Raw genomic sequence first — 140,104 nt, forward strand, 5'->3', positions numbered from 1 at the left:
TTTTATTTTAATGCCTAAGTATTAATCAAAACAACTATCCTTTATCAGTATCTCTTCATAAGACAATTTTTAGCATCAAATTGAAGGTAAGTCATACTTGTAGGATAATACAAAGGAATAGATTTCGTTCTGTGGGAAAAAATTTAAACCTTGATTATATTGTCCTTTTCCCATTTTGCTGAGAACTAGTAAAAACTTCATCACAGCCCATCATGGGTCTGAAGACCATTCTTTGGAAACCTCAAGGGATCTGTTCTGTTTCCCCAGTAACATAGCCAACTTTTAGGATGCTGAGAACAACCCTTCTCAGGCACCAGGAGCTCCGCTGTTGGTGCCCTAATTGGACTAACTTTCTCCAAATTTCTCTCTCCTCACCTTGCCGCCCAACTTCTCACATCATCTGACCTCCACCAGCTCACATACATAATTTACCAAATCACGAAGGAAAGTCAGGGAATTCTTTTTAAGGATTTCATGTTAAACAGCTGATAGCTTTAATGAGCTATACCTTGATATATTTAAAACTCATGCAAACACTCTTAGGTCAAAGGATTTCATCTTCAGTGGTCACATTCCACAGAGTTGGGAAGTTTAAACTTTTAAAGTTCCGTGGGTAGTTAACGGTAACTATCTAGTACACCAGTCTTCTGTGGGTTTGAAAATGAAGCCAGCTGCTCTAAAGACATCCGCACCACTTGATTCTGTAAACTCACCCTTTGGACTCTACCCTAAAAATACACTTGAATAGAAGCACTAAACTCCGAAGACCTCAAGGTTGCCCGGCGGCGGGAGACCGGCCCAGAGTGGGAGGGGCGAAGGAGGGGTCAGAGCACCGCCCTCGCCCCACCCCCGCCAAGCTGGCCCAGCCCCTCTCACGCTCCCTTTAAAAAAAAAAAAAAGAAAAAGAAAAAAAAAAAAGCGCGGGCGCTCCTTGCGCAGGCGCAGTACTGCTTGTGCCTGAGCGGCGCTTGCGTGGTGACTACTAGTGGGATGGCGGAGTTGGTGCCTTTCGTGGTTCCCACCCGAAGTAACAAAACCTTGCTGGTGTGGGAGCTGAGCTCCGGACCCGGAACCAAGGCCTTGCAGGTGAGCTAGCCAGAGTGGAGGGAAGGATGGAGAAAGCTGCCCCAGCCCCAATAACTGGGAGTCCCAGGCCAGGTGACCACCTCCTCGCCCGAGCCTCGCGCCGCAAGGTGACCCCTGCCTGAGCCCCTGCCGCCATGTGACCCCCACCAAGCCTTGTGCTGCCAGGTGATCCCTCGCCCTTAAGGAGCTTGTAAACTACTGATGAGGAAAGATGCACAAACAAATCAATAAAGAATAGTGCTTTGGCGGAGGGAAGGGAGGCGCCGGTCTTTCTGCGCAGAGCTCTCTGGGACCTCACGGACGCACGCACGCTGGTCTGCATGCCCTCTCCGGGCCAGAGGTCGACTTGGCGCTGAGCCGTGGCCAGGTCCAGAAAGGCGGTGCGCGGCGCCAGGGGCCAGAGCCATTACCCGCTGGAGCTGCAAGGGGGGGATGGAGCGAGCCAGCAATCGGGGAAGGGAGGGGGCCGCACGCGCACCGCGCCACGCCTGCCCTGTCTGCCTGGCTTCGCGCGAGAGGAGGGAGAGGGAGGGGGCGGTGCCGATAGCCCGGGTGCAGCGCGCCCGGTAACGGCCCCCGCGCGCGCCGGGGGGCGGGGCGGGGCCGGCGCGCTCTGACCTCCCCGCGCCCCTCCGGCGGCGGGAGGCAGGAGGTGCTGTGCGCAGGCGCGCCCGGCAGAGACCCTCCCCGCATGGGGTGGGGCATGCGGCAACGGCCTCCAGCTCCCCCCAGGCCTGAGCGGCGACTGCCAACGGGCCGGCGGCGGGCGGAATGGCGGCGGCCGCTGAGGAGGCGCGAGCCCCGGTCAGGCCTCCCCACTCCGTGCTGGACCATGTACTCAACCCACGGACCCCTGTTGCCCGCTCGCGGCGCGGCCTCCTGTGGCCTCGGCGTGTTGGGTCAGTAGCGCCTGGGCCCTGGGACTGCAGGGGTCAAAGGGGTTGGGGTACCGAGTGCGGAGTAACGGTAATGGGGTGTAAGTAAGAGAATGGTGGAGGCAGAGTAAAGGGGGAAGTTACAGAGCTCCGCTTGGCCAACTGGTTAGTGATGGCAGGTGGGAGTGTAGCGGAGTGATGGGCGTGCAGAGTGGGGAGTGACTGGGGACAGCTGTGGTGTTTAGGTGTGGGGTGGAAAAGGTCTGTTGCCATTGGAGGTGAGGCGTGCAGAGTAGCTGGCTTCGTAGCATGAATTAGAATAGGAGCAGGTGAGACCTGCTGGTGTGGAACAGAGAGGGAGAAGGGGACAGGAGCTGTGATTGAGTAGTGGGACTAAGGACAGGTCTTGAGAAGTGAGCGAGGCGCTGTTTGCTCAGAACAGAGTGATATGTTTATGGTGTGCTTTATGGAGAGAGAGGGAGAGACCCAGAAACCTGAGGGGAGTGCACTGGGGAGGCGTTCAGGAAGGGACAGGACGGAAGGATTGTTCCCCCATTGTTTGCTGGGCCCCTTTCCCACCCAGCAGAAGACGAGGAGTTCCTGGTGAGAAAGGTCTTTGTGAAGAGAGGGACGGGCCCAGGTCTCTAGAAGCTATTAGGGTTTTGGAGGGCCCAGCAGGCTTTTGGGGCTCCAGTGCCCCAGTGGTAGGGGATGGGGTTGTCCTAGTGTCTTGAGTCCCTTCCAGTGTTGGCTGTTTTGTTCCTCTCCTGTTGCCTCAATGTCTACTTTTTCTTTTGTCAACACCTTACAGAATCGGGTCTTGAGGCCAGTGCCTCACACAGGGGCCCCACTAGGCCAGCCTTCTGAAGCCGTGGGCCGGGGTGGGGCAGGGAGGGTCAGCCCAGGTCAGATTGATCTAGACCAGGGGGAAGCATGGAATGATAGGGACCAGAGCTAGGGCGGCTCCGTTCTCTCTTCATGGTCTTCCCCTAGCAGGGGCCTCCTCTGCTGGTTCCACTTCCCCAGGGAGCCCACTCGAAGCCTAGGCCAGCCCCAGGAGCCCAGCCAGGGGTGGGACCCAGCCTAAGGCTGGCTGTGCTACCACCTAGCTCCTGGAGCAGGAGATTGGACCCCTCGGACTGGTCCCCTGGTGAGGGAAGAACCGTCCTGTGCATATCCTCAAGGAGACACCTGGCACTGTTGCCTTCCCTGGGCAGAGACTTGTAATGATTTTCTTGTCTGCCTCTTCGTCTGTGCCTTTTCTTTGGAGGAGTTGACCACATCCTCCCATCTTTTGGGCAAGCGGGCTGGATGAGAAAAAGAAAAAAAAAAAAGAATAACACTTTGAATTTATTTGTATTATTTAAATTTTTATGAATGTATTTGTATACTACATCCTATCTAAAGTTGAAATAGAGATTTAAGAAAGAACTAGCAATGTAAGAAATCCACAGTAATGTGTAAGTTATTTAGAGAGTTAACATGAGATATTTGCACTCTCAAAGAAGCTTGCTAATGCAGATGATGCTAGAAGAATGCTAATTCTTTTAGTTGTTTATAAAATGTATAGAGGTATGTGTGTTCCTTCTTCTCACAGCGTTTAGTAACTTGGGGAGTGGGGCTGCTACAGGTTCAGGTCCTACTTCAGTGGCAGGTCCATCTTATCTCCTCTTCAGGTCATATTCTCAAGCAGGAGCTACGGGATGACATGACTAAAACTGTTAACTTCCTTTGCTTACCCACAAGCCTGTAAGAGGCTTCTGCAGGACTTCCTTGGTTGCTTTCATCATCACCTTCACCAGCAGAGGTCAGGGAAACCTTCCGATTAATCAGGGGCCCTGGAAGTGATACAGAAAAGTATTGATTTAAAAGTAATAACATTTATTTAGGGCTTACTATGAACTCATTGCTTAAAATGTGGTTCTATTTAATCTTCACAACCACTCTATGAAATTGGTATTGATAAATCTCAGGTGTATCCAAAATAATTCTCTGTCAAGTTGTGTTATTTTTAGGTCTCTTGCCTCTTTAGGTTCATCTGGGGACCAGACATAAGGGGTTCAACCTAATGCCCTTCCCCTAAGCATCTCCAGATGCCAAGGAATGGCCAGTTACTACTTTGGATTCAATGGATGGTCAAAAAGAATCATAAAGGTAAACTGTAGATTTTCTTTGACTAACCAGACTCCTTTCAACATTGAAATCCTAGACTTTAGAGAGTAGACTAGAACTGGGTTGTGGGGAGATGTGAGAGACCTCCAGCTTGAAGTATCTAAGCACTGACCTGCCACGTAGAATTAATGATAACCTCAATGATTTGGTGGTGGTGTTCCTAATTTTCTCCAGTATCTGTATGGTATATAATAGAAAATAGTTGTCCGTATCTAGTAATTCATTTGCAAGTCTTGCTTGATTTTGAAGCAACAGGACACCTACTATTAAGTGGGCTTGCTGGAGTTTAGTTTTTTCTTCTAATAACAAAATATTTTGAAATCTTGCCTTTAATTCAAAGTCCTGGGTAGGGGTGTAACTCAGTGGTAGAGCATGTGCTTAGCATGCATGAGGTCCTGGGATCAATCCCCAGTACCTCTGTTAAAAGAAAAAAAAAAACAAAAAAACTCATCACCAAAATTCTACCAGCTTCAGGATCTTTCTGACCTTGAAGAAAGGGAAAATGAAGATACTGTGGCACCACATTAGAAGCAAAGCCTGAAGTTCTGTGCTTTAGAGGTGGTGTTGCTGTCCTATGAGTGCAGGAGTCCTGGAGCTGGCATGGCCGAGGAACCCTTGGATAAGCTGGAGGAAGGTCTGTTTTCCAGTGTGTGGTGGGTGGTGAGGGGGTGGGATTTCTCCTTTTTCCTTTCTTTCCGAAACTCATTTTTTCAGATACATCATCACCTTCGCTAAGTAACTAAAGCCCTGGGCAGAGTTTTTCTGCCTTGCCATTATAGGTTCTTATCTTAGGCAATGCCTGACAGAACCTTTAACTTTAAAATTTTAGAGCTGACTGCCTGCCAAGAAGCTTAGGAAGAGGGAAAAATTTTTTTTTCCATTTTTGGTTAATAATTTGTTTTGTGCTAAAATAGTCCTTCCCAATACAGATCTCTTGTATCCTTCAGTTATCCCAACAAAATCATCATCTAAAGATTTAAACTCTTGTGTAAATGTTCAGTCCTATGCCTTCTGTATTAGGACTTGAGTGGATGAAGTCAAATGTTGATCCCTAGAAGGGTTTTTCCAGCTGGTACCGAGTTTTCTCTTAGAAACCATGGCAGTTGGGGTTAGGGTTTTAAGTCAGAGGCAGATCTGTTAATTAATGGAATGGAGGAGGCTCCACCATCCACCTGAGTGGCTGATGCTCTGGGAGAGGCCAGATCATCTGCATTACCACCAAACCTGTCTCATTGTGTGATTCCAGCTGTTTATGCATGGGAGAGCAGGAGTGTAGTTTCAGCTTGTCCATTTGAAATCTGAGTGATGTGAGATTTGTGCCACATTCTTGGCTTGCATCTCCTGTCTAGTACTTCAGGAACTTCCAGCATCGATCTGGGCAGTAAAAAGGTGCCCTGCCAGGATATACCTACAACAGAGCCACTGAACCACACACTTGTGTTGTACCTGCCCTTAGTTGCTATGATAATGATATAAAAATTACAGATGCATTTTTCTTTTTAAATGTATAACATAAAAATCAGTTATTCAGATAGGCATTTTAAATCCATTTGTTTTTCTTGGATTAGGGCCATTATCATTTCTTGTGAAAAGGAAGATAACCCAGAAGCTTGCTATTCAAAAGTCTATGACAGATGCATTCCAGAAACTGCTGATTGTGGTTTTAGGTAAGACTTTTTTTTTTTTAAAGGGGGGAGATAATTAGGTTTATTCATTTATTTACTTGTTCATAGAGGAGGTGATGGGGGTTGAACCCAGGACCTCGTGCTTGCTAAGCATGTGCTCTGCCACTTGAACTATACCCTCCCCACTCTAAGACTTTCTTGGTTGTCCTTGAAGTGCTTCAGTTTTAAGGAGCAAATAAACATACTTGAAAAGTTAATTGAATAAAAATAATGGTCACCTAAAACACGATACACTCTTTCATTCACCAAATTCCTTCACAGCAGCAGTCTTAAATTTGTTCTCTGTGGCATTTCTGAGAAGAATGACAGCAAGAATTGTCTCCAGGGTACAAATGTAGAATGCCTTGTCTCAGTTCATATGGAAAGTGTTCGATCCAGTTCTTCTTTCTTGATTGCTTGCTTATACAGGTTAGTACAGCTGTTATAAGCCTTGAACACATGTGTTCGAGTCCTAACTCTGTCTCTTAGATTTTTTTTTAACAGCAGTTTTAGGTTTTCTAGCCAGAGAGGTTTGAAGGTATTTATTACCTCTAAGCTGCATTGTCTTTATCCTACAAAATATGGTTAGTAATTCAGCTTACCTCATGGGGGATCATGTAAGAGTAAATGAGATGGTGAATGTAAAAAGCTTAGAACTGTGCCTGGAATATGGTAAGCAGACAAAATATATTGACTTTTATTATTACCATTGTTGTTTCCCTATTGAAGAGTTTACTAGATTGTGTTTTTGGAATCAGTTCAGTTTTAGTTTTCATTTCTTATGTGTTGTATGAAAATGATTCTTGTAATAATTAGCTATGTTTTTGTGAGCCTTGAAAGTGGTCATGCTATTAAATGGCGTTGATCGTGTTCTCCATTGAGTTATACAGTGGTGAGAATGTCACAGTTTCCACCCAAAGGAAACTTTATGTTTGTACATTCCGGGAGCCGAGTCGTTCCCCTGCTTCACAGCCCTGCAGACTGAGACACTGAGAAATTCTAAAGATGTCAGAGACCTTATTTGCTTGTTAAGAGTTGACCATGGATTGGTCTCAGCCTCCCAACCCAGCTCAGCCTTCCTGTGAAGGTCGACTTCCCTGGTAATTAGGCAGAATCTCCATCAGCTGTCAACTTTTGATTAACAACCTAAATGTCTGGGTTGTTTGCCTGATCCTAATATGCTGAAAGTATTCCTTATATGCCATACTCACAAGTCCTTCGACCAGAAAGCCTCGTGACTGGTTTGCTTTGAGGAAGTTATATTGTCCAGAAGGTACATGGGCCAGTTTCTGCCAGTAGTGTTCAAATGCTTTCTCTCTCTCCCTCTCTCCTCTCCCTCTCTCTCTCTCTCTCTCTCTCTCTCTCTCTCTCTCTCTCTCTCTCTCTCTCTCTCTCTCTCTCTCTCCTCCCTCCCTCCCTCCCTCCCTCCCCCCCCTCAAAGCTTTGTTCGTTGTTTCTGGTGGAATTTGGGGTCCAAGGAGTAGACGCTTGGCCTTGCTTTCTATTATGAAGTATCTATTACAGTCCAATGGTGTCTATCCCAGGTTTGAACTCACTTTGACTCCCACCTAATGCCTTACTATTTAATCATACTATGATTGAACATTTTTGTTTCTGACAGCTTTTACTTTCTATGTCATCATTTCTCAGTTCTTATTTCCAAGAACATAAAGTTTTTTTGAACCAAGTAAAGTTGGTACTTCTTATACGTTTTCACAAATAGTTGTGATAAAAACTGAAGTGTCAGATGAGGGAACTACTAGGAAAATGCTCTTATTTTCTGCTTTTAGAAATCAACAATGTCTAATTTTTGGGTGCTACCATTGTATACAGGAAGTTTTAGAACAAGAAAAATTCTGACTTGATCCTCATTAACTTTATTTCAGAAAGCAGTAAAATGGCTGCAGTGCACAGACCCTGTGAAGAGGTCACAGATGCTTAGAACTGAAGAGGAACTACAGGATTTAATCCAAGTATGTGGAGATAAAAACTCGAGGGGCACACAGCCAGGGTCACCATAATTCAAAACAACCAGCAGGATTTGGAAGACTTTGACTTGTCCACTCAGCTCTGTCATCCTTAGGGAAATGTGAAACTCTGAAACTGCTTTTGAGGCAGAGAATTTCTGGGGCTTTTCCTGAAGTCCTGACCCTTGGCTCTGACCCCTTACTTGAAATTTGGAGAGCAGGACTGAGGGCCATTGGTGTGCTTCTACAGTTGTGGACACAGGAGAAGACACAGGTCTTTTAAAACTCCCCTTAAGCAGAATCCCAGGCATTTAGGAACCAAGTTAACTATGGCCTTAAGTGGGATTATGATGCAGCATTTGAAAACTGTGAATGCCTTTCAAATAAGGTATGTTGTTACCCAGATCTCAGCATCTCATATGTATTTTATGTGAAATATTTTGCTGAGAAACCTTTCTATAAGTCAATTACATGGATACCCTGAATTAGGGATTAAGTTGTCAAAGTAATTTCTAAAAGAAAATATTAATGTACTGCATGTAAGACTTTTTTAAGGAGTAAAAATGTGTTTCACGTAATTGAGAACTTAATTTGCAGCTAGATTTCTAATTATGTAACTCACCCAGCGTTGCCAAGTTTGTTATGAAGGGAAGAAAATTGAGAAAGAAAAGATGGTTGTATTCTGAAAAAGTATTTGAAGTTTTTTCTGCACAAGATACTTATTTTAATTCAATTTATATCAAATTATTTTTAATTCAGTTTAAATCAGGGACACTTCAATCATATCCAAGTTTGGATAGCTTCTTGTGAAATGCAAGAGGAAGGGATTCAGTATTGATGCTAAAGTTTTCAGAAAGCTGATTATAACAACAGACCCATTCCTCATTGGCCAATGTTGGAATCAATTCCATTTAAAAACCATTATGTGCTTCATTCTGGAATAAGATGAAGCGCCTTCTCCATGCAGTTTAGTGGCCAGAGGGTGTGCCAGACAATTAAAAAGGACTAAAGTTAAAGAGATGATTATAAGGGCTGTGAAGGAAGTAAAGTGGGTGCTAGTTGCAGTATTTCAAGAAAATTATTTAACATGCTGTTTTTTGAGAGGGAAGAGGTAATGAGGTTTTTATTTACTTACATATATTCTGTTTTTTTTAAATTTTTTTATTGAAGTATAGTCAGTTTATAATGTGTCAACTTCTGGTGTACAGCATAATACTTCAGTCATATAGGAACATACATATATTCATTTTTATATTCTTTTTAACTATAAGTTACTAGAAGATACTGAATATAGTTCCCTGTGCTATACAGTATAAACTTGTTTATCTATTTTATATATAGTATTTAGTATCTTCAACTCCCAATTTATCCCTTCCCACCCCTTTCCCCACTGTTTATTTATTTTCAGTGGAGGTACTGGGGATTGAATCCAGGACCTTGTGCGTGCTAGGTACACACTCTAACCATGGAGCCATACCTCCCCCCAACACGCCAACTTTAATGTCCTTGGTGTCTTCTCCATGTGTCCACACAGGGTAGACCTCTGAAAAGTGGCAGTGTAATTTTTCTAGACTAATGGCTGTGCTGAGACAAGGTGAGATGGGATAAATTGGGAGTTGAAGATTTGAAGATACTAAATACTATATATAAAATAGATAAACAAGTTTATACTGTATAGCACAGGGAACTATATTCAGTATCTTCTAGTAACTTATGGTTAAAAAGAATATAAAAATGAATATATGTATGTTCCTATATGACTGAAGTATCATGCTGTACACCAGAAGTTGACACATTATAAACTGACTATACTATACTTCAATAAAAAAAATTAAAAAAAAACAATATATGTAAATAAATAAAAACCTCATTACCTCTTCCCTCTCAAAAAACAGCATGTTAAATAATTTTCTTGAAATACTGCAACTAGCACCCACTTTACTTCCTTCCTCATGCTGCTGTAAAGGGCTGTTCACTTGGTTTCCAACACTCTTTCTCAGAGTGAATTGCTCACCTACTCCAAAACCCTTCCTGCAGAAACTTTGGAGTCGTCACTGATTCAGTGGTAACCCCTAATAATAGAGTGGTGAATTTCATAATCAGACATGGATGCTGAGAGTTTAGAGGACATGGCAATATTTTAGAATAACTAACTGTAAGGTGTATTCACCTCCTGCCGCCCTAACTGGTGCTCGTTTTGTAGGTCAGCTACTTTTCTTGGAAGCATTATGGTCAAGGGGAGGAAGAATGTTTCTGAGATTTCAGCTTTGAGGAGGAGGAGTTCAGATGGCCAGAACTGGACTAGCACTTTTGAATTTCCCTAAGTCTGGTTCCTGTGACTTCCTTGGGAAGCTCTGCATCACCCTCGCCTCTGCCCCTGCGCTGCTGGAGTCTGGGCCCACTCTGGTCTGCAGCCCAAATACTGCTTCGTTGTGCTGGGGGCCAGGCAGGGGTTGGAGAGAGGGCCCGGCAGGAGGTAAGTGTCACCTTTGCTGGGGGAAAGATGGCTTGGACCCTGGGAAAAAGCCTGACTGTGGTTGCATCTCCACTCTGACCTAATAAAGGAGGTGTCACTACAGGGTGGGGACATGAGGCAGGGGAGGGGCGCACGTGTAGCCAAGCTGCCATTTCGCTTCGGTGTCTGTTCAGTGTGCCTGGCCAGTTTCCTACTAGCCTGTGTCACTGTGCCCGAATCGTCTTTGTGTTATGTTTCCCCAGTATTTTTGGTTGCTGCAGCTCTTTGCTTGGCAACCACTCTGGCTGCTGGTCCAGGGATGGCCCCTGAGGTGGTCCCTGGGCTCTGTCCAGCAGACCCCCAACTCACAATCAGGGGAGAGTTTAATTCTTTCACACAGGAGTCAGCTGAGACTTTACTTCTGTACACGGATGTGGAGTCAAATGGAGAGCTGCCTGCAGGTAGATGTTGCTGTTCCACGTCAAGGTGAGAATGACAGGATAACCCAGCATCAAAAGCTCCCAGAGGAGGTTCCAGTGCTAGGCTGGGATCAGAATCAGGCCCCAGCTCTGTCTCGACCTAAAGGTAATAAGATCAAAGCTGTAGATATAGATCTACCTTTGGATCTTCTGGGAAGCCCAGATCAGCCTCCAGAGCCCCCTGAGGAGGCTGAAATGTCCTCATCCCTGCAGGAGGCCCAGGCTCAGCGTCCAGAGCCCACTCAGGAGGTTGAGTCTCCACCCCAGCAAGAGGGTCCTGCTCAAAATCCACAGACCCCTGGGAAGGTTGAATCTTTTCCGCCCCAGGCAGAGGCCCAGGCTCAGCGTCCAGAGGCCACTGAAGAGACAGAACCAGCTCCACTTCAGCAGGGGGCTCTGTCTCAGCCTTCAGAGGGCCCTGAGGAAGTAGGCGCTGCAGTCCCTTGGGGGGAGGGAGGGCTTCAGGAGCTTTTAGCTGAACAATTAAGGCCTCATGGTCCCAATGAGAATGAAGCTCAGCAGTCAGACCTGCACAGTGTCAGTGTTAACCCTGTGGATCTGGCACTTACTATAAATCCAGAGGTCACTAATGTGGTTGAAACTTCTCCAGTTCTGCAGGAGGCCCCCTATCAGCCTCCAGAGAGCCCTGAGGAGGTGGAACCTTCTCCAGTCCAGGAGGAAGCTGCGTCTCAGCCTCCAGAGAGCCCCGAGGAGGTGCAACCTTCACTTGAGCAGGAGGCCCAGGCTCAGCCTGCAGAGCATCCTGAGGAGGCGGAACCTCCTCCATTCCCTCAGGAGGCCCAGGCTCAGCCTGCAGAGCGCCCTGAGTATGACTCTGCCCCACTCCAGCAAGAGGCCCCAGCGCAAGTTCCGGGGTCCCCTGGTGAGAATGTACCTCAGTTTCCAGCGAGTGAAGAGGCAGCAGCTCGACCTGGAAGTAACTATCCAGCTCACTCCAAGCTGTCCAGTGTTACACTTAAACCTGTGGATTTGGAACTTATGGTCACTCCAGAGCCTGCTAAGGAAGGCGAGTTTACCGCAGCCCAGCAGGAGCCCCGGCCTCAGCCTCCTGAATATTCTGTGGAGGCAGAACCTTCTCCAACCCCGCAGGATGCCACAGGTCAGCCTCCAGAGCCTCCTGAGGAAGCTGAGCCTTCTCCAGGTGAACAGGGACGACCGGCTCAGCCTTATGAGCCTAATGGGGAAGTTGTACCCTTCTCAACCCAGCAGGAGAGCCCAGCTCAGCCCACAGAGCATCCTGAGGTGGTGAACCCAGCCACCCAGCAGGAGAGCCCAGCTCAGTCTCCAGCAGAGATAGAGCCTTCCGCAACCCAGCAGGAAAGCACAGCTCAGCGTCCACAGTCTCCCGCTGAGGCCGAACCCTCTCCAGCTCATTCTCAAGATCATGTGACAACAGCTTCTCCTCCAGGCCAGGATCAAGCTCAGTCTCTGCAGTGGCCCAGTGTCACTGTTAAACCTGTGGACCTTGCACTCACCATAACTTCAGGGCCCACAAGTGAAGCTGGACCTTCTCCGCCCCAACAGGAGGCCTCATCTCAGTCTGCAGGGTCCCCTGAGCAGTTGGAACCGTTACTGGTCGAGCAGGAGGTTCCGGAACAGCCTCCAGCCCCCTCAGGAAATGGTGAACCTTCTCCAGTCCAGCTTGAGCCCCCAACTCAGCCTCCAGAGACCTCTACAGCTGCCACAGCTCAACATCCAGTACATAATGAGGTGACGTTCTCACCTGCAGGGCCAGGTGAAGCTCAGCATCCAGTGATGCCTAGTACCATAGGCAAACCCCTGGATCTCACAGTTGTCATCACTCCAGAGCCTGCTAAGGAGGCTGAAAGTTCTCCAGAGCAGCAGGAGGGCTCTGCTCATTTTCCCGTTTCCCCCGAGCAGGCTGAAATTTCTCCAGTCCAGTCTAAGCCTCTTTCTCCGTCTCCGGAGCACCCTGGGAAGGTTGAATCTTCCCAGGACAACAAGAGGCCACAGCTCAGACTACAGGTCCCCCTGAGGGGGTGGGGCTTTCTTCAGTCCAGGAGGAAGCCCCGTCTCAACCTCCAGAGCCACCTAAGGAGGTTGAGATGACAGTTGGAACACCAGGACAGAATCACGCTCAGCATTCCAGCTCGCCCAGTGTCACTGATAAAGCTTTGGACCTGGGGCTTACCGTGACTCCAGGGCCTCTTACAGAGGCTGGACACTCTGCAGCCCTGCAGCAGACGACATCTCATCCAACGTACATGGAGGTGACACCTCCACAGGCAGAGCAGGTGCCGGCTCAGCATCCAGCCATGACTGAGGTCACAGTTCAGCCTTTGGACCTGGAACTTACATTAAGTCCAGAATCTAATATAGATGTTAAGCCTCATCCAACCATGCAGGGGACCCTAACCTTGGCCTCCAGAGCCCCCTCAGCCTTCACTGTATCAGGAGGTGACAGTTCCAGCACCAGATCAGGATCACACTGAGCATCTAATGTCATCTAGTGTCACAGAGAAACCATTGGATCTGGAGCTTACCGTGACTTCAGAACCTATTATGGAGGCTGAACACTATATCTCCCCTTCCAAAACACCCTGAGGTGACACTTGTCCATTCAAGCATTGGACTCCAGTCACAGTTCACACTGTGGACCTGGAACTTACTGTAACTGGAGCATCCAGTGTGGAGGTTGAACCTTCAACAAAGCAAGAGACTCCAACTTAGCCTCCAGAGCCACCTAAGGAGGTTGTTGTTCAATATCCACCCCATCAGAAGGTGACAGTTACAATTCCAAGTAAGGATCAAGGTCAGCACCCAACACCGTCCAGCGTCACACCTCATCACGTAAGCCTGAAACTAGCCAAAACTTCAGAACCCACTACAGAGGCTGGAGCAGTCCTGCAGCAGTCTGCAGTCCTGCAGCAGACTACAGCTCCTTCTCCTGAGGTGGCACTTGCACATCCAGACCTGACTCAAGTCACAGTTCCAACTGTAGACCAGGAAGTTACCATAACTCAGCACCCGGGGTCACCTAAGACACCTTCTTCAACTGAGTCTTCAGTGGTGCCTTCTATAACATATACCTCAGAAAAGGAGCAACCAGAACAGAGTGCTCCCACAAGCATAAATGTATGTGAGCTCTGTACCTGTAACAATGAGACCTTGTCCTGCGTTGGTCTCAGCCCAAAGGAGAGACTCCACGGAGTGCCTGTGCCAGAGCCCAACAGCTACAACGGCATCTTCACCGTCCTGTAAGAATTGCTTTTCCTCTTTTGTTCTCTGCATCTTGCCTGACGTGGCAGCCTTTCTTCGAGATCTTCCTGGGTCTTCCTCGTCTCCCCAGCTCACGTTGACTGACTTTCTGTTTTTACCTTTTGTTTGTCTTAGAAGCGATTTCTTATCTTCAATTGCCTTCTTACTATCATTCCTTCTCCAGTCTTCTACTTATAATTGCCCTTATTTTTCCTTCTCTATTTTTTACTCCATTATTTAATTTTTTAACATCTCCCATTTTTGCTCCATCCTCATTACAGCAACATGTCCCTCTCCCCATCTCATTGGTGATAATACAACAAAGTGGTTAAGAGTAGAGATTCTGGAGTCAGACTACCTGGGTGTGAATCCAGGTCTGCCGTTTATTAGCTTTGTGACTCAGTTTCCTCATCTGGAAATTGGGGATTATCACAGTCACCATCTCATAGGATTATTGTGAGATTTAGATAAGTTAACACATTTAAAGCTCTTATATCAGTGTCTAGAATATATCTGAGTGTTAGCCATTATTTTTATTTGATCCCTCAGTTATATTGAGAATTCATCTTTGCCCCCCGGTTTTCTGTATATAGCTCCCATTTTATGCCCAACCAAAAGGTAAGTACTGTGGGAGCCACAGAGGTATGGCATTGTTTCCAGAACATGACAGTGGGAAGAAAGGGAATATGGCTTAAAAGGGAAGTGATGTGTAATTGAGTATTAAAAGAGATACAGAGAGGTGCTATAATTAACCAGAACCTGGAATCACTAGGGTGTGGAGGTCAGGGGAAACTGCATGGATAAGCTAAAACATCCACTGGAACTTAAAAGACTGGCTGTGATTTGTTAGAGTAAAAATAGGAAGTACAGTCTAGGGAAAGATGTGGCTGCAGGAATCATCAGGGTTTAATAGATCAGTCTAGCTGTGAAGAACTGAGTTAGGCAGCAATGAAAGATACACTTACAAAAAACCTTGACTATCACAAATGGGGCTTTGAAAAATATGCTATAAGATGTGGGGAGCCATTGAAAGTTTTCAAGGAAAAGAGAAATGATTAAAGCAAGAAGCTTATTTTAGATTCCATATGTACTGTGATCTAGAGAGGGAAGTTTGATTCAGAGAGACCAAATAGAATGCTGTAGCAAAATCTAGGAGGAAAGAGAATGGGCTGAATTAGCAAATTAGCGTGGTTGTGACAGGAGTAGAAGGGAAATCCTGACAGCATGACAAAGGGAAAACCGACAAGATTTGGTAACTGCCTAGAGTTGGGGGATGAGGTGTACAGGAAAGAAAAGTCAAATATGTTGATGAGAATAGAATGATGGTGGTACAACAAGTGGTAATACAGTTGGGAAGGAGAATCAGTTTGAGGGAGATGAGTTCAGTTTTACTGATGAACATAAAGCAACCGGAAGGCTTCTGTTTGAGTGGAAATGTCCCCTAGGCAGTTGGGCAGACAGGTATCTGTTTTGACTTATTTCTGATCCCCCTGAAAAATGTGCATATGAACTAAATAGTTGTTGCTGAGGGAAGAGGACAAAGCTAAAGATTCAAAGCCAGCCACAGTTAGTGGTTGAAACTGAACCTCCAGCATTTTACGCTTCTTCTAACATGTTAATTCATGGATACATTCTCACTGTTTAAAAGAAAATGTCATAGAAGTATACAGAATAAAATGTGAAATTCTCTCCCCACCCTCCCTCCCACCCATAAGATAACTATGTTACTATTTGGATGTGTGTCCTTCCTTCCAGTCTCTTTCCTTTGCATTTTTTCTCCTAATGAGGTAATAACTTTACTCCTTGGTCAGTGGTCTGTGCTTTTCCTTTTGCAGTATGTCTGAGAGATATTTCCATATTAGTCTCTAATTTCTAACTGCCTTTATCCTTCCAATACCTGGAGAGATTTAGAGGGCACTGAGCCAAAGCTTTGGTGTTACCTGGCATAAGATTTCTTTATTTGCTGATAATGATACATTTTTGCCATTTTTATCATTGATTTGTTGGAGTCATTTTAGACACATAAGTGATTTGGGGAGAAAAAAACTTACATTCAAAATAATTGGCATTACATATCCAAGAAACTGGACAGATACGAAGTTCAGGTTCTGAGGAGATGCCTCACTGTTTGTGCCAGTGGCCTCACATTATATCTTTATTAATTGTGCCCACCTGGTAAGCTGATAAGCTGTGGGAATTAGAAAGCTGATCTTTTCTGCATTTGAGTATTCCCCACAAGGTTGCCATGATTCTCTCACTTATTCTGCTCATTCTCTTCCTACCTATTTAAGAATATGAACTGTGTTTCTTCACAGAGATTTCCAAGGAAACTCTGTTTCTTACATTGATGAAAATACATGGAAGCCATACCACCTGACTGAGAAACTGTGAGTATATTCTCTCCAAATATGCATACAAAACACTAACTGCCTTGTCAGATTCTTCTTGGTCCAGAATTTCGGGGTCAACAGCTGTGTTAAAAGGTATTTCCCACTTCATATTCCAAACCAACCAATTGATTGAAATTCTATGTTTATTTAAAAAAATTAAACTTGGCAGGCCCTCATTCAAATAAGCAAGAACCAATTTAAACTTACTTTTCATTATACCAGTAATACATGATTATATTCTCAAAATATAAAAATGAAATAACAGGTGTAGTGAAAACCCTCCTTGTGCCTTAATCCCCCACCGACACAATTTTGAGTTTAGTAAAACAGTCCTTCCTGATTCTTCCATGTATTTGACTGCATACATATTTACAGATAACAAAATAAGTTTGTTGTGTGACTTTCTTACCCTTTTTTGCATAAATGATAATATCCTGCAACTTGACTCTTTAACTTCACGATATGTCTTAGATTTCTTTCCTTCCCAGTACATAGAAGGTTGCCCCATTCATTTAAACTCCTGCATAATATTCCATAGTATGGACGCATCAGTTTAATAATGCCACTATTGAAAGGTGTTTAGATTACGTCCAGTTTTCTTGTTAGAAACATTGCTGCAGTGAACATCCTTGTACATGCATTTTTGTGAACCTGTCAGGTATTTCTGTAGAATAGATACGTAGAAATGGAATTGTTGGGGTGAAGACTATGTAGATACAAACTTCTAATTGCCCTCTAACAAGTTGTGCCAGTTTACACTCCAGTCAGCCCTCCCTGACAGCCTTTGTTTCCCCACACCCTTCCACTGCTGGATATTCTCCATGTTTTTGGCTGATCTGAAGGGTGAATAAAAGGGGTCCCATGTGAATTTGAATTTTTCTGAGAACTTGTGAGTTTAAATGTCTTTATATGTTTGCTGAACATTTGTGTTTCATCTCTGACTTGTCTGTCCTTTACCCATTTTTCTGTTTTTTCTTTTTTTTAAATTGATTTGTAGATAATTCAGGTTAGATAACAAATGATTTTAGGGGAAAAATTACATTCAAAGCAATTAACTGGCATTTTTCATGGCAATTTGTATTATTTGTTCAACTTGAATAGACAAATCATAAATATTACTTTTAAATTAATAATAAAAGACATAACAGTCATAGTAATCTAACAATAGGGATTATGACTACCCTTAAAGAGATGCCCCCTTAATCTGATATGTTACTGATAAGGAAAAAATGCTAGAACCAGGCTTTTTTTTTTTTTTTTTTTTTTTTAATTTACAGATTTCTTAAATACTATATGTGGTTTATATTTCTCATGATAGTATCTGACTTGGAGATTTTATTTCCCAAGCTTGTAAGAAAAATGAAAGTCATTTGGCACAAGAAATAGATAATATTAGTTTTCTCTGGGGAGGGAAAGGGAGTGGTAGACTGAGGGACAGAGATAAGGGGGAAACTGGATTGTGTACTGTATACCTTTGGAATTTTGAGCTATGTGGCTATATATTACATATTAAAAAATAAATTGAAATTAAAAATAATTTTTATAAAGCATGTGTTTCCAAGTTGATACACTGTAATATGAGTCTGGTAAGGTTTGAAGATTTCTAAGTCAGCTTGAGTTTTATACTTTATAAGCAGAGGTTCCTCCTAATTTAGGGTCAGTGGTTCCCGAGGGCAGGATTTCTTAATCTCCCACCCCTACCACATGTATCTCTTTGGCGATCTGCAGAAGCTTATGTTCTTAGGATAATGTTATTAAACGTAAAATAAATTTATATATATAGAAAAACAAAGGAAACCAATTACATTGAAATCATTTTCAGAATATTTTTAAAATTAGTGATATAGTAATAAATATGCTTCTCTTAACATTAAATAACAAGAATAATGGTAAGTCTAATAGCTGTTATAACTCCAAGATAGTGATGAGAATAAATGATATTTTGAGATATCTGTAACAAATATGTGATACATATAAAACAGATGAGCAACTAGGATATATTGTATAGCACAGGGAATTATAACCATTCTTTTGTAATAATTTTAATGGAGTATAAGCTGTAAAAATGTTGAATCACGATGCTGTATACCTGAAACTAATATAACGTTGTAAGTCAACTATACTTCAATTAAAAATATTAATTTAAAAAATCAAAAAAAATGTGATATGAAGTGACTTGTGACTTCCGTTGGGAACTAAATTAACTGTACTGCTAATCTGTGGTTTGTTGCCTACATTCATAATGGAAGGAATTGCTAATTTTAGTTATAGGTTTGTGAAAATGGAGATGTAATTTTATTTCCCTTCTAAGTTTGTGCCTCTGAATTCGGTCCACTCTGTTCACAGACCTCTGCCCTAAAAGGATGATCCACAAATGGAAATTGCATGCACATTTTTGCATGTATTCAAGAAAGTGCAGTTTTCTAGGGAAAAGGGCCATTGCTTTTATGAAGTTCTCAAAGGATTTTTGTCTCAAAAGATTGAGTCACAAATGTAAGGGTGAAGAAAGACATTTCTGTAAAGCTATACTGATAAGTAGATAATAAATGGAAAATTTGTTTTAAACAACAGTATCTGATAGTTGATAACCTGTCACTTTCTGAATTCATCCAACTAATGTTTATGGAGTATCCATGGTGTGCCAGGGACTGTTTTACATGCCAGGGATACAGGCCCAAGAACAAAAGAGACCAAATAGCCCAGTTCTCAGGGGGTTAAAAATACATTAAAAATAAATATATAAATATAATAGGTAGATGTAATATCAAGTATTGATAAGTGCTTTGGAGAGAAAGAAAGCAGAGTAAGGAGAGTAAATCACTTTCAGAATGGCCTGCTGTTTGCATTATACGTTAAGTCAAAGAAACCAACCAACCAACCAACCCTGAGCCCTCTCAGTTTCCTAGAAATTACAGAGGTGGAGATAACGATGATTGTCAAAAATAAAACATCAAGAATGAATGTGAAATTCAGAAGGTTGCCTTAGACCTTAACCCTGGCCAGAAGTTAAACATGGATGTTTCTTAAATGTTAGTTCATGCCTGGTTTTGGTATTTTCCTGGTGAGAGAAAGTTTTAGATCTGGCTTTAACTCTGATTCCCTATAATTTTAAAATTTTTGCTTCAGTGAAAATGAATATTTGGAGTTCTACAGATCAATATATTTTATTTCATTTAGTTACGTATTTGAAGCACCTTTTTGGGGTAAGTTTTTGGTGACTGGCTTATTCTATAGACTTTACTTCTAGATTGAATGTATTGTTATTTTTAAAAAATTTTACTAGACTGTCATCCAAACAACTTGACATAAAGAAACCCCATTAATTTAAAAGACATACTCTTTGGTTACTCCCCCTCCTTCTATGATATTCAGACTCTAGCCAGTCTGACATGGGCATCAACCAATCAGAGAAGACACTGCCACCAACAGTTGAGGGTCAGCCCTGTCTCTGCTGTCTTACTGAATCCTTGTCAATGTTTAAAGTTATAGTTAGTATATACAAATTTCGTTTTTGTCTTGATTTTTTTCATTTATCTTTGTTTCCTATGACCTTTGTATGTCATCTGTGGTGTTCACATACAGTTTTGTTATGTGATGTAGGGAAGTAGAGTTTTTTTCCCTACTCTTTAAGTTATGAAAAGGGTTACTATAAGTGTCATTGGATGGAGTGATTTTTTCTTTTTTCTTTTTGGATCATTTCCATGGAAATATGAAACTTAACTACTTAACAGAGGGGAGAAAACAATCATTCATGGCACCACCTGTTGACCATTCCCCCTTCACATATATTCTGATCATCAGTGCTGTTCCTTCTAACGTGGTCAATTTCAAATGGAGGTCAGGGTCTTTGAAGCATTCTCAGGGCTCCAAGAGTTCTTTGTGGGAATTTAAGTTTTTTGTGTTGTTTCAATGATCTTTAGAAAGTGTGTGGAACTATTTCCTGTATAATATGAGCCACCTTATTACTGAGAACTGCCCTTGATTTCAGCTGCAGTTTCCAGATAGTAATATGTTAATTCTCATAAGCTGTGAGTAAATAATCTATGAGATGGAATTAAGCTATGAGGTGGAATTAATATGTGACCAAAATACACTGTGAGAGAAAAAACATTTTCAATGCAGAACTATAATCTCTTCTATTTGTTTTTGTTTCCTGTCCTTAGTAGACTTGGCTTTTTCCCTTTGGTCATTTCTGAGTACAGTTCATCTTTATAGTTGAGATTCTGCTGCTTCTGTTCCAGCTTTATGGGAGAGGTGAAGTGAGCTGCTGAGGCTTGTTACTCCCAGTGGGTAATCCTGAGCATAAGCAAGAAGTGGAAGATGCCTACTGCTGGCTGGTCAGGGAGTGCATACCCTTCCTCCAGGGTTCTGGGACTTTGCCCTTTTTCTAACACCAGTTGCTCCGACCTGGAGGAAGGAACCCCCCCCCCCTTTTTTTCCCCGCTGCCTGGATCAAGGAACAAAATGCGGGATTGATGTGCTGCAGGTTGCTCCTACCACACTATCCCAAATAATCACCCTGCAGGTAGCTACAGGACATTTCTGGTCGGGGAGCATTTGTACAGCTGCTTGCTTTGAGCTAAGGTTGTAGTTTTAAATTACATCTTTTCTATCATTCTTAGGGATTTTGGTGGAAGTTGAAGGAGGTAGAGAGGTTTGACATGTTTCAGTTGGCCAACTTGAAATAGCACAGCTTCTTAGGAATACAATTTTGTATCCCTGTTACATCCTAGAGAAACTCAGGCAAATATGTATCAGGATACAAATACAAGACTGTTCAAAGCAGTATTGTTTTTAGTAACTAAAAACTAGGAAAGTCTCAGTATCCACCAGTAGTTGAATTAATAAAGTGTGGTTAGTCCCACACTTAGAAGTCATGCACTCCATCAGAAACGTAATGCAGGCCACAGAAGTAACCTTAAAACTTCTGGTAGCCACTTAAAAGTAAAAAGAAACAGATGAAATAAATGTTAATGTATTTTATTTAACCCTTATATTCCAAAAATTATCATTTCAACATGTAATCATTATATACATTATTGATAAGATATTCTACATTTTTTGTATTGTCTTCAAAAACATCCAAAGTATTGTCATATCTACATGTAATTATTATAAAAATTAATGACTGTCTGCATTGTTTTTGTCCATACTAACTCTTTGAAAGTCTCAACTTGGTTGCTAAATTTTATCTGTATTTAGATTTCATATAAGTTACAGTTGAAAGTAGTATCCATACCCAAATTATTGCAAACATATTTAACATCTTCCTATAATTACAATATCAGTTTTTAAATTTTAATTTTAAAAATAATTTTAATTAATTAAAATTAGAATTCAACTCCTTAGTCACATTAGCCACTGTCAAGTACTCAGTAGCCCCATGTAGCTAGGCATGCAACACTACATGCTACATGCTAAAATAAGATAAACTTACAAAATATTGTTGAATGAAAGAATGTAGAGAATAATACATCTATGATTCCACTTCACATAAAGTTCAAGAAGCAAGACTAAATTGTGTTGTTTATGGCTGATGTATAAGAGGCAAAATCACATTTAAAAAGCAAGAAAATTAGTATTAAAGTCAGGATAGTGGTTCCCTCTAGGGAGCGGGTTGTAATTTAAAAGGAGCACAGGAGGCTCCAGGGGTGCTGGCTGTTTTCTTTCTTGACGTGAATGGTGTTACATGAGAATTTCTTTTCTAATTATTAAAGTGAATAATTATGTATATTTTATGCACATTTTAATTTTCAAAAATATTTCTAATGGAGGAAAAAATCAAATGGCTTCATTTGCAGCCCTAATATAGTTCTGTCTGGGACTTCCAGATAAGGTTTGGGAAAAGAGAGAAAGGAATGGCAGCTCTGCAACATTAGTGCTGCCCAGAGTTGGGTTCTAACCAAGAATTTGTGATCTAAAGAGTAGGCATTAAATACATGATTTGGTGAGGAGGAGTGGATAGGGGTGTGTGTGTGTGTGTGTGTGTGTGTGTGAGATGAAGAGAGATACAGAGGAAGACGTGAGAAAAAATGATTAAGTGAAAATGGAGCAGAGATCACCATCTCTAAGTTAAATAAGAATTAGGACATTTAGATGGCACCATTACCCACGTTTCCCCTACACATAGGAGTTAGTCCTGTGTAGTAAATAATTGTAGTTGTTTAGCATCTTGATCCAAAAATAACCTTTTCATTTTTCAGAATTCTCAGAGAAAATTCTTTGACTGAGTTACATAAGGATTCACTTAAAGGCTTGCTGTTCCCTCCAGTATTTGTAAGTTAATTACTTAATCATATTTATTTATGAGTTCTTAGTTGTATTATCTATAAAGTAATTAAGGGGTTCAAATTAGATAATCTCTACAATTTTTTCCAGCAATAAAATCCTATAACTCTCTAAGTCAGGGCCCCAGCCCATCTCTAGCATCAAATACCTCCTATTCATTTTTAATTTTCAAATTTATATAGACAAGATACAGATAGAAAAACACCTTTTAGTTGTAGAGGAAAAGTGGTAATGAAGCCTGAGCAATTAGACACCCATGTGAACCTTATTATGTAAATGTTCATATACCATCCACTTATGTTTAGTTTATGGCCCATGGATCAAATCCAGCTCATGATTCATATTTACACAGTACACAAGTTAAGAATGATTTTTAAAGGGCTGTAAGTGGGAAAATGGAGGAAAAAAACAAGGGAAAACATGCGACAGAGACTGTGTGTGGCCTGCACAGCCTAACATATTTACTATGTGGCCTTCACAGAAAAGGTTTGGAAAAGGTGGTTTAGTAAAATGAGAGGAATTAAAAGTTAAGCTCAAATTATCACCTACAGGACAAGAAAATATAGAACACCTACATTAATATGAATGCCACTAACTCATAATTTTAATCTAAATTAATTAACATTTAAATATTACATATTTAAGCAGATGAATTATGTAAACAATATTGTCCAGAACATATCAAGTTACCAATAGAACAGACTAGTATTAAGGATTTAATGCAGGAATTGTTAAACCAATATTAAAAATGTTTAAGATGATAGTTAAAGTGATATAGTTGTAAATGTTTACACCAAATAAGCATATTAGAAACATCCCTAACTTCACTAATTACAAAGTAAAAAACTCTCCAGCCTCGTTATACAAGGAAAGAAATGCTTGCATAGTATTCTTGTTTATTTAGAGATAAGGAGATACTGTGTCCTTTGCTATAAAAGATCAGTTTTTATCCTTTGTCCGTGGCATCCAGAGCTGTGTATGTCATTAATCCTTACTAAGCTAATTAATGATGCTCTTTAGCAACGAGATTCTTCTTGCAAATATAAAAGGCTAAGGGAAGTGGGTATAAAGGGCCTCACATGACCCTAAGAATAGTCCTTTTAACTATCAAACCATCCAAGCCTTAAGGGGCAACCACTTTTGTATTAGTCTTCTTGGATCCCTCTGGCATCTAGGCTCCAAACCTTAGAAACACAGTTTGGAGAAAAATAAATGAAATAACTGTTCAGTGGGTTAGGCCTTTAGTTACTTCTATTTTGAAATACTTTCTTAACTGATTATTTCATGTTAGCACAAGTTATTCTCACTCATTTTAAAAAATGCCAATCAGTGAAAAAGAATATGCCAAGCACTGTGCCTAGTGTTACAAACATAAAGGTGGGTAAGACAGAGTTCCTTCTAGCAACTCCTGATCTCACAGGGAAAATAAACGTAAGCTCAGACCATAATGCACAAGCACTGACTGGCTGGTAAAGTGCTGTAGAGGCATAGAAAAGGGAGCTGTGAAGTAATAGACCTATGTTTCTTCTAAAACAGTTATTTTCCTCCTTCTGTTCACTCCCCAGCTAATTGTTTATTTTTAAAACTATCTGACTGCTTTATACATGCATTGGCTTTAAACGTGATAGATAATGTACATGAGCAGGTCTAGTTGATACATTCAAGAAGTTTATGCTCAGAGGAAATGGGCTGCAAAAGTAGCTATTTAAGAAAGAGGTACATTTGAATCACTGCTGTTTTTGGAATTTGTGTAAGTTACAAATATACCTTCATTATGTTTGGAATTTTTATAGAAGTTAATTTTTTATAAAATTAATTTGCTGCTCATTTAAAAATTTTAAAATTTTATTGTAGAAAGCTATTAGAATTATGTAGCTAATCCTTTTTGTCTCTAGCAAAGATTCGCACTCAGATATCATTTGGCAATGTTTGGAGACATTTTTGGTTATCAGCAGTATAGATAGATACACTACCACCATCTAGTGGACAGAGGGCAGAGATGCTGCTAAACACCCTTCAGTGTACTAGAGAGCCCCCCTCAACAAAGAATTATCCGGCCCAAAATGTCAGTAGTACTGCCCTTTTCTAGAGAAATAAGGATCGCTTAACACAAATATTTTTTGAGGATTTACTGTCTTGTATCTAATGCACCATATATATAACCATGTAAATGTAAATCATAAGCAACCATTTTCCACAGTGAGGTTTCTTTAGAGTATGGAAGGGATAATAAGGTTATGTTTCATCGTATATAAATTAGAATTACTGCCAAAGGATAATGTTCTGAAAGAATTGTTTTTCTTCTTTTGCTTGTGTCTTTTTTTTTTTTTTTTTCTTTTTTGTAGAAATCTTGGTTGCAGTTTAATCATAGACCTGAGCTTTGGAACGTTCCGGTCCTGGCATAGAATGGAGCTTTTACACAAGCTGTAAGTGAAATAGAAGATGACTACAAACTATGTGTTTTTGTTATTCGTAATTGGTTAGCTGGGTATAAGCTCACTATGAATTCCAGAAATTATGTCTTGAGATCGTTTTTTTTTTTTTTTTTTAATGGGAAAACTAAGGTACAAAGAGGCCAAGAGACTTGTCTAACTCATATGGAGCACTTTGCTTTCGCTCGTACTAATCTTTGGCATGAGCAATAAAGTAAAAGGCACCCAGCAGAAACACTCAAATTAGCATTGTCATGGAATCCCATTGTTGTTGGTCCAAAATGCGAATGGTACTTGAAATTCCACTTTTGAATTTAATTCCTACTCATGTGCAAAATTCCTAACTGCTTAAAATGTATGCAGCACAGAGCTGCAAAGAACTAAGTTTAGCCCAAAATTTTTCAGGGAGCAAAAGGTATGGGTGCTTCCTCAACTATTAGCTTCTTTTAAATAGTAAAGCAGAAAGAATTCTTGAACACCCACCACTGGCCACCTTTCTCCCCAACCACCCAAAACATTGTTTTTCAAAAAGTATACATGTCTGAAGTGAATTATCTGTGGCCAATAGGAACCTTTGAGGTATGGATATTTGTGTTAAGCTGTAGTGTGAAACATACAAAGAAAACACAGTGCTATAGCCTAATTCTCCATACTTTCTTTGCTGACTACCACTAATAAGAAGTGTGGGTTTTTCAGAATCTTGAAAATTCTCTGATTTCTCCATGTCACAATCAGATCACAGCAGGTAGGTTCAGTGGCCTGAAGGGGATTTTAGACTCAAGGTGAAGAGCCTCCTCTAAATCAGGACTTTGGAAAAGACTCTCCTGTTTGTCTTGTGGTTCAGAAATCCAGTTTCACACGGTTCACTGGGTTAACGAAGGTGTTGAGGGTGTGTGTCGAGCTGGACTAACAGTTCTGCAGATGCCCATCAGTGGCAGATTCCCTTCCCCTTCATTAGCTTGCTGGTGCCCAACTTGTGGAAAGAGAACAGAGGGTCAGTTTTTCTCTTGGCAGTGCACCAGAGGTTGGACTCATTAGGTCCCTCCACCAAGAGGTTTTAGTAGCATCAGTACCATATCTTAAGCTCATGACCTTTTCTAAACATTTTATAACACCGAGAGTCTCTTAGAAGAATCTAAGTTTCATGGTTATGTAGGTGACCCAGGGGGAAAAAATTGTGGAATCATAGTTGATAAAAATTAATGAATTTATTCAAAAACATTCACTGAGTGCCATGCACATTGTGTGTCTGCACCGCACTGAGTACTGGGGTTACAAAGAAGAATAGGCGAAAGACTTTGTCCCCAAGAAACTTTCATACTGGAAGAAAGTTGATGGGAAAACTTATGAGAGCCATGCTAGCATCTCTGCAGCAGGGTAACAAGGTAGGGGGGCAACCAAGTAGAAAATGGGTGGTAGGTTAGAAAAGATGGTCGTGGAAGAGGCACCAGCCTGTTCCGTGAATTTCTGTGTTCATCTTAAATGGCAGAAAAAATTAAAGAATCAGAGCTGGTGTTGGAAACAAATTAATACTGTATTCCTAAAATTCATTCACAGTTACTTTCAAAAGGTTGTCAGAATACAGTAAGTGTGTGCTGGAGGCTGGGCTCCTCCTCTGTTTTGTGCCAAATCTAGAAAGTCCAGAAGGTGCCACCCCTCAAGTTGTCATTTTGTTGCCTATAATGACATATTACTAGGGTGTTTATAAGTTGAAATGATATTATCCCCTGCATTAAATAAGTCTGTAGAAGGGCCCCAGCTGAGGTGGATTTATCATGAATTAAATGAAGCTGAAGCTGTAGGGCTCCCCACTTGCCTAGGTCCCTTCCAATATCGTGGGAGGGGTCCTAGCAATTTTTGTGTTCGTAACTTCACATGTTTTTATTAGACAGGATTTTTCCAAAGTAGATGACGTTCAAGTCCCACAAAACTTTGATTCATCACTGGGTTTCAGGTAATTATAGCTCAGTAGGTTTCTTGAATGAAACCTCTGTTATTGACAAACACCAGGTGAACAAGTTAGAGGTGTGCTAGAGTCTATTTTGAATCCGAAGTCCACCTCAAAGATGAGCCAAGCACTGTTTTTTAATTTTGTTTTGTTTTGTTTTGGTGGTGGGAGGTTATTTATTTATTTATTTATTTATTCTCAGAGGAGGTACTGGTACAGCTAATTTTAATATTTTTTCCTTATCCTTAATTTTTGTCACTTTGATTACTATGTGACTTGGTGTGTTCCTCTTTGGGTTGATCCTGTGTGGAACTCTGCGCTTCCTGGACATGGGTGACTGTTTCCTTTCCCAAGTTGGGGAAGTTTTTGGTTATTAGGATGTGGACTATTTTTAAAGGTTCCCATGGGCATGGAGAGCAAAGGTCTAGGACAAGCTAAAGCAATACAGGTCTCGCTGTTCTTACAGAACTTAATTTGTTTTTCTTAAATAAATTGCTCCCCAGATTGTTACAAGCCCATTGGTTAAATTTCCAGAGTTCTGAGAAAGTTGATTCTGGCCATTTTTGCCAGTTTTTGTTGTTTTTATGGAGGGATGAATTTTCAGGTGTCCTTACTCTACTGTTTTTACTGATTAGGTTGCAACATGGTTTAAAATCTCTAAAGCCTCAATGACCATAGGCTAATTAAATATTTAATTGTGGGAGATAATTGAAGAAAAGAAGTAAAAGAGAAAATTTAATTCACATAGAGGCTCTCCCATGTGAAGAGATGAAATTTGAAAAAATATTTCTATATTAAGTGCCCTCAAAATTAAGATTAAAGTAATAGTTATTTTAAACACGCTCCTTTTTTAAAAAAAAATACAGGTTAAACACAGGCTTTGGAGTCAGAACTGAGTTCAAATTCTAGCTCTGCTTCTTACTAGCTTGATGACTTAGGACAAGTTATATAACTTCTCTGTGCCTTGGTTTCCTCATCTGTAAAATGGGATAATAATATCTATCACATAAGGTTACTGTAAGGATTAAATATTAAATGTTGATCATAGATACCTGGCAATCCAAAAGGTATTAGTTGTGATTATCTTTGTAATATTCTGCAAAAGTACACTTGATTCTTGAGTAGAGTTAATTAACCTAAAGGCAGATTTTCTTTCCTTTCTTCCTGTTTCTTTTGGGTTTTAATTTTTTTTTTCCTTGTTTGTTTTAAAGAATTGAGAAGAAAATCTATTCCAGCATTTTGGAATAAAAATTTGTTCCAGAAAATGAATTTGTCACTTTGTTGATATATAAACAAAATGTTATTTATTCAACAAACATTTATTAAGTACCTAATAAATATAAGGCACTGTGTAGGGATTGGTCCTACTTTTGTCTTTAACTGGGTAGTTTAAAACATGAAATTTAAGGAATTTCTAGAGATGAAAAAAATGCCTTGAATTATAGAGGACACTAGAAATAGTATTTCTTACAGAGGAAGGGCTTCCTACCAACATAGTCCCTTCTAGGGTTTTGACCTAAAAAGTTCTTTGGTATATTTTTTCTTTGCTATCCACTTTTTTTCCCCTGTTTTTTTCTCTTTCTGTTTTCCACTTTATCATCTAGACACCTGGGTAGTTCCCAAATGAAGAGTGCTTTAAGAATTCTAAGGGTGATTTATAGGTAAATTCAGAAAATGATTTTTTTTTTTTTTACCTTTAAGTTCCATACCAAAAAAGTGAATATAAACTTTCATGACATTATTGAAAATGCAGATAATTTTAATGCCATTCCATTTTTCAGAATTCTCAGTCATGATCCTTTGACAACAGTTGAAGATCCTTGTCTTTTAAAATTGCCAGCATTAAGATATTTGTAAGTATTGCAACAATGTTATGGCTCTTGAGTTGATTTCTGCTCTTTTTTACTTTCATCAGAGATTGAGGATTTTGGCTAAAAAGTCATAATTTAAATTTTAACTGGGTTATTGAGGTAAGAGTTATTGGCAAAAAGATTAAGAAAGAATGTATACGGGTGAGACAGCCAGCAGAGGAAGAAAAGTGTTGAAGAACATGTATAGAGATGAAACATAAAAAAAAAAAAAAAAAAAAAAAGAATCAAGAGAGGTGGATGCAATTGAGAATGAGAGGTAGGATAATGGTTAAAAAAAAAAAAAAAGATTGTCTTGTTCAGCACCAAGGTCAGTAATTTAATGATGCAAATAAATTTAAATTTCTTCAATAAGAGCTCCCTGGAATTATTGTCTATGGCAACTAAGAAGCCAGAATTGAAATAGTCACATATTAATTATCTTTTTAAGTGTAGAATTTTTGCCTTTGGGTTTATATCATGCCTGTTTGGGCTTTTCCTTCAGAGACCTGGGAAAAACACACGTCTCACAACAATTGAAAGAATCCTCATGATGACCCTTGAACTGGAATAACTGTAAGTTGCTTTTTATGACATTTATTTTCACTTAATTGTTTTTTATAGGTTAGTTTTATTATTTTCTTGTCAGGTTTATTGATGTATAAGTTTCCTAATTTTCATCTAATAAAATTCACTCTTAAAATACACAGTTTGCTGCGTTTTGACAAACCTGTTGTTATACAGCCACCCCCACATTTGAGATAACAGAAAACTTCTGCAGCCCCAAAAGTCACCTCATGTCCCTCGGAGGTCAGTCCCCTCCTCCCACCACCAGTGCTGGCAACCAGCAGTCTTGATTTTCTGTCCCTGTAATTTTGCCTTTTCCAGAATGTCTTTTAAGTTAAATCATATGGTATGTGGCCTTTTGTTTTTGGCTTCTTTCACTTAGCCAGTCTCTTTGGAGATTCATCCATGTTGTTGCACCTGTCAGTAGTTCATTTCTTTTTATGGATATACAGTTTGTTTATGCATTCATCAGTTGATGAACATTTGAATTGTTTCTAGTTTTTGGGCTATTATGAATAAAACTGCTAAAAAACACTCTTGTATGTGTAAACATACATTCTGTGTGAATATATGTTTTCATTTCTTTGGAACAAAATACCTAAGGATGGGATTGCTCCATCCTATGCTAAGTGCATGTTTAACTTGTTAAGAAACTGTTAAAACAGTTTTCTAAAGTGACTGTACCATTTTGCATTCCCATTAGCAGTGTATGAGAGTTGCAGTTGCTCCATAGCTTTACCTGATCCTTATATTTCTGTTTTTAAGAAAAGTTTTAACCTCTCTAGTAGGTTTGTATGTATACTTCCATTTCTCTTGGGTAAACACCTGCCAGTAGGATGGCTGGATCATTGGTAGGTGTATGTTTAAATTTAAAAATATTTTCCATAGTTGTTCGGCCATTTTACATCTCTACTAGCAGTGTATGAGAGTTCCATTTTCTTCACATTTTTGCCAACACTTGGCTATGATCATTATTTTTAACTTTAGATAGTTTAATAGTTATATAGTGGCATCTCAGTGTAGCATCCCTAATGATTAATCATGTCAAACATCTTTTTGTATGCTTCTTTTCCATCTATATAGCTTTGAATTTTTTGTCTACATTTTTATTGAGTTTTGAGAGTTCTTTATATATTCTGAGAATAAGTCCTTTTTCAATATGAATTTGCTAAGTATTCTGTTGTGATTTATCTTTCATTCTCTCAAGAGTGTCTTTCACAGGGCAGAAATTCTTAAATTTGATCCTGTCTTATTTGTCTGTTTTTTTTTAATGGACAATGCTTTTGGTGTTGTGTCTAAGAAATCTTGCCTAAGTCAAGATCATAAAAAATTTCCCGTTTTCTTCTAGAAGTTTTATACTTTTAGATTTTACGTTTAGATCTTTGAACCAACTTGAGTTTATTTCTGTATATGGTTTGGATTGAAGTTCATTTTTTCCCCCCACATGTGGATATTCAATTGTTCCAGCAAAATTTGTTGAAAACACTATTCCTTCTCTATTCAACTGCCTTTGAACCTAAAAGTCAGTTGTCTATATCTCTCTACTTTTGGACTTTATATTCTGTTCCTTTGATCTTTTTGTCTATCTTTACAGTAATATCACAATTTCTTGAAAATGTAGCTTCATAAGTCTTGAAATCAAGTGGTGTTAGTTCTCCAACTTTGTTCTTTTTTCTAAGCTGTTTCAGTTATTCTAGGAACATCACATTTCCACGTGAAGCTTAGAATTAGCCTGTCAATTTCTATAGAAAAGCCTCTTGGGATTTAGATCTATAAATCAATTTGGGAAGAATTGACATCTTAACAATACTGAATCATCTGATCCACGAACATATTATACCTCTCCATTTACTTAGGTCTTCCTTAATTTTTCTCAGCAATATTTTGCAATTTTCAGTATGCAGATCTCCTACATCTTCTATCAGATTTTTTCCTAATTATTTTATGCTTTTGATGCTACTGTAAATGGTCTTTTAAAACTTTAATTTCTGATAATTTGTTGAGATAAATTAGTTTTTTGTATATTGGTCTTGCACTCTGCAAATTTGATAAACTCATTTATTAGTTCCAGTAGTCTTTTTGTAGATTCCATCAGGTTTTCTACATAATCATGTTATTTGCAAATAAAGTTTTACTTCCTCCTTTCCATTGTGAACATCCTTTCTTTTTCTTGCCATGTTGCACTGGCTATACCCTTCAGTGCAATATCTAATAGAAGTAATGAGGGTGGACATCTTGCCTTTGTCCCGACTGTAGAGAGAAAGCACTTTGTCTTTCTTCATTAAATATGATGTTAGGTTTTTTGTAGAAGTCATGTATCAAGTTGAGGAAGTCTCCTTCCATTCCTAGTTTCCTGCGGGCTGCTTTTTACTCAGGAATGGATGTTAGATCTTGTCATATTTTTTCTGTATCTATTGAGATGATCATATGATTTTTCATTTTTAGTGTATTAACTTGAATAAATTACATTGATTTTCAAATATTGAACATACTTTGTATTGCTGAGATAAACCCTACTTGGTCATAATGTGTCATCTTTTTATATACTATTGGATTTGATATGCTAAAATTTTGTTAAGAATTTTTACATCTGTGTTTATGAGAAATACTAGCCTGTAGTCTTTTTTTCTTGTAATGTCATTGTCCAGTTTTGATATGTTGAATGTTGGCCTTATAAATGATTTGGTAACTGTTGCCTCCTCTTCAGCGTTCTGACAGTTTGTGTAGATTTGGTATCATTTGTTCCTTAAATGTTTGGTAGAATTTACCAGTGAATCCATGTGGGCTTGAAGCTTTCTTTGTGGGAAGATTTTAAAGTGCACATCCAATTTCTTTAATGGTGCTATTTAAGTTACATATTCATTCTTGAGTAAACTTTAGTAGTGTGCATATTTCAAAGAATTTGTCCATTCCATCTTGAATTTATTGGTGTAAAGTATTTTATAACATTCTCTATTAACCTTTCATTATCTGTAGTATTTTTCTGTTTTCCATTTTATTTATTTCTACTTTGATCTTTATTATGTTCTTTCTTCTCTTACTCTATGATTAATTTGTTCTCTGTTTTCTAGTTTAAGATGGAAGCTAAGGAAGCTGAGTATGGTGTTAGCAATATCCCACATGTTGACGTTTTCAGTTTCAGTCAGTTCAAAATTGTTTCTAATTTCCCATCTGATTTATTCTTTGTAAGGTTACTTCGAAGTGTATTGTTTAGTTTCCAAATATTTGGAGATTTTTCAGATTTGTTCATTTCTAATTTAATTCCATTGTGGTCAATGACTGAAATCATTTTAAATTTGTTGAGACTTGTTTTATAGCCAATAAATAGTGGGAATAGACCAGAATATGGTCTGTTTTGGTAAATGTTGTGTGTCCACTTGGAGGAAAATGTGTATTCTGCTTATTTGGGTGGAGTGTTCTGTAAATGTCAATTTGGTCAAGTAGGTTGATAGTGCTGTTCAAGTCTTCTGTATCCTTACTGATTTTCTACCTACCTGTTCTATCAATTATTGAGAGAGGAATATTGATATTCCTAACTATAATAGTAGGTTTATTTGTTTGTTTATTTCTCCTTGACATTCTCATTCTTCCTTCATATATTTTGAAGTTCTGTAATCAGGTGCATAAATTTTTAGGTTATGCCTTCCTTCTTCATTGATTGACCTCTCATAATGAAATAACCTTCTTTATCCCTAGCAATACTTTTGTTTTGACACTGACTTTGTCTTAAAGTAATATAACCACTCCAGCTTTCTTTTGATTAATGTTAGATTGGAACAGATTTTTCCATCCTTTAAACCTGTTATTTTTCTGTTGAAAATCATTCTTATAGACAGTATATAGTTGGCTTTTGCTTTTTTATCTAGTGTGACAACTGTTTTAATTAGGATGATTAGACTATATTTAATGTGATTATTGGTACGATTACATTTAAATCTACTATCGTGCTATTTGTTTTCTATTTGTCCCGTCTGTGCTTTGTTTCTTTCTTCCTTTTTTCCTTCCTGCTTTTGGATTGAGTACATTTTATTATTTTATTTTATTTCGTTTGTTGGCTAACTAGTTACAGTTCAGGTTTTGTCACTTTAGTGGTTGCTTTATAGTTCATAGTGTACATGTTTAACTTACCACAGTTCACCTTCAAGTGACAGTACATGATTTCATGAATAGTGTAGGGACTTCATGGTAGTGTACTTCCATTTCTCCCCTCCTGGCCTTTGTGCTGTTGTTTTCATGTATTTATTTTTACTTACGTTATAAACAGCACACTATATTTAGTCTTTTTAATTTAATGATCAGTTATATCTTTTAGAGATACTTAAATAATAAGAAAAATCTTATTTATTTACCTGTGTAGTTACCAGTTCCAGTGTTTTTATTCTTTTGTGTAGCTCCATCTTTCCATCTGCTTAAAAATACTTCCTTTATCATCTCTTACAGTGAAAGTCTACTGGTGATTAATTCTTTCAGCTTTTGTATGTCTCAGATAGTCTTTATTTTACTTCTGTTTTTGAAAGATCTGGGTATAGAATTCTAGCTTGGTAATTGTTGGGTACCCCTCTCCCCAGTTGACTACTTTAAAGGTGTTATTCCACTGAGTTCTGGCTTACATTGTTTCCAACAAGAAGTCTGCTGTCAGTGTTATCTCTGTTCCTCTCTATGTAGTGTAAAATTTTTTCCTCTGGCTTCTTTTAAGAGTTTCTACTTACTGCTGGCTTTGAGCAATTTGACTATGATTTGTGCCTTGGCTTCATTTTATCCATGTTTCTTATACTTAATGTTCATTAACCTTCTTGGCTTTGTGGATTTATTGTGTTTACCAATTTGGAAAATTTGGGGCTATTATTTCTTGAAATCTTTGTATGTCTCCTTCGTGGACTCTAAGACGTATATTAGGCCAGTTGAAGTTAGTTGCATAGCTCATCAAATGATGCTCTGTTCATTTTTGTTGATTTGTTTTGTTTCTCTTTGTGTTTCATTTTGGATAGTTCCTTCATGTTCACTGATCCTTTCTTGTGCAGTATCTAATCTAAAATTAATCCCATCCAGTGTCCTTTTCATTTAGACATTGTTTTTAATCTCTAGAAGCTCAATTTGGGTCTATTTTATATCTTCCATGCCTATACTTAACATTTTCAGTCTTTAGTCTGGGTTTTTAACGTATGACAGTAGTTACAATTATTAAAATGTCATTTTTTGCTAATTCTAACATATATATAGATTTGGGGTTAGTGCTGATTGATGGCTTTTTCTCCTCAATATCACATATATTTTCCTCCTCTGCATGCTTGGTAATTTTTCATTTGATTCCAGACATTGTGAATTTTAGTTTATTGTGTGCTACGTATTTTTATATTCCTATAAATATGCTTGAGCTTTGTTTTGGGTGAAGTCTACTCTATCCTTTTGGGTTAGGTACGACCACAAGTAGCCTTTAGTCTAGAGCTCATTATTCACACACAACTGCTGAGATAAAGCTTTTCTGAGCATCTGGCTTGTTGGGATGGGTACTATTCCCAACCCTGTGTCACATACAGTTATCCTTATCATTAATCCTTCCATGTGGTTCTTTTCCTGGCCTCAAGTAACTCCTCATACACATGCACTGACCAGTACTTTGTTGAATACTCAAGAGATCCCTCTGCGTATCTCCAGAGTTCTTTGCCTGTGCACCTCTTTTCTCCCTAGTGCTGCGCTTTGTGAACTCTAGTCACCTTGATTTTCCTGGACTCTTAATTCCAGTTCCTCATTCAGGGAGTCCTCCAGTTTCTGCCTGAGTTTCTCCTCCCTGTACCATGACCTGGAAACTCTCAAAGAAGTAAACTAGGGGAGTCATAGGGATCACTTCATTTTTATTTCCCATCTCTTGGGGATGACTGATCTTTATTGCCAGAGGCCCAATTTCTTGAGAACTGCTGTTTCATATATTTAATCTGGGGTTCCCTCCCCCACATTGTTTCAGATAGGCTAAATTGTTCCCTGTTAATTCATCTGGGCCAGAAGTCAATAACATTCTTAAGTCTGTTTTGTTTTGGTGCAGGAGCCAATCGAAGATTAGGTATTGCATGTCATGTCTTTGTTTCCTTTAATCTAGAATATTTCTGTACTTTTTTTTTTTTCTATGACATTGGCATTTTTGAAGAGCCTAAGCCAGTTGTCTTATAAATTGCCTCACAATCTGGATTTGTCTATTTCTTAATTAGATTCAAAGTAAGCATTCTGGGGAAGAATAGATATCCTGGTGATACATCCTTCCTTCTTCATCACTCCAGGTTGCCTGATGCTAAGTTTGACCACTTGATTAAAGTGGTATCGTCCATATCTCTCCATTGTAAAGTTATCTTTTCCCTCGGTAATTAGTAAATAATTTATGGGGTGATACTTTGGAATCAGTACAGATTCTACTTTGAAACAGTCTTCACCCAAGTGTGCATCAATGATAATCCTGGTCTGAATTGAGTGTTACACTGGTAGTTGCAAAATGGCACTTTCCTAATCCTCTCTTTCCTCCTGCATTATTAGCTAGCATTACTCTATAAAGAAGTGCTCCCTGACTTTGAGTATTATTATGAACTCATATGCTCTTCTTTAAATTAATTGTCTTACCTCATTGTTTTTCTCTTGAATGTTTAGGTTATCCAGAGTTGGCGAATGTGATCTGTTATTGTTTAACCACAGAGTGTTTTTTAATTCCCAGAGTAATTTCTAGTACATTTCCTACTCACAACTAGGAATTGACAGAGGGACTCCAGAAGTTGGGGACTTAACTCTTCTTAGAAGTCTGCCCTCTTCCTGTGCACTCTCAACCCAAAGTGAGACTTTAGGGTTGGGAGGAGATACTTCTGAATTAAACTACAGATCAGTGTCACCCAATTCTAATCCCTATCACCTTTTTTCTAGGCACACCGACACCCACTGCCATCCTTACCCTTCTGTTGGGCACTTCTGTGCTCCTCTGTATTTATTTACAACAGTTAAGAGCAGCAATTGGCCAACTGGCCCCTGTCCAATTCTCCAGGCCATGTGCCCTAAGAACTCTTTTCTTCACTGCCCTGTGGTGGCCTTGGCCTGCCTCCCTACTCAAGTCACTCCTTTACCACTAATTTAATTCTGTTTCCATTTATAGGATCTTACCTAGCCATGGGACCTGCTGCCTCTGCCAATTTAAAACTACTATTGAAGTTGTCTGCAAGACAGTCAAGCTGCACTGTGACAGTGACTGCCTGGCAAGCACCACACGTTGTGGTGAGTCTGCATTGCCTGATAAGAAATTTTTAAATTTTTGTTTATTTAATTTTTATTTTTAATCAGTGATGATAAAAATTTTAAACTAATGATGTAATTGAATTATTTTTATTCGTTCGTTCAGAATTTCAACTCCCTAAATTTCTAAGAACTACTCCTACTACTTGCTAAAAGTCAGATTCTCAGTTACATTGTTAGCTTAATAATGTAAGTGATCCACATACATAGAGGAACAAGAGGAAGACATGGAAGTGGGAAGGGAATTAACATTCATGACCACACATTGTATACTGTGCTCTCTGCTTGATGCCTTACCCCCAAATGAGAACTTTTTCATACAGTGCATCACAGTTTGTAAACTGATTTTATATCCATTAGGTCTCAAGTATGCTTTGTCTTTGGGGCAAGTGTAAATACCTTTTTGTTTATTTTATTTTTGCAGTTTTATAAGAGAATACAAGTGGTGGTGTTTTATGTTTTATTTGGAGCCTGAGAGTTTCTGGTTCCATAACGAGAAGCTGCTACCTAGCCCTTCCAGTGGATGGGATGGCTCTTTTATTCTTAGACTGTCCAGCTCTGAAGTTGCTCTGAATCTCAAGCATTTCTATTCAGAAAACACTCAGATGCTTTCAAGGATTTTTCTGTACATTAGATTTATTGGCACTTAACTTGATGACTTCCCAAATGTGCTTTCATGCCCAGACAGCTTAAATACTGGTCTATATCAATGAGCTGGAGCACATCATAAATAATAACATTTTACTACTGACATAAAAATGTTGCTTATTTTCCAAGCTTTTTTTTTTTTTTAACCAATTATATTACTCCCTTCTCCAGAAGTGGGCAGGACAGGCTTTTTTTTTTTTTTTTTTTTTTTAACATTTTTTATTGATTTGTAATCATTTTACAATGTTGTGTCAAATTCCAGTGTTCAGCACAATTTTTCAGTCATACATGTACATATACACATTCATTGTCACTTATTTTTTTGTCTGTGAGCTACCATAACATTTTGTGTATATTTCCCTGTGCTATACAGTATAATCTTGTTTATCTATTCTACAATTTTGAAATCCCAGTCTATCCCTTCCCACCCTTCGCCCCCCTGGCAACCACAAGACTGTATTCTCTGTCTATGAGTCTATTTCTGTCCTGTATTTACACTTTGTTTTTGTTTGTTCGTTTGTAATTTAGATTCCACATATGAGTGATCTCATATGGTATTTTTCTTTCTCTTTCTGGCTTACTTCGCTTAGAATGACATTCTCCAGGGACATCCATGTTGCTGCAAATGGCATTATGTTGTCGGTTTTTATGGCTGAGTAGTATTCCATTGTATAAATATACCACATCTTCTTTATCCAGTCACCTGTTGATGGACATTTAGGCTGTTTCCAATTTTTGGCTATTGTAAATAGTGCTGCTATGAACATTGGGGTGCAGGTGTCATCCTGAAGTAGGGTTCCTTCTGGATACAAGCCCAGGAGTGGGATTCCTGGGTCATATGGTAAGTCTATTCCTAGTCTTTTGAGGAATCTCCACACTGTTTTCCATAGTGGCTGCACCAAACTGCATTCCCACCAGCAGTGTAGGAGGGTTCCCCTTTCTCCACAGCCTCTCCAGCATTTGCAGGACAGTCATTTTTAATCTCCTTTTATAGGTGAGCAAAAGCAAGATCAGAGGTGTTAGGTGCTGTGGCCTAGTGCCTAGATCTTCTGTCCCTGGCTTCGGGCTGTCTGTGACCTCTTGTTCCTCCTTTCTCATGAACCTTCACCTCTTCCTCTGACCCTCACCTCCTCCTCTGACCCTAACCACCACTACCAAAAATACTTTTAATCCTTCTGGAAGAGAGACCCAGCTGCACAGTGGTACACACAGTCAGAAGCTTTTGATGGGTCCTCAGGTAAAGCTGGAAATAACTAGGAGTGAAATGAAATGAAAGTAAAGTAGGCATCTGACAAAAGTTGCTTTTTCCCATCTGCATTTTAGGACTTCAAGTATTATTCCATTGATTTGTTAAACATTCCACATTAGCATACAGCCTGGCAAATCTCTTAACCTGCACCCCAGATCCCTGCCCAAGTGTTAGCAGGGAGCCAGGGTGGACATAGTGTTTCTCTGTGTACAGAGCCTTCTGTTGTGGGGGCTGGGATATATGGGAGCAGGGACCAAGGAGAGGAACTGGTGATAGGTGGAAAAGGTCACATCCAGGTGAGGACCTGTTAGCAGTGGGTGTTGTGATCATCTGTGAGGGGAGCAGGACATGAGCACACTGAGGAGGCGGAGAGAGGAAGCCTCGCACACCTCTGCATCTGAGGCAGGACGGGGCGGGGTGTATGAACGTGAGGGGTCACAGTGGGTCTGCAGAGCGTCCTGCTGAGTGGGGAACAGCTGTCCTCCCAGCCTTGACTTCTCCTGAGTGCTGGGCAGTTGGCCCCTGGGAACCAGTGGAATAATCCTAAACACTGTCACTCTATTTCACACCATGGAATTTTCTGAGAAGCCACTTTATCAAAAGGTATCTTTTTCACCTTTTGTTATGAGGTTTCTTTTTCTCCTCTCTAAGTGGCACTCATTTGCTGATTTCTAATTTATTTGACTGGGATATGTGGCTGTGGACTGACAAAAAGCTGTCCATCAGCCTTCAGTTATCAAAAACAGTCTCTTCCTTTTTGACAGATGAAGAGGCATCTGTAGGGAATGCAGAAGGATCGTTCTTGAAGGTGTTACAAGCCCAGAATAAGAGCACCAGCACCGAGCTGATTATTGAGCCAGAGAAGGTGTCCTCGGACAGACGTGGTGTCAGCCTGCCAGCCTTCATCAGTGAGCAGCTAGACTTTAATGACAGAATTGATGTTATCAGTGCACTAAGTTATGTACTGCCTTATTTCTTGGAGGGACATCTAGAAGATTTAGAAACAGCATTTTTACCAGTCATTAAACTTTTTTCAAATGTACACGATGGAGATAAGCCCCTGGGTTATTTGAAGAAAAAAAAAAAAAAAAAGAAAAACCACAAGGAACTGTTCTGTTAAACCTGAATCCAACAATTCACTTTATAAAAGTAAACTGCAGAGATTCTATCGTCTGAAAAAATGGCTTGATTCAGAAATGCAAAAGAAAAAACTGATGAGGTTAAAAACAAAGGAAAAAAACTGCCATGCTTGTACATGCTGACCCGTTAGGTCCCGGATTTAAATGGCAGATCTTTGGAAAGTTGGAAACTGCCCAACCACAGGAAAACAGCCCGGTAAAGACTGAGAGTGTAGGGGATAGGCTGCAGGGAGTGGACAGGGTCCTCAAGGGCCCAAAGGGCACAATGAAAAAACTCATCAAAGAATTGATGTGTCAGAGGAAACAGAATGCCCATCCACCTGTGGAGAACACTGCCAAGGAAGTGGAGCTCAGGAGGCTGTCCCCAAGAAAGCTAGAGCAGCTCCACATGATGCAGAGGCCCAGGAAGTCAGTGGGAAGCTCCTTCAACACAAAACCTTCGTTTCTAAATGGACATAAGGCATCAGTCTCTTCTTCCCTGCCTTCTGGCTCCACCCCTCCTAAATCTGAGGTTAAACACGAATCAAAAGACTTGGCCTACACTATTTTAGAAGATGCAGATACTAGAGTTAGAAATATGGACGGTTTCTGAACCACCATCACATCCCAGAAAAAAGCACTTTTTCCTTGGTACTCGCTCTCATGCACAGATTATTCCAGGCCAAAAGGAACCACAATTTGAGAAGGAAAGAGCTACTCAGGAGAATATCTGCAAGCAGGCCTTCCTCCTCTGCAGGGAGGAGCCTCATAAATCCTTCTTCACAAGAAGCTTTTTTATCTTCATTAGAACTGACTTCTCAGGAAAATCCTTCTCCAGAATTTATTTTCCCCTTCAGACCCCACTGCAGGAAAGGCAACTGTGCCGGAAGGCACTATCTCTGAAGTCACTGCCCTTATGGATGTTTCCAGCACGTATTCTGTTGCTGCAGACAACTTTATGCCAACTGTTCAATACATCCACGAAACACAATGGAAATACCACAACGTGGGCACTGAATTACCCTCTAAACGCACTGGCTTCACTTTCCCAGGGCTTTCATCCTTGGGTGATCAGTTTGAAATGCAGGTAAACCAGCAGCTATGGTCCCTCATCCCCAACAATGACATGAGAAGGCTCATTTCTTATGTGATCTGAACTTTGAGAATGGACTGCTCTGAGACCTACATGAAGCTGGCCTGTGCCAAGTTCTTCTCCAGAACAGGCCTCCTGATAAAGCTTCTCAGTGAGCACCCAAAAGTAAAGGTGTCCCAGGCAGAGGGGGATACCGACCTATGGAAAACCGAGAACTACATCAGTGAGAGCACAGAAGCCCAGAGTGAACAGACAGGGCAGGAGTCACATGAGGTGAGGACAGTGCCCGAAATACAGGGACCTGGACTTTTACTCAGTGTAGGACATGCCATTAAAGTGCCAAAGCAGGAAGACCAGGGGCTCCTGGCCTATTTCTTATCTTACCCATGACCCTGGCTAAGACAGTGATCTCCCACTTTGCTCATTTAGAGAATGGTGCCACTATTCCTAGGGGGGCTTTAATACACAAGATGAATTGTAGAAGAAAATGCTAATTATAACATTAGTAACACATTAGATCTGATAATGTTCTTTAAGAACCTACAAGCTACTAACCTGAAGGGATGGGGTTTAGAGTAGTTTAAGAATAGTTTGCTAAGGGGGAGGGTATACCTCAAGTAGTAGAGCACATGCTTAGCATGCACGAGGTCCTGGGTTCAATCCCCATCACTTCCTCTAAAAATAAATAAATAAACCTAATTACCTCCCACCCACCCCCCAAAAAAGAAGAGTTAGCTAGTGTCTGAATAGGTTTAAGAATAGTTAAATTTCATCTTTTCTCTTTGTTTTTTTTAAAAAATTATTCTTCATTTTTTTTAGCTCACAGAAGAAGTTCCAGAATATGGCTATAAGAACACTCATCTTGGCAATATCAGTATCTGCGACTGCAGTAGTGGCGGTATTGATTATAATTTTCTGCCTTATTGAGCCACTAAGGACAACAATTCAGATTCAGAACCCACAAACTAAAAATCACAGCTACTTTTCCACCTACCACTACTCAGTAGTCCTCTTCAGTCACAAGGGCTGAGATGGGCTTTGCTCATTTATGGAAAAGTATACACCCGGGATTCTTAAAGGAACTCCAGTCCCAGGGGATCTCTGGAATTGAACCCAAGATAACAAGCCATTAGACTATTTTGAAAAGTTGAGTTTATAAAAGGTCTGAGTTGACATGGTAGTAAAATTTCTTCAACTCAAAAAACTGCACCTCATCAGTCACTCTCATTCCATCACTGCTGTCTTTCCTTGTTGGGTGAAATGATGAGATACATCATCTCCACCCTCCTGGAGCCATCAGTCACCCTGGGAGGGCTGGAAGGACATGGCTAAGAGAAGTGTGATCTTGTCGATTCATTTAGGTTTACTTACCATCTTTCTTCTCTGGTGTGTAAGACATTGTGTAGATAGTTGCCATCAAAACACTGCAAGTAAAATCCTGCATCAGGCTACTCTAAAGTGCGTCCTTTTGTTCTAATTCTGTTCTCACCACATAGCCTTCCGGTTGTGCCTCAGTGTGCCGTGGAGGCCTGTCTCTGCAGAAGGAAGTTCTCTGCTTGTGTAGACACAGAAGCCCAGTCTGTAGAACAGATGTATTTCTCACTGACAGGTAATAATTTGGCATTCTGATTTCTGATCAATCCTGTGATACTGATAAAGTGAGGCTGCCTTGATAGGAAGATGAGAGATCCCTCTCAGTGAAGACAGAGTCTGGTTTCTGAGCCTAGGAACCTGGGGACAAGAGTGGGGTCAGCTTTCTAGTCATTTTCATTGCCCAGACTGTATCCCCTGATCTCCAGGTGGCATATGGCCTTGTGCTTTGGTAGAATTTCTATAAACTCCTCTCTTATTGCTTTAAGTTGCTCTGTAGTTTAACCTTGCATTTGTATTTATTTATATCATTTCGTTATTTACTCTCCCCACTTAGATGATAAATTTTTTCCGGATAGGGACCATGCAGTGTTTTTCCTAAAGTTGACAATAATGATGTTCAGTGGAAGAGAGATGAGGCATTATGTCAATTCCACAATGAGGAATAATGCAACATAATATTTGAAGTAGCATAGAGAGCCCAGCAATAGACAGACCCATGTGTTCTTTAGACTTTGGAAATGTCATGTTTAATATTCTAATCAATGGGAGAAAATGAATAAATGGTAATAGAACAGCTGCCTAACTACTTAGGGGAAAGGGAACAGCAGGTCCCCATTTCTCACCTTAAACGTATCTCTGTAAACATGAAAGAAAAGAACTCATAAAAGTATTAGAAGAAAATAGAAGCAATATGTTTATAATCTTGTGGTGGAAAAGAGCTTTCAGAGCGGATGCCACAGGCAGAAACCTTTGGCAAACTTGACCACCTTGCCTGTGACACCAACTTAGCATTGACCTATGCCAAGCACTGGACAAAGAGTTTTCCATCTATTGTCTGATTTGTTCCCCACAATCCTGTGAGGATGGCAGTACCATCCTTGTTTCATAGATGGAGGACATCGGCTTAAGGACCCAGTGACAAAACCAAAAGCAGAAGCCAGTTTCACCTGACTGTAAAGCCTGAGCTCCTTACTCCACTCTTCTGTCTCGTCCCCTTAGAGAAATTGGGAAGTGTTTGAAACACTGAAAATCAATGAAAGTAAAGAGTTTTATAAATGAACAGGAAGAAGACAGACAATCCAGGGGAGGAGAGGGCAAGGGCTAGGAAGAGCAGCTGTCTGTTGACAGTCTGTCCCCATATCTGCCCGTCCTCGTGGCGAGCGGGTTTTGTCAGACAGGCCTTTTGTCACGTCATGGCGTAAAAATAGTCTCTGATGCTTTCTTGTAGTACTTTTACAATCTGCCTAGAATTTGTTTTGTTTGTTAGTGTAGTTGAGTTAGGGGATCTAACTTTTTCCTCCTCCGTGAAAATTGAATTGTTTCAAATTTTTCTATGAATGGTTCGTCCTTCACTAATCTAAAAATATTGTCTTTATCTGGACTCTGTTCTATTGATCCAATTATCTTTTCCTATACCAGTACCAGTACCACACTGCCTAATTCCAGTTGCTCTGGAACATATTTTGTAAATGGTAGGGTAAACTCCTGCTCTTTGATCATCTTTTTCACACATTTAATAACTATTCTTGCATGTTTTCTCTACCAAATGTCAACTAGCCAGGCTTTGTTGAAAATTTATCTTGGGTTTAAATAGGATTGCATTGAATTTGTAGGTTAATTTGAGAATTGGTATCTTTACAACATTCTGGGAGGATGGTGTCTCATGCCATATGCTCATTTTTCATTTTAACATCCTTCAGCAGAGTTTTAATGCTTTCATCACATAGGTCTTATACATTCTTGATTTAGTTTATCCCTAGGAACTTTATGCAGTTTTGTTGATACTGTAAATGGAATATTTCTTCTATTTCTTAGTCTTCTGTGTTATATAGGAAAGTTTCTGAGGTTTATGTGTTGATCTCTTGATTTTGTATGTAGCCATCTTCCTGAATTCTCATATTGCTTCCAACCTAAAGGTTGTCCATCATTTCATATGTAAATATGCTTGTCTCTTCCTTTCCAGTATTTTTCTTACCGCAGTGATGAGGACCTCCTCAACAGTGACCAGTAGTGGTCATATGATAGGCATCCGACTCTTGTTCTTGGCTTTAAAACAATGCTTAGGTTTCTGGTAGACACTTTTATTTTGTTTTCCTACTTCTAAGAATTTTTATTGGGAATTATCTGTCGAATGTTACCTAAAACAATAAAATGTATTGCCAGCTGCGTGCAAGATCCTAAGTTAGGCACTGTGAAAGAGGCAAAGGATTATTAAACAAGAGAGCATTCCTTCCACAAAAAAGTCATCGTCTCAATGAGTAGGTAAGACTTAAAATAAAAAGGAATGAATAAAGATTTGGAGATAGTCATTGTGATGAATAATTCTGATCATGTTTCTTCCAAAACAGATTTATTCTCACAGAACAGCAGCAAAGGGTGATTAAAAAAAGCTTAAGGTAAGTACTACTCTGGTAGTTTTTTTTTTAATTTTTATTTTTTTGTTTTACTTTTGTTGGGGAGGTAATTAGGTTTATTTATTTTTAACAGAGGTACTGAGGATTGAACCCAGGACCTCATGTATGCTAAGCTGCTCACTCTACCACTGAGCTGTACCCTCCCCTTAGTCTGGTAATTTTTAAAGTAGAACTAGAGGAGAACTTAGAGCTCATCTATTTCAATCTCTTCAGTTTACAGTGAAGAAACCACAAAAGGCAGGAAGAATATTTATTTATCGTAATGCTTTACCCTAATTTACCAGCAAAACTAGCTCCCCAGCCAAAGCTGAGTTGGAATGGGACAGGCACAGATGCCGCTGCTTTTCCTAGTCCTTTAAGGAAGGAAAGGGGAGGGGGAGAGGGAGAGGTTTTGGTTGTTACCTGTTCCTGCTGGTGGTGGGCTGGGCCAGTGGCCTTCTTGGAGGTTCTGGGGTAGGGAAGGCCACATGGTTCTAGAACTTGACCAGCCTCACTCAAAGTTGTTGGAAGGTAGAATATATGAATCCTTCCTAGAAAGTGACAGGAAAACTTCACTTGTCATCCTACTGGTTTTCAGGTCCCCACACTATTCTCGTTATCCAAACTGCATAGAATTTTTACTGGGAGAAACTTTAGACAGTAGTTTGTTTCTTTTATATTAAGGAAATGGAGAAAGAGAAAGGGAAAAGGTCCTGCCCCATGGCCATACTGCTAGTGAGTATCAAAAGGAAGATGCTTCCTTTCCACTGAGGCCTTCATTGATCACACTGTGCTTGGGCTGTGAGCTACAGTTTACATCACAAATTAGTACCGCATACTATATAGACACAAGGAGTTTCTAAAACAAACTTATTATGCACTCTGATTTTTTTTTCCTATTCTATGTATATTCAAAAAAATATTTTAGCAAAACAAAATGACAACCTATGGAATGGGAGAAAATTTTTGCAAAAGATGAAATCGACAAAGGCTTGATCTCCAGAATATATAAGCAGCTCATACGACTTAATAAGAAAAAAACAACCCAATCCAAAAATGGGCAGAAGACCTAAACAAGCAATTCTCCAAGGAAGAACTACAAATGATCAATAGGCACATGAAAAAATGCTCAATATCACTAATTATCAGAGAAATGCAAATCAAAACTACGATGAGGTATCACCTCACACCAGTTCAGAATGGCCATCATTCAAAAGTCCACAAATGACAAATGTTGGAGAGGCTGTGGAGAAAGGGGAACCCTCTTACACTGCTGGTGGGAATGCGGTTTGGTGAAGTCACTGTGGAAAACAGTATGGAGATTCCTCAGAAGACCAGGAATAGTCTTACCATATGACCCAGGAATCCCATTCCTGGGCATATATCCAGAAGGAACCATTCCTCAAAAAGACACCTGCACCCCAATGTTCATAGCAGCACTATTTACAATAGCCAAGACATGGAGACAGCCTAAATGTCCATCAACAGATGACTGGATAAAGAAGGTGTTGTATTTTTATACAGTGGAATACTATTCAGCCATAAAATGGCAACGTAATGCCATTTGCAGCAACATGGATGTCCCTGGAGAATGTCATTCTAAGTGAAGTAAGCCAGAAAGAGAAAGAAAAATACCATATGAGATCGCTCATATGTGGAATCTTAAAACAAAAAAAACAAAAACAGAAATGGACTCATAGACATAGAATACAGACTTGTGGTTGCCATGGGGAAGAGGGGTTGGAAAGGACAGACTGGGAGTTTGAAATCTGTAGATACTGACAGGCATATGTAGAATAGATAAGATTATACTGTATAGCACAGGGAAATATATACAGGATCTTGTGCTGGCTCACAGCAAAAACAATGTGACAGTGAATATATGTATGTTCATGTATAACTGAAAAATTGTGCTCTACACTGGAAATTGACACGTAAAATTACTATAACAAAAAAATGTAAAAAAAATATTTTGTGTTTCAGTTCTGGTCATGGCCTTTAAACTGATTTCACAATTCACTTATGCATCGGTGATGGCCTGCAGTGTGAAAGTCAGGGAGTTAGATAACTTTGCTGGTTGGACTCAGGGGTTTACTTGGTGTGATTCAACTTATAGGGTAAAGCAGCCAGGAAAATAGGAGCACCTCCCCCCCCCAGCCCCCAGCAAGTGTTGCATGTGAGACTAAGTCTTAAGAGGACTGGTGTAAAAGACTTCCAGAGAGTCACGTGCTTCCGCCCAGCACGGCTATGCAGTGTCTTCTCTGCACAAGGGCACTTGGCAGGGCCAAGAAGGCTAGTGGGGCTAAAAACTGATCTCCATGCCAAGCCACGTGCAAAGGCCTCTCCAGAGACACTGGGGGGCCATGTCGGACGGACGTGGAAAGTTTCGGGAAGCCCAGTGTGCATGGAATTATCAGGGTCGGGGGCTGTGGTGCTTTTGCTCATATTGACTGAGGTTCCCATTTAGTCCTACTAAGACCAGACAGACGCACTGTGAGATGTGGAACGTGGCAAGCATCACTATTTGTATGTGTTTTCTTCCAAGGGGCTTTCAGTTTCTTCTGCGTAGGAAATGCTCGGGAAAGTGAGAGTCAGGTAAATTTGAGATAAAGTACTGTTGCCGGAGAAAGCAAGGGAGATGCAGAATTAATATTCCCCTTTTTGTGTTCTAGAAGGGCTTTTTCTGGAGAAGGTGGCCACTTTGGCTCAGGGATGTGTACAGACCTCTCAGTGCCATGTGCAAGAAAAATATGGCACAGAAGCTACATGACAGGGAGTCTTCTAATGAGGAAGAGATTTTCAGTAAGGATGCGAGGTAAATGATCAAGGACAACTTAAAGTTCTCATCTAAAATGAGGAAATAATGAAAAATTTCATTGTTCTTTTCAAGAGTAAAAGCCTAGACTTTTTCCTTATCCTGGGGCACCCGGAGATGGTGCAGTGGAGGTGGTTCTGACCACAGAGCCTGGAGAGCCGCGTGACGGAAGTGAGACAGCACAGGGGGGCGACACAGTGTGAGCCCCGTCCCGCCTCAGGCCGCCTGCAAGTTTTATTTTATAATACTGCCTTCTCAGCGTTGCTTATAAAATACTTGTTTTTCTCCTATTAACGTGTACAAATTCATAACCAGTTCTAGCCATGTGGTAAGGACTTAAAATGTAAATAGTTGAATATTTATAAGCAAATAACAAGGGCCACAGGCAAGAAAGCAGGGCTGAAGGTAGAATCCCTCATGGTAGCCAGAGGTGACATGGGCACAGGAGGATGACTAGAAGGATGAAGGGCTTCCCTCGCTCGTTTCCCCAGTATAATCAGCCCCTGGAAACTGGAAAGCGAGTTGTGCTCAAGGGGCAGGAATGTGCAGTCAGAACAGCCGGTGCTGAGGTTCTCTGCCCTGCTTTGTCCAGCAGCAGTTACAGTGCAGCTGGCCCCTGCCGGCGGAGGCCCCGCTCACGGGCTTTGGGGCTGCCGGAAGATTTGGATCACTGGGCCTGCCTCCACCCTGAGGCCAAGGCCTGGCTTTTCTCTGAAGCTCTCAAACTTGTGTACAGATGTGTGCCCTGTCTTGGTACAGGGCTCTTCACCCTTTCCAGCTGGTGGAAAATTCACATTGAGTTTTTTTCTTTAAAAAAAAACCCCAACCCTTGGAGAGCTAGCTGGAGGGACAGGATAAAGAAAAATGTGTGAGCGCAGCCATTGCCCAAGATGGCCATCCCCAGGCCTCTCCTGACCCCACTGAGGGTCAGCCACGTGCTGCTCAGCTCCCTCCAGCTCAGCCCAGCACGAAACCTACACATTTCCTGCCTCACCCAGCACAGGCCCGCGGCTGTGTAAGTATGTATTCAAGCGAGTATGTAATGACAGTGCCACCTCCGTCAGCTGCGAGGTTCTGCGACTCCTGCAAAGAATGTCTAATCAGTCACATTTAGTAAGCCAGGGATGATTAAAATGCATTAGTGAGTAAAATTGAATGAGTCAATAACAATGACAACTACAGTGAGGAGGATGATGGCAGCTGTTTACTGAGCACCTGCTCCGGGCCAGGTGTAGTACTAGGCACTTGGGTCACACCATTAGGTCATAAGAACAGGAAGTCCCCATGCCCGCTCAGACTGTAATGAGTGGGGAGTTGATGTCAACAAGAGAGGTGGACACGAAGACAGGGAGCTGATGAGAAACCTGTTATGCTCACTAGACTACTGAGGTCTAGAAGGAGGGAGGGAGGTGGGGGTGTGGAGGTTCCCTGGCTTCTTCAGGGCTGGAAGTCAGCAGGGATTTGAGGAGGGGAGAGGCTAGGCAGAGGGGTGCGAGGATGACTGGAGGCAGGCTGGATTCTCTTGGACACTGGATGGCAGCCCCCCACCCATGGAGGTCAGGGCCTCTCACTCCTGGGGAGCACCAGGTCCAACCAGCTCTGGCTGCTGAGGCCCTGGTGGGAGTGGGATGTTGAGAACTGGGGGACGGCAGTGGGGCACCAGCTTGCAGGAATTGGGGGAGCACACCCGTTCAAGAAGAAGACAAGCCCTGAGGCCTGAAGCAGAAGTGGGAATAGTAGGTCAAGATGAGGCTTTAGGTATTGGAGGGTAATGTTGGAAAGAGAGTTTGGCGCCGCCCTGTGGAGTGTTTTGGGTTGCAGGGTGGCAGGAAATTAAGGCTTCAATCTGTGAACCATATGAAGGCTTTGAGTGGGAGAGGGTCACACCGCAGAATGGTGGAACCTGGCTCCCTGACACATGAGCCACCAGACTAGCCCTGGACTTACTTAACCAGATTCTCAAGATGTTGATTTGTGTACATGTACATTCGAATAATGTATCAACTTAATTTTTTGAATTTTATTTGTTACTGAAGTGTAGTTGATTTACAATGTTAGTTGCAGGTGTACAGCAAAGCAATTCAGTTATACATATATGTACATAGATTTATGTTTTAAAAGAGTAGAAAGAAAAGCACACCTGCCAATTTTATCAAGAAAACAATTGAGACAAGCATGGAAAACAACAGATGGGTGCAAAGGAGCAAACCTATCTCTTGAATGGGCTTCCATTGGGCTTAAGCTTAAGACTGTGTGTTTATTACTTATGCTGAGGATTCAACTGCTTGTATTTTTGTCGGTTGCTCCCGCTAGATCTTAATCAGCTTGAGAACAGTGCCTGAGTTTTGCTTTGTATTCCAAGATTCAAGCCTGCCACCTGGCAGAGAATATTTGCTCAATTGATATTTGTTGACTGGAGTTTTTAAAACTTGATTTTCTCTTCTAAAGCTTGCTCATTGTAGCATGTTTAGAAAACAAACACAATTATAAATAAGAAAATAGAACTCGCCTGAAATTCTATCACCTAGAGAATCACATTTTCGTCCACTTTTCAATGCACATCCCAGAGACCTCTCTGGAGCTGCTGGTTCTCCATGGAACCTCCATGTCCTCTGGGGCCTAGGAATCCAGTCAGCTGCTCCCATGGCCCTGAAGCTGGGCCACCACCCCAGCATTTCTGCTCTGGGGCCTTTCTCCACCTTGGGGTCCACCCCAAGCATCCTCAACTTATCTGGGATTTCTGATTCTGTCTCCCTACCTCGTGGTTTAGCCTGGTGTGGGGAGGGTGGAGTGCAGTCAACAAACACTCACCTCCTACCTAATTAAACTTAACAAGCTTCTGCACAGCAAAGGAAACCATAAGTAAAACAAAATGACAACCTACGGAATGGGAGAAAATTTTTGCAAGTGAAACCAACAAAGGCTTGATCTCCAGAATATATAAACAGCTCATACGACTTAATAAGAAAAAAACAAATAACCCAATCCAAAAATGGGCAGAAGACCTAAACAAGCAATTCTCCAAGGAAGAAATACAAATGATCAATAGGCACATGAAAAAATGCTCAGTATCACTATCAGAGAAATGCAAATTAAAATTACAATGAGGTATCACCTCACACCAGTTCAGAATGGCCATCATTCAAAAGTCCACAAATGACAAATGCTGGAGAGGCTGTGGAGAAAAGGGAACCCTCATACACTGCTGGTGGGAATGCAGCTTAGTGCAGCCACTGTGGAAAACAGTATGGAGATTCCTCAAAAGACTAGAAATAGACTTACCATATGACCCAGGAATCCCACTCCTGGGCATATATCCAGAAGGAACCTTACTTCAGGATGACACCTGCACCCCAATGTTCATAGCAGCACTATTTACAATAGCCAAGACATGGAAACAGCCTAAATGTCCATCGACAGATGACTGGATAAAGAAGTTGGGGTATATTTATACACTGGAATACTATCCAGCCATAAAAACTGACAACATAATGCCATTTGCAGCAACATGGATGTCCCTGGAGAATGTCATTCTAAGTGAAGTAAGCCAGAAAGAGAAAGAAAAATACCATATGAGATCGCGCATATGGGGAATCTAAAAAATAAATAAATACAAAACAGAAACAGACTCATAGAATACAAACTTGTGGTTACCAGGGGGATGGGGGTGTGGGAAGGGACAGACTGGGATTTCAAAATGTAGAATAGATAAACAAGATTGTACTGTGTAGCACAGGGAAATATATACAGGATCTTGTACTGGCTCACAGTGAAAGAGAATGTGACAATGAATGTATGTATGTTCATGTGTAACTGAAAAATTGTGCTCTACACTGGAATTTGGCACAACATTGTAAAATGACTATAACTCAATTAAAAAAATTTTTTTAATAAAAAAAACCCCAAACACTTCTCCATTTCTCCCTTCAGCCTTTTCCTGTCTTAAGAGTGAAGAGTCTGGCTACATCCCATTTACCAGAACCCTTTCCATTTCCCACAGGGCCTACCTAGACTTGGGATATTTAAAACCAGCATAAGACTTTCTTTTTTCTGTGCCTTCAAATAGTACCACCCTTTCCCCAAGGCAGTGAATACAGAACACTTGGAAGAGTAAATGAGAAAAGGATGAAGTTTTAATACGAAAAACGGGGGAAAGGTGGATAGTATTTCAAATTATTATCTTTCTATGCTGGTGAAGGGATCCAAATTATACTACAGTGGCATACAAATTATTTTGAGCTGAAGACATTTGAGAATCAACAGAAATAGAAAGAGGCTTTGTGTGAACCCTCCCTTATCTATCTAAAATCAGAAACTTCTGCGATGGAAACTACCATATATCCCCCTCCAGGGAGTTTCATGGCCTTGAAGAAGACCAGCGCACTTACGTAAACAAACACAAGCGATCTTACCTCCCATAAAAGCCTATTTGGCTTTCCTAAAGAAACCCATTTGTTTTTCCCATAGGAACCTTTTCTCCCCACTCCCTCTCCTCTTAGGTCTATAAACTCCTGTCTTTATGGCTGAACCAAGTTATTTTCTTTGTCTTTTCTAATCCATCATTGTCAATTTAATTTGCAGGCCCCCATGACGAAACTTAAGAGAGTAGAGGAAAAGTTTTTCCTCCCCAATACAAGCAATAATTTTTAGCATTTCCTTAAAATTCTAGGTAGAATTTAGGGACTCCAGCTCCTACAGAGGAATTCTAGTCTTAGACAGCCCATTGCTGTAGGGCAGTTTTGATCAAATCTCCCAATGATTTTTCACAGTATAGTTTGTTTGCTTAAAGCTGAGGAAGAGTGACAAAGGAGACCTGAGGTTTTGGGGAGTGCTGAGGCCAGCTCTGCTCTTGTCTCAATTCTAATTCTAGAAAAAGAGGACACTAGAGGGAAATGTTTGCACATGTACCCTGCATTTCTAGGGCCAGAGCCAATGCAATATTTTGTCTGCCTTTCTTGCATTCTCCTTTGCTTGTTCACTTTTGTTTTCTAATAGTTGGACTCCCACTTGTGCATACTGTTTTCCATCTATGTGACATATAACTCACTACTTAAATATTAGTTTATATTGTAAATATAATCTTTTTTCAGGCCATTAAGCATTCTCATACATCTTAAATTCTGATGGCTGCAGAATATTACATTGCATGGATGTATCATAATTATCTGTAATCAATCCCCTGGGTTTGGACAGTGAGTTTTCCTCTAAAGGTTCTGATATGATACATTATTATTGCATTGAACATCTCCATACAGAAATCTTTGTGCTAGGATCCCAGATTATTTCTTTAGGATGATTTCCCAGAAGTAGAATTAAAGTAGGTTAAAGATTATGCACATTTCTAATTTCTTTTATTTCAACAGAGGTACTGGGGATTGAACCCAGGACCTCATGCATGCTAAGCACACACACAACCACTGAGCTATACCCTGCCCCCTGCTCCAGTAGAGAATTTTACCATTGCTTCTTCCATTCAATATTATAACTTACCTACTTTTCTCATCTTACTTTGATGGCTAGAACTTTCAAGATAATATGAAATAAAAGTGGTGATAATTACTACTCCTGACTTTAATAGAACTACTTCTCATTGTATAATGTTAATTTTTAAATCAGAATGTTACCTTCTGATTTCCTGGTGGACACTAGCAGGTTAAGAAACGATTTCAGAGCAGTTTGGTAGTAAGTGCTATTATTAATATTTTCTTTTGCTTCTCCAGACATCTTTTACCCATTTGCATCTTAGCAGTCAGAAGACACTAGGTAAATGCTTGAGCAGTTCAGATTTCTCTTCTACTGATTCTGTCCCCCTCTCCCCTTTCTTTTTCATGAGCGTTCAAGTTAGAAAAAGGAAAGATACTTACTGCCTCCCAGTGTGTTTCCCAGCCTCAACCAGGTTTTTGTTTCCAAATTAGTAAGATACACTCCATCTTTATATATTTATATATACATACATATATATATATATAAAGAGAGAGACGGGGAAGTCTCTCAGTGGTAACTTCTTTTTAATAACAGCATTATGGAGATATAATTCATATTCCATGCAATTTATCTACTTAAAGTGTATAATTCAATGGTTTTTAGTTTCTTCACAGAGTTGTGCAACCACTACCACGATCAATTTTAGGATATTTTTATCACCCCATAAAGAAACCTTGTACCCTTTAGCCATCACCCTCAACCTTCCCATCCCTTCCAGCTTAAAAAGAAAAAAAGTCACTAATTTACTTTCTGTCTCTATTTGCCTATTCTAGACACTTCATATAAATAGAATTACACAATACGTGATCTTTTGTCTCTGGCTTTCTTTACTTAACATAATGCTTTCAGGGTTCATCCATGTTGTAACATGTGTTAGTACTTCATTTATTTTTACAGCTGAATGGTATTCCATTGTTTTCCCTTGGTATTCATAGGGAATTGGTTCCAGCACACACACACCCACTCCTGCTGCCTCAGATACCAAAATCTGCTGATGCTCAAGTTTCTGATATAAATGTAGGTTATTTTCATATAAACTACACACATCCTTGTGTATACTTTAAATCATCTTTAGATCCCAAATACATTTAAATTCTATGTAAATAGAATACTACTACATAATAGTAAATACTACATAAATAGTTGCCAGTGTGCAGCAAATTCAAGTTTTGCTTTTTGGAATCTTCTGGAATTTTTTTCCAAATAGTTTTGATCCGCAGTTGGTTGACTCCACGGATGTGGAACCAGCCGGTACAGAGGGCCAATTGTAGCACATTTTGTTTAGCCACTCATTTGTCATGGTCACTTGGGTTGTTTCTACTTTTTGGCTATTACAGTAATAACACTATGGATATTTGTGTAAATGTTTTTGTGTGGACATATGTTTTCATTTCTCTTGGGTATACACCTAGGATCGAAATTGCTGGGTCATATACTAACTCTGTTTAACCTTTTGAGGATTTGCCAGACTGTTTCCAAAGCAGCTGCCCCATTTTACATTTCCACCTGCAGCATATGAGGGTTCCAACTTCTCAACGATCTCCCCAACATTTTTTATCTATCTTTTTGAGTCTAGCCACCCTAGTGGATGTTAAGTGGTATCTTATTGTGATTCTGAGTTGCATTTCCCTGATGGCTAATGATGTTGAGCATCTTTTCACGTGCTTATTGGCCATTTGTACGTCTTCTTTAGAGGAAATGTCTGCAGATCCTTTACTCACTTTAAAATCGAGTTATTTGTCTTTTTATTATTGAGTCATGTCACGAAAACTTTAAAAGAACAAATTTCTAATTTCCTGAACCACCCAGACATGGACTTCTAACTCATTTCCAAACCTGCTTTTGAACCAGATCAGACTTTTTTTCCTTAGAATTGCATTTTAGCATTCACATGACGAGAACACAAGCAAGTTTAAAAACAGAAGTTTCCTCTGCTCTCAGCTGGCCACGAAGTAGGGGGTGGGGGAGGCAAAAAAGGCAGTTTTCCTCAGGATCACGTGAAGAAGTGGTACTTGAGGTTGTCTCCTACGTGTAAAACAAAACTGAAAAGTCGTACAGCCTCAGCTCAGAGCGCCCCGGCAGAGACAGGGACCAGACGAATGGCGGGGAGAGTTGATCTTTGACTCAATTAGGCTGAATCAATCTTGTCATTGAGTTCCCAAGGAAATTCAATTACAGGTCAAGTGTAGGAATCCCAGTAATTGTGGCTTAAGTAGCAGAAATGACAGGAGATCAATAGCAGCCTGGGGATGAGTTTGACTTCAAAGCCCCAGAACCTCTAGTGGGAAGAAAAGGCAAGAGACTTGGAGGGAGGAAGAGGCTCCCGGAGCTGAAGACCCAACTGTTGAGAAGTTTGCCCTGAGACAGTAGACACGGTGCTGCCGCGCATGCGTGACCACGCAGTTCCTGACCTGGTGTGGAGACGCCTGGGGCAGAGAGGCGCGTGGGTGGGACCATCAGGCTGGGTTAGGAGCCTCCAGCACTAGCGTGTCCAGCTGAGAGCAGCTGCTGTGGCCAGAACCTGTACTACCCGGGTCAACGTTAGAGGCCGCCAGAAGTGGGCTCTGTGGGGAAAGCAAAAGTCAGGATGCGTGACAAGAAACCACTCCTGAGGAAAAGAGCATCTGTCTAGAAATCCCCCTTCCCTGCGAAAGGAAGCAGAAAAGATTCATAGAAGTAACTTCTCCCTCTAGTGGTGACACAAGTATTGCAAGAGGGGCTTTGTGGATGAGTCAAAATCCAGAAGGTATAAATAAAAAGATTGGTAAATTCCACCCCCTTAAACAAACAAACAAATTTTTGGCAAAAAGTCAGAAATATATTTCACTATAGTTTTGCAATGTATTTATTATTGGGGCCTTTTGGTTAGAGGTAGTGGTCTCAGTTCAGCCTCTGGAGGGACTGGAGACTTAAAGATATCGGCTAAAAACTAAAGGTTAGCCATGTGGGCAACATGTGACTGAATATCAATACAAACTTGGCACCAGGGCTTGGGTGAGCTTCTCAGATTGGCAGTACTCTATGTGTACTGTCACATATCATGGGTGAAAGGAGCTGGCACTGTCCGTGACTCTACAGGGAGAGAACAATGGAACCTCCACGTTGGGATCCCTCTAGTCTCTGCCCTGCGTATCTCTTACCTTGGCAGATTTTAATCTGTAGCCTTTCTCTAATAAACGGTGGCCATAAGTACAGTTGCTTTCAGTGAGTTCTGTGGGTCCTCCTAGTGAATTGCTGAAACTGAGGGTGGCTTGGGGAATCCACCAAGCTTGCAGTTAATGTCAGCACTGAGGGCAGTCCTGTGTGTGGACTGCAGGGAACAGTAGCATCAGAAGTGATTACAAGGGATTCTCTAGAATAACCCTGACTCACTGAAACTTGTGCTTTGGAAAGAGGAGGGATGAAAGGGTCGGGGTTGATGAACTTTTGATTCCTGGATGACTACCTAGGCACCCCTGGTATGAAAGTGCAGCTACACTGTGATCAGTCACTGGAGGCAAAACTTACTGATGGAATTTAGAAATGACGGATCTAACTCCTGAGCAGTTGGCTCACTGGATGCATGAGGAGATGCAAAGTAACAAGAAACAATCTCTTGGTTATTGTTTTCCATAATAGCTAAAATGAAAGCAAGGGAGAGTGTTGGGGTGGATCCTTCTAGGCCGAGTTTGAATTACAGCCAGCCTGAGTTATAGCTGCTAGCCTCAGGGCCTCTGCCCATGGTCCAAATTATGCTGAAACAACAGAGAGCAAAGAAAGTTAAACTGATTTATAAGAAAATGGGGAAAGATAAGGAGGAGAGGTAAAGGATTCATCCCAGCAAGGTGGAAATCTTTAAATGGTGATCAAGAAATGGGATGAATAAAGTGGACCATAGTGAGGTCAAAACAAAGGTCTTTTTTAAAAATTGAAGTATAGTTGATGTACAATATTATATAAGTTACAGGTGTACAATATAGTGGTTTACAATTTGTAAAGGTTATACTTCATTTATTATTATTATAAAAGATGGGCTCTATTCCCCGTGTTGTAAAATATATCCTTGTAGCTTATTTTATACCTAAGAGTTTGTACCTCTTACTTCCCTACTCCTATATTGCCCCTCCCCACTGGTAACCACTGATTTGTTCTCTGTATCTGTGAGTCTGCTTCTTTTTTTTGTTGTTATATTCGCTAGTTTGTTGCATTTTTCAGATTCCACATATAAGTGATATACAGTACTTGTCTATCTCTGTCTGATCTATTTCACCTAGCATAATACCCTCCAAGTTGAAGTGTTGCAAAATTTCATTCTTCTTTATGATTGAATAGTAGTCTGTTGTATATATATACCACATCTTCTTTCTCAATTCATCTGCTGATGGAAAAACAAAGGTTAATGCAGCACTCTTGCAATTTGGGTGGATCAGCCCTTAATGGTCCACCAATATTGAAGGACCCTAAACAAATCTGCTTTATTCACTATAGTTTGGAGAAATTTAAAAAGCCAGAAGGCAAAGATGGCAATAAGAAACCTTACTTCAAATTGCCTGAGACCCTGGTCCCACAGTCTAATCAAATAAGGACTTTTGAAAAGGCCTGAGTCCCTTGGCCTCACCCCTGGCTGGAGACTCAAGGCCATGTGAGTGGGTAAAATGGTCAGGAGATAGATCAGAGAACTTTCTGGGACTCCTTGACATCAGAGCCCCATACACTTTGGTTCCAAAGCCTGTTGGTGAGTTAGATTGGGAGGATATGGGAATACAACAGTTGATGGAATTAAGGTGAAAGTTTGCATAAAAACTATAATATTTGAACAGACTTTATGTGAAGTGGTTTTGTCCCCTTTACCTGAATGTATTTTGGGGATGGATATTGTATCTGACTTAGCTAGTATTGTAAAGCAGAAGACATGGAATTCTGTCCTTCTGCCAATATGATTGGTCATTCAAGATGGGAACCAATAGATTTGCCTGAGCCCACACAGTATGGGACATCTGGTGGACAAAAGGAGATTTACCACTTTAATTAATGCCCTGTTAGAAGCTACAGTCCTGGTTGGACAGACTGCCTGTACAGCAGCCCTGTATGCAGTGCAGACTTAGACTATGGTAAAACACCATCCAACAATGACCACGGGGATTTTGGACCCAAAATTTTCTACTTGAGAGACAGTTACCTGCTTGCTATTGGACATAATTGAAACTGCCCCTATGACTAAGGGATATAAAATAGTACTGAACCTGAAATACCTATGTCTTGGATGATGTTGAAGAAACACTCCAATGGGGAGGGCAGAGCCCAGAAAAGTTCCATAACAAAATGGAAATGGCTTCTAGAGGAACATGCTACCAGGGGCATGCAAGGCGGTACTCAAAAGTAGGTAGTCTCTTCCCTTAGGGCCAACGTTGGAAGCACCTGAAGAGCTGCTGGATCCTGTAAGCACTTGGGCCACTTGGGCCACTTGGGCAACCCCATGAACAGTTCTCTGTTGACTGAAAAAGAGCTTCTTGGTTTATGGATGGCAGCTCCAAGATGAACAGACAGCATCCTGTTTGAAAGACCATCACACTGATTGAGGAAGGTAAAATCAGTTCAGCTCAGTAGCCTGAATTGCATGATGTTGGACCCTGTGTTTGAGTTTCTACCAATCCATGGATGGTGGTTAATGGCCTAGCCATTGGATTGTGCAGAAGGGCAGTGGAAAACTGGACTATTAAAGAGATGCCCATATGGGCGCTGCCTGCTCATCGCAACGTCTGGCCGAGGAATCTCTCTGGTCTGAAGCTGATCCTTCAAGCTGATCCTTCAAGGGATCCCTCTTTTCCCCCTGCCCCCACCTCCGCATGATCTCACTCCATCCCCCTTGTGGCCTCACCATGCTTTCTAAGGACTGCCCAGCACCCAGCTTCCAGTAGCAGAGCCTGCTTTTGTCTGTAGACCCCTCCACCTCCACCCTCTGTCCTTTTCATCTGGGTTAGGCTGGCTCCACCTTCAGCCCCAGGTGACCCAGGCCTTGCCACTCCACCACATTGCCAGGTGACCGAGATGAGCTCAGGAGTGGGCACTCAACCAAAGTCAGGCCAATCCAAGTTGAGAGACTCAATTCTCAGACTTTTATTGAAGTCATTGGGTGGGTGAGGTCTTTGTGGTTGGAATTAAGCCTGGTACAATAGGAGGTCAGAACTGCTGCAGCCACTTTGCTGCTATAAGAGGAGGGCCTTTTGGACAATAAAGCCAATCACAAGGGTGGGAGAGCAAAGCCTGTGACTTGGGGTTGTTTATACCTGAATCCAGCCATACCTGAAGCCCTATCCCTCAAGTTACCACTTACAACACTCTGTTAAGGCTTTCCTGACTTAGTCTCTTTGGCCTCAAGGGCCGTCACAGAATCTAGCAAGAGAATCATATTTTAAAGTGGCAGGTGAAAGACACAATGAAACATTTCTCTTAAAAAAAAAAAAAAACTTCAGACATAGCCTACAGCTCCCCCTAGTGGAAAACATTGTTGTTGTTGTTGTTGTTTTTAATTTCAGTCCACCACGTGTCCCAATAGTCTGAATATATCTAGGTTAATTTAGGACATCTTTCCTAGTTCAAAATTACATATAATTGCTGCTATTTATAATCCTGATCGCAGCCCTTTCCCATAAAACTTTGTAGTTCAGAACTATAATCCTGAACAAAACATGTCCCCAAATCATGCAGTGAGTTTAGAATGTGCTAGACCATTAGGAATCAAATTGTATAACTAGCAAAAAAGAGAAAAATAAGAAGGAAGACAGAAGAGAAACAGAAAACTACAATGCGGTAGAATTTTAATAACCAGACAAATATAACTTTATTGGCTTCTGATTTCATGGACTGTCCCAAACACCCACCTGTCTTTTCTCTCCAAATCCCCTGGAAATGATCAAAAAGAGAAGTACAAGGAAAAAACAACCTGTTCCATCATAGAAAAAGCTGGAGAGAATACCATCAACAGAACTGAATATTTGAGGGATTTGAGGAAATGTGTTGTTTCCACTGGGAGAGAGGCCAAGAGGTCCTGGGCTGAGCGCTCCCCACAAAGGAGGACTCCTCGGAAGAAGCGCAGAGAACCCCCAGCTCTGAGCACACGGTCCCGGAGCCTCCGAGCTGGTGCCCAGCGGCCAACTGCGTGACCCTTCCTCTCTCACTAAGCCAGCAGAGGACTCGCTTGGCCGGTGCAGGAGTGGGTGGACGCGGCAGCGCCCCAGCAAATTCCCGCCGTTTCCGAGCCCTGCCGCACACTGACAACTCTGAGGTACACCGCTGAGGCCAGAGAAGGGGAGGCTGAGGAGAGAGTGACCCTGCCCCAACTTGGCTCCACAGAGCGGTGGGCAGAATAGCCCTGGATGCCCTGGGGTCTGGGCTGCTCCAGCCCCTGCAGCCCCTCGCCTTATCCCTGGGACGCCTGGTGGCTGGTCCAGTCCCTGCAGGGAAATAGGCCCTTTGCCTCCTCTCCACTTACAGAGCATCCCTCGGGCCGACAGCCCTCCGCTGCGGAGGGGAGAGGGTTCCACGGAGAAAGCAAAAGATGATCTGTGCAGACACCCAGAGAGTCTCTATTCCTGACTACTTCCATCCACGCCTAAGTGTTTTAACAGCCAACAGAGAATAATCGCACAAGTAAGGACCATGAGCGTCCTGAAAAATGTAGATCAGGAAGGGCAATCTGGAAAAGAACGGTCCCCAGGGGAACGGAGGAAATACAACAGTATTTAAAATATTCAAATTAACATCCTCAAAAATATGTATCTATGGCGTTCATAAAAAATAACAACCTGGTCCACAATATATATGGCATATTATTCAGCCATAAGAAGGAAGGAAATTTTGATATGTGCTATGCTGTGGACCAGCCCTGAAAACATCATGCTAAGTGAAGTCAGCTAGATACAGGACACCTTACGATTCCATCTACATGAGGTACTAGAATAAGAAATAAGCAAATTTACAGGGACAGGAAGTAGAATGGAGGTTGACAAAGGGAGGGAGGAGGGAAAGTTGTTGTTTAATGGGTGCACCCAACAGGGGTTTGGGCAAGAGTGCAGAAGACACAGAGGGATGTGGGGGGAGAGAAGAGCCTCCTGACTGGGTGTGATGCAAGGCATCCAGGGCTCCCAGCCTGACAGTGAGAGGTTGCTAATCTGCTGCGAGGCCCCTGAGCCAGCTGAGGTCTTGGGTCGAAGAAGGGAGTCACTGATGGACATGGAGAGTCAGATGCAGTGGATGCCATGACAAGCCTCAGGCCAGGTGGAACCTGCTGCCCCCAGCATACACCAGTCCAGAGGCCAGCCCAACCCAGCCTGGGTAGGAACCACTAAGGGCAGCACAGGCATAGCTCCCCTCTTCCACTGTGCCCAGATGCCGCTTTGGGAAAGGCGATGAAAAGCGGAAGGCCAGCCCTGTCAAGGAGATGAACTTGGAAGTGACTGTATATTTACTTCAAAGAGAGCATCTAATCTGAAGGAGGCAGATTCCGTTAACCATCAGGTTAACGTATTTTCTCCTGCTGCTGGCATGAGAAAGGAAGGAAGATCAGTGACGGATATAGAGCATTCTCATCGCATGCACATCTGAGTGTGTGTGTAAACTTACAACCCTGCTACCTAAACATGAATCAGAACTGAGAACACAATAAACGGTAAAACATGATAAACAAGGAACAATGGTGAGAACGGAAGCCAGCAAAACATGTGGTTAAGTCTTAATTGCTTTTCCAAATATTTGAGAAACCTAATGCAGCTGATTAGAAAGAATCATAAAAACAGGAAAGACATAATATTAAAAAATAAAAGACAGTATTTTTAAAAATCTGGAACTAGAATTCTAGAATCTAGATTCTTTTCAACTTTCTGATTGAGATGGGGGGATAATGGTGAGTGGAGAGGAAGAGAAATTTCAAAAGCAAGCCAAAGGAAAAACCAAAATACAATATCACCTCACACTTGTTAGAAGGACTATTTATAAAAAAGACCGGAAATAACAAGTATTGGTAAGGATGTGGAGAAAAGGGAGCCCTTGTGCACTGTTAGTAGGAATGTAAATTGGTGCAGCCACTATGGAAAAACAGTACGGAGGTTCCTCAAAAAATTAAAAATACAGCTACCAGAATATCCAGTAATTCCACTTGTAAGTATCCAGCTGATGGAAATGAAATCACTATCTCGAAGCAATATTGGCACTCCGATGTTCATAGCCACGATATTTACAATAGCCACGACATGGAGAAAACCTAACTGTCCATCAACAGATGAATGGATAAAGAAAATGTGGTCTAGGGAAGGTATAGCTCAGTGGTAAAGCACATGCTTAGCATGCATGGAGGTCCTGGGTTCAATCCTCATACCTCCATTAAATAAATAAATAAACAAACAAACAAACAAACAAACAAACAAACAAACCTAATAACCTCCCCTCTAGAAAAGAAAGAGAAAATGTGGCATAATTATTGGAATATTCTTCAATGGAATATTATTCAGCCATAAAAAAGAAGGAAATCCTGCCATTTGGAACAATATGGATGAATCTTGAGGGCATTATGCTAAATGAAACAAATCAGAGAAAGATAAATACTTGTATAATCTCACTTATATGTGAAATGTTTTAAAAATCTGAACTTATAGATACAGAGAACAGACTGGTTGCTGCCAGAGGTGGGGGCAGGTGGGGAGTGGGCAAAATGGGTAAAGGTGGTCAAAAGGTACAAACTTCCAGTGATAAGATAAATGAGTCCTGGAGGTGTCATATACAGCATGGTGACTATAGTTAACAACACTATATTGTGTGTTTGAAAGTTTCTAAGAGAGTAAATGTTTAAAAAATTCTCCTCACAAGAAAAAAAATTTATTATGTGTGATGATGGATGTTAACTAAACTTATAGTAACCATTTTGCAAGTGCACATATATCAAATCATTATGTTGTACACCTAAAACTAATACAATATCAGTTGTATCTCAATTTTTTAAAAAAAAGCCAAACCAATCTATAAGGAGAGAAACCAGTGGTTGCCGGGCAGGGGGTGGGAGAGAACTGACTGCAAACGACCGCAAAAGAACCTTCTGAGGGGATGAGAATGGTCTATATCTCGACTGGGGTGGTGGTCACAGGGGTATATATGTCTGTCATCACCCCATCAAAGTTGTACGTTTAATACGGGTGCATTTATTGGTTGCGAATTCTACCTCTTTTCCTTTTTTCCCCCCAGCTTCTAGAGCTGCACTCCTTGAGTTCCCTAACTCATGGCGTCTTCATCCATCTTCAAAGTCAGCAGCGTGGTGTCTTGCCTCTGTCCTCCGTTGCCTTCTTCTGTCTCAAATCTCTCTCTGCTTCCCTTTTATAAGGTCGTTGGTGACGGCATGTGGGGCCCAATCAGAAAATCCAGAATTATCTCCCTATCATAAGATCCTTACCTTTATATACATTCAAACAGAAGGACACTATTTAAGGAAATTAGAAGAAAATCTATATCTAAGAACATGAGAAAATGCCCAAGGTATATTATAAAGAGAAAAATGGAAATTAACAAGCAGCAACCAGTTAGAAGATTTAAAAGAAGACCCTACACGAGCAATTAAAAGACAAAATACCTTCTGATAAACTTAACAGGAAACATATCAAACCTACATGAAAGAAAAGTTTAGAACACTCCAGGACACAAAAGTACACTGGAGCAAATCAACATATATGTCACATTCTTGCATAGAGAGATTCAACATCATAGAACATTAATTTTCCATAAATTATAAATTTAACACAGTAACAATGGAAGTACTAATTCTTTGGGGAAAAAACTTAAACAAAGAGATTATAAAGTCTGTATAAAAAATTAATGTGTAAGAATAGCCAGGAAAATTCTGAAAAAGAAGAGCAATGAGAAAGGGAGTGGAAATCACTCTCTTCCATATTTAAAAATACTGCAATATTTCAGTAATGAAGGAAATATGGTGCTCGTTCATATGAGACAGACTGATCAATGGAAGAAAAGGGAAAACCCGAAAATAGAGTGTTTTTTATGATGACTATAAAGGAAAGCTGAATTAGTCCATGAATAATAATAGGACAATGGGAGCCAGCAAGAAAAAAATAAAGTTGGATCCATTACTGATGCCTCACATCAGGATAACTTCCAAATGGATCATCAAAGGTGAAACTATAAGTCCTTAAAGAAAACATTGGAGAATTTGTTTATAACCTTGACAAGGCAAAGGCTTTTAAGATAATAACTTAATATTCAAACAGCATTAAAAAATTTTTTAAATGTGCTTGGCAAAACGCAGCCACATTAGAAACAAGCACTAAACATATAAACTGGGAAAAATTTTTTTTGCAAATTGTATTGCAAATGTGTAATTATCCTAACATTTAAAGAGCTTTAAAAATTATGAGAAAAAGACCAATAATCCAATAGAAAAATGAGCAAAGGATATAAACTATCAATTCACAGAAGATGATATTCAAATGGCTTAGAAATGTGAAAATATATTCAGCCTCACTCATAAGAGAAATGCAAATTTAAACTATACTGAGATATTTTTGTGCATTTTTTTCAAATTATCACATTGGAAAAATTTTAAATGCACTCTGTATCCAGGCTGTGGGCAAAAAGACACTCTAGTTATTGCTGGTAAATTGGTATCATCCCTGTAGGGGACAATTTGGCAACATCCATCCAATTTACAGTGCATATATCCTCTGATTTTTTTTATACCCTTTGATTTTGCAGTTTTCCCTACAGGAGTGCTTGCACACATGCAAAATGAGGTCTGTAGAGGGTTATTTGTTGGAGTAGTGCTAGTAATAGCAAGATTAACTGGTTAACCAGGTTATGGTGCCTTCATCAATGGAATATTATGCAGCTGTAATCAGCTCTCTATGAAACAAGAAACGGAAAGGCTTCCAAGATCTGTTGTTAAAATAAAATAGCAAGGTACAGAACAGTGTTACGTTTTACATAAAAAAGGGAACCATAAGAAAATATGTTTTTATTTGCTTGTGTATGTAGAAGGACCTCCAGAGGAGACACAAGAGTTTAACAATGGTTGCCTCTTTGTGGCAGGTGGGGTGACAGGGGACAAGCGTGACCAGGAGACTTTCACTATAGTCTTTTTTTACCCCCCAATTTTTAACTTTTTCCCACTGTATTCTTTATTTATTTTATTTTTAAACATGTAAACATATTTTTTATAAAGCAAATATAAAATATTTTGAAGGAGGGAAGCAACTTGTAAAGCAGTACATGGAATGATTTATTTTCTCATACATGCATTTCTAAAAGCTAGTAACAGAGGTGACTGCGAAACTTTTTTACTATCATTTTTCACTTACACATTTTTGTATGCTTTCATTTGTACATGAAGCGTGCATTATTTCTGTAATCAGAAAGAGCAAAAATGGTGATTTTAAATTTATTTTCTAATTTAATAGGGAAAAACGATCTATTTCTATGTTCCCTCCTCACTATTCTTTAACCATTACAACTGCAGTTTAATGGAATCCTGGATTTCACCTTGTATTTTTTTTAGATTCAGTGTTCTTTGCTAACTCAACTGGAATTATTTTTTAAGGCTTAGGCTCCGCTAGGACTTGTCTGCTACTCTGAGACTCAAGCCAGATTGGTTTCAAAAGTCTTTTTGTCTCATTTAAATTTAGAGGATCACTTTTTTTTCTTTGTCTACTGCTGCAGTGACTCCACAGAGACTTCTAATTCCTTCTGTCAGCTCCAAATTTAATGACTTTATGGGAGGCTGGAAAGGGACTAAAAATCCCAGCAGACGTTTTCCCTTTCCCTCTAAAGAAGGAGAAGAACCAAGACCTGCCAGAGGGGGCGCTCCACCTGCCGCTGAGGTTATTTATAGGAGTTGGATTTAAATGTAATTCAGCCCCTTGGTAACTCCAGCAGAACTGCTTCTTTAAGAACAGCCCCCCCCCCCCCTTATGTAAGAGGGCTGTTTTGCTTCAGTGCTTTACAGATTGAAAAGAAATTTAGCTGGCAACAGCAGAGAAACTTAAATAAGCTCAGCTATGGGTCACTGGAAGGGAGGGCAGTGTGGTGGCTAAAGTATGGCTGTGTAATCTTGGCGTGAGGACCAGGACGGATTTAAAATATTCTGCCTCGTCCCAATATAAATGGTACAGCCTCTGAGGAAATCAGTATGGCAATTCCTCAAAAAAATTAAATATAAAATTATCATCTGATCCAGCAATTCCACTTCTAGATATATACTCAAAAGAATTGAAAGCAGAGGCTTGAACAGATATTCATAGACCCATATTCATAGCAGCATTATTCACAATAGCCAAAAGGTGGAAGTAACCTACATGTCCAGGGAGGGATGAATGGATAAACAAAATCTGGTCTATACATATAATGGGATATTATTCAGCCTTAAAAATAAAGGAAATTTGGACACATGCTACAACATGGACAAAATGTGAGTACATTATGCTAAGTGAAATAAGCCAGTCACAGAAGCACAAGTACTACATGATTCCACCTGTATTTGATACCTAGAGTAGTGAAATTCATAGAGACAGAAAGTAGAAGGGTGGTTAACAGGGTTTGAAGGGAGGGAAAATGGGAATTATTGGTTACTGGATTTTCAGTTTGGAATGATGAAAAAGTTTCAGAGATGGATAGTGGTGATGGCAGTACAACAATGTGAATATATGTAATGACACTGAATTATACATTTAAACCTGGCTTAAATGGTGAATTTTATGTTATGCGCATTTTACCACAATTAAAAATTTTTTTTAAAAATTCTGCTCCTCATCCCTATCTACAGTACTTGCCAGTTTGCAGACCCTAGAAGAAAATCAGGAGATCATGGAGTAAGCCAAATCACTCCCTGGGCCTCAGTCTTATCATCTGTGAAGTGGGAGGGTTGGGTGGAGAATCCATGATTCCAACTAGAGACATTGTGTCAGAAGAGGAGACATTTGAAGGAAATAATCTTTATGGAAAGTAAGACACCTAGGACTATATAAGTGAACATTGATACCTACTATACCTACTAAATTTTGAGACTCTACTACACATCAGACATAAGCATTTTTATTAACATTAAAAAATTTTAATTATCAAATATTTAGCAAACATACAAAAAGAATCCCTAAATATAGTGATTGTGTCCACCTCCATGAGGTCATAACTCTTTGTTCATTGCTGTATCCCCAGAGCCTAGAACAGTGCCTCACGCACGGTAGAAATTCAGTGGGTGTTTTTTGAATGAATAAATGACTTCTTTTACAAGTCTCTCCATATGCAAATAGATGTTAGTTTCTCTAAGGTAATTCCTATAAATGGAATTGCTTCAACTCTACTGGGTTAATTGCCAAACAGCCCACCAATTTACATCGTCGTCACAAATATGTAGTGTTTGTGTTTTCTCAGATCCATACCAATATCTGATATTGTCACATTTTATCTTTGCCAATCTGATAGATGTTAATGGTATCTCATTTTTAATTTTGCATTTCCTTGATTATTAGTGAAGTTGAGCATTTTTCCTTAGGCTTTTCTTATGACTTGCCTTTTCATTCCTATGTCCATTTGTCTACTGGGTTAACTTTTTCATATCTTACATATTTTGGATACTAACCCTTTTTTAATATTTTGCAAATATCTTCTGGTCGATGGCTCATGTTTTCTCTCAGAGATATGCTTTTTGACCAGAAATTTTATTTTTAATATTTTCAAAGTTATTAATCTTTTCCTTTATGTTTGCGCTTTACATGTTTTGTTTAAGAAATTCTTTCCTACTCAGAATTGATAAAGGCATTCTCTTTTTTAATCTGAAAGTTTTTTTATGAATTCTTATTTGGAAATAATTTCAAATTTACAAAATATTGCAAAAATAAAAATAGTACAAAGAAGATTTATATACCCTTTACCCAGATAGTGTTAACATTTTATCGAATGTGTTTATCATTTGGTGTGTATAATATATATAACATATAGTATATAATATATAATATAAAATAGATACATATATTTTTCTGAACTATTTGAGGGCAAGTTACATACATTATGGTGCTTTACAGCTAAATACTTCAGTGTATTTTTCCTACAAATAGGGATAGTCTGTAACATAACTGCAGTACAGTTCAAAATTTACATTGATGAAATACTTTTATCAAATCTCCCATTCATGTCCCAGTTTTGTCAGTTGACAGATTTGATGTTGATACACTTCATAGCATTTGTTAACCCTAGGAACCCTATAACCTTATAGCAGCTTTAACCCTTTATACAGGGTCCAAACTAGAGGCAAGTATTGCATTTAATTGTCATATCTTTTTAGCTCCCTTTAATCTGGAACATTTCTTAAACCTTTGAATTTTATGATATTGACATTTTTGAAGAATACATTCCTCTCCTGTTTTTTTTTTTTTTAGTAGAATGTTCCTCATTTTGTGTTTATCTGCTATTTCCTTGTGATTAGATTGATGAAATGCACTCTCAGCTAGAACACTGCATAGATGAATATTGTGTGGTGTTGCATCTGTGCAGTATTACATAGGTGTAGTATTGTGTCTTTCTCGGGTTACATTGTCTGGAAGTACACAATGTCCATCTGCCCCTCATTGGTTGACCAACACTGGTCAGAGTGTTGTCCGATTTCTCCACTGTGTAATTACTGCTTTTTATTTTTTTGCTCCCTTTGAAACTCAAAAAAATCTCTAAGAAGGCACCTTAAGATATGCAAATATCCTCATCAAAATTTCTTCCTAGTTTTACCATCCACTGATCGTTCTTGCCTGATCCAGCCTTTGATGGTTGAACAAAGATTCACTAGTTTTTTAGTTTTGTTTTTATGTATGTCTTTAACCTGGAATTGATTTTATATAGTGTGAGGCAGTGATCAAATTCTATCTCCTCCCCACCTCCAAATGGCTAATAAATCAGCTCCGTTTGTAGAATAGCTCATTCTTACCCCACTGATAAGAAATGTCCAGTTCTTCATACATCAAATTTCCATTTTTGCTGGGTTTGTTTCAGTTGCTCTCTGTTCTGTCCAATTGGTCTATTTGTCTATCCCTGCACCAATACTACAGTGTTTTAATTATTACAGCTTTGTAATAAATTTTGCTATGTAATAAGGTAAGTATCCCATTATATTCTTCTTTGAAGTTGCCTTATCCATTTTCAGTTTTGTCATCCTGGCAATTATACTCTTTGTCACAGGTGATTTTCACAACCTTCAGAGAGATTAACTTTCCCAAGATCACAAAGCCAATAAGGAGGAATTTGAACTCAGGTCTGCCCAAAGTCAGAGCTCTTTCCATTACTTCCTGGGGTTCTGTCTTCCCAAGGCCAAAGGGATGGTTACCTAGACATGGAGAAGTGGAGATCTGAGAATCAAGTGTGGGCAGATGAGACAAAAAAGGTAGGGATCAGGCTGGTTTGGGTTTGGTCTCTGGGTGTAGACTTTGCCAGCCAAGGGATGGGGCTTGGCCTTGGCTGACAGAACTGGAAACAAGATTGGAGGCACTGAGACCCTAAGATTGATCACCCACAGGTGTCCATGGGCACATCTTGTCGTCTTCCAGGCTGAGCAGGGTAGTGTGGCTGCAGCCTGAAAGGGAGGCCTCAAGCTGCTTTTACACTGGGGGTTGTGGTGGGAGGGTTGGGAGACATGGAGGGGAAAGAATCTGGCTGGCTGCCTGGAAGCTAGGACAGATCCCACCCCAGTGAGCCCCATCTTCCATCAGCCCCTCCCTGCCTGATTAAGAGACCCTAATCAGCTTGTAGAGATTAAGGGCTCTGGCCTGCTGTTCCCACACCCCCCGCCCTGGGCCCCGGCAAAGGAGACCTGTGGGAGGGCGTCAGAAGGATCGGCCTTGTAACCCCCTCACCCTGGCCCTGGGCCCGAGCCCCGGACTTTCCGGTGAGTGGCAAAGCCCCCTCCACACGGACTCCACGTCCCTTCTGCTGGGGAGAGACGATGGAAGGGCGTAGGAGTGTCCCCACCGGCCTTCTACGGCTCTGAGGGGGGGGGGGGATGGGCGGACAAGGGGGAGCGGGGAGCAGAGCAGGCGGAGATAAGGGGGTCCTTCCAGGTTATACCCCTGACCCCATGTAGTCGTCCCGGCAGGCGGAGTGGAGTGTGAAAGCAGAGACACGCCGCGGGTTAATTGGGCTTTGAGAAACTGGAGGTTGCAGAAAACTCTAAGAGAGGTCTGCGGATCGCAACCGCTCATCCTGATTTTTTTTTTTCAATGCTCCCAGAAGTCGGCAATGACCGCCTGCGCCCTCCTCGCGGGTGGGTTTCGGGACCGTGGGCTCCGCGCCCCCGCTCACTGGGCTCCGTCTCCGCCCCGCCTTCCCCGGACCCCGCCGGGGCCCCGGCCTCCGCTGCGGCTCCTGCTGCTGCTGCTGCTGCTGCTCCTGCCGCGCTCCGCCCTCTCCGCCGCGTTCACAGTTGGGGTGCTGGGACCCTGGGCCTGCGACCCCATCTTCGCCCGTGCCCGCCCGGACTTGGCCGCCCGCCTGGCCGCTGCCCGCCTGAACCACGACGCTGCCCTGAAGGGCGGCCCCCGCTTCGAGGTCGCGCTGCTGCCCGAGCCGTGCCGGACGCCAGGCTCACTGGGGGCGGTGTCCTCCGCGCTCACCCGTGTCTCGGGCCTCGTGGGGCCGGTAAACCCCGCAGCCTGCCGGCCCGCCGAGCTACTGGCCCAAGAGGCTGGGGTCGCGCTGGTGCCCTGGGGCTGCCCCGGGACGCGGGCGACGGGCACCACGGCTCCCGCGGTGACGCCCGCGGCGGATGCCCTCTACGCCCTCCTGCGCGCGTTCCGCTGGGCGCACGTGGCCCTGGTCACCGCCCCCCAGGACTTGTGGGTGGAGGCGGGACGCGCACTGTCCACCGCGCTCAGGGCCCGGGGGCTGCCCGTTGCCTTGGTGACCTCCATGGAGCCCTCGGACCTATCTGGGGCCCGGGAAGCCCTGAGGAGGGTCCGGGATGGGCCCAGAGTCCGAGGTAGGCTCCCCTGCAGGATGCGGGGCGGTCGGCCGTCCTGAGGGGCAGCGGGCAGAGCACCGAGCGGAGTCTCTGTGTCCGCAGCAGTGATCATGGTGATGCACTCGGTGCTGCTGGGCGGCGAGGAGCAGCGCCGTCTACTGGAGGCTGCAGAGGAGCTGGGCCTGGCCGATGGCTCCCTGGTCTTCTTGCCCTTCGACACGCTCCACTACGCCTTGTCTCCAGGGCCAGACGCCTTGGCCGCGCTCGTCAACAGCTCACAGCTTCGCAGGGCCCACGATGCGGTGCTCACTCTCACGCGTCACTGTCCCACGGGAAGCAGCGTACTGGACAGCCTGCGCAGGGCCCAAGAGCATCGGGAGCTGCCCCCTGACCTCAATCTGCAACAGGTAGAGGGACCAGGGAGGAGAGAAGAAAGGAAGAGAGCTGGGGAAGAGAGCACGGAATCACCAAAAGGGCAGAGGAGGCTGGAGGCAATGGGAAGAGAAGTGATTCAAGTTGATGGAAGGAGAGGAGGATGCCAGTAGGGAGAGAATAACCAGCAGCTCTACCTGTCCTGGAGTTTCCTGTATAACGTAGAGGCTCTCATCCTGCTTTGGGCATCTTAGTGTATTGGAAGTGCTTCTAGAGAGTAGGCAACGAGACCTCTCAAGGCCAACTCCAAGGAGCAAACTCTAACAAACCCTACACTGCAACGTCTTTTGCAGTCTCCTTAAAAGTATACCCACTTCCAACATCACCATGACATACAGACTATAATAAACAACTGGTGTTCTTAAGAGAGCAAGAAGGAGGGAGGATGCAGATCCAGCCTCCATGCCCAGTTCAGAGGTGTTTCCTCTGGGGCGTCATCTGGTGGTCTTAACTTTTTGAGAGCCTTGCATCTTACAAGAAGCAGAAAGGTCCCTAGGTGGAGCCAAGGGCTTCTATAATCATTTAGATTCACAGCTTATCCCCAGCAACCAGCTGATAATACCCAGGATTCCCTGAGAACCTAGAATCCCTGTTCAGACCACATAGTTCCACCCTGTTCATAAAAGTGGGGGCTAGAAACAACTAAGAGAGAAGGGAAGTTAGATGTCAGTGGGCAGTAAACCAAGCACCACAAAGACTCTACTCAAAGGATTGTACATGAGAGAGTGCTGTGAGCCAAGAGGGGTTGAAATCTTCCCCACCAAGGCCCCTAGTCGCCACCAAGAGGATTCGTGGAAGACAATGGGGAGAAAGGATGGGAATAGCCAGTAAGAAGTGGAGAACAAGAATTAGGAATAGTGGTAAGATGGGCTGGAGGGCAGGTAGAGAAAGAGAGGTGGGGGAAATGTTGGGAGGGGAGTGGACCCTCTTCAGTTACTAGTAAGTAGCACCACCCTCCACCTAGCTGCCCAAGTGAGGCCCTGGGAGTCACCCTTGATTCCTCTAACTCTTCCCCTAACACGCAGGCATCAAGTCCTGTCACTTTTGCTTCCTAAAGGTCATTTGAATCCATCTACTTTTCCATTCTCACAATCACTGCCCTGGTTCAGGCCACAACACCTCTAGTCCAAATTCCGAAACAAAATCTCCCAAATGGTCTCTGCTTCAACATTTACTTACCCCAGACCTTTCTCCACCCAACAATCAGACCGAACTTTGGGAACCTAACAAATGTGACTGTGTCACCTGTTCAAAGCCTCCCAGTGTCCTCTCACCCTGGATAGATGCAGGCCCCTTCACTGGTTTATCAGGTTTATATTCTTTCTTGAACTTCAGCCAGACTGAGCTACTTTGGGTTCCCCAATATATCCTTCTCGTTTGCCTCTGTGCTGCTGGTGTACTGTTCCCTCTCTCCTGCCCTTCCCCTCCCCCAGTAATTTCTGATTCATCCTTGAGGATGGTCACTTCTGGAAGCCTCCTCCTCCCCCAGCCTGTGTAGGGGCTCTCTTTTCTGTCTCCTCATTTCCTTCAGTTACCCCTACCCTCACTCACGGCACTGCGTTAACATCCCTGTCTCTCCCACCAATTGAAACATTCCTCGAGATAGAGACTCTGTCTTGTACCCTGATATATCCCTAGTGCTCTACACAGTGCCTGGCCCTGTGAGAGATGGGAACTGGGAATAATAAAGAGGCCTGATGAGATCAGATGGTAGTCTTGGGAAAAGAAAAGAAGGAATAATAAAAAATAGCAGCCAACCAAAAGGAGGGAAAGAAGGCTTTCAGTGAGTGATATGTAATAATATTAAAAATATATGCAGGGCAACCAAAAGGAGAGGGACAAGAGGACCTGTAGGTAATAGAGTTAGAAGTAACCAATGATGAAAAGAGTCTAAGAATCCTGAAAAGAGGGAAGGGCAGTGGGGAAAATGGGTGGGTTAGCCAACTGGGGAGAGAGGAAGGGAGAACCGATGGGGAGGGATACGGAACCACTAACTAGGAGGTGCAAACAGTCAATGGGCTTGAAGGGCTTGAAGGGCCCAGTGAAAGGACAAGCGGGGACAGTAAGTCCCCGTCTGTTTATGGGCAGTGACCCTGAGCCCCCTACCCTTCTTCTCCAGGTATCCCCACTCTTCGGCACCATCTATGACGCCGTCTTCTTGTTGGCTGGGGGCGTGGCCCGAGCGCGGGCGGCCGCAGGTGGCAGCTGGGTGTCGGGAGCAGCCGTGGCCCACCACGTCCAGGATGCCCAGGTCCCTGGCTTCTGTGGGGCTCTGGGAGGAGCTGAGGAACCCCCGTTTGTACTACTGGACACAGATGCGGCTGGAGACCGGCTGTTCGCCACATACGTGCTGGACCCCACTCGGGGCTCCTTCTACTCCGCTGGGACCCCAGTGCATTTCCCTAGAGGGGGAAGGGGGCCTGGGCCTGACCCTTCGTGTTGGTTTGACCCAGACGTCATCTGCAACGGAGGTGAGGGCGAGCACCCCAGCCCCCACCGGGGCAGTCACCATGGATCCTCCACAGAGTGGTGAAAGAGAGTGAATTCTCATCCTGAAACCCCTGTTTGAGGCCCTTTCAAGTCCTCCTCAGAGACCCCTGGCTTGTGCAGGACCCCTCTCTTGCCAAGCCCCCGGAGCCCTCTTGGAACCTTTCTAGCAGTCCCAGATCCTCTCCCCCCTTGCCAGGACCCATGACCTTTCCCTAGATCCTGTTCTGGGATCCCAGCCCCTTTTCCTGGAGCCTCCAGGATTTGCCATGACTATATACCTCCGCAGAGAGGGTGCCTTCCCTCCACCACAGCTCTCAGCATCCCTGCTCTCACTGCCCCTCTAGGTGTGGAGCCCGGCCTCGTCTTTATCGGCTTTCTCTTGGTGGTTGGGATGGGGCTGACAGGGGCCTTCCTGGCCCATTACTTTAGGTGAGTAGGGGGGTTTGGTAAGTAGGAGATGAACTTGGCTTCCCACCTGCCAGAAACACCACCGTGCAGCAAAGACAACAGGCTGGGCCCACTCAAGAGTAGAAAAAGGGAGGGTATTTTTTTAGAGGGGAGGAGGCAGGAGGGGTTCTGGAGGGTTAGCAGAGTCTCAGGGGATGCTTTAGGGATGGCTGCCCTCCTCTGAGCCAACATTATCCCTCCTTGGCTTCCTCTCATGGACTTTGGTCCCCTTTGCGAAGATGACCTCCTTCCCCTACCAGGCACCGGCTACTTCACATCCAGATGGTCTCTGGCCCCAACAAGATCATCCTGACTCTGGACGATATCACTTTCATCCACCCACAAGGGGGAAGCTCTCGAAAGGTGGGGGAGCCAGGATCCGGCTGTCGTCCCCTGTATATTTGGTCCCCTGCCTGGGCCAGCCCTCACCGTAGGCCCCACCTGGGAAGGCCTGGTTTCTGCCCTAGCTCTGTCCCAGGTCTGAGCACTGGGGAGCACCCTCGTGTGTGCCGTGAGGGTAACAGCCCCTGTCCTGAGTGATTTCCTGGGGCCTTGTGAAGCTCCAGCAAGTAAGTTTGCTTTGTAAGCTGTAAGGTGTTGTGCATTTGGGAAGTAATGTTATTACCACCTTCCCTCATTAAGATGTCTCCCCTTCCCCCGTTTAATCCCTAGAACTCAGCCTGACTCAGGACTTTGACCCCTACAGTATATTTTGACCCCATGCATTGACCTCTACCCTCCAGGTGGCCCAGGGAAGTCGACTGAGTCTGGCCACCCGCAGCGTGTCAGACATTCGCAGTGTCCACAGCCAGGCCCCGGACAGCACCAACATTGGCCTCTATGAGGTGAGCCTGACCCCCCAGCCAGGCCAAGGTGTATTCCTGGAATCGAGTCCTACACTGCAGACACCCAGAAATGGGGCTGGGAGCTCAGAGTGGGATCTAGGGAAAGTTCATGGATTCCTCAAAGAGGAGCATCTGGGAATCCTTCCTGCTGGGGGATTTTCCCTTAGCCATTACCCAGGTGAGGGCTCTTCAAAGGCCAATCGCAGTGGCCTAAAGACTGGAGGCCTGATGGTGGGGAGTGTGATGGGACCAGCATGTAGCCTGGAGGGGCCACTGAGGCCATCCCCCGCCCTGCTGGGAGCCCCTGGCCCTCCCCCTCAGGGATCCAATCCCTCAGGTTACAGAAAGGCACAGGCCTCACTTGAAAGGTTGTGGCAGAGGGTCATCTGAGATGTAATCCCATGGTCACAAAAAGGGCATTTCCAGGATCGGATTGTTCAGGATGGGGAGTTTCCAGACACGGCTGTCTCTGATTCAAGCCAGACCCACATCTTGCACCCCCTGCACCCCCACCTGCATTTCTACCCAAATTAGATCAGAATCCAGAAGAGCAAGTCTTAGAGGGGACAAAGGAGGTCACAAAAGGGCATTAGGACATTAACTATGGGGTAAGCAAATCTGAATGTGGTGGGATGTAGTGGGAGATAATGAGAAGAAATCCAAAGAGAGCTGACAGAGAGCTCAGCTAATCAAGAAGGAGTGGAGATTGAGAGCTCCTGTGTGTCAGGTCATGGACAGAATGCAGAAAGTCCTAGTATGTTGCCTGGAAGTTTCCCAGTAGAGCGCTATTCTCATTTTGGGCAGGACCCTCCCTGTGCCTTAAAGAATGTTTAGTGCCTCTTGTCTCTAGCTCTGTCCACTAATCACAGACCCCAGTTTTTGTGACAATTAAAAATGTCTCCACACTTATTTCCAAATCCTCTTTAGGGGTCTGTATCAAATCCCCAGAATTCCCTTCTAGTCCAAATCCCTCACAATGGGCAAGGCCAGCTACATAATTGGCAAGGTCTAGGGTGAAATAAAAATGAAGGGCCCCTTGTTCATTCAAAATGATAACAGCAGATCATTGAAGCAAGCTCAGGCCCTTCTGAGCACCGGCCCTGTATGACCCACGCTCATGAACTGGCCCTGCCAACAGCTGAGGAGAGCGAGGCTCAGAGCCTGGAGGGGAGCTGCCTGTACTTCACAGATGATGCTCCCAACACAGTGGACTCTCAGCAGATGGTGATGAGGGCTGGGATTTCAGTGACACTTGAGGTGGTGATGGCTCACTTGATTGGGCTGTTGACGAGTGCATCTGGGATGGTGAGGAAAGCCATCCAGGCCTTCTGCATCTCTCTTATCCACGGATGGGCTCTCACCCCTCTGGCTGTGGACCAGCAGGCATCAAACCTCTTGCTCCTGGTGCTCTTTGTTACACCGAGGATAGGTTCTGGGGCAATGGGCCAATGGAAACGTGGGGGTTCTAGGGCTCCCCACATCATGAGGTTTTAAGAAACTGAGTTCGCTGCTCCCATCTCTGCTCCAGGGAGACTGGGTTTGGCTGAAGAAATTCCCAGGGGATCAGCACATAGCTATCCGCCCAGCAACCAAGACTGTATTTTCCAAGGTGAGAGTGGGTCTACGATGGGGGGTGGGACGGCCATTGCCCTTTCCACCTTGCCTTCTTTTTGCAGCTGAGTCTACAGGTAGGCCCTGTTGCAGGGGAGACCAAGAGTTCTCAGTGAAGTGTCTCTTCCTCTCTAAAGCCAAGTTTCCCACCATGATCTCTTATAACACTAGTTCTTTCCTTTGATGTTTTTATCATAATTTGTAATTGTCTGTTCACCTGTGTGTGCTTGCTTATTTCCTATCTGCCTCCCTCCCTGGACTGTAAGTGGAGTGAAGGTTTCCCCCTACCCCTTCCATTGTATTTCCAGCACCCAGCACAGTGTCTGGAACATTAGACACATCCAATGAATGTTTGTTGAGTGAATGATAGAAAATAAATGGGTTTCCAGTTCTGTCAGGCTACTTGTGCAGAATGTCCTGGTTAATGCATACTGAGAGAAGTGGAAAATTGGCAAGGAGGCTATAAACTGGCTTATTCTGGTCCTTCCAACCTTAATGCCCCTGTTACCCTGAACACCATACAGCCCTGTCCTGGCCTCCTTCCCTAACGCCTACATAGAAGCTCTTGGTCACAGCTGCAGAATGACTTTAGTGGACTACCAGTATGGGTCATTGGACTAAATCACTATTTAATAACAGGCATTTAAGACAAAAAGAAGCCCCTTATTGGACCAAAGAAAAGTCAGAAAGGGCACCAGTCACTCACTAGTCCCTGTTTTCCCAGCCAGACTGCAAGGGCTTCTGTCCTTCTGAGCGAGCGTGGCCTTGTTCGTGGCTCCTCTGGGACCACAGCTTGACTTCTCAGTCCTTCTTGCCTGACTTGGGGAGGGTGGGGGTCTCAGACAACCATGTAACCGAGAAAAGCAGCCCTGGGCAAAGTCACCCGCACAGGCCATTTCTGATTATTTTTGAAAGCAGTGAAGTGTCTGCCTGGTTCTCTTCCAAGAGGCTGTTACATCAGAAGTGGGGGGGAGGGGTACCAGGAGCATCTCCTTCATGAGGTGTTTTCTCTTAAGAGCCAGGAAGTTCAATGTCTTATGGTTAATAAATCAGAACCTGCCTGGATCCTGATTACCAGCACGAGGTTGTCTTCTCATTCATAACTTCAAGTGTCTGAACGGTGGCCTTTGACTATGTTGTCTTTTCCAGAGAGAGAAGTTATATGTAGAAGGAAGCCCCCCCCCCCGCCCCCACATGCCCTATAGACCTTTCCACTCACCATTTTTATCCATCTTCCAATCAAAAACAGACCTGAATAACAGCCTCCTCCCTGCGTTGCTCCCAGGACAGAAAATGCCTGTTAACTTACCCCCTCAGATCCGGGAGCTTCGGCATGAGAACTTGGCCCTCTACCTGGGGCTCTTCCTGGCTGGTGGAGCAGGCGGCCCTGCGGCCCCCGGAGAAGGCACGCTGGCTGTGGTCTCAGAGCACTGTGCCCGCGGCTCCCTCCAAGACCTTCTCGCCCAGAGAGACATAAAGCTGGACTGGATGTTCAAGTCCTCCCTCCTGCTAGACCTCATCAAGGTGTGCGTGTGGGGGTGGGACTGGGGTGGGATACAGGGGGGAGGAGCCGGCAGGGGAACCACGTGGGCTGGGGCTGCCTCTTACGCCACCCTTTCCAGGGAATAAGATATCTGCACCATCGAGGCGTGGCTCACGGGCGGCTGAAGTCACGGAACTGCGTGGTGGACGGGAGGTTCGTGCTTAAGATCACGGACCATGGTCATGGGCGACTGCTGGAAGCGCAGAGGGTGCTACCGGAGCCTCCCAGCGCGGAGGGTAGGATTCCCCGGCTGCCTCCTGCGCAGACGAGCGTCCCCCGCATCCCCATTATTTCAAGGGCCTCTCCTTTCCTCCTTCCCTCGCACTCTCTCCATCCCACATCCACTGAACTCGACTCCTGCCGCGGAAAAGGTCTTGTGACCTCTGAGATGAGGAGGGTGGGGTCTTTGACTGGGGGGCGGGGACTTGTTAGGGGGCGGGAGTTGTGCCTGAGGGGTGGAGTTCCTGCCCTTGAAGGGGGTCTGCTCTTGCTAGGTCTTGTGCCCAAGAGGCTGAGTCTTCTCTGGGCTCTGCTTTGTCTAGAAGGTGGGGCCTATTTGTAAGGGTCCTGCTTTGTGAGATCTGTTTTGGATTTCTGGCAGATTCTCCTGAGGATAACTGCGGGAGGGAGGTCCAGACTCAGGTTAGGGGTTGAGCCGTGTGAGCCTGGGTTTTCTGGTGAGAGTGGGAGTCTGTCCCCAGCACCCCCATGGCCATCCGCGTGCCCATGCCCCCTTTCCCAACCCCAGACCAGCTATGGACAGCCCCGGAGCTGCTTCGGGACCCAGCCCTGGAGCGCCGGGGAACGCTGGCCGGCGACGTCTTCAGCCTGGGCATCATCATGCAGGAGGTGGTGTGCCGCAGCGCCCCCTACGCCATGCTGGAGCTGACCCCCGAGGGTACGGTCGCCCCTCGCTGGCGTCTGGGCTGGAAAGACACCCTGCTGTTAGGCAGCACCGGGCCAGACCCAGCCTCACTCCCTGCTGAGGCTTCTGTGGACCTCCCTTAAAGCTGGGGTCTGAAGGGTCAGGGTGGTGGGGAGCCAAGCATCAGGACGGGTGGGGGTTGCTTTTCAGCACCCAGACATTGGTGGTTTCCTCTGTCCTGACCCTGGACCCAACCTGTTTCCCCAACCATCAGAGGAAACTCCTCTCTGGTTCTTATGGGCCCCAGGGAGGCGGCAGGATGGGAGGAAGTGGGAAAGAGAGCTTGATCTAGTTCAGATCTATATTACTTATCATCTATAGACCTCAGCAAGCTACCCGATCACTCTAACCATCACTTTTCTTATGTGCAATAAATGTCAGTATTTTTGCCTGTCACCTCTTACTGCCCCTGCCCCTCACGGTTCAGGGTCCTCAGCAACCACCTCCCACATTACACTTCCTACACCTACTGAAACTCTTATTTAAAGGACCCCCTTCCAGTCCACTCATCTTGAGCTTCAGCAGTCAGGCCAGAGTCAGAGGTGGCTTCTGTTCTGTCACATCCCCTCTCTTGGTCCCTTCATGCCTCCAGAAGTGGTGAAGAGGGTGCAGAGCCCCCCTCCATTGTGTCGGCCCTCAGTATCCATGGACCAGGCGCCCATGGAGTGCATCCAGCTGATGAAACAGTGCTGGGCAGAGCAGCCGGAACTTCGGCCCTCCATGGACCGCACCTTCGACCTGGTTAGGAGCTGGGATTGGGCAAGGGCTGGGCTGGGCTGGCCACTTGCCAGCAACCTGGGCCAGGGGGGTAGGGTGGGTGCTGCAGGAAGGCAGGCTGGTGGAATCTCTGAACTTCCAGGCTACTTCCTAAGGCGGTAGCCTGAGGATGAGGGGTTTGGTCAGGGCAGAGATAGAATGCGGGATATGGAGGCTTTTGGAGTGGGAGTTGGAGATCTGGTTGGGAGAAATATTTAATTCAATTCAAATAGCATTTATTGAGTTTGTGTTTGGCCTAGTGTAGCAGAAAGACCCTTGGCCTGGGAATGCAAAGACTGGGCCAGTTCCGGTACCTTGTCAACTACTAACAGAACAGCTGACCTCTTGGAACCCCCATTTCCCATGGGCTTTCTAATAATGTGGGGAAACACTGTGCCTGGCACTGGGTGGCAGAGGCTTGGTGAGCACAAGATGAATGGGGGTAGGGGCAGAGGATCAGGCATAATATGGCCTCACGAGAGGGACATGGCAGCCCACAGCCTCAGCTGCCCCACCAGCTTCCTCCTCCTACTAGTTCAAGAGCATCAACAAGGGCCGGAAGATGAACATCATTGACTCAATGCTGCGGATGCTGGAACAGTACTCCAGTAACCTGGAGGACCTGATTCGAGAGCGCACAGAGGAGCTGGAGCTGGAAAAGCAGAAGACAGACCGGCTGCTCACACAGATGCTGCCTCCGTGGGTGCCAATGTGGAGAGGTGGGTGGGGAGGACAGCTGGAGTCCAGGCAGACTGGTGGCCTCCAGGTAACCTTCCCACCTGCCATCCCCAGGTCTGTGGCTGAGGCTCTGAAGATGGGGACACCTGTGGAGCCCGAGTATTTTGAGGAGGTGACACTTTACTTCAGTGACATCGTGGGTTTCACCACCATCTCAGCCATGAGTGAGCCCATTGAAGTGGTGGACCTGCTCAACGACCTCTACACGCTCTTTGATGCCATCATTGGCTCCCACGATGTCTACAAGGTGCGGTGTGTAGGGGGCAAGCCCTCTTTTAGCTTCACTGTCTTCCAGCACTTCCTACTCAGCCCCCAGAGCCCTTGCCCCAGGCCACCAGCACAATCCTCTTTCTCAGCCCTCCTGTCCCTTATGTCTTCTGCTGGTGCCCAGCTCAGCCCCACAGCTGGAAGGCTCCCCAAGATCTCTGCACTAACCCCAGTTTAGGCCCCCTGACAAGGGACAGTCACATCTGTGGGGGGTGCTGAGTACTGACTTCGCTCCTCAGGTGGAGACAATTGGGGACGCCTATATGGTGGCCTCCGGGCTGCCCCAGCGGAACGGGCAGCGACATGCAGCAGAGATCGCCAACATGGCTCTGGACATCCTCAGTGCCGTGGGCTCCTTCCGAATGCGCCACATGCCGGAGGTGCCTGTGCGCATCCGCATCGGCCTGCACTCGGGTAACTCCCCGCCCTCCCAGGTTCCCCAGCCCATCTCCCTCTTTAGGGCAAACTCGTGGAGTGATGGGGCGGGGGCTGGTCTTGAAGCCGCCTTTGCCCACCAGGCACTCCTGTGTAACTAGGAAGGTGTGCTTGAGAATGTTTCTTTGGGGAGTTGGTGGGGCTTATGGGGTGCTAGAGCCCCCCTGAGCCCCAGGTGCCAGCCTAGCCGCCGGCACGGCCGGCTGCAGCGCGGGCCGCGCCCGCCAACCCCGCGCGTCTCCGCAGGCCCGTGCGTGGCGGGCGTGGTGGGCCTCACCATGCCGCGGTACTGCCTGTTTGGGGACACGGTCAACACCGCCTCGCGCATGGAGTCCACCGGACTGCGTGAGTAGGGCCGGGCGGGGCGACGTCGCGGGCCGAGCCGGGCGCGGGAGTGGCGTCCCCAGCTCACACGGTCCCCCTGCCGTCCCAGCTTACCGCATCCACGTGAACATAAGCACCGTGAGGATTCTGTGCGCACTAAATGAGGGCTTCCAGACTGAGGTGCGGGGCCGCACGGAGCTGAAGGTGAGGCCCGGCTGGAAGACACAGCTCGCCCCGCGCCACCCGGGGTCTCCCGCTTGCTTCCACTTAGACCTCGAGACCCACCCGCCCTCGCCCCGGCCCGCCTAAGCCCTCTGCTCCCCCGTGTCTCCCCAGGGCAAGGGCGCCGAGGATACGTACTGGCTGGTGGGCAGACGCGGCTTCAACAAGCCCATCCCCAAACCTCCCGACCTGCAACCCGGGTGAGGATCCGGCATCCCAGGCCGCCGAGTTACAAGCGATGATGGATCCATCCGAGTTGGTCCCTCCATCCCCTCTTTCCTCCTCCCTGCCGCACCTGACCCCGCCAAAGCGGGATAACCTGGGCCCTGCCCTCCTGCTGTGTGTTCTCCCTCCCTGAGGCCGCTGTCCTTTTGTCACAGGGCCAGCAACCACGGCATCAGCCTGCAGGAGATCCCTGCTGAGCGGCGCCAGAAGCTGGAGAAGGCGAGGCCGGGCCAGTTTTCCGGAAAGTGAAGCCCGGCCTGGGACAGGTACTACCCACTCTGCTCCCACACCCAGCTGCCCATCTCCCCTTACGCTTCCTGGAAGACAGGCGCCCCTTCCCCAGCCTGAGGACCTAACCCTGCCTGTGGAGCTTCTGATTTAAAACAGGTGTCCCTATCCCTGTCTGAGTTAGTGAGCCCAGGCTGGTTCCTAAACCCAGGGATTTCCCCTGGGAGGGAAGCACCAACTGCAGGGATTCTGGCTCAGCAGGTCTGGGGTGGTCCAGGAAACCAGACCTGAGATGCCGGTAAACATGACCTTCTGGGACGTCTCTGACCCCCTCCCCCCACTGCATTAACCAGTCCCCCACCCACCCCACGCCCTGTGGGCCGGGCCCTGCATGAGAGACTGAACTCTAGGGAGCAACTTGCACCAGAGGACGAGTTGAATGCTGCCCTTAGAGTTCTGTTACAGCAGAAACCCTGCCCTCTGCCCTCCTTCAAGAAACTCTGATCCATGATTCTCCCCTACAGAAGTGAACCCCCATGACCCCTTTCCACAATTTCCCTCTGAGACACTCCTCTTTCCCTCAGGATTATTCTGGAAGATCCTTTTCCTGAAAGTTGCTGCTATAGGTGACCAAGAGTCTGGCTAATACCAGTGACTTCTGTCCAGCTCGGCCTCAAAGGATTCTGGGCCTTTACAAGAGTTGGTTGCGAGTCAGCTGTATGACCTTGGGAAAGCCTCACGCACTCTCTTGGCTTGGGTTCCCATCCATGCTGCAGTGAAGAGTGGCCTAGGTGGTTTCCACACCCCCTTGACTCTGACAGCTGAGCTTCAGAATGGTTGGCCTTGGGATATGGGGCACTGGGCATGTGGCCTTCAGCCCCAGTGACCCTGAGCCCATCAGGGGATGTTGGGGTGGGGGATTCTCCACTTTGCAGGGCCTCTCAAGGCCCCAGGAGGGAGGATCTGGGATTGGATGCCCCAACCCCAGAGAAGGTGGAGATCTCATGTTCCACCAGAGCAGCTGTTGTCATGTGGCCTGTGGATTCGAGGGTTTCTGTTTAGCCACAAGCATCCTTCCCTTCTCCATCCCCCACCAGTTAGAAACTGGCTCCTTCGCCTTGGGTATAACCACATAACTGGCCCAAGTGCAGAGAAAACTTGCTTCAAGGCTTTGGGGAAAGAAAGGGAAACAAATCGCACCAAACCTCTACTAACCAGAACACCCAGGAGTGGTAGTGTTCTCTGTTGAACTGGGCGCTGCTGAGCAGGCAGTTGGACAGAAAATCCTCCCTGCTTAGATCTTTGCCACAAGCGTCAGCCCCTCCCAACCTGGTAAGTCCCCAGCTGAAGTTTCTTTTGTGGACCTCTGATGTTCCAGAGCCTGGACCTTGGCATGTTGAACTCCGGGTGTCCTTCACCATTGCTGCAGACCCTGGCAGAACTTAGCAGCAGCTGCAGCCACCCAGGCTGCCACTCGAGATAGTGAGCCTCCAGTCCCTGGAGGTGTGCAGGCAGGACTGGAGACATCTTTGAGCAGGGATAGAACCATCAGAGGGAATTCTAGGTGGAAGGATGAACTAAATCCTCATCTTGCCAAATGTGTTCGTGGGCCAGCAGCAGCAACGTCAGATGGGAGCTTGTTAGAAATGCAGAATCTCAGGCCTAGATGTATTATGTCAGAATCTGCATTTTAACAAGTTCCCTCAGAGTACTTATATGCACATTACAGCTTCCAGATCACGGAACTAAATGATCCCAGGATCCCTAAATCTCAGAATCACTAAGATTTCATACAAACCAGGCGAGAAACTAGCCCTGAGACTTGTTTTCTATGGTCAACAGGGTGGTTTGGGTTTGGGGTTGAGCTAGCAGTTAAAAATCAAGAAATAACACATTTTAAAAATGTCTACCAAGTTCCCGTCTTCTCTGAAATCAAAAACCCCACACAGGGGCAACTGCTGACTTCGCGCTGGAGCTAAAGATGGACCATCCCCTCATCCCCTCTCTCCAGGGTTTCACTCTTCCATTCTCACAGTGCCCACCACTTCCCTTGGACTCCAAGACACCAAGATCTTCTTAATATCCCTTATGTAACAGTCTGGCATCTGTAGGCATTGGAGCTCAGGACTCTGGACTGGCTGATGTTAGGATTACAGGCGCTCCTGGAGGTTGCTTTGCCTGACTCATGAATTCTGCAAGCTTATAGTGGTCTTCCCCTCCTTCATAAAGGCAGAGAAAGAACATAAGAAAACCTAAAATCCAGCACTTGTAGGTTCTGGTTACTTAAGGTGGTGCTGCTATAGTGAGTAATATAGTACAATTTATAAAAAAAACATTTTTCACCGAGTTTGGAGATGATGAATTAAAGATTTTTTTTAAAACCCTGATGTGCGCGCACACACAGACACACAATTTATTTTTTAAAGTATGTACATTCTTAACCATCTCTCTTCAGATTTTTCTCTGTACTTAGGTCCTAGGGATTGAGGGCAGGCTGCACTGTGGGCACTGGACCTGACAGCCTTTTCCCTCCTTCCTTCTCCTCCCTGGCCCCGCCCTTTCCTCTCCTTCCCTCCCTGCCTGCGAGGGGCCTCTGGTAGTTAATGGCCTTGATTGAGGGGCGCTTCAGGAAAGAGTTGTGCTGGAGGATTAGTGTGAACTGGCTGGGGCAGGGCACCCCCCAGAGGGCAGGAGGAGGAGCTGGGGCCCAAACTCAGTCTGGGTCAGAGGTGGGGCAGGCAGGGCTGAGGGGGTCTCTTCTCACCCTCAGATCTGCCTTGTTCCCAGGACTCCATCTCAGATAAGCATGTGATGTGACTGGGGGAGAAGCTGGTAAAGGAGGCTGTCCTCCTCCCCCGCTGGGAGAACTCAGGGCCGCCCACCCCGGAGCTTACAGAGCTGGCAGGAGAAGAGAAGGGAAGTCATTCAGCCTCAGTCTCCTCTCTGCCCCTGGTCTCTCCCTGCCCGGCAGTTTCTCCCTGCCTTTCTCCTCCTTTTCCATGGAACCTGTTTTCCTAGGCCCCAATCTCCTAGAGCCCTGCTGCCCAAGTCCTCTCCACCTCGTCACCCTGCTGTTCCTCGGACCCAGGCAACTCCCAGCTCAGAGAGCACCTGACTTGGCCACTAGGCACTCCCCACCCTCGGATGTGTTTACACTGCCTCTGCCTGCTGGCCAGTGCCAGGAGCCCACGCTTGGGGCTGTCCCTGCCTTCGGGATGGCCCTCTAGCAGGGCCCAGGGACGGCCAAAGCAGGAACCTCTCGCAGCTGCTGCTGCTGCTTTCATCCCAAAGCAGGGACGCCACAGCAGGTCCCGGGGCTCCTCTGGAGCCTTTTGTCTGTGCTGCTCCTCAGGGTCTGGGCCCTACTCCCCATCCCCATCTGCAGGGGACCCCAGGCACCCCGACTGGGGAATCTGTGATGCTGTGTTGTGGGGCTGTGTCCACCGGGCTCTTCTGGACTGTGCCCTGTGGACACCAGGCCGTGTGCCATGGTGTTGGGTCCTGGTGGGGTGGGGGCTGAAATAAAGGTCTGCTTTCTTCCATTTCGTGATATGTGTGTTTTGTTTTGTTTTGTTTTGGCCCCAGGGGGTCTGAACACCCCCATCCCTGGAATGTTTGAACCTGGCATTGCCAGGGAGGGCTTCAGATAGGGGTGAACCTAGAGATGACCTAAGCAGGGGGAGGTGAGCTGGGGTCAACAACCCCCAAGGAAGCCCTCTGCTCAGGGGGTCTGCTCTGAGAGAACCAAGCAGGGAGGCCACAGACTTTTTAGGCTTTTAGAAAATACCAGGGTCTCTGAGGCTCCAGAAATGCGTGGTGTGGCCTCATCCCTTGGTCGTAGGCAGGAGAGAGGAAGGTAGAAAGGCAGAGCTCCTCTTTGGGCCTGGCCATGACCCAGGACCCATGGAAGACTGAAGGAATGGGGCCCCCAAATGGAGAAGGTAAGGTCCACTAGTCTCTGAGCAAGACCTCACCAACAACCCTCAATCCAACTCTAACCCTTCAAGAGTCTGCCACTGGGCCAGCAGAACAGGAAAGACCATCCCAAAGCCACCCATGGGTGACCAGCTCGTTGGTTATCCATTGTCTGCGAGCCCAGGTATCCTGCCCCAGGCTCAGTGTTTCTGACGTGATGACTCGTGCATGTTGGAGACTCTGCCTTACTAGCATCCCTCCTGCTCAGTGCTGGGCAACCATCCCTGCCCCACTCTCAGTCCCCAGGAAACTGAGTGGAACTGACCCCCAGACCTCCCCCTCCAGGCCTGCCCAGTCACTCCATACCTCTGGCCACAGGGATTGCCTCAAGGACAGGCAGGTGACCCAGGCCAGGCAAACAAGTCTTAGTGTTGAGAAGCTAGAAGCCGAGGGAAGAAGGTGTGTCTTTTCTCTGGGGTTGCTGAGAGGATGGGTCGCTGGGTGGTCTCATCGCCAGAAAGACAAGGAGCAGAACTGACAGATGGGCAGAGACTAATCTTGTGGCCACTTATTTTAGCTGCTACACCTTGCTGGGCCGAAACAGAGCCAGCTGTTTGAGTGCCATGGGTTGGCAAGTCGTTTTCCTTGCTTAAGCCAGATTGAATTGGGTTTTCTCTTCTTTGCAGTCAAAAGTATCCTGATAGACACTTCTCAAGAGGATTATGGAAAGCGGTGGGGGTTAGACTGGTTTAACAGGAACAAAAGGCGGGGGATGCTGGCTTGGGAGAGAGGAGGGACTAAAGGATGAGTGTGGGAGGAAAACAGTCTCTCTCCAAGCCCTGACTCCACCGAGAGTCAGCCAGGGCCCTTCCCTGCGGTATGAGTGTTCCTGAAAATTCCGTTTACAGAGAACCTCACTGGGGAAGAGGTTAGGACCTGGGACGAGAAGATGCGCAGTCTTGGAGCCTTGTCAGGACTCTGGTGCTGACTCAGCATTTAGAAGGTAGTGGAATCTTTCAGGTCCTGCCCCAGAGGAGATAATGCGAGGGGGACCGAACTAAGCTCAGGGCGGCACTGCCCGGCGACATCTTTACCAGTTAGTGACTCAACCTTGACAAGGAGATGAGAATGGGACAGATGGCCCTCCTCGCTCCCGGAGGGGGAAGGGAGTAGAGAAACTGGGGAGAAGGACATGTTGTCACCTCCAACAGAGACATTCCACTTTACCACCCACCCCTGAGCCTGGGTCATTGGTCCTGGACTGAGAGAGGGACAAGCCATTCAGGCATTTACTCATCCTGTCACAGGGAATATTGACCCTGCCATCTAAAAAGATCCCCATACACTGTCTCTAATCCCTGTGCTCGCTGGGTGGCCTGGGCCATGGGCAGTGGGAGTATAGATTATGGCTGGGCCAAGTTCCACAGACTCTCAAAGTCCTTGGGATGGGGGTGCAGACGGGGTTAGCGGAGCTGTTTGTTGGTTTCTCTCTTTAGGACGTGGGGTACTAGGACTTAATTCATGCTTTCAGCCGAGGGCCCAGTTCTAATTCCCTGGCAACAGGAAAAGTTTCACTCAACACCTGGCTACAGCAGAGTTAACATGCACTTTATGAATGGGTTACACAATCAGCATTTTTTAATGCCAAACAAAATTACCTTCTGTTATATACCACCAAACTCTCACAATTTTTTCATCATGATGAAATGTTGGTCTCTTTGATTAAAATGTGCTCATGATGGCAAGTTCAACAAAGGGCTTTCCTTTCTGCTCTACCTCATCACCCAAACCATCAAGCTAAGCTAATAAACGTTCAGAGTCATCCAGCTGATGGTCTGACTGCACCACCGTTCTCTGTCATCAGCCCGCCCAGCAGCACATCATCTCCTCAGGCTGCTCTCTCTGTTCTGACCAGCCCTCCTGAGCCCTGTGCCTCCTGCAGAAGTTCCCTGTTACTACCGTCAATGTCCTGTCTGATTTAGGGCCATGTGGGTTCTCATGCATGACGTTGGCAGGTCCTCCGCTTTTGTCCCTGAAGTCACCCCTCCACCCCCATGGTTTAGCCTTTATCCCAGAAGGAATGGGCACCCAGAGCTCTTGCCACACTCTCTGCCAGGGTGGGTGGTGCCCCAGTTGAAATAAAGCCTTCAAGCCAGTAGTGGCATGGGGCCTGCGTGGAAGACTCGGGATCAGCTTCAGCAGACACTGAAAGGGGAAGAGGAGGGGCCAGTACTGAGGACTTCACCCTCAGCACTGCCCCCAAGGAACAGAGGTCTTCCTGGCCCTTGGAAAATAGGCCCCTATCTGGTCTCCACCCTGGTGGGCTCCTGGGGCCCTGGGACCAGGCTCAGGGCAACGGCCACGTACACTGAGGTGGTTGAACTGGATGATCATGGATGAGCCCAAGACCAGAGCTGACCCCTGAAACTGGTCCTTCCAGCAGTCGGAGCCTTCCAGAGAAGGCCAGAGGACACACCGCGTGATGACGCAGCTGTACAAAATGTTCCTCCAGGAGCCAGAAAGGAAGCAGGGTAGGTGGAGTTTTGTGTTTCTTTCTTTGAAGAAGGGAGAGATTTTTGCCTGTCAACAACTGATTGGGAGGAGTGAGTGGGGTGAGAGGCCCTGGAGGGGGTTCCTAGGGAACTGGGTTCCTCTGTCCCGTGGGGGTGGATCGCGGTACAGGAGGTGGGATTCCCTAGGATGGGAGGAGGGAAAGCCCTGGCTAGAGGACTAGAGCAGGACAGGATAGGCCTGGGAGTGTGCACATTCGTGAGTTAAGTCGCTTCAGGTTCCAGAGATTTCCACTCCAAGTGTCTATTTTGGAGGTCACCTTCCGAGTGTGTGGGAGGAGGGGGAGCACCGTTTTGTTGGGTGCTTCCTATGGGCCAGAAGCTGCACCCAGCAGTTGAATACCCTCAACAGCCTTATGAGTCAGATACTTTTATAGCTCCATTTTACAGATGACAACCTTGAGGCTCAGAAAGGTGGTATGACATGTCTAAGGCCACCCAGTTACTAAGTGCTAGTCAAGATTTTAATTTTCCCAAGGTCTTAAACTCTACAACTATTAGCAAAGAGGCAAAAAGTGATGGGAGCAAGTCCCTGAGGAGATGGAAGTAGCTTTAGACAGCAGTACGCAAGCCTTGTCCTCTGAGGCAAGAGGCTGGAGCAGGAGGGGAAGAAAAGGCTGCCAAAGAGCTTCCTGTCCTGTGTCCTTGGTGTTGTCGCAGACAAGGATGGCCACATGTCTGCCAATAGCAAGATGAGTGGGCTGGGGAGTCAGGGGAGGATTTGAGGTGACTTTGGGGAAGTTGGGGGGAGACCCTGAGGAAAGAGCCACTCTCTGGTGTTAGGTGTGCCAGGCCTCAAGGACCCAGCATGCAGCACCAGGTGGTACTAAGAAATCAAATAGCACATGTACACGAGGAGATGTCACGGGGATGGGGGAGGGGAGGCTCAGGAAAGGCAGGGGGTGGGCCAGAGGTCTAGGGCCTAAAGGCAGCCCTCAGGCCAGTTCAGCCCTTACTGTGGGCAAAGGCCACTTTGTCCCCAACAGGGAAGACCCCCAACACTAGGCAAAGCTGACAGGGATTTCGGATAACTCGTAGGTTCTGGCCGGCACAAGTCCCACTGCGACAGAATGAAATCTACTCGAGACTTTGTGGAAAGTCAAGAGAGTGCGAGGGAGTCGGGCAGACAAGTCCACCGAGCCTCTCTAAACTCCCAAATTTATTGTACACACTCACAAGAAAGAATCACAAACACACGCGTCATGGAATGCAAAGATTTCAGAAAAACAGGAACAGGAGGAGATCATAAATTATACAGTGAGTACGAAGTCTTAACCTATCTTCAAAGCGGCCAAGGGGAGAGGGAACAAAGTACATTCCTCAGGAATCAGGTGTAAGGAGTTGATTACAAAATCACAACACCAGAAGGCCAGTTCCTCCTGTCTAAAGGTTACAGAGTGTCTAAGGAGCGAGAAAAGCAAGCCCCCGTGTTTACAGCTAAGGGCGTAGGTGGCAGCTTTGCTTCCCCACACTAGCAACCTATGCCTTAGATAAGCAAAGCGTTTATAGCAAAAGGACGCAGGGGTTTTGTAAAAGCAGCCTCAAGCTAAACGTCAACTATGCAAGCAAAGCATCGTCTCTGCTTTTCACGACAAGGAGACTAGAACGTGGCAGGCACCTACGGTGCCAGCAAGGGGAATGGAAAATCTATTAACTAAGCATATTCGTCTCAAAGGTCATAAGCGGCTGGGGTTTCAAGTGTATGAACAACTTGGGTTCATCAGTCAGGGAGACGTATAAAGGAATCACCAGACTGCTTGCAGGAGTCAGTCCGTCACCCAGAATCGGAGTCCGTGGATTGGCTGAGGCCCCACGATGACACCCAGTTGTCATTTGCCCTAGTGTGGCTCCGCAGCCCCAGCTCAGGGGCCAGGAAGCGGAAGGGGGCGCAACCAGGGCATCTGGTCCAAGGCAGGCTGGCGGGAGGATTCAGGGCGCTGGGGAAAGGGTAGTGAAGTGCCCAGGCCCCAGGACGACAAGGAGCTGGTCCCGGAGAAGATGCGCTGTGTCCAGTGAGGCTGTCCTTGCCAGGTTCCCCTTTGCCTTCTCTCACTCACCACCTCTGTGTCACCTGCTACACACCAGCACTGATGGGGTCAGCCTCCTTGGACGTCAGTGCGGGGCAGGGATGTCAATAGGTGCGCCCACGGGGAAGCCAGCATTTCCTCCAGGTTCTCTGTCAGCAACTCTGTACTAGACACGTCAGTCACGGTGCCCCTGAGGCTCCCACCCGTGGCCACACCCAAAGCAAAACTTCGTCCACAGCCCCGTTTTGTGGCTTCCCTTCTTGTTCTTTGGACATACCTGTGGTCCTCCATAGATTGCATGTCCTGAACTGCAATTCTTTGCTGTCCCCAAATGAACCCATTCTGCTGGTAAAATAACGGGCTGTTTTATTTTTAAAGTCAACAGTCCCTATACCATATGTCCTTAAACTAAACCCTGATATCTGAAATAAACCCTGATATCTGTAGGTCTCTTTATTCACATCCCAAAGAACCTGGCTGACTTAGCCACTTTCCCTTGGGCAGAACAAAGAAACACAGATAGGTTCTTACTATTTAACTCCTGTTCTCCAACATCCTGTCATGATGTCATGATTTTGTGACAGACTATTCATAAGGACTTTGCTAGATTAAAATGACGTTGTTTGCTGCTCCTCCCACTGAAAGATGAGGTCTAATTCTCCGCCGACCTGGAATCTACGCTGGCCTGCGTGACTCACTTAACCAATGGAATGTGTCAGAAGTGACATTCTGGGACTTCCGAGGCTAGAATATCATAGGAAGCTCACCGAGTCTGTTCCCTGACCTCGTTACACACCCTTCTCTCCCGCACAGCCTCCAGCTCAGCGTCTCACCTTGAACGGGCTCAGAAGGTACACCTGCTGAATGAATACATGACAAGGATGATCGTCCCTGACCCACTGACCCGTTCAGCAGGATGAGGGGCAGGAAGTGGAAGAGGAGAGGTTGCACTGCACAGAACAGACAGAGGCATCAGATGCTCTCAGTTTAGGGCCCCATACGCAGGTGTGGTGGCAGGTGGGGTCGACAGAGCACTTTTCTCACCTCCATCTGACTAAGTCTTGCTCATACTACAAAACAGTGTGAGTATTCTTACCTGAAGGAAGCCTTCTCTGACATGCCCCACTCCCATGTCTGAGATAGACCTCTGTACCAATCAGGATTCTTCTGATTAAAAGAATTCATTTTTTTTTTTTCGTGCTGAAACCCAGGATTGAGCCAGGGACCTCAATTTTGTTTTAAAGGAAACTTTTGATTCATGGAACCAAAAAGACCATGAGTATTACATCTCCCTTCAGGCATGGCTGTATCCAGGTACTCACATGAGGAGGGGGCCTATAAGTCCCTCAGCTATGCTGGCCTCTGTGTTACCTTCAGTCTCACGTGGGCTGTCCCAAAATGGCTCCAGAGATGGCCAGCTGTGGCTTCAAGGCTTATTTATATTCTATCATTTAAGCAACTCTTAGGAAATGAAAGTACTTAAAAAAAAATTCCAGCAGCAGCAACAACAACAAAAATCCCAGGGCTGATTCTGACTGCCCTGGACAAAGTCACTTATTCATCCCTGAATCAGTCCCCAACTCAAATCTGGGCATGTGGAGCTCATGCTCACGCCTGGAGCCAGAGGGTGAGCCAGCTCCACGGTGTCCATACCGCCTGAGAACAGGGAAAGGATTATTCTCTACAGGAAAACGAGGAAGCTGTCACCAGAGTAAGGGCCATGGGTACTGCCATCCACACACTGTCCTTTATGTTCCGCGGGCCCTGGGGTTTTCACGTCAAATCAGGAGCTGCTGGAGAACAAGGACTTTGTCCCGTTTAATCCGTTCTCCCCCAGCACCCAGCACAGGACCTGACACAGGAAAGTCCCCAGGCCCCTCTCAGCTGATGACTTTGTCCACATCCTCCTCCACCCAGACGACAGCCCTTCCGTGACTGCACCCAGGGGCCCTAACCCCCGTGGACGGTGTGTCTCTGCTCTGTAGTGAGTGTGCTCTGTTGCCTGGCCTTGGTTTCTCCTCCTGGTGCCAGCCCCTCTCAGGTCCCTCATGAGACCACCCTTTCCCATTCTCAGCCATGCAGTTTGAGCGGGACAGACCCCATCAGCAGTTCCAGGGACACACCTTGGTTGGTGTGTGGCCAGGCCGTTTATGATGCCTGTCCTCTTGCTCCCTGTCGATCCCCTGCTCCACCAGGCCCTGCTTCACACACATGACTGTCCAATCCTCTTAATTATAGGCTTTAATCGATAACTGCCTGCGTGCGTGCGTGCCCCCTGCCCCTGCCCTGGTTTCCCTGGCAACTCATGAGCCAACCTGATGTCAATTCCGCCTATAAATGGTGGCCTCCTCCTCCCCCAAGTAGAGAAGACTGTTGCCGCGGCCTGCGTGCTGTCTGCCATGCACTGTAAGGAGTTGCTCCAGGACCTGTAGGACCCCCTGTCTGTTAAGCCATTGATGTCTCTGTCGCTGTCTCTGGGCTCTTTCTTCAGTCTCAAGGGTGGGCAAGAACAAGGCCTGCAGGCCTGCCGGATTCAGCCCAGCAGTTGGCTTGAGTCACCCAGTGGGTTCCATCTTCCAGGCCACGTTGGTTGGTTCAGGGATCGCAGTGTAGCCCATTTGGAGCAATGAGAAAGGAGGCGGTGAGAAGACATTTGGTGGAGTTTTGAAAAAGAGAAGCATCCCCTCTTCTACAGGGGCTGCCAAGCAACTCCCTGCTCCTCTCCTGATGGGTGTGGTGGCCGCTTCCCTGCCCTAAACCAAATTTAGGCTCTACAAGGAAGGGAGGAGCGAGGAGGGAGGAGGGAGGAGGGAGGAGGGATGTCGATGGGCGGTTCATTACCGCGCACCCTCCTCTGGCTACTTCAGTAACAATAGCCAAGTGTGTCGCTCAAGTCAGTTCCTGGGCGAATTTTCTGTGGTTGAAGGGGTGAAGGTCCTGCTTGTTGCACCTGTGAGAGGCCAGTGTCCCCGCTTGGGCTCTGGGTCCTGCACGTTTCACTTGCGCAGGATTTTAATTTGGAGATTAGCCCTTCTCCCTCCTGCATCAATTTCCCTCCTTCATTTCCAACAACATAAGCACTGCCTTGAGGGCAGCGGTTTCAACCACGGCTGCAAATCAGAATCACCCGGGAAACTGTGATAACTACTACTGCCTGCGCCCAGTACCCAGACGCTGGGGCGAGGCCTGAGTATTGTTTTTTATACCCCTGATAGTTCCAGTGTGAAGCCAAGATTAAGAAACATTTTAAGAAGAATTGCTCATCTTGAAAACAACTCTCCTTGGATGTCATATGCTCTGTTGTCGCCCCATTCCTCTGCCCCCTTCACAGCAAAACTTCTTAAAAGAATATTTCCTCCTCACTGTTTCTACTTTCCTACCATCTTTTTGTCATTTTTGCAAGTTTAAAAAACCATCATTGATGAATATAAAGGTAAAATTAAAACGAATGCAAACATTTCACAGGAACCTACAGCTTTTTGTTATCGTTCGATCTTCTCATGACCCCTCACAGCTAAGAGGACAGAATTGTTGCCTCCTTCAAGGTACATTCTGCGTCAGCAGAAAAAGACAGAAAACAGCAAAAGGCAGTGGAAGGAGGGGAATTAGAGATGGAGAAATGCAGCAGGTTGATTTTCTAAGTCATTCTGGATAAAACTAGATTTTAATACAGTGAATTTGCCCCCTCCTGCCCCCAGTTCCATGTAAGTGGCAATAAAGGGATTTTGTTTTTTATGGTGCTGTGGTCAATGAAACATGCCCACAAATGCTTTCCTCTTCCATCAAGAGTCCATTTCCCCGCCCACATTGACTCTGAGCTGACCTGTGACTTGCTCTAACCAAACGAATACATCTGAATTGGTGCTGTGCCCGGTCCTGGCCTTGGCCTTGAGAGACCTGGCAATTGTACTTCGGGCTTCTTGGAATGCAGGTACCATGGAGGCAGAATTACTGAATGATGAGAGACCATGTGGAGAGCAATGCCCCGCCAGCCTGCAGCCATCAACACATGATTGGCTGAGCCAGTTTGGAAACTTCAGCCCCAGCCTATCTCCCAAGCGATTGTAGCCGTATGTGGGGACCCCAGCTGGCACTACACAGAGCCCCACGCAAATTGCCAGGTGTCAGAACATAAATGATTCTTTGTGTTTATAGCTGAATTGCACTGTACAATTGACGTCGCGTTGCATGATTGTGAAGTTACAGAACACCTGGGCAGAGACAAGATCCTAAATGCTTTTGGAGGGAACATCAGGTCATTTGAGAAGAACCAGGGATCCAAACAGCCTTAGCCTGTTTTATAGCAACATCGTTTCCCGGGAAACAGTGCTCGCAAAGTTCTGAACAAAAATTATTTTCACTCTATCATTCAAAGGTGTAGATGGATTCTAGGCATTTCTAGACGTGCAGGGTCTTAAAAACTGCTCCTCCCTCCCATATACCCTTTCTGAAGTAGCTTTGAAGGGTACACTGCATGGAAAGGAATGACAAGGGTTGTGCGAAGGCAAGAGCCCAGGATGACAGCTAAATAGCAGGCTAGAGAGCGCACAGTGCAGACTGGAGACAGCCCGGGAGTATTTGATGTGCCCGAGTATAGATAGAGGTGGAGAAATTAATAAAAGTGTATAGAAAACTAGGCAAATAGGCGAGGGTATAGCTCAAGTGGCAGAGCGCATGTTTGGCATGCATGAGGTCCTGGGTTCAATCCCCAGTACCTTGTCTTAAAAAAATAAATAAGCCTAATTAAAGATTTCATTCTTTTTTATGGCTGAGCAATATTCCATTGTGCGTGTGTGTGTGTGTGTGTGTGTGTGTGTACACATACATGCATATATATACACACACCACATCTTTATCCATTCATCTAATGATGGACACTTAGGTCAGGAGGTCACTTCTATCTCTGGCCATCATAAATAGTGCTGCAATGAACGTAGGGGTGCGTATATCTTTTCAAATTAGTGCTTTTGTTTTTTTCAGAAAAATACCCAGAAGTGGAATTGCTGGATTGTATGATAGTTCTATTTTTAGTTTTTTTTTTTTTTGAGGAACCTCCATACTGTTTTCCATAGTGGCTGCACTGTAATTTTGGTGTGTTCATGGGAGGAGGTGAGCTCAGGGTCTTCCTACTCCCCCATCTTGTGGGTTTCTCTTTAACAGGTACAGAGTTTCAGCTTGGGATGATGAAAAAGTTCCAGAGATGGATGCTGGTGATGGTTGCGTGCCAAAGTGAATGTACTTGACTGTCCTGTGAGTGAACTGTACATCTGAAAATTATCTAAGTGGTATGTTTTATGTTATGTGTATTTTACCATAATTAAAAAAAAAGAATGGGTGGTTTATAAAATCCAAACTTTTTACCCAGAAAAAAATATTTTCTACAGCCATGTGCATCCTTCTCTCTGAGGATACAAATTATGATTTCTTTGAAGTCATCTTCTGCTCCCCGCATTATCTGTCCTTTCAATTCTATTTTTATACTTATCTTTTTGATAGAAGCCTTCCTTGAAGATCTGGTGATCCTTGGCCATTCATTCATTATTACAAGTGAGGCAAGAAAAGCTGATTGGAAACTGTGTGAACAAGGCTTATCAACTGGTGGGCTAATTGGCAAAGCCGTTTCATTGGGGGGCCACATATGACACTTGGGCTGGTCAGTTCATCTAGCGAGGAGCCCTCCAGTCTTACCTGGGAGGGGGGTTGTGGGGGTACTTGGCCGCCAACATACTTGGGACAGTTCAGGGAAGGGGGGTAGAACCCCACACTGTTCAGTGTGTAAACTTTCACCTCCTCCAATTTTAAATTTGGTGTCCCACTCTCAGCTCTAGCGGGTGTCCCCATCCAAACTCCCTGTAGGTCAGTCTGTCCAGAAAGCGAATGTGTTAGGCTGGGGAGAGGTCTTCTCCTGCTGGCTGTGTGAGGTGCAGGGGAAGAGGAGTCCTAACTGCATCGGATAAATTCTGTTTTCAGGGTCAGCTGTGCACCACGCTCAGAGCATCTGTCCCCAAGTTTCTAAAATTCGGGGGGATTTTGAGGCAGGAATTGACCAACTTCTGGGCCTTTACCGTTCTCCTGTCTGTTAAGTCAGTCACTGATACCTGCACACTCATTTTCTTGTTCTTGCAGGTTTACGACTTAAGTCTGGTTTTTAGTGGGGTTTCAGGAGCGTCAGGGTAAAGGCATGTGTGTGTTTAGCTGGAATTCTATTCTTAGTCACACTTCAGCTCACCCCAGTCTGGCTCCCACCGCCATCACACCCTTGAAATTGCTCTGGGTAAGGTCCCAGATGCAATGGTGGGATTCTGTCGAGTGTCAGGGCTTGGCTGCACAGAACTGAGTTGATTCCCTCAATCAAACTCAAAGATCTCCTTGACTGACAGACCCAGTGATCAGTTCTCTGACTTTCTCCTATGCAGCCTCTTAGCATATGACACATTTGACCAGTCTCTTCTTGACTTCCATGGAACACCCTCTCTGGGTTCTCCCATCCCACTGACCCCTCCTTGCTGGATGTGCCTCCTTTGCATGACTTCCGAACATCAGAGAACTGTGGGGCATGGCTTGTTCCCTGTCCTCTGTCTACAGTCTCTGCTTAGTGGTCTCAGCCAGCCCATGGTTTAGATGCACCTGTGTGCCGATGACTCCCAGGAGCACATCCTCCAGCCCTGTGCTCTATGCCTGGCTGTGGTTTCCCCACTTGGATGTGCGGGGGGCATCTCAAACCGTATTTCCAGACCAGAACCCCAAGTCAGTTACCTTCCCCCTACACCTTGCCCCCTGATCTCTCTCTCTCCTTCACTGCACTCCTGCCTTGTTTAGTTACTTATTTCCTCTCACACTTGACTTTTTAACCTGCCAAAGGGCAAAGGCTGGGCCTTGCCTGAGCCAGTATTCCACGGCACCTAACATAACACTTGGCATGTAGCTGGTTCTGAAAATTATTTACTGAAGGAACTCAAATAATGAAGGTAGTCCGAGAAGAGTTTGTAAAAAGTGGGGATTTGGTCCTGCACAGACTATGAAAGGCTAAGAAGGCAAAGAAACAAAGCGGGGGGCAAACGAACCTCTGAACCCCCTGGATCCCAACTCTCTGGCTGTGCCCATCACTAAAGATCCCCTTTCCAGAACCTCAGGACACCTAATTCCAGTGTGGCCCAGCCCAGCCCCCACCTGCATCCCTCACTTTCTGCCTCTCAGCCCCGCCCTCCCAGCCCTGAGCCAGGGCTTGTTTTTGGAGGTGGCGATGGGGCCCCAGGGGAACTGAGTCAGTGGCAATAACCAGCCTCACCCCACCACTGTGGGGCGGTGTGTGTTCCTGCTTTCCCCATTGTGGGGTCAGACCAGCAGTAAGGGAGCCAGACTCTGGCTGGCACCATGGCTGGGTTGAGAGTGAGAGTGAGAGTGTCCATGGGGGAGGCCTTCGGGGCTGGCACGTGGAACAAAATATCTGTCAGCATCGTAGGGACCCAGGGAGAGACTCCCCCATTGCCCCTGGATCATCTAGGCAAAGAGTTCACTGCGGACGCTGTGAGTGCTTGGTGGGGACCGAGAAGGGAGCAGGAGGGAGCATGAGGGACGATCCTCTTGGGTACTAACATTCCCCGCCACTCCAGGAGGAGGACTTTGAGGTGACACTTCCCCAGGACGTGGGCTCGGTGCTGCTGCTGCGCGTGCACAAGACGCCCCTGGCGCTGCCCTGCCCTCTGGGATCCTTGGCCCAGGACGCCTGGTTCTGCCGCTGGTTCCAGCTCATGCTGCCCCAGGGCTCCCCACTCCGTTTCCCCTGCTACCAGTGGCTGGAGGGTGAGGAGAGCCTGGTGCTGCGGGAGGGGACCGGCGAGGGGGGCTGAGAGGGAGGAGGGGGCTGGTGTGTTGGGGGAAGGCCAACGGGAGTGGAGAGGTGAGCTGGTGGCCACGGGGACACACAGGGGAGGGGAGCTGGGGAGGCCGTGGGGAGGTGGAGATGGCAGTCTGGTGTGGGAGAAACTGTCCTTATGGGTGGAGGGGACCTGGTAGGAGGTGGCTCGAGTGAAGGGGACAGTGGCTGAAGTCAGAGGTCAGAGGGGTTTCTCTGCCCTTCTCGCCCGCTCCGCTCCTTCCGCAGCGAAGATCTCCTGTGAAGACCACCACCCTAGGCTCCAGCAACAGCGTGAGGAGGAGCTGCAGGCCAGGCGGGAGATGTATCGGTGAAGAGGGGGCTACTGTGTGTGTAGAGGGGTCCACACACTGGTGCCACTGGTGGTGGTGCTACCTGGAGCCCCTGCCTGGTCCTCTGTCCCTTCCCATCACAGCACCACCCTGAACTCCTTAGCAAGGCAAATTCTCAGACCTACTGAATCAGATATCGGAGTGGGGAGGGCAGCAATATTGGTGGTTTTTTGAATATAGTTGATTTACAATATTGTGTTTCAGGTGTACAGCGTATTGATTCAGTTTTGTGTGTGTTTGCAGATTATATTCCATTATAGGTTATTACTAGATATTGGATATAATTCCCTGGGGTATATGGTAAATCCTCATTGCTAGCAACATTGTTCTAACAAGCCTTCCAGATGGCTCTTGCCCACTCAAATTTGAAACCCACTGCTCTAAATGCCTCACTCTTGCTGGCATCTTTCTTGCCCTGGGGCTTTTTGGAACATCAACTTGTGCCCTCTTGGAAATACGCAGAATGGGAAATACGCCACCTCAACCCCCAGGAAACTGATCCTCCAGCATGGGCAAGGGGTGAGAAAGGGGGGGGGGGCTCTTTCTCTGCCCTGGGCTCAGTGTTGTTGGAAGTCAGCTGGGAGAGCTGGGTCCCAGAGGTGCCCCTAGAAGAAGGCGGAGGCTGCAGAGGAGCTGGGGTCGCTGGCCAGGACTCCTGAGGCAGAAAAGCCAGGGATCACACTCAGGAGTAGATTTGCAAAAGGCCAGGGTCTGGCCAGCTGGGCTGCAGGCTTTCACTCCGGGTCCCTGGGGCGCAGCAGCTGCAGGCTCACTTGACTCCTGGTGAGTCCACGTGTGTTGTGAATTACATCCCCCGGAAAACCGCTGCGCTGGGTCTGCCAGCAGCCGCTCCAGGTGAGGGAACAGGTGGAGGGAACTGTGTCGGTGGGGTGGCCTCTCTTCCCTTCTTATCAAAACAAAGATTCAGGAGTCAGAAGACGCAGGGCCACTCATGGCCCTGCCAAAAGGAGCTGTGAAATCTTAGGCAAATTATTTAACCCTTTTGATCCTTACTTTCTTCTGCAAAAGAAACAAAGATACCAGTCTGATTTGTGTTATTGGCAAGAACAGATGAGAAAAATGGTTAAGAATGCAGCTTGTCAGGTGCCACGCCCTGCACAAAAACGTTTCCTGTTTTTCAAAACGTCTCTCAGCTGCTCCAACTGGCTAGACCCTCAGTACTTAAAGTGAAATCTCACATCCACCTGGGAGCTTGTTAGAAATGCAGGCTCTTGGGCTCACCCACTTTAGGCCTACGAAATTATAATCTGCATTTTACCAAGATCCCTTGGGGGAATTAGACTTTTTTTTAATGTTTAATTATTTATTGATTAGATGATACTCTCACATGATTTAAAATTCAGTCAATACAAAAGGGAACACCATGAAATGCCTTTCTCCCATTGCTGGGGGGAATCAATTTTTTGTACTGTAAAATTTGAGAAGCAAAAGAAAAAAAAACAATAAAAATTAAATTGAAAAAAAAAAAGTTTGAGAAGCAGGGTTTGGCCACCACCTGGTGGCAGTGTACTTTAATTGCAAACTGTTCTCTGAAGTTGACTGTTCAAACCCAGAGGCAAAGATTGAATGAACCAAAGAATGAATGAGCAAGTGAATGAGAGGACCACTAGCTGGGGGCTTCTCAGCATTGCAGGGACATGATTTTACCATTTTACCCAAAGGTCTTCAGGCTGTGTTGCTTGCTAGATAAAGAGATTTAGAGATGCTTTAGGCCAGGCCAGAGTTAATTTATGGGTTCCCTCAGGCTATGGAGGCTGAAGGGCCTCTCTGTGGCATCCCTGCCAAAGACAACTCAAGCTTTCATGCCTTCCCACCTTCAGGACAGCCTCCCCTCTGCGAGATGCATCTGTGTTAGTCAGGAATTATGTGCTTGCAAGAACAAAAACAGACTCCAACCAGCAGATAGAAAAAAAAGGATATATATCAACAAGTCACAGAGGTACTCACAGAAGTGAGGGCTGGAAACGTAGTCAGATCTCTTAGGCCAGAAACCAAGGTGATTCTCTCCCTGTCTCTGGAGCCCCCTGTATGTTTCTCTCTCCTGCTTCACTTTTCTCTCTCTCTCTGCAGAACAGCTTTCTTTGGTTCCCAGTCCACACAGTGGAAAATAGCCATAGCTAGCAGTCCCTATGTTTACATGTTATAATCCAGATATCCAGAGAGAAATGGCCCCTCTGGCCCAGCCCCAATCTCCAGTTCCCCGGGAAGGACTCTGACCCAGCTCTGGCCAGGTGCCCAGCTCTGGACCAATCACCTGACCAGGGGAGAGTCTCACTGTGGGAATGTGGCAGCTCCCCCTGCAGCCTTATGGGTGGAGGGGAAGGACAGAGGCTGGGAAGGCCCCTGCTTTTTGAAGGGGACTGGCTCTTACCAGGGCCACCAAGGGGTCTGCCACTCCCTCTCCTTAGTCAGTGGGTTCCCTGTGGCTTCTTGCTGACCGCCTTCCTTCTCCTCCCTCCAGCTGGAAAACTTACAACCCAGGCTGGCCTCACTGCCTGGATGAGGAGACCGTAAAAAACCTGAACCTCAACATCAAATACTCTGTGACCAAGAAAGCCAATTTCTACCTGCAAGGCGGCTCTTTGTGAGGACACCCACCCTCCTCTGCCCCTGGGCCTCAGATGCCCTTGGACCCCTGCCTTCTGCCCTCCCCTACTCAGCTCCCCCATCATCAGGGATATGGGTCAACAGCCCCCACCTGGGCATGGCCTCTGCTCAGCACCTATCCCCACAGGGTGATGGGGACCTCAGGGGCGGTGACTGATCCCAGGGGGGATGAGGCTGGCCAACAGGGGAGGGTCTCCCAGGGCCTCTTGCCTCCCCCTCCCCACCCTTCACAACTTCTGGCAGGCTGGCCGAGCTGAAACTCAAGGGGCTGTGGCACCGCAAGGGGCTCTGGAAGAGTCTGAAGGAGATGACAAAGGTGTTCAGCTTCTGGAAGACGCCAGCCGTTGGTGAGCAGCTCGGGCTGGGGTTCTGAACCTCTTCCCTGGGCATCAGCTCTCGTGGCTGTCAAGAGCCTCAGAAAACCAAGCCCCAATTCACTGCGTGGCCCTGGGCAGGCCCCTGACTTTCTCCCCAGACACAAAAGTGGATATGTACTGGGGGCAGCCCTGACTCCTTAATGCCTTTTAATCCACCAGACACGCGTTGGGCTGCTACATGCCGGTCACTGGGTTAGGGGCTGTGGGTAGAGTCCTTGTCCCCACAGGGCTCGTAACTGAACATGCAAGGGGACATTAGGCTCAAAATCAAATAATGAGTTTCAGTTGGGAAACCTGCTCTTTGGCTCTGATGAGAGTGTGTAAAAGGGGAGGCCTGCCCCAATCCAGGGGGGGGGGGGTCCTGGAAAGCTCTCCAGGGAGGTGACCTTTATGCTGAGACCTCAGAGTTGGGCAGGTGTTCACAGCACTGAGCATGGTGTGTTCAGGGTCAGGGGGCGGTGCTGGAAAGGCCCTGAAGACAGAAGGACCTTTGGGGGAGAGAAGGCTGCTGTGGCCAAAGGGCATTGAGCCAGGGCAGGAAGACAGGAGGTGAAGCAGGGGAGGTGCACGTGCCCGGGCTGTGCGGACTGTGGAGGCCATGGCAGGAACTCCGGCCACGCCATGGGAGGCTTCAACTGGCAGCCGGCTGGGGAGTAATGTGGCCAGATGTGCTCTGTGCAGGGTGGGCTGTTAGGGGACGAGAGTGGAAGCAGGAGAAACAGTTATAAGGCTCTGGCTGTGGTGAGCAGAGGATGGGAGCCTCAGCAGGACCGTGACAGCACAGATGGAGTGGACATGCAAACCAAGAGCTACTGAGGATGGAGGATCATGGGGACTTGATGGGAGGTTGGGGGCTGCCAGGAGGTCCCCAGGCTCTGCCACAGGCCATCTGGTGGACTGAGGTGCCATTCCCGGGATGCCAGGCAATGGGGAAGGGAGTGGACTGAAGCAGGAAACCATGTTCCGCCTTGGATAAGCTGGGTTAGAGTCATGGGGTTGGGGACAGCACGTAGGCGGTGGGACAGGTGGGCTGGGGACTAAGATTTGCTGTTTGGCAAATGAGCAGTGACTGAAGCCGAGGGGTCAGAGGAGGTCACCCTGAGAAAGGTAGAGCCAGAGAGGAGAAGGTAGCACAGGATGGACGAGGGGGAGGCCACCGCGCCAGTCAGGGGGAGCCCTCTAGGGGTTGGGGTGACCCGTCCCATCTCCCCTTCCCCCTGCAGGGTACGTGTTTGAGCACTGGCAGGAGGACGCCTTCTTTGCCTACCAGTTCCTGAATGGCCTCAGCCCGGTTCTGATCCAACGCTGTCGCTGCCTCCCAAAGAACTTCCCTGTCACCGATGCCATGGTGGCCCCCATGTTGGGCCCAGGGACCAGCCTGCAGGCTGAGCTGGAGGTGAGGGGCACAAGGGCCCAGGCTCTGCACACCCCCATCTCAGTCCTTCAGGCCCATCCCTACTGGAGAGGAACAGCACTCACTTTTGTTGAGGACCTACTGTGTGCCACATGCCAGGAATACCCTCTCCTGTGCAAACTCTTCTCCTGCCCCCCCAACTCCCATACTCCCCACCTTAAGAAAAGCTAGGTGGCAGCCCTGGATCCCCTCTCTCTCCCACAGAAGGGCTCCGTGTTCCTGGTGGATCATGGCATCCTCTCTGGCGTCCGCACCAATGTCATTAATGGGAGGCCTCAGTTCTCTGCCGCCCCAATGACCCTGCTCTACCAGTGGCCAGGATGTGGGCCTCTGCTGCCCCTCGCCATCCAGGTCAGCAGCTGGGTGGGGGGCAGGGCAAGGGTGGAGAGAGGTCTGACTGAGTGGTTGACAGACACTCAAGACTGCCTCTTCCCACTGGCCCCTCCTCTAGCTCAGCCAGACCCCTGGGCCTGACAGCCCTATCTTTCTGCCCACCGACGACAAGTGGGACTGGCTGCTGGCCAAGACGTGGGTGCGCAATGCCTGAGTTCACCTTCCACGAGGCCCTCGCACACCTGTTAATGGGGCACCTGATAGCCGAGGTCTTCACCCTGGCTCTGCTGCGCCAGCTGCCCCATTGCCACCCACTCTTCAAGGTCAGTGACTCAGCAAGATGGCCCAGACTGTGCCCCACACCTGCAGTTCCCTGTCCCTCAGCCGGCCCCTCGGACTGCCTCTTCCAAGCAGCCTGTCCCCAGGTGGTCCTGTCCTTCCAGGCGGGAGTGCTGAGCTCCCACCCTGCTTCAGCAGCACCTCCCTGCACAGTGCCCCTGAGTCCCTGCTTTCCTGCAGGCCCTGAGCTGGGGTGAGATGATGGGGACTTGGGCAAGGCAAGGGACCACGTGTGAGAGCAGACTGTGCCCCCGGAGAGGTTCCCTTCTTAGGGGTGCTCAGGCCAACAGCCATCACAGAAGCCCAGCTCCAAGGAAAGGAGAGACCTGAGGATGACAGATGCCAAAGTGTGAACGTGGCTTTGACCAATAGCTTTTCTGCAGATAGCTGTGGGGGGCAGAGGGGCAGAGACATGGCTCTAAGGTGGGCTCTGCTAAGCCTTCAGATGGCCCAGATTCATTTCCTCCAGGAACCTGGAGCATCTCCTCTATGAAGGGTGGGATTTCCCCCCACGCAGGGCCCACGGCTGCTCAGAGTTTCTGATTCTTGCTTGGACAGTCTCCTGGGTCCTGGATGCAGGCCCCACTCTGTCCTCTTCTATCCAAGTTGATTCTTCCTGACAGTCTGCAGCTCCCAGGGCTTGGCACTCAGAGGTGGGCTCTGGGGGATGGTTCCATGTTGCTAAGCCCTCAGATCCTAGTTTTCATGGTGCTTTGCCTGCCTAGGGGTTAGGAAATCCCAGGATGCCAGAGCTGGGGGGACTCAGCGCTTATCCAGCTCAGCCCTTTCTTTTGCCTGGTGATCTGATGCCTAGAGAGAGGAAGGCGCATGCCTGAGGTCACAGAACAAGATGCTGGTGGACCCGAGCCCCCGTCCCTGGGCCTGGAGCCGTCATCCCTGTCCCAGGCTGCCCCTCTTGTCCCTGTCATCTCTTTCCACGGTGATTTACAGGACTGGATATGTCTGCGTGAGGAGGTCTGAGGCCAGAGAGACACAGGCTTCACCCGGCTGTGCCTTCTCTGGCCCTTACAGCTGCTGATCCCACATACACGGTACACCCTGTACATCAGCACACTGGGCCGCGAGCTGCTCATCGCCTCCAGGAAGGTGGTGGACAGGGTAAGGACTGCTTGAGGGAGGGTGGGGGCGGGATATTCCTTCAATAGGAAGAATCTGGGGTCCTAGGGTGGGAGTGGCCCTGTCTCCCTATCAGTCCTGCCTCTGAGGCAAGGGCTGCGGCACCCAGGAGTCCCATCTCCCAGTCCACAGGCCTTGGCCTTGAAGGTTTGTCTGAGCTGATACAGAGGCACATGGAAGAGCTGAACTACTCCGCCCTGTGTCTGCCCGAGGATATCCGGGCCCGAGGAGTTGAAGACATCCCGGGCTACTACTACCGAGATGACGGGATGAAGATCTGGGATGCAGTGGAGCGGTGAGGGGGTCAACCCCAGAGAGCTGGGGTTTGGGGGGTCAGGCAGGAAGACAGGAAGGAGAGGGAAGGCTCAGGGAGGCTCCCCACCAGGAGGAGGGCTGGACATTAATGGCGCTGGGCACTGGGCAGGGGCACTCCTCAGAGAGGGTCAGGGTTGACAGCTGGGACGGAACCCGGTGCACCTTGCAGCTTTGTCTCCGAAATCATCAACAACTACTACCCAAGTGATGAGTCTGTCCGCGATGACAGTGAACTCCAGGCCTGGGTATGGGAGATCTTCTCCGAGGGCTTCCTAGGCCGGGAGAGCTCAGGTAGGGGGACCTCAGTTCTTCCATCCTGCCCTCAGGCTTCTGCATCCTGTCCTCAGGACCCCGGTAGCCCCATTCCCAGCCCAGCTCTCTCTGCAGGTCTACCCTCCTCCCTGCGGACACGGGAAGCCCTGATACAGTATGTTACCATGGTGATATTCAACTGCTCGGCCAAGCATTCTGCTGTCAGTGCGGGGCAGGTGAGAAGGGTCAGTGCCAGGGCGGCAGGAATGAAGTGAGCCCGGCTCCCAGCCTCACTCTGCCCTCTTGGCCTTCAGTTTGACTTCGGTGCCTGGATGCCCAACCTGCCGCCCTCCATGCAGCTGCCACCGCCCACCTCCAAAGGCCAGGCAAAGCTGGAGGGGTTCCTAGCTACCCTCCCACCAGTCAATGCCACGTGTGATATGATCATTATCTTCTGGATGCTAAGCAAGGAGCCTGGAGATCAAGTGAGTGTGGGGCTGAGGGCCAGGCCAGGCCAGCTCTGGGAAGGGAGGGAGTGTTGCTTACCCTCCCTGACCCAGAACCCACTCTGCCATCAGACCCCACTGAACCTTCCAGGGGATCACACGGGTGTTGGACATCTCACAAGGAGGATCAAATGGCCAAATGAGATGATGCAGAGTCACCCTTAGCTGCAAGGATGTGTGATGTGCTCCAGGGTGGCTGCCCCCTTTAAAACTCCACCTTGAGCTTTCATCCCTGACAGCCGCCTGCAGTAATCTTCACTGTCCGGGGGGCAGGGGCGTGGATGAAGCTTCAGGTCCCCCAGCGTGGACAGCTAAGGTGGATCCCAGCCCCTTCATCCAACCTTGTGTTTGGTTCCCAGCGGCCCCTGGGCACCTACCCAGATAAGCACTTCACTGAGGAGGCCCCGCGTCGGAGCATCGCCGCCTTCCAGAACCACCTGGCCCAGATCTCACGGGACATCCGGGAGCGGAACCAGGGCCTGGAGCTGCCCTATACCTACCTGGACCCTCCCCTCATTGAGAACAGTATCTCCATCTAAATTCCCTGGAGAATAGGGCCCGAGGTAGCACCCCTTTGACCCCATCACTCTTGGCTACATTTCACCCAGAGTAAAGGACTCCCCAGAAAACCAGGCCCCCATATGCCTCTCCTGGGACAATCAGGCCTAACGTCACTTACCCCCCACCCATAATGAAACAGAAACAGCAATAATCCAGAGAACAGAGCCTCATGGGATGGTACCACTATGCCTTTTGAAGGCTCCAGGCCTCAAAGTGCCTGCACACTCACAGCCCCCTGGAAGTGTGCTGTGGGGACTTTAACCCTGCCCCTGATCCCACTGGATCTGATGGTCACCTGACTCAAGGGCAGTCCTCCTCCAGACTGTCCAGCAGCGCAAGGAGTGGCCTGTTCAAAAACTGCCCAAGAGATTGGTGGTGACCTGTGGTCCCAGCTTTAAAATAAACCACTCACTGAGAAAGGGCCATGGGAAGCCAGCAAGATGAGGAGGATGTACTGCTGGGACATGCAGGCAGTGCCCACATGTGCTTTGTAAAAGATGTGCCCCAAAGTTGAACAAAAGCCTTGCGTACTATAAAACAGTTTCCATTTCCAGAGACTTAGGCAATATTATATCATTCTAGATTCAGTCATATGTTGCTTTCTAGATTTAGTCTTAAGTGATGGAATTCCAACATTTCACATACATTCTTTAATCTTGCTTTTCTTTGTTCTTGTTCCAACTCAGTGAGCTTTCATTAAAGCCAAAAATGTGTCCCCTTGAATTCATGTAATGATTTCCTTCTCTGTCTCATATTGCAGGTATCAGAGCTTGGGTTTTTCCGTTTCACTAGTTGTTATAAAACAATGTGGACAGATGCAATATATATTTGAATAACTGCATCAGCATGGCCATGAAATAAGCAGAACAATGCTTCAGAAAGAGCAGTGCTGCCCGACAGGCAGAATGTGAACTGTCCTTCTTTACTGAGAGTCAGGGTAACCCCAAGTGATTCGGAGATATAAAGCTGTTAAACTTCTTTGGTTTAAAACAATTCCTGCTAACTCAAGCAATCAAAGAGTTTATGGAAAAGAAACTGAGTGCCTTGAGGGACTACTGAAAGGGATAAACCACTTAAAGAAAGGGATGAACAGAGTAAGAGCTCAACACAGTCCTCAAGAAGGCCTGGAAACCCGGACGTTCTGGACACAGGGACCAGTGGGCAAGCTCCCTCAGGCACTGCTGTCAGAATGATGAAGTTCCTACCACGTTTCGTCCTTGAATTATTTGCCTCGATATTCACATTCCATGAAGGAGAGTCTGTTTGACTTAACTTGGAGTGGCAGAAACCACCGGTGGCTGTGGGGAGGAGGCGTTTGGGCTCATCAGATATCGCAGGCACTTCCCAACATTTCCCAGGCTACTTTGCGGTTTGGTTGCGGCCACATGACCAATTCTGGCCAATGGCTTGTGAGAGGAGTGACGTATGTCACTTCCAAGATGAGGCAGGTAAGAGCTGGTGTGCTGCCTCCATGCTTCTCTCCCCCTTGAGGCTATCTCAGAGGCATGTTCCACAACATATGAGCCCGTCCTTCCCTCCGTCACTAGGCTGTAAGCTCATGAGGACAGAGTTCATAACTGCCCTCCACACTGCAGGTGCTAGGTAGAGGCTGAATGGAGGAATTAATACACAAATGATTCCTAAAATCCTTCTGTGTCCTTTTTCACTTACCTGTGTGCTCCTCTCCTAGATGGTGAGTTTCTGGAAGGCAGGAACTGGGTCTCATTCAGCTTTGTATGCCTGGTGCCCTGCTTTGTGCTGACACATGAGAGATACCCAACAAAAGTCTGTTTAATGATGGATGAAAGGAAAAATGGATGAATGGATAGATGGATGGATGGATGAAGTAGTAGAGTAGAAGGTTGTTACAGGTAACATTCACCTCTAGGGGATATACTGTTCACTCTTCAGAATGGTGGTCCCCTTGGCTTAGGTGAGGACTTCCTTATGGACAATGAGACATTGAACATCCAGACCCCAATGTCATGCTGTGAGGACCCCCACCCCAACTGTGCTTTCTAGCCACAGGGGAAGGACTGGGCCCCTCTTCACCACCAGGACTCCTGCCTCCACTATCCCAGGTGTTTCACTTCGGAAATTCAGGAGTCATGGAAAGAGGAAAGAGGCGGGAGTGTAGGGTGGAAGGTCCCAGAAGAGCCCAGCTTACCCCCTGTCAAGAGTTCCACAACTGGGTAGAGTGAGTCACCAGGGAAGGAGGAGGACAAAGGTGTGTGTAGGTAGCAGCAAAGGAGTAGAAAGCGAGATGCAACTCTAAGACATTAGCACGGAACAAGGTTGATGAGACAATTCAGACACAGGGGTTGTCAGACATAAAAATTAAAGGCAAGTAACCAAAGGAAGCAACTATTTGCAACAAATAGTAAATATCTGAAATATATAAAGAGCTTCTACAAATAAATAACCCAGCAGAAAAAAAGGGCAAAGAACATAACACAAAATTCACAAAAGGTGGCTCATAAAATAAACCTAAATGTCTAATAAACATGCGAAAAGATATTTAACCTCACTGGTCATTAGTGAAGTGTACTCAGAGTTGTCAAGGGTGTGAATCCACAGGGCCCTGGTTAAACAGTGTGACAGTGTAGCTTTGGAGGAGAACTCTTTGGAAGGCTCAATCAAACTTTAGAATAAAAAAAAGGGGGTTTAATCCAGCAAAGCACTTACAAGAAAATGTCTTACTGAAAACTCCCATATTTGCATAAAGAAATGTTTACAGTGATGTTCTATGCAATGTTATTTATAGTAGGGGGAAAAAAACTTTTAGAAATGTAAATGTCTGTCAGAAAGAGAATGTTAAATTAGGAAACAATTCTACTGAGAAAAATAATGTAGTTAGTAATAAAGTCAATCCTTAAATGCTGACATAGGGAAAACATTGATGATGTATTGTTATGTAGGTGGAAACTAGTCACACAATGATTAGCATGGTATGATTCCTTTTATCGTTAAAAAAAAAAAAAAAAAACTAAGGGTGTGGGATTGTATAGCAGGGCCACCATGAGAAGTAAGGGAGTGGGGACTTTAAACTGAGAGAAGAACCCTGGATAAAGAGATCAGTTTGTTTCCTGATACACTCACAGAAACAGCCATGTTAAGAAAAAAATATCCAAAACTGATCAAGAGGAACACTGCCTAACCTTTCAAGGATATTTAGTTTTCTAGAAGAATGTACTATTGCTTGATTTTGCCATTTATTATTAATAAAGGCCTCAGTCTATGTGAAGTTCATGTAACTTGCATCTGGTAGAGATGGAAATGATTTCTGCTCAGTTAAAAAAAAAAAAGAGGGGAGAATTGAGTGAGGGCATTATCTAGGGATAAATAGATTGCATAATCCTCAACCTTTTTTTAAGAGAAGGTATCTTTGTCTTAACGAATTGAAGAAAATCAAAGCACTGAACAAAAACAGTCAATGAAAACTTATGGCTAGTTTAAACATTTAACTATCACATAAATGACTTGATTGTTATAACACAAAAAAAGAAAATAGATTACTTCATTAGAGATGAAAATTTATATGCATATATTTTTATTAAAGATTATTGAAAACAACAACAACAAAAAAGATAACTCCAAAAGTGGCAGTTTATTGCTCTGTAGGACATTAGCTAATTTGGTATCTTACCCAGCAATCTTATCCTAATTTTTTTTTTATGAAATGTGCCTACAAATATGAGCTCCTCAGCTATTCCCGAAACGAGCATTACCACCTTGCTGAGTTGAATGACTGTGTGTCATTTGACTTTGACTTGGGTTCATTCTAAATTGTATGATCAAGTGTTTATTTTGAAAGCTACACTGACAGGCTGGGGGGGTGGGGGTGGGTCCCAGCCTTGCCGTGCCTAGAGCCTGCGTCTCTTCTTCCCTCCTTGCCAGGTCGCCTTCCAGCCTCGTCCTGTCCCGAACTTTGCGCGCGCCTGCTCTCTCCCTGATCCATGCTGGACTTCTCGAATGCCTTGGATCACTATCTAGGGAGGAGGGGCAACGGATCTCACCCCTACTGAGAAAGCGCTGAGGATAGGAACGGAGGCTACAGGCGCAGAAATGGAAAGAGGGACGGGCTGGCAGTGGGAGGACACGGGCTGACTCAGTGTCCGCTACCTGGAGTGGTTTACGGGGACATCCCCCTCCAGGGCTGGGCTAGGACTGGGCGGAAGCGCAGAGGAGGAGACGCCCAGAGCCTACTCCCGAGACACCCGCAGCGGGGCGGAGTCATCGGGAGCAGCCAAAAGCAGACCCGGGTGCCGAGAGGCGGAGGCCAGCAGAGGCTACAGCGAGAGGTGAGGTCCCACGGCGGGCTCGGGGCGAGGGCCTGGGCGGCGGGGAGGTGCTAGGCGGGTCCCGGGATCGCACCGCACCGGGAGAGACGCCGCCAGGGCGCAGGCCACCCGGGCCCCAACCTGGTGCATACGCATCCCCGCCACCCCGACGGCTCTCAGTCGCGCAGCCAGCCTGCCCCCGCCTCGTCTCCTGCAGCACCTCAGACCCCTCGACGGCAGGCCATGGGCGAGTATTGGGTGCGTGTGGCCACCGGCTCCTTCCTGGGCTCGGGGACCTGGGACAACGTGTAGGTGAGCCTGGTGGGACCCAAAGGCGAGAGCCCTGCCCTGCGGCTGGATAACTTCGGGAAAGACTTCAACCGTGGGTCGTTGAGTGCGGTGCCGCCGTCCTGGCCCCCGGGACACTCCATCCCCCAACCCCCACCTCGCCACGACCCTCCTCCCTCTCCCCTCCCCCCGAGGAGGAGGACTTCGAGATGACGCCCCCTCCCCTACCCAGGACGTGGGCCCGGTGCTGCTGCTGCTGCGCGTGCACAAGACGTCCCTGGCTCTGCCCAGCCCGCTGGGATCCTTGGCCCCGGACGCCTGGTTCTGTCACTGGTTACAGCTCATGCCGCCCCGGGGCTCCCCGCTCTGCTTCCCCTGCTACCAGTGGCTTGAGGGCGAGGGGAGCCTGGTGCTGCGGGAGGGGACAGGTGAGGGGGCACCACGGGCTGGGGCCCAGGGAGGCTAGTGTGGTTGTGGGCCAGGGGAGGGCACCGGTGCGCTGATGTGGCCACAGAGCGGGAGGAGGGGAAGGTGGAGGAGGGGAGACCACCTCGTGGTGATAGAAGGTGCAGGAGGGGGAGGAGCAGCTGGGAGAAATTACACTTATTGGTGGGAGAAGGGGACCTGGTAGAGGGACCAATGGTGGGGAGGAGGGAGTGGTTTGGACCAGAGGATCAGGTAGGGACGCGGTGGGGGGAGGCGGGTAATGAGTGGAGGAGGGAGGGGCTAATGGGAAAGGAACAGGACTGTGAAGCCAGGGTAGGGGAGGCAGGCAACTCCCCCTCCACCCCCGCACAGGTTGATAATGACTAGCACCCTCCCTTCTCTTCCCTCCAGCTCTGCTCTTTGGCCCCCTGTTGGCCTCAGCTGTGGAGCTGGGTCATTGAGTGGGAGGGGCAGGGAGCAGGCTGCCGCTTGCTGAGGCAGAGTCTGCCTGGGATGGGAGCAGGAGTGGGAAGGGGTTTCTCTATCCCTCGGGGAAGAGCAAGAGGCCAATGGCTGACCAACATTCCAGTCCAGATGTCCCACCCCAGAGAAGAGGAGGGAGAGAGGCTGGGGTGCTGAGGGTTGGTCCAGGTCCCCCTCACTCCTTCCCTCCCCCAGCCAAAGTTGTCTGGCAAGACAGCCACTGTCTGCTCTATGCCCAGCACCAGGCAGAGATTAAGGAGAGGCAGCAGAAATACCGGTGAGCAGCTCAGGAGAACTTGGGGCTGGCAGTCCCTAGAACCCCCACTTCCTAGCTTTCTGGCAACAAAGAGGCTTGCTTGCTCCTGCTTGCTGAGGTCAGCTGAGCCTCAGATCTGACCAAGAACAACACACCTGTGAGGAGCCCCTGTCCTGGGATAATCTTCTTCCAGAGCCTCTAGTCCTAAAGCCCTCCCTGCACAACCAGGCCTGGGGGCCCAGCCCCTGTTACCCTTCCCCATCCTGAAGGGTGTGGTCCAGCCACCCCACTCCCATCTCTGCCCTTTACAGGTGGAGTGAGTTTCTCCTGGGGATACCCCACTGCCTGGATGCTGAAAACCTCAAGGAGCTTGATCCCAACCTGCGTTACTCAATCACCAAAGAAATCAACTAGAACGTGAGCCCACCTGCCCCCGCCCGACACCTCCCTCACTGCACCCCCGTTTCCCTCCCAGGCTCTCCCACTCATCATAGGAACATCGCCTTGAAGCTGAAGGGACTGCTGGACAGCCAGCGGCCCTGGAGGAGCCTGGATGAGATCCACCGCACCTTCATCTTCTCCAAATCACCCGTGTCAGGTCTGGGTATGAGGGAGACCAGGTGGCTGCGGCAGGGCCAGAGGGTCTGCAGGGGTCACCTTAGAGGACTGAGAACCCGAGAGCTAGACTGAGAACATTCTGGAAATCACAGAGCTCATCCTGCACTGCTGCCCATTCCCTCCCCTGTCCTTCACAGAGCCTCATTTGTGCCCTGAGAAGGCATGCTTTTTGTCACCTGGGGGGAGGTTGGTCTCTGTGTAGGAGGAACAGGTGGTAGGGGCTGAGGGACCCAGAGAGGATGCTCGTCCCAAATGTCCCCTCTCAGGATAGACTAAGGCCCACTCTTCAAGGAGTCATCCTCACCCATCAGGGCTTCAGCAAGAATGGCCAGGAAGTAAGTTCTAGGAACTCCGCTTCTTTGTCAAGGCAAGTTCAAACACCTCCCAGCAAAGCGCTCTATCTTTGCCGTCTCCGAAAGTCTACAGCCTCTCTCCTGTGGCTGAATTGCGGTCTGTTTGCTGGTCATCCTCCTCCCCTGACTTCATAACTACATCTTCAAACTGTTCCCAACACTGAGTTGTTCTGACAACTGGAAACACCTGTCCTATGTATATCCTCAGAAATCAGATAGATTTTTTCCTCCCAGCAGTGCTGCCTACTTGGCTGGGGCCTTGTGTCTTGCATGCAGGCTTGAAAATCAAACTAAGTTGAAGGATTCAGGCACTTCCACTCTCCAATATCCTTGTCCCCCAGGGCTGCACTGTGGGTCCAAACCATACATGTTGTACCTCGGTTCCAAAAACACTAGCCACACACCCGAGGTGATGAAAACTCTGAGTGGTTGTTCTGGTTTAACTAAGTATCCAGACTGTCCTGTGGCTAAAATGCAGGAGAACAGGACATGGGCCTGGTGAGTTTTAATTTTAACAGAGAATTAGAAGGACCCCAAGAGGCCAAGAAGGATGGGCTCTGCTGGTATCTGGCATTCCTCAGTCTTCTGATTCTCTCAAATTCTGCCCGAATCCCAAATACAGTCAGTGCACATCACAGAGCACCTGAGGCTTCCCTCAAAGTGGGTGTGGCTAAGGGAATCGGTGACTCCTCAGGAAGAACCCAGATTCTGATCCCTTGTTTTCTGAGAAACCACTCACTAGTTAAGTCATCCACCCAGTTGGGGTAGGAAAAGGGGAGCATCCGAGAGTGACTGTGCGGTGGCAGTGCTGGAGGCTGGGGACTTGTGTCCTTGGGCACCAGGGTGACCCTCTCCACACCCACCCCCTGCAGAGTACATGTTTGAACTTTGGCAAGAGAATACCTTCTTTGCCTACCAGTTTCTGAACGGCCTCAACCCAGTTCTGATCCAGTGCTGTCACTGCCTCCCAAAGAACTTCCCTGTCATTGATGCCATGGTGGCACCTGTGCTGGGCCCCTGGACCAGTCTGCAGGCTGAGCTGGAGGTGAGGGGTGCAGGGGTCCAGCCAACCTTCCACCACCTCCCAGTGCCTTCAGGAGCCCAGATGCCCTGGCTCCCAGTCCCCCAGATCCCTTCTCTTCCACCCAGCCGTCATCCTCTCCTACCCCTTTCCCACTAGCTCAGCCACTCCTCTGAGTGCTCCTCACGGCAGCGAGGGGGTTGTTCTTCGAGGGCAAAGACTGAGGGGGCAGGGCTGAGTGGGGAATGCTCTCTCCTGGTGCTTTGCAAGGCTCCGGGCATTTGGCAGGACCCCACAGCTCAGAAACGCGACTCTCATGGTTACTGAGGAGACCGTTCAGCTGGTCAGCTAAATGCTTCCCAGAGCTGCCATCCGCCCCAACCCCCATCCCTGGACTACTGGGATGAGAGGTGCCCCAACCCCAAGAGAGTGCCTTCTGCATCCAAAGGTGCTGTCCTCCAGGAAGGCTCTCTCTTACTGTCTGTCCTTGAAGCTTGGGCCTGGCTACAGCAGAAGCACCTCCAATATTTGGGCGACAGTCTCTTTCTTTGGAACCAGAAGGTGGCTCTGGGCTGGGATCCCCACTGGCTCCAGGGATGAGCTTCCTTTAAGTGAAATCTCTGTGGGTGCAGAGTAACTCCCCCTCCCTCCCTCAGCTTCCCAGGACTGCACAGAGCTGCCCCCTCTCTAGCCCTCCTCTCCATCCTCTTCTCCCCCAAAGGGCTCTCTGTACCTGGTAAACCATGCCATCCTCTCAGGCCTCCCCCTCAATGTCGTTAACGGGCAACCCCAGTTTATGAGTGCCCCCTGACCCTGCTGCACCAGCGCCCTGGTGGACCCTTGCTGCCCCTCGCCATCCAGGTCAGCAAGGCAGAGCCTTGGGGAGGTGCGGGGATATGTGGGGAGCATATCATATGCTGAGGATGACTGAAAGGTTTCCTCTCCCTATGCAACTGTTTCAAGTGCTAACCATCACATACCATCCTATCCTACCCAGCCCCTCCCAGCCTCTGCCCCACACAACTGGGGCTCTGCCTGACTTTGTGCTGGTACAAGGAGCCCTCAGCTGGGCTCTGCACAAGTGCCAACAAGGTGGCCTTGGATCGCTTCGCCTCTCAGCGACTCCACTTCCTCTCTTGCTGTACTAGAAGTGATCACAAGAAACTCTCATATGGTGCTGAGTGTGTACCCAGCACTGTTCTAAGTACTTGACTGGCATTAATTCATTAAATCCTCAGCAACCCAAAGAGAAGAGGATTATGATCACCAACCTTATTTTAGAGATAAGAAACCTGAGTCACAGAGAGGTTAATTAACTTTCCTGAGGCCACACAGCTAGTATGGGAATTGACCATGTGATCAGCCCCATGGACATGGTGATGGGCCACACTTTTTTGCAGCCAGTTTCTGACTGACACCCCCTCCCCTGTGCCCCCGACTCCAGCTCACTCAGACCCCTGGCCCTGGCAGCCCCATCTTGCTGCCCTGTGATGCGGCTGAGGACTGGCTCCTGGCCAAGACCTTGGTGCAATATTCAGGATTCCTGGTGCACGAGATTGTCATGCATCTGCTCCGAGCCCACTTTGTGATGGAAGCCTTTTCTCTGTCCATGCTGCGGCAGCTGCCCGTGTGCCACCCCATCTTCAAGCTAGGGAGGACCAGTCCTCTCAGTGCCAGGAGCCATGGGGGACCTGGAGCTGCCTCATCTAACGTGGGACTCTGGTTCTCCCCAGCTGCTCATTCCTCATTTCTGCTACACCTTCCACATCAACATCCAAGCCCGCACTGGGCTCTTTGCAGCAGGAAAGCTCGTCCACCAGGTCAGGGCCCTGGGAGGCCTGGGATCCTGGTGGTCAGCAAAGGGGGCCAGGAAGGGGCTGAGGTTTGGTCCTGAGCCCCCTGCTCCTGGCACAGTTGGCTCTCTGCTCGTTACAGGCAACATCACTGGGACAGGTGGGCTGCGTGGAGCTGCTGGCCAAAGGGCTGAAGGCTGTCACCTACCGCTCCCTCTGCCTGCCCCACCACCTGGCTGATTGAGAGGTTCAGGACCTTGTCCACTACTACGACCGAGATGATACACTCTGGATCTGGGTGGCCATAGAGAGGTGAATCTCCCTGGGGTCTGAGCCAGGGAGGCCTGGCTCTGAGCCTCGCCCTCAGCTACTTCTCTGTCAATTTGTTCTTCAACTTCCCCCCACCTTCTGCCAAAACACACTGCTGTCTCACAGCACTTTCCTGCCTCCTCTTCTTTCCCAACTGTGTGACCTTGGGCAAGTCACTTAACCACTCTGTCTGTTTCTTCATCTGAAAATGGGGCTAATAAGAGACCTACCTCGTAGGTTAATATTAGGATTAAATGTTAGGACCTAAGCACAAATCTCAGGTGAATAGGACAGGCTCTTTGAGCATTAGCTATTATTATTATTAACCCCAAAGACAGTCTCCACATCTCTAGACTTTCCTTCTAAATTTCCCTCACTGGAGACCTCCTTGGAATGTACCTCTGGCCTCCACCCCCATGGCCAAACGTTCTTGATATCTGGCCTCCTTGTGGGTCCCCATTCCTGCCATTACCCAGCATAACAACCCTCCCCAGGTACTGGAGTCTGTGAGAGTTCTGCTCATGCACCTCATGGGGCTCTGTTTTTGGCCACGAGGAACGCAGCATTCAGGCGGCATCTCATCCACTCTGGAGTTTGCCGTTCCCTTTCCACTCTTCCTCCTCAGCACACATGGAGCCTAAGGAGGCCAGGCACCCCGATTCTTTTTGTCTCTGTATCCAAACACTGCCCCTTCTTCAAACCCAGCTCATGCCCACCTCCCTTTGAAGTTCTCCGGGACTCCCCCCCAGTGAACATCCCTAGCTGGAGCTGCCTGTGTCAAAACCCTTCTTAGCCATGGATCATAAGCCCTGCTGTGACTGGGGGTGGATGCCATGGAGAGCTAGGCAAACCCCAGTCTGCCCTTTGGGAACCGGTCTAGGAAAGGACCCAACTAGCCCAGGAGCCATGGGGGACCTGGAGCTGCAACACAGAGAAGTCTGGCATCTGATCCTTCTCCGTGGCTTGATGTGGCTCAGAAAACTGGGTTGCAAATGCCTGCAGGGCCAGCAAGCAGGAAGGAGGGTGGGCAGAGACTGTGGCCGGTGGAGAACTTACGTTTGTCTGATGGGGAGAATGGCGACCCAGCTATGACAATAGCCAGAGCTTTAGATTTTTCTAGAGAGACTGGACATTTTCTAATATTTAAATATTGGCTATTGATTCAGCTTGAAAAAGAAACACAGAAAACCTCGGCAGCCAATCAAAACATACCTACAAACCAACTATGGTTCTCAGGCCCCTGGTTTGCACCCCCTGGTGGAGACTGAGGCCTCTAGGTTTGAAGCTTAGCTGGGCGGTTCATATGATGTGTATTTGGCCATTTTCTTTCTCTGGCCTCAGTTTCCTCCTTTTGGGGCAGCTGGTCTCAGTGGTCTCTTCCAACCCACATCCCTGGGCAGCACAGGCTCCCAACTGTTAGTCACCATGTACTCCTGATCGATCCCCAGCTTGGTGTCCAACATTGTTGACATCTACTACCAGGACGACAGTGCAGTGAGCAAGGACTTGGAGCTGCAGGCCTCAGTCAGGGAGATCTTCCAGGAGGGATTGCTAAGCCATGTGAGCTCAGATGAGCATCCCTGTCTGCCGGCCTCGAGACCCCACTTCTCTGGGGCAGCAGGTCTTGGGTTTCAGCTCTGTTCCTTCCATCTGCCTCCATCCAGAGGTCCCTTCCGCCCTGGACAGCTGCACTGGCCTCATTGAGTATCTCACTATGATCGTCTTCAACTGCTCAGCCCAACATGCTACCACCAACAGTGGCCAGATGAGGGTGTGCCAGACTCGGTGGGGATAAGTGGACATAGCAGGAATACTGGCATTCCTGTGCTTACTGAGTTTGGGGGGTCAGTTTGATTTCAGTGCCTGGATGCCCAATATTCCCCACCACCACGCAGCTCCACCTGCCTACCGCCAAAGGCCAGACAAACCTGGTGGCCTCACTTCCTGAGGTGGATGCCACGTGCCACACCCTTGTGCACCTCTGGGGTATCAGCGACAACACCAAGGACACTGTAAACAAGGCCTAGGGTGGGGATGGGAGTCGGCTTCTCAGATTCCAGGAGAGTGGGTGGGGTGTGATGAAGTGGATCACTTGGAAGGTGCACTTAGCAGGTTGGGCTCCTCCGTGGGCAGGGCCTGGAGTGACATGTTGCTGGGGGTGTGGTTTAGGATAGCATGGGTTCCTAGTAGGTGGAGCTTAGAGTGGTTGGGGTTTCAAAGGGATCATGACTTGGGTGGTCTAGGTTTAGGGTGCTCTTTTGGCTACGAGGATGGGTGATTTATGTCTCAAGTTGGATGAGTCTTGGATGGTCTGAGTTCCTAGGTGGACGGGGCTTGGGTGGTGGTCTATGTTCTCTGGTGAATTTTCTGGTAGTTGGAGGTCCTCAGTGGTCTGGATCCCTAGGTAGGAGGACTTAAAATGGATCAGAACCGCGGACCGGGACATCGCGGGGCGGGGGTCCCAGCCTTGTCTCCTTTGATCCCCAACTGCACCTGGGCACCTACTGAGCACTTCACAGAGGACTCCCCGCGCAGGAGCATCGCCTCCTTCTAGAGCCGCCTGGCCAAGATCTCACGCGACATCCGGGAGCGGAACCGGGGCCTGGAGCTGCCCTACGCGTGGTCCTGGACCCCACGGTGGGGAACAGCATCGCCACATGAGCGCATGGCGCGCCCCAGCCCCAGCGCGCAGCCCGCGGCGCCAGCCCTGCCGCCTATGCCCCGACTAAACGTCCACGTGCACTGACAGACCCAGGGCTTGTGTTTGAAGTGATTTTATTGGAAAACAGGCGGGCGCAGCAGGGACGAGGTGGGAAGGGCAGCACTAGATAGAAATGCTGTTCTCAATCAGCACGGGGTCCAGGTAGTAGTAGGGGATGGGGAGGGACTTGTTGCGCTGGCGGATGTCGTGCGAGATCTGAGCCAGACGTTGGCGGAGGGTCTCTATGCTCCTCCGTGGGACCTCCTCCACGAAGTGGATGTCGGGGAAGTGGCCCAGGGGCCGCTGTGGGCACCGAACCAGGAAGTTGGGACCGAGCGGGCCCCTGCCCCTGCGCCCTTCCCTTTCAGCAGCCTCTCTCTCCCTGCCTCCTGCCTTTGACACCTCCTCTCCCACTGTCAGCCCTCAGCTCCCAGCCTCCTGTCTCTGCTCAGAGTTCCCCGCTCCCCGAGGCCCCATGGCACCTTGTCATCCGGCTCCCTGCTGAGGGTCCAAAGCACCAATAGGACGATGCATGTGGTCTTCACATCCGGCAACGTGTCCATGAAGGTCTCCAGAGTGGTCAGCCCCTTGGCCTGTACTGGTGGGTTCCGCATGGATGATGGGAAGTTGGGCATCCAGGAGGTGTACTCCAACTGGAGGTCGGGGAGAGGAGGGATTCCCCGTCAGAGAGCACCCCAAGACTCTTGGGTTTCGACTGAGATTGGGACTGAAGCTGAGACTCTCGTTGAGACAGATCGGGGCTGGCCTGGGGATTATGCTTGAGGTTGGGTTTGAGTTTGGGGCTGGGACTAAGGTTAGGTCTGGGGCTGGGGAGGGGGCTAGTGAGCACAGGTACCTGCCCCGTGTTGACAGCTGCGTGCTTGGCAGAGCAGGTGTAGATGACAATGGTGACATATCGGATCAGCTCAGGCACAGTTCGCAAGCACGTGGGGAAGCCTGAGGGGCAGGGGAAAGCCCCGGCAGTGTCAGTCTTGCCCTGGTCCTGGCTGGCCAGCAGAAGGCGTGACCAAGCCCAGCTCACCCTGTCCCTCCATCACTCTAAGCTGCCACATCTGTGCCCTCATCCTGCCTGCTTGGCCTTCCTGGGGCCACAACCTCACACCCCGTCCTCAATCCAGACCACGAGACTTGGGGAGGGGGTTCAACTGGCCTTGGCCAGATGTCCTTGGGGGCTGCTCCAGGCACCTGCCTGAGGTAGGGCCCTCAGGTCTCTCCTCCAGCTCCCTTAAGGGGGCCTCTCTGGTCCCAGGCCTCAGCTGGGGAAAGGCTTTAAAAATCCTGGCTTTCCCCATCCTGACTCAGTACAGCCCCCCCCCCCACCCACTGCCCTCCTTTCTTTTGAGACTGCACTCATGTCAGGTGGATTTCTCAGCAGCTGATACTTGGTCTCACACCTAACTAAGCTACTTGCTTCTCTTTGCTGTGTCCCACCTGAGCAGCTAGCCCTGGTTGCCATGGTAACCCCAGGTTCCAAAAGCCAACACATTCAAACCAGACCCATCATCTTCCTCCCAAAACTGCTCCTCCGTCTAGGCCCTCAGTTCAAGAAATGACACACACCATCCACCCAGCTGCAAAAACCTGAAACCTAGGAGTCACCCTTGGCCCTCCTCCCCTCACTTAGCCCCCACCAGTCCCCAAGTCCTGTCATTTCTGTCTCTCAATTAGCCCAGGAATTCCCTTCTTCCCACCACCCTCACCCAGATCAGCTCCCTATCACCTCCCTCCGGGGCACCACAGCAGCTTCCCAAACTGTCTTCCGACTGCCATTGCAGCCTGATATTCTAACTTACAGATCTCATCTCCAACACTCCTCGCTAGCTTCCTCTGGACTCGGAGTAATTCCAAACTCCTCCACCAGGCTGTGCACCCAGCCTCTGCTCCTGGCTCCAGCTTTATCCCACCGGAGCCTGCCGATTCCTAGCCTAAAGCCCAGCTTCAGGGACCTGTAAGCAGTCCCAGAACTCACTACACTCACTTGGGCTTTCGGGCGTTTCCACCTGCTGCTCCCACCTAGAACTTTCCAACCCCATCTCCCAGCTGACCTCCCATCCTGCAGATCTTAGCTAGATGTTAGCCGTGGTGTCAGACCTCAGCTAGATCTTAGCCTGCTGCTACTCACTCCCACTCCCTACCCGCCAGCCCTCCCTGTGCCCCCTCCCCGGCTTCCCCACAAACTGCACCAATCCTGCTATAGTGTGACTGCCTGTTGATGGTGAGCGGACCTCCCGCACAGACTGATCAACCTGAAGGCAGTGCCTTCACCAGCTCCTTCCCTTTAGTCTCCCCCATAACCAGTACAGTGTTTGTCACATCACAGTTGCTCACTGAATATTTGTTGAGTGAGTACCCAAGTGGCATGTCCTCAAGATGCTCTCTCTGCCCCTCTCCTGGAGCCCACCAGCTCCCCACAGCTCCCCTGCCTCCAGTACACGTGGCCCTTTCCTGTTTGAGCTCATGCCCCACTTCTTAGCCCACAAAGGTTTGTTTCCGAGATGGGGGACTGGGATGACCCACAGCCCTTGAGCTCAGACCAATGGCCAGGCATGCTTTCTTCCCCAACCTCTCCGAGATATCCCTGCTCAAGGGTCCAGGGAAGAACCCTGTCCAAATCCTACAGCCGTAATTTGGCCTCCTTCAGCCCACAGTGAGACTTGCTCCAGTCCAGCTTGGGAGGGCCTACCTCACAAGCCCCAGGTCCCTGCTGGGTGCCCAGGCGCCCAGGTCCATACCTGAGCTCTCACGTCCTAGTAGGCACTCCTTAAATATCTCCTGCACCCAGGACTGCAATTCTGGGTCACCCTCCACGGCTGCATCACATGGGTAATAGTAGGTGATGATCTCTGTCACATACCTGACCAGGGGACAGGGCCTCAGTTTGAACCCTTCCCCGTCCTCCCCCATCATGCTTCTCCCACCTCCCGCAGGATGCCCCAACCTTGGCTGACCCAGAGCAGCCCCAGGCCTGTGAGTAGGCAGAGGTGGGGAGGGTGGCTTGGTAAGATCAGAAGATACTCAGAGCACTCCTAATGAGGGTCAAGTGAGGTCCACAGGCAGCACAGAGCCCACACAGGGTCTGGCCGGCCGAGGACTGGGGCCAAAGCAATAAAGGGGTTCACCAGGGCTCCCTAGGCCCCACCCAGAGTATGAGCACACATGTGACCAACACAGACTCCAGAACTTATCCCCAAGACCAAGCCCCTGGATGGCACCCCTGGTCCTTAAAAGCTCCCCAGGCCCCCATCCAACATCCCAGGGTGTCCACTCTGAGTACCACCCTCTGCTGCCCTGACCTCACCTCTCCAGCGCATCCCACACTGCCAAGCTGTCATCACGGTAATAATATCCTGGCAGGTCCTGAACCCCACGTTTCACAAAGTCGTTGGGGAGGTAGAGGTTGTCGTAGGTGATCTCTGACAGGGCCCGCACCATCACCTCCGCAAAGCCAGGCAGCCCCAGGGACATGCTCTGTTAGGGACGAGGCAGACACTAGAGCAATGGGGTCCCTGAAAGTCCTCCCCTCTGAGCATCACTCCCCTTTCACACAGTCTAGTAAGTGCTTCTCGGATCCCCAGCCAGCTTCCCCCACCCCAGGACTTCTCACAATCCAGGCCAACACACCCAGCCCCCGCCTCTGCACCCTTGTAGATACAGCCTCCGCCTTAACTGGTCCCCTCCCTCCGTGCCCAGTCATGATCTAAAGACAAGTGGGAAATCCTGCTTTTAGTCTAACTGCAAAGGCCAGAAGGAAAGCACGTGTCTTGCCGGGGTGGGAGGCAGAAGTCTTACCCTGGCGGAGATCCCCCCCTCATTAATGAGGACAGCCCGCCCGATGCTGTTGATCTGGATGGTGAACCGGGTGTGGGGGATGAGGAGCTGTGAGGAGAGCAAGGAGGGTTAGGAGAGAGGACTGAAGTCATCCCCCCAAGAACGTCAGCACCCCCATTTCTGCAACATCAGACCCCCTGACTTTGGGAAGTCCCCACCCCAAGCTCTCTCTTGTGGGTCCCCAGGTGCCTCTCCAAGTCTAACTGAAGTCCTTCTGACTGCTGAGCGAGCCAGGTGACTTTCTGAGGTGGGGTGAGAGTGATGCTTCACAGAGGCCCCTTCACCCAAGCCCTTACCTTGTAGAGGGGATGGCACATGGGGAGCTGCCTCAGCACGGCCAGGCTGAAGGCCTCAGCGATGAGGTGGGTCTCCAGCAGATGGGAAATGGCCTCGTGGCTGTAGAACTCGGCATAGCGCACCCACGTCTTGGCCAGCAGCCAGTCCCATTCGGAGTCGCTGGGCAGGAAGATGGGGCAATTGGGCCCAGGGGTCTGGCTGAGCTGCGGGTGGGGAAAGAGAAAGGTTTATGTTAGAGCAGAGACCCACATCCACAACAAGGGCCCTCACTACAAGAGGGAAGCAGAGGGGAGTCCAGGAGGTAAAAACTCCACTCCCTACACTCCAGTCCCTCTGGTCCTCTGAGCACACCAGGGCCTTTCCTCCCTCCTTAGATTTGCTCTTGCTCTTCCCTCTGCCTGTAGTACCTTCTCCCTCTTTCTCTACCTGATAGCTCCCACTCATTCTCAAGAATCAGCTCAAAAGCTGCCTCCTCTGAGAAGACTTCCTTATCTCAACTCCATGGCTGCCATATTCAGCTGTGCAGGTTGTGCACTGCACAAGGGTACCTAGCCCCCTGGGGTTAGGGGGTCACTGAAATCTAGTCTACACTGTTCCTAATGAGCTAGGAGCATTACAGCTTGGCTGATCCCCCCTAGAGGGGTGCCTTTGTCTAATTTATGCGTGATCCTGATGGAGACCTTTGGGAAGTAAGCACCTTGGATTCCTTTCCTGCCAGACCAGACTGTCAAGGCAGTGGCTAAGACTGATTAGTACAGCTTTTCTAGCAGAGGCCTGGCCCACAAGGGGCATTGTTTTATCAAGTGGTTGGATGAATGGAGTCAAAGAAACAAGCTTGAGCCAGCAAGCGCATTCCCATCTGGTTATTTGTACGCATATAGACACAGCACACACACTCTACCCACTGGGGCTTACACATGAGTGCACTCACAGGGACCCAACTTCATGCATGGGCATAAAGCACACAGCAGCAGCACACAGATATGTAGGGACACGCAGGGTCTCAGCCCAGTACTTACAGCCAGGACCATACACCAGGCCCACCACTAGCTACACACCCAGAAACAGACATATGTAAACATAGGTGTATTCTCAGATGCACACACAGGGATACACACTCACATGGGCACACATACTTACACACAGATGTGCAACTCACAGAAGCACAGTCCTTCACAAACAGGTAGGTGCACACACAGGTTTACGTGCACATACACACACAGGCTGACCCACTGACTATACACTCACACAGATAGGGGTATACAAGTACAGACCAGGCCCCCAGAGTCACACAAGTACACACACATATTCATGCACACACTGAGGCTCACCCACTGGCAACACTCACACAGCCACCCTAGGCCTGCACCCCAGGCACCTGGATGGCGATGGGCATCAGTTTCCCTTCCGGGCCAAAGTGCAGCAGGCACAGAGGGGCGCAGTGGTGCTGCTTCCGGCCGTTGAGCTCAATGGTGGGGATGCCCTCCAAGATGCGATAGTCTGCCAGGTAAATGTTTCCCTTCTGGAGGGAAGCCATGATGGGTGGGCAGATAGGCACCAGCACGCGGTACCCATGACCCACACCTTGGATGCAGGGTGCCCTGGCCCCCTGGTGCCGAGGTTGCCCAGGACCCAAGCTGGGGATGCTGGAGGTGGGGAGGGGGGACTCTGCAGGGCGCCTAGGTGGGGAGAGCCGGCGATGCGGGGTTGGAGGGGGGAAGGCAGACAGTGGGGGTCAACGCAGGAGCAGGCCCCACCTCCAGCTCCGTTTGTAGGCACGTTCCCTCGCCCAGAAACAGGGCCACCATGTCGTCTGTAACGGGAAACTTGTCTGGGATCCTCGTGCAGCGGCAGAGCAGGCCTGGGTTGATGCCATTGAGGTACTGATACCCAAAGAAACTGTCCTCTGCCCAGTGCTCGGCCACGTACTCTGGGGGGACAGGGTAGGGGAGTCAAGACGCGACCCGGTCCCCCTTAGGACAGAGGAAGGCAATGGACAATCCGAAAAGACTCGGGGAGGAAAACGACGTCCCCAGCCTCCAGTTGGGCAGCCGGAGGGGCCTAAGGCGACATTTCCCAAGGAACCGCCAGAGGGCGCGCCGCCTGAGCGAATTCCTGCTCCAGGTTCGCTACGCAGCTCCCATTCCACTGCCCGCGGTGGAGTCCTGCCTCCTGCACGCGTCTCGAGTACCTCTGCCAGAGATCGCTCTGCTCCCCCGTGTTTGATTCAGGATGCCCCACCCCATACCGGAGATGATAGACTTCTGGGCAGGGAAAATTTTCTTAATGTCCTTCAGTCTCTTCCACGACTGTTTGCAGTCCAACAGGCCGCGGAATTTGAATGCCACTGCCCTAGAATATGGGATTCCAGGGGGAGGCCATCAGAGAGGCTGTCAGGTGCCCTCTGGAACGGAGACAGGGCTGCCCCACTCCACACCACCCCCCAGAGCCTCTGGGTCTCTGAGTCTGGGGAGTCTCAGGGTCTCCCGGTTGCACAGCCCAAAGCTTTTCTACGCCTAGGTCTCTGAATGTCAGCTCTCAGGTTCCCTATGCCTGTGTTTTCAGCTCCCTCTGCCCTTCTGGCTATTCTGACCTCCAGGGCTGTGGTGGAGGCAGGCATGGTGGATGGGGCAGTCTTTACAGGAGGCCTCATCCCCACCCCTCACACACACACTCACATGGGTCCCAGGCGGAAAAAGAAGGAGGCCGTCTTGATGAAGGAGTAGCGGAGATTTAAGTTCAGGAACCTGATGGCCTTAAAGTTGATGAGAATCGGGAATCCTGGGATGTAGCCATTCCACCTGTGGGGAGGAGTGCTGGACTGGGGCCAGGCATCTGGGGTCCAGGGAGCGGCGAGAGGCCAGGGCCTACGTGTCAGCCCTGGGAGGGACCCTTGGGCAGCCACGGGTCTTACTCAGGTCGGTTGGGGTTTTGCCGGACAGGAGGGCGATAACTGGGGATGTCCACATAGTTGGGCAGGCCAGGAAAGAAGACCCTCCAGCTGCAAAGAGAAGCTGAGATGGTGGGCCCTACCACACACAGCATCCCTGGGCACAGCGGGCACAGCCATCACTGGCCACCTGACTTCCCACAGCCCCTGCCGCCCTGCCCTCACTGGTAGAAGTCCTGTTTGGCTCTGAGCTCCTCCTTTCGGTGCTCCAGAAGGGTCGGAAGCGTGTCATCTGCTGTTGTCTTTCCTGTAGGGAAACCAACAAGGAAGCTCAAGGTCTGACCCCAGCCCCTTCCTGCCCCTGCCTACTTCCAGGATCAGAATTCAGGTTCTGCCCCCAAGGTCAGCTCTTGGGGGCCCAAGTCCAAGGATGGGGAAGGCTTATCCTGGGAGAGAGAGGGTGTGTCTCCTCCCCAAAACTCAGGTGAAACGGTCATGGGCCACCCTTCTCCCCATTCGCTCTACCCTTTAAGGGGTGCTCTGCTGCTGCAGGGAAGTCTCTCTTCTAGACCCACTGAAACATGAATACCTAACAGTTTTTTTTTAGCCCTTACTAAGTACCAGGCACGTTCTAAACACTTTCCTTATGTCAATAATCCAATCTACACAAGAACAACATGATGAGGCAGGTGGCTATTACTGTAGGCTGGCAATCCCATCTCCACAATTCCGAAATCCAAAATAATCCAGAATCAAGTCTGTTTTTTTCACAAGGTAGGCACAAATTGCTTGGCTGAGAAAACCTGCTCTAAATTTGCCTGAGCTATGTACAGTCTTTATTCAACTCACTTGATAAAACTATTTAGAATTTTTGCTGCAAAAATATTAGTATATTTGATTAGGGAGTGACCTGATGGATGTACTACATAATATTTGGAATATATGGTGTGTGTGTATATAGAATATATTCATATATGGAGGTGCATGTCTATATATCCATACAGGAGGCTCCCCTCCCATCCACGGTTTCATTTTCTCCAGTTTCAGTTCCCTGCAGTCAACCTTGGTCCAAAAATATTAAATAGAAAATTCCAGAAATAAATAATTCATAAGTGTTGAACTGCGTGCCGTTCTGAATAGTGATGAAATCTCATGTCCTCCCTCTCCATCCAGTCTGGGATGTTAATTATCCCTTTGTCCATCGTATGCACACTGTTATCAGCTGCCCACCTATTAGCATAGGGAAAAAACATAGTACGTATGGGGTTCGGTACTACCTGAGACTTCAGACATCCACTGAGGGTCTTGGAACGTATCTCCCAAAGATGGGGGGAACTACTGTATATATTTCTGTTGGAGGAGGTCATTGAGAGTACATGACCCCTGGCTGACCCTATAGCTGGACACAGGCAATCAGAGGCTCCTCACCCCTCCCGTGTCCTTGGAATGTACATTCTGACCACTGTTCCCCACAGTGGGGCCCGTTTTCAAGGATGCAGCCTTGAGAGAGCACTGTGTTGTTGAGACCTTTTGGACAGTATATGGACTGAAGCCAGTTAAGGTGGCTGTATAAATTTTTAAGATTCTGGTGGGCAAGTGCAGAGATCTACTCATCTGTGGCCTTACACTCAAGGCAACCTTGTAAGTAACTTCCCTTGCTTACTTAACCTGTCATTAACCAATCTGGGATAGTCTGCCTCTTTCTTCATTCTCTCCTTGCCATCTGTGTAGAGGAGCCAGTCTAGGAACCATCAATTTCATATATTTACATTATATGTGTGGGTGTGTCTGTCTTCTAAATGAAATGTGAATTCCGAAACACCTCTGGCCCCAGCAGTTTCAGCAAAGGGACTATATGGTTGTGCTCATTTTCCAAAGAGGAAACAGTATTAAATAGAAAACGGTGCGCTGGGACTTGAACCCAGGCAGTCTGCTTCCAATCACTCACCTACCACCCACTAACAACCACCAACATTTTCCGCCTTTTTAACCCTCCTTACAGAGGTTCTCTTACTGGCTTTTCACATCAGCCCTATGAAGTAGGTTCTGCTGTTAGCCCAGTTTTACAGACAGGGACACTGAGGCTTAGAAGAATTTGGAAATGTGCCCAGATATCTAGGAAGTGGTGAAGCTGACGTTCAGATCCAGGCCTGTCTTTCTCCAGCATCCTGGCAGGTCGTTGCAGTCTGGCATGTCCCTGTCACTGCAGGCCCCATCACTCTCCTTCACGGCCCCGTCTGCCACTTTCCTCCTTCATCTGACTCAGCTCATGTTGTGCCTGGGATGAACACGGTCCCGTGGAATCATGCGACCCACAGACCCAGCTGGGCCTCATCCCAGGTTGGGAGCCTCACTCCTTGATGGGCCCAGCAGGTGATTCAAGTCTCCCTGACCGGGTATTGCATGGCAGCTGCCCCACCCAACCCTATTCCTGCCTGGCTTCCCAGCGTCACCCTGCCTGTCCCCTGTGTCCATGCCACTCAGATCTATCACTGTGGGAAGAAGCTGTGAAGCCCCGTGAAACCCCCTCCTTGGCCTCCCTAACCTCCACCAAGCCTGCCTCCCTCTTGCCTGCCTCTCCTTTCCCCAGCTCAGGCCCCATCCCCATCTCCCAGAGAAAGGCTCTTGCCACAGGGATATGAGAGATGGACGAGGGGTGGTCAGCCTCTGGGAGGAGGAGCTCGTGGCTCCCTCGGCTCCCTCAGCCCTGCCTCCCCTCCCATCCACTCAAGGGAGGCCAGAAGAAGCGTGGCTGGTAGAGCCAGGGGCAAAAAGACAACAAGCCTGCAGTCCCCTTGGAGCAGCCACACATTAGCAAGCTGATCCAAGCCCACCAGACAAGGGCCCTGGCAGGGGCAGAGCTGGGCCCTCAAGTCCCGTCCCTCTTCCATAGCAGCATCCGAATGGTGGGGAAAACAGCTGGGCAGCCCTGATCGGCCACCTCGGAAAACCCCAACAGCCTGGACAGGTAACAGGGCCTCAGCCTGGATGGTGATGGGGCCTTACTGGATTAAGGGGGGCATTTTGGAGTGACAGTGAGTCCTGTTAGAGAAATAAGGTGTCCTTTTGGGGTGATTGGAAGTCCTTTGGAGCAATAGAACATCCCATCGGTCTAAAAACTGCTCAGTTAGTAAATCAGGGAGTCATGATTCGGTACAAGTCCTCCTGTTATAAAGCTGCAGAGAACTGTTGAACCAACAGGGCTTCTTAATGAAGTAACAAGGCAGCAGATGGAGTAATGGGCCATCCTATTAGAAGAACAAGGCATCATGCTGTAGTAACAGAACCCTGCTGGAGTCACCAGGAGATTTTTTTTGAGGAGCAGGACATGCTGTTTGGCAGAAATAGGGCATCCTAGCAGAGTCCTGCGGTCTTTTGAGAGGAGCCAGGCATCCTGTGGGCGTTGAGGGAACTCTAGAGGTAATGGAGAGCCCACTCTGGGAACGCATTCTGTGACCAAACCCTGGGGTATTGAGAGTGGCCCCAAGCCTCATTCACCTCCACTCCTCCAGGCTGCAGCCCCCAGCCGGGCCCAGAGGGTGGTGTGTGAGAGCGGCAGGTGTTCCTGAGAGTCCGTGGGGGGCTGCCTGGCAATTGGCTGGCTGGCTGGTTGGGAGGCGGGGGTGGCCATGCTGGGGTGACCAGGCCGGAGCAAGGGGCTTAATAGTACGGGATGGGGTACCTGCCTGTAGCCTCCCGGAGCACCAGGGTCTCGTAGCCATCCAACCACTGGTAGGCAGGGAAGTGGTAGATGCGGCCACCGGGCGCACAGATCTGCACGTAGTTGCAGAACCAGGACTTCTTGGGGAAGAAGATGTAGCGTTCCTTGTACAGGCGGATGATAATGAGCTCCCCCAGGTCCTGCTGGCACCGGACTGTGTACTCGTCCACCTGGGAAGGGCACAGAGCCAGCTCAGCGGCCAGGCCTCCTACCAGTCTGGCCCTTCCCCCGGGCCCCACTCATGCTTGGAGAAGCTCATCTCCCTGAATTGGGGTGACCTGATCGTTGGGCTCTCCCCCAACCCCTCCAATCTGCCTGACTCCTGCTGGGGCCATCTACCCAGCCCCTCCCTCTCTCCACCCCCAGCTCCTGAGATCCCCTCCTTCCACCCTCTTCTCCTCAACCTCCCGAGGCTGCAGGAGCTATGTGGGCCCCCAGGGGCTAGTATACAAAGGGGTCCAAGTGGGATCCAGGGCCCCTCAAAACCCCTATAGCCTTAGAGTGGGCAGCACTGGTCCAGCCAACCCCTTTATCTCCCACTTATCAATGAAGATGTGAAAATTCAGAAATGGCCACATAGATAAAGTGACCTATTAAAGTCACTTTATCTATGTGGAGCTGACTCAAAGTCAGCTGAGGGCCTAGCAAAGGGAGCTTCCCATCATAGAGCAGGCAGGTCACCACTGGACGGGCTGGTCTGATGCCATGTAAGTCACAGAGAATCCAGTGTGTATTGAAGCCAGTTACACTGCAGCTTGATTTAGGAAGGGTGAGTAAGAATGGGAGAGAGAGGGATGAGAGAGAGGGGGAGAGAGAAAATGGGAAAGGGATGAGGGAAGAAAGAGTGGGAAATGGCTGGGAATGATGGATGGCGAGATAAAGGGGGTTGGAGAGGGTTGAGGATGAGGGTTGTGGGATGAATGATGACAGAGAGGAACAGGGATAAGGGGTCAAGAAAGAAGGAAGAGGCGAGAAAGAGGAAGGGACAGGGATGAGGAAAGACACAAAAGGGCTGAGAGGTGACAGACCAGGGGAGTAGGAGACTGGGAATCATGTCTGGGGCCAGGGACATCCCAGCCACCCTTGGAGCCCCGCTGATTTCAGACCTCTCTCAGAGCTCCCCTGGCTCCCTCCCTGCATGCCTCCATCCCACCCCATGCTCCAAAGACTCAGATACATACACATCCATGTACGCACATTCACACGCACACACTCCCACACACACTCACCGCACCAGTTGCAAAGTCTCTCCCAAAGTGGTTCAGTAGCTTCTTATGGCTTTCTCCTTGGGTCCCCACGATGGTCAGAGAGATGGAGTCCGTGGTTCCCGACAAGGCTTCGGTACCTGTGGCCACCTTGACTTTGTATGTGGCCATGGCTGCTCTTCAGTAGGCAGGAAGGGGGCTCAATCGCAGACACTGTGAGGGTGGGAGGGGCCGGCGGGATGCCGCACAGGGCCCAAGCCAGGCAAGGGAAATCAGACCGAGGGAGGAATGGAAAGTCCAGCCTCCCGAGGTGGAGGCTAAGCAGGGACCCAGAGCCTGGAGAAGCCACTGCCCTTGATGCACAGGACCAGGATGGGGGCACAGGACGGGAGCCCAGCAGGCTGGGGTAGGGCCGTGCTCCTGGCCCGTGAGCTGGTGGTGTCTGGGCTGTGAGCCCTCTGGGAGCTGATAGAGAGGAACAACAGGCAAGGCACTGGGCCTACCTCCAAGAGGGCGGGTGGAAGATGACTTGGTTGAAAGAGGCTTCAGGGCTGAGGAGCCAGTCCAGCCTGAGCCAGGGCTCCAGAGAAGTTGAGGGAGAGGGCAGGGTGGGGCCCTCACATCTTTCTCAGCCTAATTAGCTCCTTCCTTCTGGCCGCCCCAATCTCCTGCAGCCCTGGGCAACCCTGCGAGGCCGGGCCATGGGCAGGGGATTACCTGCACTGGTTCAGGGGCCCCTCAGTGGGTGGGGGCCGGAGGAGGGGATGCAGCATAAACTCGATGTCCAGCTGGCCTGCTGCCTTGCCATTCCTCTCTGGGAAATGGGGAAGGTAGCGGCTGTAGCAGGAAAGCTGGCCCATCCTTCTGCCCCAGGGCCCAGAGCCCATGATAGGAAGCGGGGGTGGGGGTGGGGGGGTGGGTGTTGGAGTTAGAGCTTGGGGACCCTAGGGCACAGAGAGCCTCCAGGAAGAGAGAGTCAGGGATGGGAGGGGGTGGGTAGCTACTGCTTCCTGTGGGGCCAGGATCAACTGAGGAGGGACTGGGATTGAATACAAAAGTAGAAGACAGTTGGAGTGGAATTTGAGGCATAAGAATTAAGCTAAAGAATGGATATATAGTTTGTGGTGTAATCAAAACATAGAATTCTATCCAGCAATAAGAGAAAAACCCTAAAACATTAAAAAAAAAACAAAACCCAAAAACCTGCAACAGGAATGAAACTCACAAAGATTATATTGAGTGACAGAAGCCAGATATGAGTATACCCTCTGTCATTCCACTGATAGAAAGTTCAAGAACAGGGAAAACTAAGTAATTCTTATAAAAGACAGACCTGTGAGGCGTCCTGGGATAGAATACTGACTGAGCACCTACGAGGGGGGCCACACAGGGAGATAGAAATGTTCCATACCTTGACCTGGGTAGAGTATAAGGCACTGTTTGTATTTCACTGTATCCATGTTATCCCTCAATTTTGTAAAGTACACACCATTACCCAAAACAAAAAGAAACAAAAAGAATGAAGCTAGGAAGAGGGCGGGAGTCAGGGCTGAGCTCCAGTGGAACTGGGTTTGTTGGGAATCAGGTAATTCATTCCTTCACACCTTCATTCATTTAGGAGATGTTTTTGGCGCAGGCACAGTGTTTCAGACGCTGTTCTAGGCACTGCAGCTACGAAGGAGGCACACAGTGCACACAAGGGCAAGCAACAGTAAACAGTCGTTTGTGCGGTGTTGTTTTGGATAGTAAGTGCTCCGAAGAAAATATACCCGGAATGGGAGGGGGACTGGGATTGGGGGTGAGTTTCTGATAGAATCACAGAAGCCAGAGCCATGAGGACTGAGGTGGGATCAGGCCCTGGGTTAGGGCTGAGTTTAGGGAGGCGCTGGGATTAGCATGAGATGATGAAAAAGGATGAAATTCTACACTCAGCAGCTAGCGTTTGGGACCCAAGGAGAGTGATGTGAGGAGAGAATTATGCTCTCAGCCCCTTTTCTGGACCTGCCCTCTTTCCTTCTGCCTCCCAAGGGCAGCCCCTGCCAACAGGAAGCGCCAGCCCAGCATTCCTCCCTGGTGGCACCCTTCCATCACCATCAAGGGAAGGTCTCACAGTGTCTGGGTCACATAAGGGTGGAGGAGGGCAGGGATTCTGAGATGAAGAGATGGTTCCAGTAGATTTGGGATGTGGTAAGAAATGGGGAAGAGATTGCAGTTCAGGTTGAGCTCAGGGGTAGGGATGTGGTTTAAGTTTGGGAGTGAGAACCCAAATCTCATGTCATGCCCAACCCCCCACCCCACCCCTGATCAAGCCCGGCAGACAACTCACCTTTGGGACAATGACATCATCCTTTCACATGGCGCCCACACCTAACTCAAGGGTCTCATCCCCCACCACGTTCCCCTTTGATCTCTTCTGTCTGGGACTAGGTGCCTCTCATTCATTCATCAGCAGACTGTGGAGCCCTGCCTATGTTCCCAGCACTGTGTGAGGCCCTAAGAATACAATGTAACCAAAGTAAATCCCTGCTCTCCCTCATGGAGCTTATATTCTAGTGAGAGAAACAGACCATATTAACTAATTACCAAGTGAATGAAATGCCATGATAAAGAGTGATAAATGCTGAAGAGAAACTAAAAAACAGGGAAGGATAATATAAAGTCTAGGGGAGCAAACTTTAGAAATAGAGTAACCAGGGAAGGGCTCTTTGAGAAGGGAAATTTGGAATAAAGACATGAAGGAAGTGAGGTCAACTCCTTCCAACCACAGGGCCTTTGCACATACTATTCCTGCTCAACCTCTTGGACCTGAATAATGTTTCCTCTTCCTTCAGATCTTAGCTTGATAATTGCTTCATCAAGAAAGGCCAGATTTAACTCTTAATGGCTCTCACAGCACTGTAGCTATCATCTTTGATTGATATCTGTCTTCCCCACTAGATTAGACTGCCCATAACTTGGATTGGTTTTCTCCCCACCTCCTGGCACAGTACCTGGTAACTGGGAGACTCTTAAAACATGGTTCTTAATGGTTCCATGGATTAGTGATGAGGAGATCAGGGTTGGAAGCTGAAAAAATGACTGGGTTGGAATTAGGGTGAAAATTCAGAAATGAGAGCTAGATAGGGGTAAAGATGAGGTGAGGGGCAGGAAATGATGTGCAAAAGGGGAATGGGTTAAGGGGATGGAGGCAAGACTGGGGAGAGGCTGGGGATGAAGGTCATGCTGATGCTATGGGTGACTGGCAGGGCTGTCTTATTTGCCTGGGCACAATGCCTGGGCTCTGTTCAGCCACCCTGATGACTCTTGGGTGATGCTAAGAACCTGAAGATGCAAATTTCCTTCTTAAGATGTAAATTATATGTAAATCTCTCCAGTCTCCTGCCTTCTACCCACTCCCCATCCCTTGAGGTTATGACCCCAGGGGGCTGCTAAGGCTCAGTGAAGACCAGGGCCAGTGGAGGGGGAATTGAGGCTCAGGGCATTGGGAAACTGCACCTCCAGGCCCCTCTGGGATGTAGGGTCCTGGAGCAGCAGAGGTGAGAGGCCCAGCCTTATCCTTCTAATCCAGTGGTAAGATCACTCTGTCTGGGGTGGAAAGGAGGTAGGGGTATACAGGCAGCCTGGAAGGTAGCATGGGAGGGGACCTTGGGGAAATGGAGGGAGCTGATGGTGTAGAGGAGTTTGGGTGTCACCACAAACAATGGGGATCTCTCTCCATTCCCCAAAATCTGCCTCCTCAAATCATAACCCACCATCAATAGGTCTCCCTCCAGCCAGTCCCTCTGTCTCAAAAAAAACAGGAGTGGTGGCTCTGGGTTTGATCAGAGCTCAAGGTGGGAGTGAGAATTGGGGTCCCAAGGGAAACAGAAACAGAGATGGGGATTATGAGGACGTGAACATGGCCGGGGACATGGAAGAGATTAGGCACTAGGATGTAGATGGGGCACTGCCCAGTTACAGCCAAAATGTGGATGCACGATTCTGGGTAGGTGCTTGCTGGGCTGAAGAACTGGTTCTCCTTGACCAGGGGTGGACCTGGAGAGCAGGAGAGGCCCCTGGGAAAGATGCAGGCTCACTGGGTGGCTCACAATGGGCCACCCACACAGGAAACTGAGTCCTCACTGCTGGGGCACCCCTACCACCACCACCCTGCAAGGCTCAGAGCAACCCCTGGAGCTCCACTCCCACTAAAACAGAGGGGAAAAATCAAATTGGGTCACTCCCCTGCTGTAAGCCAGAGCTTAACACAGTGTTGCACTTGGAATCAAATCCAAGGACTTAACTGTGGACTATAAGATTGTGCATGACTCAGCTTCTGTCCACCCCAGGTCACCTATTCCAGCCACTCTGGCCTCAAACACATGCCCTTCAAGTCCCTTGCACTTGCCCTGTCCTGCTTTGTAACACATTTCTCACAAGCTGTTTTGAGTGTTTTGTTCTTGTCAACCAAGTCTCAGCTCAACTGTCACCTCCTTAGAGTGGCCTTTTCTGATCACCTGACCTAATGCTTCCTTCTCCCCCGAGTCATGCTAACACACTGCTTGGTTTATCCGCTGACTGCACTCGCAACCAGCTGAAAGGATTTGTTTATGTGTTTGTGTATGTGTTTTGGGTCTGCCCCTGTAAGCCAGTGGAAGTAAGGATCATGCCAGGGCAATTCACAGCTGGTTCCTGCAGTACCCCTCACATAGCGTCTAGGGAGACAGGAGCCATGAGGCAAGCACATGGAGACCATCGATGCTGGAAGGGATTTTCCGTTTATTTGACAAATCAGGGCCACTGAGGCTAAGGGACTTGCTCAAAGCCAGCTGCGGAAAGAGGGCTGGCATGCTTCCCTCTACATCATACTGGTTGCCTTGAAGACTGATGGAAAAGCACAGAGGCGTCAGAGGGCAAGCTGGGGGAAGCCCCCTTTCTGACAGGAGCTTTATTTACATGAGCCCCTCCCCACATCCTGTTCCCTGAAGTGGCCAGAGCCCCCATAGAATCCTACGTGCATGCGGCCAGGTATGTCTCCCTAGTAAATCTTCCTCCCAGCTGGCTTTCTGGGAAACCTGATTCCAATGATCCTCACTGGTCCTGCCATCTCCGGCTTGGGCGCATTTTTAGGATAAGCATGTCTTCTAATGCCAACTGTGGTGAAGGCCAAGAAGTGTGTTTTCTTGGAAAGCCAGGCTGCCTGAATGTGCCTTAACGTCACAGCAGCGTATCCTGGTCAGCCTGTTCCAAGTCAAAGCCCAGTTTAAGGGGCCACCTCACATCCAGTCTCTGCCACAGTCCTCCTGGCCACAAGGGGGCGCCATTGGGTATTTCTTCATCGTGGATTTTGTTCCAAGATGAGAAAAGTCTGGTGATTTTGGCTACAGTCTCAGGTTGAAATCTACAGGTGATACATCCCCAAACATGCCTCTTCATGCACAATGTCATGAGAATCCTCTTCTCCCAGTATCACAGGTGCAGGAGGTGAAAATCTGACCTTTGGCAGAGCCAAGGGCTGCCCCACCCTCACCCTCCAAGTACACTGGACTGGCCAGAGAAAGACTGTGACCAGGGTTTGGTCAGGTACAGAATTTGACTCAGGAGGCAGAGGAGGTAAGGGGAGCTGGCTCTGAGGTCTGGGGAAGCAGGAAATTGGAAAGGTTGGGTGACTGTGGTGAAAGATATGGATGACTGACTTGAGGTCTGCACAGATCTCTGTTTTTAAGGGCTACAGGGCTGGAAGGGAGGACATCAGACTCCCCAGCTTACCATCTGTTTTAGTCAGAGTGGGCTAGATTATGCTGCAACAAAAAACAATCCCACAATCTCAATGGCTAAACCTAACAAAAGTTTATTTCTCAGCTTGGTGCCCAGCTCAGGTCAGCAGGGCCTCTGCTCTAGTCCCTCAAAGACAGAAGCTGATGGAAGTGCCATCTCAACACATGCGTCTTGAACAGAGAAGCAGAGAGAACTCTGGAGAGTGTGTGCCACCAATTAAATGCTCCAGACTGGAGATGACTTGCATCACTTCTGCTCATAGCTTGTTGCCCAAAACTCATCCATGACGCCACCCATCCACAAGAGAGCCAGAGGTTGAGTCTTCCATGTGTCCAGAAGAGGAACCAGATCTCAGTAGCAAAGCTAATAACTCCCACACCCAGAGGCTGGATTCTCAGGCTTTTCAAAATACCTAAATTTTAGTATTGGCTCCTTGAGTCTGAATATCCCTTCATCTCCTGATGAATGACACACTCTGGGAGGTAAAGGAATGTAGGGCCTGGCTAGGTGGTGGGTTGAGCTGGGAGGTTTCCTGTCTCCAGAGCAGCTGATCCAGGCATTCATTGCTTCTCCTTCCTTCTCTAATTCCCTAGTACCCCATCCACCTACATATACACACATACCAGAATAAAAATGAAGTGGGAGCCAAGTACGTTGATTTTTATTGAACTTATCAGACTCAAAGACAAAAAGTGTGTGTTGGGGGGAATGATAGTGAGGATAGGTAAGAGCTGGGAAGAGACTCCCCCTACACATACCCAAGGCGGGGAGCCTGGCCCTGAGAACTCCAGCTAGAGATCCAGGCTACCTGGGCTCTAATTCTAACCCTCCCCTTAAAGATGCTGGGGTCAAAGTGGACCACATGGCAGATTCAGGGCACACATCCTTCCTTGCCCAGTTTACAGGTTTTTCCAGAGAAGGAAGTTGGATTGAGTTGGTGCTAGGCTGGGAGGAAAGTCTAAACAAAGGGGAAAGGTGAGAGAAAGAGTTTTGGAATCGGGGAGGACTGGGAAGGAAGGCTCAGAGTCCCAAGCTGGGGGTCCCAATGGGAGGAGGTAGATTTTCAGAAAAAGGAGTAAGCTAGGTTTTCACAGGAGGCTGCCCAAAGTAAGGTAAAGGGTGATGGGGTTCCTTCCTTTCAGGGCGCATGTTCTGCATTTGACTTTAACTAGCGTCTTATCTTGGGTACTACTGTATTGGTCCCCAGCTCAGGGTCCAGGTCATATGATGCTAGAGCCATGTAGGGTGGAAAAGGTCCGCATGTGCAAAGAATGTTCAAGTTGACGGAGAACAGGGAGGATGGAAGAGCCTGGAGGACCCTAAGAAGCCGGCCCTCCTCATGCTTGGGCTTTCCGCGTGGTAGGAGGAAGGGGTTAAATGGAGACGCTGTTCTCAATGAGGGGAGGGTCCAGGTAGGCATAGGGCAGCTCCAGCCCCCGGTTCCGCTCCCGGATGTCTCGCGAGATCTGGGCCAGGCGGTTCTGGAAGGCGGCGATGCTCCTGCGCGGGGCGTCCTCGGTGAAGTGCTCATCCGGGTAGGTGCCTAGGGGCCGCTGGGAGAAAATCGGGTGCGGGAAGGCGAGGGGGGTGGGGGGGGGTGTCAAGACAAAGTTCAGGACAGGGTGGAGAATAATAAAGGATCACGTTTGCCAACAAATATAGTTAAGGTGGCGTCTAAAGGCGTGACCCAGCCACGGCTCCCGTAAACACAAACTCTTCCAAACCCCCAAACCACCACTCCAGCAGCCTGCACAGAGCAGCCCGGACACCCGCAGCCCACAGAGTGGGGCCCAGAGTGGGACCTAAGGTTCCTGCTTCCTCTGCTGGGAACCTTCTGACTGTGACTCTTGACTCTGAGATTCAGTTTCTGCATCTGAAAGTGGATGAATTGGCAGAGAAATCTTTTTCTTTCTTTCTTTCTTTCTTTTTTTTCTTTTTGCCTAGAAAATCTTTAAAGGTCCCTTCCAGTACCTGGGCCACTGTTTTATAAACTGAAAGAACACAACCACATTCATAACACAGCTGAAATTAACATGAACACACTCCAGCGAATACACCCAAGAAAACACCAATTACCTCACAATTTCACAAAAGTCAACACCTGAAAACAACCAAGTGGGCGGCATCTCCCCAGTCAACAGACATAGTGAAACTTTTCCCAGCACAGTCACCAGCGCTACACTCTCATACTTGACAGCGTAGCCAACCACAGCCAAGAAACACGGCAATGGACTTCAGTCAGTGCCATGGTGTGGCAGTACGGGACTGGCCTCTGCCTGACCACACCACACACCCAGTTCACAGTTCATGGGGCCAGCTTCCTAACCAGCACACACTGCTCGTTTAAAATAACCTTCATACAATGTAACTGTTGCCAACAATCTTGATGTTTTTAGAAATTCTTTGTCTTATATTATTGCACCAGCAAAGCCTTCCAGAACAGTGTTAAATCACAGCCTTGTTTTCTTCTCCCTGAATTTAATAAGACCCCTATTGACCATAACTACAGTGTTTTCTTTTGTTTTCCGAAATATATTTTATCAAAACTCCGTAATGGTGTTTCATTTTACAGGGAGTTTTTATTAGTAATGGCTGTTCACTTATCAAATGCTCTCTCAGCCTATAGTGAGATGATTATATGCTGTGTTTCTTTATTGATGTAACGAATTATATTGTTAGATTTCATAAGGTTGAACCAACCTTTCATTCCTTTCATTGCTAGAATAAACTAGACTTCATCATGGTGTGTTATT

General features: G+C 47.1%; 7 protein-coding genes and 2 long non-coding RNA genes across 15 annotated transcripts in view; 6 read left to right on the plus strand and 3 right to left on the minus strand.

Moving 5' to 3' along the window:
• The first annotated feature begins 944 nt into the window (after positions 1-944).
• Positions 945-39,781, plus strand: LOC102503454 (leucine-rich repeat-containing protein 37A2-like). 3 transcript variants are annotated; one of them, XM_032498733.1, is made up of 15 exons: positions 945-1,086; positions 3,994-4,115; positions 4,602-4,767; positions 5,702-5,800; positions 7,684-7,770; positions 9,968-10,240; positions 10,620-10,705; positions 11,309-13,937; positions 16,254-16,325; positions 22,532-22,604; positions 24,962-25,042; positions 28,778-28,849; positions 29,349-29,419; positions 36,537-36,655; positions 39,335-39,781. In XM_032498733.1, the coding sequence occupies exons 7-8, from the start codon at positions 10,651-10,653 to the stop codon at positions 12,787-12,789; spliced, it is 1,536 nt and encodes a 511-aa protein (XP_032354624.1). In that variant the 5' UTR covers positions 945-1,086; positions 3,994-4,115; positions 4,602-4,767; positions 5,702-5,800; positions 7,684-7,770; positions 9,968-10,240; positions 10,620-10,650; the 3' UTR covers positions 12,790-13,937; positions 16,254-16,325; positions 22,532-22,604; positions 24,962-25,042; positions 28,778-28,849; positions 29,349-29,419; positions 36,537-36,655; positions 39,335-39,781. The 3 variants fall into 3 exon arrangements, with proteins under 3 accessions (XP_032354624.1, XP_032354621.1, XP_032354623.1); XM_032498730.1 differs by lacking the exons at positions 945-1,086; positions 3,994-4,115; positions 4,602-4,767; ... (1 more) ...; positions 7,684-7,770; positions 9,968-10,240 and having other exon boundaries at positions 10,432-10,804; XM_032498732.1 differs by lacking the exons at positions 945-1,086; positions 3,994-4,115; positions 4,602-4,767; ... (1 more) ...; positions 7,684-7,770; positions 9,968-10,240 and having other exon boundaries at positions 10,432-10,705.
• Positions 39,782-40,844: 1,063 nt separating this feature from the next.
• Positions 40,845-44,770, plus strand: LOC116669313 (leucine-rich repeat-containing protein 37B-like). Its single transcript, XM_032498735.1, has 3 exons — positions 40,845-41,054; positions 41,601-41,679; positions 44,723-44,770. Exons 1-3 carry the CDS (start codon positions 40,854-40,856, stop codon positions 44,752-44,754), a joined length of 312 nt encoding a protein of 103 aa, XP_032354626.1. The 5' UTR covers positions 40,845-40,853; the 3' UTR covers positions 44,755-44,770.
• Positions 44,771-67,130: 22,360 nt separating this feature from the next.
• LOC116669314 lies at positions 67,131-70,809 on the minus strand. The gene is made up of 2 exons (XR_004326681.1): positions 70,688-70,809; positions 67,131-69,405 (listed from the first exon to the last, which is right to left on the minus strand). It is a non-coding gene; the product is annotated as an uncharacterized LOC116669314 (long non-coding RNA).
• Positions 69,365-86,061, plus strand: GUCY2D (guanylate cyclase 2D, retinal). Of its 5 annotated transcripts, none has more exons than XM_032498726.1 (20): positions 69,365-69,462; positions 70,305-71,052; positions 71,137-71,441; positions 73,586-73,937; positions 74,301-74,385; positions 74,664-74,766; positions 75,147-75,248; positions 76,777-76,857; positions 78,177-78,383; positions 78,482-78,638; positions 79,151-79,300; positions 79,920-80,068; positions 80,619-80,782; positions 80,876-81,068; positions 81,328-81,502; positions 81,770-81,868; positions 81,957-82,051; positions 82,184-82,269; positions 82,450-82,560; positions 83,107-86,061. In XM_032498726.1, the coding sequence occupies exons 1-19, from the start codon at positions 69,412-69,414 to the stop codon at positions 82,541-82,543; spliced, it is 3,396 nt and encodes a 1,131-aa protein (XP_032354617.1). In that variant the 5' UTR covers positions 69,365-69,411; the 3' UTR covers positions 82,544-82,560; positions 83,107-86,061. The 5 variants fall into 5 exon arrangements, 4 of the variants coding, with proteins under 4 accessions (XP_032354617.1, XP_032354619.1, XP_032354618.1 ...); XM_032498728.1 differs by having other exon boundaries at positions 79,968-80,068; XM_032498727.1 differs by having other exon boundaries at positions 71,140-71,441.
• Positions 86,062-88,606: 2,545 nt separating this feature from the next.
• On the plus strand, positions 88,607-96,635 carry LOC116669315. The gene is made up of 5 exons (XR_004326682.1): positions 88,607-88,968; positions 90,046-90,264; positions 91,848-92,116; positions 96,195-96,319; positions 96,531-96,635. It is a non-coding gene; the product is annotated as an uncharacterized LOC116669315 (long non-coding RNA).
• A 42-nt stretch (positions 96,636-96,677) lies between these two features.
• Positions 96,678-107,827, plus strand: LOC102517336 (arachidonate 15-lipoxygenase type B). Its single transcript, XM_014552599.2, is given in 15 exon segments — positions 96,678-98,561; positions 98,648-98,837; positions 99,139-99,220; positions 101,725-101,847; positions 102,114-102,217; positions 103,471-103,643; positions 103,866-104,012; positions 104,113-104,205; positions 104,207-104,317; positions 105,366-105,452; positions 105,596-105,765; positions 105,955-106,076; positions 106,173-106,273; positions 106,352-106,522; positions 106,903-107,827. Coding segments are annotated over 15 exon segments (2,007 nt in total). The 5' UTR covers positions 96,678-98,408; the 3' UTR covers positions 107,083-107,827.
• Positions 107,828-110,931: 3,104 nt separating this feature from the next.
• LOC102503958 (arachidonate 15-lipoxygenase B-like) lies at positions 110,932-119,686 on the plus strand. The gene is given in 10 exon segments (XM_032498749.1): positions 110,932-111,642; positions 111,905-112,100; positions 112,777-112,858; positions 113,149-113,435; positions 114,681-114,853; positions 115,388-115,390; positions 115,551-115,635; positions 115,638-115,690; positions 116,274-116,649; positions 116,765-119,686. Coding segments are annotated over 10 exon segments (1,368 nt in total). The 5' UTR covers positions 110,932-111,627; the 3' UTR covers positions 116,863-119,686.
• Positions 119,687-119,689: 3 nt separating this feature from the next.
• ALOX12B (arachidonate 12-lipoxygenase, 12R type) lies at positions 119,690-132,159 on the minus strand. The gene is made up of 15 exons (XM_006176922.2): positions 131,619-132,159; positions 130,355-130,559; positions 126,894-126,975; positions 126,693-126,779; positions 126,457-126,579; positions 126,027-126,130; positions 125,536-125,708; positions 125,157-125,300; positions 123,778-123,981; positions 123,443-123,529; positions 122,952-123,121; positions 122,386-122,507; positions 120,489-120,589; positions 120,115-120,285; positions 119,690-119,935 (listed from the first exon to the last, which is right to left on the minus strand). Exons 1-15 carry the CDS (start codon positions 131,763-131,765, stop codon positions 119,756-119,758), a joined length of 2,100 nt encoding a protein of 699 aa, XP_006176984.1. The 5' UTR covers positions 131,766-132,159; the 3' UTR covers positions 119,690-119,755.
• A 5,836-nt stretch (positions 132,160-137,995) lies between these two features.
• Positions 137,996-140,104, minus strand: part of ALOXE3 (arachidonate lipoxygenase 3) — a 20,036-nt gene continuing 17,927 nt past the window's right edge. Inside the window, 1 exon segment of the mRNA XM_032498743.1 lies at positions 137,996-138,904. Coding sequence (XP_032354634.1) covers positions 138,725-138,904 — 180 coding nt within the window. The 3' untranslated portion in view covers positions 137,996-138,724.

Source organism: Camelus ferus, chromosome 16, assembly GCF_009834535.1.
Source record: "Camelus ferus isolate YT-003-E chromosome 16, BCGSAC_Cfer_1.0, whole genome shotgun sequence".
NCBI lineage: Eukaryota > Metazoa > Chordata > Mammalia > Artiodactyla > Camelidae > Camelus > Camelus ferus.

Coding starts and splice junctions, on each gene's coding strand:
- LOC102503454 (XM_032498730.1), top strand. CDS start 10,471: ATGTTTCCCCAGTATTTTTGGTTGCTGCAGCTCTTTGCTTGGCAACCA. Junction 10,805..11,308: donor AGCTCTGTCTCGACCTAAAG/GTAATAAGATCA, acceptor AAACTTCTCCAG/TTCTGCAGGAGGCCCCCTAT.
- LOC116669313 (XM_032498735.1), top strand. CDS start 40,854: ATGGACTGCTCTGAGACCTACATGAAGCTGGCCTGTGCCAAGTTCTTC. Junction 41,055..41,600: donor CAGGGCAGGAGTCACATGAG/GTGAGGACAGTG, acceptor CATTTTTTTTAG/CTCACAGAAGAAGTTCCAGA. Junction 41,680..44,722: donor CTGCGACTGCAGTAGTGGCG/GTATTGATTATA, acceptor CTTCCAAAACAG/ATTTATTCTCACAGAACAGC.
- GUCY2D (XM_032498726.1), top strand. CDS start 69,412: ATGGAGAAGTGGAGATCTGAGAATCAAGTGTGGGCAGATGAGACAAAA. Junction 74,767..75,146: donor AAGGGGGAAGCTCTCGAAAG/GTGGGGGAGCCA, acceptor TCTACCCTCCAG/GTGGCCCAGGGAAGTCGACT. Junction 81,503..81,769: donor CCGCATCGGCCTGCACTCGG/GTAACTCCCCGC, acceptor GCGTCTCCGCAG/GCCCGTGCGTGGCGGGCGTG.
- ALOX12B (XM_006176922.2), bottom strand. CDS start 131,765: ATGGCCACATACAAAGTCAAGGTGGCCACAGGTACCGAAGCCTTGTCG. Junction 126,780..126,893: donor GCCAAACAGGACTTCTACCA/GTGAGGGCAGGG, acceptor TTCTCTTTGCAG/CTGGAGGGTCTTCTTTCCTG. Junction 122,508..122,951: donor GTGTGGGATGCGCTGGAGAG/GTGAGGTCAGGG, acceptor TCCCCTGGTCAG/GTATGTGACAGAGATCATCA.